At 46.8% G+C, this 121,896-nt stretch overlaps 1 protein-coding gene and 1 long non-coding RNA gene across 7 annotated transcripts; both read left to right on the top strand.

Annotated features, from left to right (window-relative positions):
* Positions 1–385: 385 nt before the first annotated feature.
* LOC103883977 lies at positions 386–15,059 on the top strand. 2 transcript variants are annotated; one of them, XR_646396.4, is made up of 4 exons: positions 386–771; positions 10,184–10,325; positions 14,078–14,257; positions 14,572–15,059. It is a non-coding gene; the product is annotated as an uncharacterized LOC103883977 (long non-coding RNA). The 2 variants fall into 2 exon arrangements; XR_646392.4 differs by lacking the exon at positions 14,078–14,257.
* Positions 15,060–17,963: 2,904 nt separating this feature from the next.
* RIMS3 (regulating synaptic membrane exocytosis 3) lies at positions 17,964–64,850 on the top strand. 5 transcript variants are annotated; one of them, XM_009205879.4, is made up of 8 exons: positions 17,964–18,277; positions 36,481–36,660; positions 42,381–42,628; positions 48,285–48,423; positions 52,280–52,392; positions 56,372–56,473; positions 56,795–56,934; positions 58,769–64,850. In XM_009205879.4, the coding sequence occupies exons 3-8, from the start codon at positions 42,412–42,414 to the stop codon at positions 58,979–58,981; spliced, it is 924 nt and encodes a 307-aa protein (XP_009204143.2). In that variant the 5' UTR covers positions 17,964–18,277; positions 36,481–36,660; positions 42,381–42,411; the 3' UTR covers positions 58,982–64,850. The 5 variants fall into 5 exon arrangements, with proteins under 5 accessions (XP_009204143.2, XP_003891715.2, XP_017815749.2 ...); XM_003891666.5 differs by having other exon boundaries at positions 48,282–48,423; XM_009205865.4 differs by lacking the exon at positions 17,964–18,277 and adding an exon at positions 28,909–29,544 and having other exon boundaries at positions 48,282–48,423.
* The last annotated feature ends 57,046 nt before the right edge of the window (positions 64,851–121,896 follow it).

Raw genomic sequence — 121,896 nt, 5'->3', positions numbered from 1 at the left:
CTAAAGCAAATAGAAGAAGCGAGGGATCAGTTGAGGAAGCACGGAGTAAGAGGGAACGCAAGAAGAATCATATGGAAAAATACATTATTATGGTCAAATTAAGGCTCTTGGGCTTTATTTTTTGCTATGGGAAGTGAGTGGTAGAAGTTTTTTGTTTTGCTTTTAAACAAGTTTAACCATCTAATTTATTTATTTAGGAGACAGAGTTTTGCTCTTGTTGCTCAGGCTGGAGTGCAATGGTGCAATCTCGGTTCACTGCAACCTCCGCCTCTCGAGTTCAAGCGATTCTCCTGTCTCAGCCTCCCGAGTCGCTGGGATTACAGACACATGCCACCAGGCTTGGCTAATTTTTGTATTTTTAGTAGAGATGGGGTTTCATCATATTGGTCAGGCTGGTCTGGAACTCCTGACCTCAGGTGATCCACCTGCCTTGGCCTCCCAAAGTGCTGGGATTACAGACATGAGCCACTGCCTTGCCCCTGGCCTAAGTTTAACCATCTTGAAGTATACATTTCAGTGACATTAAGCCTGTTCATGTTATTGTGCATCCATCAGCAGAATTTGTCATTACCCCATACTGAAACTCTGTATTCTTTAAACACTAACACACTATCCTCTTTTCCCCCAGCCTCTGGTAATCACCATTCTAGTTTCACCTTTTGGCCACTATGAATGATGCTTCTGTGGACATTAGTATACAAATATCTGCTGGAGTCCCTGCTTTTGATTGATTGGGGTATATACCCAGAAGTGAAGTTGCTGGATTATATGGTAATTCTATGTTTGTTTTTTTGTTTGCTTTTGTGTTTTTTGAGGAGCCACCATACTGTTTTCCGTAGCATCATACCATTTTACATTCCCAATGGTATAAGGTTTTACAAAAGATAGTGACATGATCAAAACTATGCTTAAAAGCAATCTGGAAAAGAGAGTAAGATGGAACAGAGTGGCAGAATGACCGTGTGGAGACTTTCACAATAGTTTAGGCAAGATACAATGAGGGTGAGGGCCTGAACACATCAGCCGCAGTGAGAATGAGGGAAGAGGATACAAATGCTGAGGTGATACTGCCAAGGAAAGATTGTAAGGCCTTGACCATTGACTAGCTATTGAGGGTTGGGGAACAAGAAAATTAAGGTTTTTTTGTTTGTTTGTTTGTTTGTTTTGAGACGGAGTCTCACTCTGTCGCCCAGGTTGGAGTGCAGTGGTGCAATCTCGGCTCGCTGCAAACTCCGCCTCCTGGGTTCACGCCATTCTTCTGCAGCAGCCTCCCTAGTAGCTGGGACTACAGGTGCCCACGACCACGCTCGGCTAATTTCTTTGTATTTTTTTAGTAGAGACGGGTTGGGTTTCACCGTGTTAGCCAGGAAGGTCTCAATCTCCTGACCTCGTGATCCACCTGCCTCAGCCTCCCAAAGTGCTGGGATTACAGGCATGAGCCACCATGCCCGGCCAAATTAAGGTGTTTAATATGACTCCCATGTGTCACACCTGGGAGGATGGTAGTCTTCAGATGAAGAGTCAGGGTATGAAGAAGTCATGAGTTCGGGTTTGGATATATAGAGTTTGAATTACAAGTGGCACATTGTAAGCTGTGGGGTGGACATTTGTTGTTTTGCCTGCTGAATACCCCTTGACCTTTCAACTGATAATGGCACTCTACTTTTTTTTCTTTTGAGACAGAGTTTCACTCTTGTCACCCAGGCTGGAGTGTAGTGGGGTGATCTCGGCTCACTGCAACTTCTGCCTCCCAGGTTCAAGCTATTCTTCTGCCTTAGCCTCCCGAGTAGCTGGGATTACAGGTGCCCACCACCACACCCAGCTAATTTTTTGTATTTTTAGTAGAGACGGGGTTTCACCATGTTGGCCAGGCTGGTCTCAAACTCCTGACCTCAGGTGATCTGCCCTCCTGTGTCAGCTTCCCAAAGTGCTGAGATTACAGGCATGAGCCACTGTGCCCAGCATACTTTAAAAAACAACAACAAAAAAGATTGTAGAATTTATCCTTCTTCATCTCTATATTGGCTAGGCTGGGAGGGTGTGTGGCCATGAGAATGTGCTTCTCAGATCTCTGACTGGAGAAATTGTAATTTAGCAACAGTCCAGCTGCTGAGTTCTGAAATCCATCCTCAGCTTTGAAATCCATTGCCCTTTACTCCAAGGTCTTACTTCCCATACCCTGCTTCTAGCCAATAACTGAGCCCAGCGGGGATTTTAGGACAGGACTGTTCCTGGGATAAGTGATACTCTTCTGATGGATGACTTTGACCCAAGGACTCCTAAGTGGCTTTGCCAAACTTTCGTTAGAACTTTACTGCAGTCTGAGACACTTCACCTTGAACACCTTCCCTCCGTCCTTCACTCAGGGTTAGGCCTGCGTCACTGTGCGATGGCTCTCTCAGTCATACCCTTCCATTTCCTCTCACAGGTGTTTTTCATAATAAATGTCTTGCATTTTATTCTGTCTTGGCATTTGATTTCCTGAGAATCTGAACATGTTAATGAGGGGAAAGAGGACAGGATGCATCCTACCATAGCACATCTTCTGTACCCCATTAGCCACAGGAGTAGGAACATGACCCAGTCTGACCAATCAACAATCTCCCCACATCTTGGCCCAGTGCCTCCTCATAGTCTCTCAGGATAATTTGGCTCCCAAACAATTAGCCACTTGGTCCACCTCAACAACAGACATAGGTGACCAAATCTAAGCAAGGTCTCACAGTTCTGTTGCTTGAGGCCAACTAGTTACAAACATGGAGTCTATGGCTTCTGCAACTTCCACACCCTGATGAAGCACCACCTCACAGAGCGTGGGATTTGGCTTCCTGAAAAGCTGCTGAAGGGGCTAATGAAGCAACCTACTACAGAGGATTTAGCTACCCACAGAGCAAACTGATCAATGGGAGACAGGAAGGAGCTGGCTGTAACAATCCACTCTTCCCTTCCTTCCTCTAATGGACCGTTTCAAGATAAAATTTCTCCATACAGCCTGTCTAGAGCGACATTCTGCCTGTCAAGAGACTAGCTACAGCTCATTGTGAAGAGCCAGCAAACATTTCCTTCCCTTGCTTCTCATCCTTTCCCACTTTCTCTTATCCCTAATTCTCACTACTCCAGGGCTGTGCCCCTCACATAAAACTTCAGCACTTAATCCCTCCTTCAGGCTTTGTTTTCTTGGAAACCTTGCTGAAACAGATCACAGTTTTTGAAGAGATGGGCACATCACCCAAACTAAGCTAAGCAAAGCCCTCCTAAAGATTTGAAATATAGGAAAGACAGGATTTTTCTTCTGGAGATCTTGAGCTATGAGGAACTGAGGGCAGCCATTATTCTTGCTTCATGGAAAGAGCCTGTCTGAGAACGAAGGCATCACAGAGGAAGGCAGAATTCAGACAGAGTGAGACAGAGCCCTGACATCCTTTGAACACCTAGATACAACTTTCCCCAATATGTGTAACCATTTGTCATTGCTTTGTCATTCTGAAGACCAGTTTTCCCAATCCATGTCATATAAAACATGGTAACCAATGAGTCCCAAGTTGCCTCCATTCAAAAAATCATCCAGGTGACTAGATTCTTAGGCTCAATTCCAAATTTCTGGGAGGAAGAGCTCTTGTTAGAGCTAACTTTGGCCAAATGTCCACCACTGAATCAAGTAATATTATGGAAAAGGGGACAGGGTCATGCATAAAAATGGTTGTGTCCACTGTAACTCTATGAATGAAGGTAATGTTGGAGGGTGGGGGATAGAGTAACAGTTCTCAGAAAAGTAGGAGTAAAGGATTAGACAGACTAAACAATGTCTGTCCACTTCCTGAGAATAAATAAAGGGAAAGAGGGTAAAGAGGTCAGAGGACAGAGCCTTTATCCAAACCAACACTATCCAACAGAGCTTTCTGCGTGGTAGAAATGCTTTATATCTGTGCTGTTCAATATAGTAGCCACTAGCCACATGTGGCTGTCAAGCATTTGAAAGATGGTTAGTGCAACCAAGAAATTGAATTTTTAATTTCATTTTATTTAAATTTAAATAGTTACATGTAGTATCTTAGTTAGTTTTCTGCTGCTATAACAAAATACCAAAGACTGGGTAATTTATAAAGAAAGGAAATTTATTTGGCTCATGGTTCTGGAGGCTTGAAAGCCCAAGAGCATGGCACCAGCATTTGCTCGACATCTGGTGAGGGCCTTCTTGCCACACCATAACATGGCAGAAGATATTATATGGTTAGTAAGTGTGCATGTGAGACAGAGAGAGGGAGTAGGGGCCAAACGTATCCTTTTATCAGGGGTCTTCTCCCTCCATAACTAACTCATTCCTGTGCGTTAATCCATTTATGATGGCAGAGCCCTCGTGACCTCATCACCTCTTAAGTGTTCCACCTCTCAACATTGTTAAAATAGCAATTAAATTTCAACATGAGTTTTGGAGGGACATTCAAACTATAGCATGTAGCTAATGACTGCATATTAGATAGCATAGGTCTGAACTATTGGTCTACTTTGGGAAGCAGCATGGAATATTGTCTGTAGCATGTGCTTTCAAGTTAGTCTGAACTGAGTTCGAGTCCCCATTCCATTTACTTAACCTCTCTGAGCTAGAGAGGAGAAAGATGCAAAGCAAGTTGTATGTAATACCACAAAGAGAGAAAGAGACAAAAGATCTGCAAAAGTTCGGCCAGGCACAGTGGCTCATGCCTGTAATCCCAGCACTTTGGGAAGCCAAAGCAGGCAGATCACGAGGTCAGGAGTTCAAGACCAGACTGGCCAACGTGGTGAAACCCGATCTCTATAAAAATACAAAAATTAGCCGGGTGTGGTGGTGGGCGCTTGTAGTCCCAGCTACTCGGGAGACTGAGGCAGGAGAATCGTTTGAACCTGGGAGGCAGAGGTTGCAGTGAACCGAGATTGCACCACTATACTCCAGCCTGGTTGACAAAGCAAGATTCTGTCTCAAAAAAAAAAAAAAAAAAAGATCTGCAAAGGATCAAAGAATCATTTGGATTTGGCAATTAGGGGACTATGAGTGAATTAAGACAGAGAAATGTTAAAAGTGTGATTGTTTAAAATCCAGACCAGCTATCCATCTACCTTTTGTACATGGGCTAAATTCCTTTCCTCTGGAGGGGGACCCCAGGCAGGGAGAGAATGGGAATGCAAAAGTTACCTTGTCTCTTAATCCTGTTGGTCACATGGGGAGCGAGAACTCAAAAGTATGTCGTGAAGATAGAGTTCCAAGGTCAAGCCAAAAAAATCAGAATCAGAACCATGGTCAGTCATGGGGTGTGAAGCCAAAGGTGGGGTTGCCTAGTCCAAGGAAGCCACAACCTCAGCTCACTGCAACCTCCACCTCCCGGGTTCAAGCGGTTTTCCTGCCTCAGCCTCCCTAGTAGCTGGGATTACAGGCGTGCGCCACCACACCCAGCTCATTTTTGTATCTTTAGTAGAGACGGGGTTTCACCATGTTGGCCAGGCCAGTCTTGAACTCCTGACCGCAAGTGATCCACTTGCCTTGGCCTCCCAAAGTGCTGGGATTATAGGCGTGAGCCACCGCACCTGGCCCTGCTTCCTTTTTTTTAGAGATACTGAAAGAGGGATAGACTGATGATTCTCAACCGTTTCTGTCTTCGGACAAGTGGTCTGTAAGAAAAACAAGAAAACAGTGTTTTCCAACAGAATTTATTCTTGCCACTACCCACGGAACAGTAATGAAAGCCTTATATCCAACCTAGCTTACTTCTGTGACCGCCTGGTGCTTCACAAGCCACTGTGGGACAGTTAAGTCTCTGTAGGGGATACAGGTTAAGATTAAGAATGATCCCTGCAGGCACCATAGGGCCATACATGTCAGAAACACGACTTTTCTTCAAGGTCCCTTGCCTTGGCAAGCAGTGTACAAAATAGGGTTAGGCAGGTCTTGAGAAAACGACTGTAAACATTAAGTGTGATCCTCAATTGTAAGCCTTATAGATCCTACTCAGCCATCAACCTGCTCTGTGACCTTGGGCAAGTCACTTAATCAAGTTCAATCTCAATATTTCCGCCTTATATGAGGCCGGCACGGTGGCTCACACCTGTAATCCCAGCATTCTGGGGGGCCGAGGTGGGCAGATCACCTGAGGTCACGAGTTCGAGACCAGCCTGGCCAACATGGTGAAACCCCATTTCTACTAAAAATAATCTTTTAAAAAATTAGCTGGGCATGGTGGTGCACACCTGTGATCCTAGCTACTTGGGTGGTTGAGGCAGGAGAATCGCTTGAACCTGGGAGACGGAGGTTATAGTGAGCCGAGATTGCGCCACTGCACTCCAGCCTGGGTGACAGAGAGAGACTCCATCTCAAAAAAAAGAAAAAAAAAAAAATTCCGCCTGTTTTTAAAAAAGACATAGGAATAATTTTTTTACATTATTTTAAAATAAATTGTCTTAAGAGGGTAGAGGGAATGGGAGAAATGATAGGTATTATCCTGTGCCTCTCCTTCTTGTCCATCCTGCCTCAGTTTTTGTATCAAATAAGATGGTAAGTGTTAAAATGCTCTAAAAAGTGCAAAACACCATACAAAAGCAAGGAGTATTATTATCAACATAGTTGTTAGCTTAGGAGGATGAAGGCAGGGCACAGACTCAGAGCCAAACAGCTGGAAGGCAGGAAATCTTAATACCATAGAAGGAAACTTTTTTTCAAATTCTTCCTGGAGTGGCACTTTTTTTTAGAGCAGACTTGGCACTGAAATCCTCTGAAATGCTGAAGTGGGTCCAGAAAAGTATTAAGGGGGCAGGTAGGGCATTCAGCAGCCAAAAGACACTGGAGAAACACCAGCCCTGGTTCCTCAGTTTCTTTGTGATCCAACAAAAGATACAATCGAAGGAGGAGTCAAATTGTATCAGCGGGTCTCAGATTCAAAGCCAGGTGGGTGTTGGATCCTCTAACAGGCTCTTTAACCAGCCACCAGACTATTTTGGGAGCCAGGATGTCAGGGGCACTCTGTAACTAATACTGAATTCAAGTGCCAACAACCTAAAAACCATTCTCTCTACACAGTGTTCAGAAAGAACACTCACCTGGAGAGGACTTTAGAGGTAATCTAGTCACACTGAGGCTCAGAGAGGGACAGGGACTTGCCAAGATAACACAGTAGAGTCAGGCTCATTGGGCTGCAGAAGCCTACCCAATTTAGCTCAAGTACAAAGGAGTTTCTTGTAAGGACTGGAACTGAAAGGCGGGAAGAAGCATAGAGGTCTAGGACTCACTGGTCTATTCATTCTCTATCTCCTCGCCACTCCTCATCACTGGATAGGATTGCTCCTTCCCCCTCTACCTACAGTCAGGCTTCTGCCTTCTCTTGGTCTCTGCTCCTACTTATCTGGGCCTGCACATGGCTTTCCTGGCCAAGATCTACTTATCTATGACTTTTTTTTTTTTTTAGGCAGGGTCTTGCTGCTCTGTCACCCAGGCTGGATGGAGTTGCTCACTGCAACCTCCGCATCCCGGGCTCAAACGATCTTCCTACCTCAGCCTCCCAAGTAGCTGGGACTACAGGCATGTGTCACTGTGCCTGGCTAATTTTTCTTTTTTTTTTTTGAGATGGAGTTTCACTCTTATTTCCCAGGCTGGAGTGCAATGGCGCAATCTCAGCTCACCGCAACCTCCACCTCCCAGGTTCAAGTGATTCTCCTGCCTCCAGCCTCCCCAGTAGCTGAGATAACAGGCGTGTACCACCATGACCGGCTAATTTTTTGTTGTTGTTGTTGTTTTTGACACAGAGTCTCGCTCTGTCACCCAGGCTGGAGTGCAGTGGCCCGATCTCAGCTCACTACAAGCTCCGCCTCCCGGTTTACGCCATTCTCCTGTCTCAGCCTCCCGAGTAGCTGGGACTACAGGCACCCGCTACCTCGCTTGGCTAGTTTTTTGTATTTTTTAGTAGAGACAGGGTTTCACCGTGTTAGCCAGGATGGTCTCAATCTCCTGACCTCATGATCCTCCCGTTTCGGCCTCCCAAAGTGCTGGGATTACAGGCATGAGCCACCGCACCTGGCCTTATTTTTTGTATTTTTAGTAGAGACAGGGTTTCACCATGTTGGCCAGACAGGTCTTGAACTCCTGACCTTAGGTGACCCTCCTGTCTCAACCTCCCAAAGTGCTGGGATTACAGGCATGAGCCACCGCGCCCGGCCTAATTTTTGTATTTTTTGTAGAGACAGGGCTTTGCCATGTTGCCCAGGCTGGTCGTGAATTCCTGGACTCAAGCGATCCACTTGTGTCAGCCTCCCAAAAGATTGGAATTACAGGCGTGAGCCACCACACCTGGCTGTCTCTGACTTCTCTAATTCAACTCCCTCTGCCACCTGACAATTTCTTTCCTTTTTTTTGTTTGTTTTGTTTCCTGAGACAGTGTCTCACTCTATCACCCAAGCTGTAGTGCAGTGGCATGGTACGATCTTGGCTCACTGCAACCTCTGCCTCCCAGGCTCAAATGATCCACCCACCTCAGCCTCCAAAGTAGCTGAGAATACAGGCATGCACCACCATGCTTGGCTAATTAAAATTCTTTTTTTCCTTTTGTAGAGACGAAGTCTCACTGTGCTGCCCAGGCTGGTCTTGAGCTCCTGGGCTTAACTGATCCTCCCACCTTGACCTCTCAAAGTGCTGGGGTTTCATGTGTGAGGCACCATGCCTGGCCAACAATGTCTTTCTGTTCCTTGGTTCAATAAGGCCTCGAATCAGCCCATCTTAGATTGTTGTGCTAGGCTGTCTTAGTTCATTTTGTGCTGCTATAACAGAATATCTGAAACTAGGTAATTTATAAAGTATAGAGATATATTTCTTACAACTCTAAAACCTGGTAAGTCTAAGGTTGAGGGGTCCACATCTGGCAAGGGCCTTCTTGCTGCGTATTCCATGGCAGCAGGTGAAGGGCAAGAGAGCAAGACAGCATGAGAGGGACAGAGAGAAGGGGAGAGAGAAAAAGAAATGGGGTTGAATGCATCATTTTATCAGGAACCCACTCCCTCAATATCGTCATTAATTTATTCATGATGGCAGAGCCCCCATGACCTAATCACCTTCTGAAGGTCCCTCCTCTCAACACTGTTGCACTGGGGATTAACTTTCCAGCACATGAGACTTGGGGAACACATTCACACGATAGTATACACCATTGGTCCGAGGACAGACAGCAGCGAATACATTAAATGGTGATCCTTGACTCCGGTGCTGGCCCTATCTGCTGAAGTCCAGAGGCTGGAGGGGTCAAGTGGTTTAAAGCGTGGCCCCAGCAGAGTTTGTGGTCTGGGCAGCTTAAAGTGAACGTGAGTGAGGCAGAAACTGTACCATCACTAGGACCATGTGATTGGAGCTCAGGATTCCAGATTTGCTGCCCAGAACATTTCCCATGAAATTGTCATTTCTTTATTCAGCAGACATGTTGTAATGCTTGTTAAATGTCATTTATGAATATCTTCCTCCTCCTTTTCTTCCTTCTTGCCCCCAGAAACTTATGATATAATGAAGATAAAGGCAGGAAATTAATTAGAAAACTTGAGCACTTTAGAAGAAGTATAAACAATAACCACTTACTGTAAGTGGTAGCTATTGTTATTGTTTATGCGTCTTCTAAAGTGCTCATGTATTCTAATTATCTTCCTGTCTTTGTCTTTATTATATCGTGTATCTGATTGGTACATGTACCAGTCACTGCTGATCACTTTACATATATTTTCTCACTTAATCTTTACAACTCCCCTGTGATGCCAGCACATTTCACACATGTGGAAGGAAACAGGCGCAGAGAGTGATTCACACATAATAAACAGCACAGCAGGGCTCTGATGCTAAAGCCTGTTGTGTTAACCACTGTGCAGTCTTCACCATGCTGTTACAGCACAGGGGACCATCTTGGCCTAGGGAGAAGGACAGGGACGACTGGAGAAAGCAGCAGACTTCCAGGAGGAGGTGACATCTGAGCTCATCATGGGCAAGCTTTCCTCAGTCAAGTGTTGGCAAGGCTCACTGTAAACAGAGGAAGCCACATGTGGGAATAGCAAGATGCCAGCAGAGTACAGGGAAAAGCTAGAGTTGGGGTATGAGTGGGAAGAGGGCCAGGAGCACACTGCATGACCCATGAGTGAGTGCCTCCCTACTTCTGTATCCTCAGTCCCTTTTCTCTGACCCTATTCCTAGCCCTGGCGGAGAATGTGAAGATAAGGCCAGAGGGAACATTGAGAAGAAGGATCTCAGAGAAGATGGAAAATTCAACAGAACCTTGGAAATGCAACTGCTATTCCAGGACCTTTGTTCCTGGAATGGACTCTGAGAGTGCATGGTAAAGTCTAAAGTGAAAAATTCAAGAGGAGGGAGCTTTCTTTTACCTGACTTTTGGGTCTTATCTTAGTTATTACTTCCTTTAGGAAACATTCCATGGTCTACCAAGCCTGAGACCCTGAGATGCTGACTTTTTTTTTTTTTTTTTTTTTTTTGAGATGGAGCTTTGCTGTGTCACCAGGCTGGAGTGCAGTGGTGCGATCTTGGCTCACTGCAACCTCCGCCTCCCAGTTTCAAGCAATTTTCCTGCCTCAGCCTCCCGAGTAGCTGGAATTACAGGCACCTGCCACCACACTCGGCTAATTTTTGTATTTTTAGTAGAGACAGGTTTTCACCATGTTGGTCAGGTCGGTCATGAACTCCTGACCTCAAGCAATCCACCTGCCTTGGCCTCCCAAAGTGCCGGGATTACAGGCATAATCACTGCCTGTAATCCACCATGCTCGGTCTTTTTTTTTTTTTCTTCCAGAAATGGGGTCTTACCCTGTCACCTAGGCTGGAGTGCACTGACACAATCAGTTTACTGTAGCCTTGAACTCCTGGACTCAAGCAATCCTCTGCCTCGGCCTCCTGAGCAGCTGAAATTACAGATGTGAGCCACCACACTGGTTTGGCGGCTAGGTCTTGTTTATCCTTCCACCCCCAGTAGAGCATGTGGCTCAGAGTGGCTGCTCAGTAAAAGACAGATGAATGAATAACAAATAGCCTGCAAGGAGCTTCTGCCAAGTCTTTCAGACTACATCGATTTTCTCTCTTGTCTCTGGAGTCCTACTGACCTCAACACTTGGAATCCTATGCATGTTTGAACCAGAAGAAATCTTAAAAATCACCTAGCTATCTCCTACCATCTCACAGATGGCGTGATTGAGGTGATCACTTATTTGCCAACTGTATTAGTCTGTTCTTGCATTGCTATAAGGACATACCTGAGACTGGATAATTTATAAAGAAAAGGGAGGCTGGGCACGGTGGCTCATGCCTGTAAATCTCAGCACTTTGGGAGGCTGAGGTGGGCAGACCACTTGAGATCAGGAGTTCGAGACCAGCCTAGGCAACATGGTAAAACCCTGTCTCTACCAAAAATACAAAAATTAGCTGCACATGGTGGTACATGCCTGTAGTCCCAGCTACTTGGGAAGCTGAGGCAGGAGAATCCCTTTAACCCGGGAGGTGGAGGTTGCAGTGAGCCGAGATCACACCACTACACTCCAGCCTAAGCCTAGGTGACAGAGTAAGACTCCATATCAAAAAAAAAAAAAAAAAAAAAGGAAAAGAAAGGTGTTTAATTGGCTAATTGGCTCACAGTTCCACAGGCTGTACAGGAAGCATGATACTGGCATGTGCTTGCCTTCTGGGGAAGCCTCAGGAAGCTTCCAATCATGGGTGAAGGCAAAGGGGGAGCCAGAACGTCTTACATGGCAGGAGCAGGAGCAAGACAGAGTGGTCAGGTGCTGCCACACACTTTTTTTTTTGAGATGGAGTCTTGCTCTGTCACCCAGGTTGGAGTGCAGTGGCGCGATCTCAGCTCACTGCAAGCTCTGCCTCCCGGGTTCATGCCATTCTCCTGCCTCAGCCTCCCGAGTAGCTGGGATTACAGACACCCACCACCATTCCCAGCTAATTTTTTGTATTGTTAGTAGAGATGGCGTTTCACTGTGTTAGCCAGAATGGTCTCGAACTCCAACCTTGTGATCCGCCCACCTAGACCTCTCAAAGTGCTGAGATTACAGGCGTGAGCCACCACGCCCGGCTGGTGCCACACACTTTTAAACAACTGGATCTCATGAGAACTCACTCACTATAACAAGAAGAGCACCAAGGGGATGGTGCTAACCCATTCGTAAGAAACAACCCCTAGTATAATCATCTCCCACCAGGCCCCACCTCCAACACTGGGGATTACAAATTTGACATGAGATTTAGGTGGGAACACAGATCCAAACCGTGTCACCAGCAATCTTAGTTTTTTATCTCCAGCCACAGTTTCTCCTCTGAACTCCACAATGAATCAGCTGCCTACACAGCGCTCATCTGGGATGTCCCACAGTATGTGCATCTAAACACATTCAGAATCAGCATCTCCCCTGAGGCCTAGGCATCCTTCAGCCTTCCCTGTCTTGGTGAAGAACATCACCACCCAACCAGTTGTAGCGACCACCTACCTCCTACAGCCTCCCACTACCAATAAAACAGCAAGCCCAGCAGTGTCTACTACCTAAATCACAAAATCTCTCCAATTTCCCTCTGCCTCCCTAGCCCAAATCCCCATAGCTCTCAAGGGACCCCTGCAAAAGTCTCATTAGTTTCCCCGAATCTGCTCTTTCTTTCTACTAATCCATGCTCCTCATTGCAGCTGGAGTGACATTTTAAAAATGCTACTTTCTCCTTTAACTCCTTTGCTGAAAGATTTCCAATATCTCTCCACTTAAAAAAAATATATTACGTTATTGGCCAGGCACAGTGGCTCACTCCTATAATCCCAGCACTTTGAGAGGCTCAGGCGGGCAGATCAGGATTCAAGACTAGCCTGACCAATATGGTGAAACCCCATCTCCACAAAAAATACAAAAATTAGCCAGGCATGGTGGTACATGCCTGTAATCCCAGCTACCCAGCAGGCTGAGGCAGAAGAATTGCTTGAACCTGGGAGGCGGAGGTTGCAGTGAGCTGAGATCACGCCACTGCCTCCTGGGCAACAGAGTGAGACTCCATCTCAAAAAAAAAAAATATATATATATATATATATAAACTAACACTTATGGAAAACTTATGTTCTAAGGGCTGTTCTAAGAACTTTACACATATTAACTCATTTAATCCTCACAACTCTAAATATTCCCATTATACAGACAAGGAAACAGAAACTCAGAGAAGCAACTTCAGGGCCTTTGTGTAAGCTCTTACCCATCCTTGGCTTGTTGACCTGGCTGACTGCTATTCAGACTTAAGATGGGATGCCTTGGGGAGCATTCAAAGATCTCCCTCTCTAGGTCAGGCCCTCGCATAGCATCTAGCACAGTTTTTATTATGTAATTATTTAGGGGGTCATTTGGTTCACGTCTGTCACCCCCATAGGCTTTAAATTCCATGTTTTGCTCATAATTATATCTTGAATATTCAACATATAATAAATACTTAATATTTGTTGAATTAATCAATAAAAAGCATTTTCAGTAGGAGAGGGGATGTGGTCAGATTTGCTTTAGAAGGATTTCTCTTGTGTAAAAGTTTGAAGGTGGGGAGACCAAGTCACCAACAGCAGCTGAATTCAGGAGTGACAGGAAGGCAGGCTGGACTAGAGGAGAGGCAAGAGGGATGGAGAGAAGTGGGTGAACTCAGGAAGTATTTAGGAAGCATAGTGGATGGCACTGATAATTAAGTGGATAGAAGTGAGGAAGAGGAAGGAATCAGGAGGGACTCCAAATTAAGTGGATAGAAGTGAGGAAGAGGAAGGAATCAGGAGGGACTCCAAGTTTCTGAGAGCACTTTGAACTGGAGTGAGGAAGCATCTGCAAAAGAGGCAGGTTGGGTTGGCAGAGCAGGCTGTCCCTAGACCCAAGCAACTGAAACATGGAAAAGCTCTCAAAAAAATCTTTGCACCCAAACTCCTTAGCTTGGTCCTGGTGTACTTTATTCTGCCCCATCTGTGGTCTACCCCCAAACTCAGCACATAGATCACTGCTCCTCCCCTAAACCCCACCTGTCGTCCAGTCCACCTTAGTAAGTGCCACCCCACTACTCTCTCTCCACAAGATGCAGCTTGGAGGATGTCTCCTCTGGGATCCCTCCCCGCTGCCCCACCCCTTCACGGGGTGAATGAGTCCTCTGTAGCTATCAGGATTTGCTGTATCAGGAGTGTTCCTCTGCTGTCACCTGTGATGACCATTTTCCTCAATTCAGAATCCCCAGCACCTGCAAAAGGCCTGGATCAAGGTAAACCTCAAAAACGTTTGTTTTACTGAATTTTCCCAAAGACTTGGCTTTACTACATTAAGAGCTGAGGCAAGGAATGTGGCAGTAAATCCTGGTGCCACCACTTAGAGATTAGATAAGTCACTTTTTTCAAGCCTCAGTTTCCGTCCATCAAATGGAGATAAGAATACAGTGGACCTACCTCGAAGAGTTGTTTTGAGGGGAAAATGAAATATGCTAGGTTAAGTGTTTAACACAATGCCTGGAACATGGTTAGTTCCCTCAAAAAATTAGCTGTTATTTATTTATTTTTAAATTCTCGCCTTGATACTCAGAAGGGGCATGAGCAGGAACAGAGGATTGCAGTTCTTAGGATGGCCACGCGAGGGAAGTGGTGAGCAGCCTCCAGGAGGACTTCGGATCTGCTGTGCCAAGGCACCTGCTGAGGACCCAGATGGCCCGCCTGGGGTTTCCGGGGCTTCCCGGCCCCTGAACATGTGGGCGCAGGCCAGAGCGCCGCAGGAGAAGCCTCTTCCAGGTGCTCGGTCTCGACTCTCACAGCCCCAGCCATCCCTCCTGCTTGTCCCCGTCTTGGCTTGGAGGGGCTGGAGGGCAGGAGGGGACAGAGTGGGGGGCAACCAGGATATATCCCCTCCATTTTGTCATTTGTCTTTCAAACTGGTTTATGGCTATTTCTTCTGTATAGAAGTCTTGTAGTCAAACATTTCCATGTTTTCTCTTATGGCTTCTAGGTTTCATCATGCTTAGAAAGTCTTTTCCATCTCCAAGATAATTAAAATACTCACTTCTCTCTTTTCTGATACATTATAGTGTTAAATATGTGCTCCACCTGGAATTTATTTCAGTGTACAAAAAGGGCACAGCTTTTTGTAATTTCCCCAAAAGACTTGCTGGTTATTCCACCCATTTGATCTCCCCCCTCCAACCCCCCACCCCCATCCCCCCCCCCCCACCCCCGCCATTTGTCTGAAGTGCTGTCTTTTATTCATTCATTCATTTAGAGACAAGGTCTTGCTCTGTTGCCCAGGCTGGAGTGTAGTGGCGTGATGACAGCTCACTGCAGCCTTGATGTCCCAGGCTCAGGTAATCCTCCCACTTCAGCCTCCCTGGCACTTGGGACTACAGGTGTATGCAACCATGCCCAGATAATTTTTTTTTTTTTTTTTTTTTGATACAGAGTCTAACTCTGTCACCAGGCTGGAGTGAAGTGGCGCGATCTCAGCTCACTGCAACCTCCATCTCCTGGGTTCAAGCGATTCTCCTGCCTCAGTCTCCCAAGTAGCTGGGACCACAGGTGCACGCCACCACGCCCAGCTAATTTTTGTATTTTTAGTAGAGACAGGATTTCACCATGTTGGCTAGGATGGTCTCAATCTCTTGACCTCATGATCCGCCTGCCTCAGCCTCCCAAAATGCTAGGATTACAGGCGTGAGCCATCACCCCCGGCCACAATTTTTGTATTTTTTATAGAGACAAAGTTTTGCCATGTTGCCCAGGCTAGTCTCAAGCAATCCGCCCGCCTCGACCTCCCAAAGTGTTGAGATTACTGGCATGAGCCACTGTGCCAGGCCTAAAGTGCTATCTTTATTATACATTGAATTCCCTTGCAGGGCTAGATCCATTTCCGTACTCATTTTGTTCCACAGATTGGTCTAGTCCTGCTTCAATACCGTACTGCTTCAAACACATTGACTTTAGAGTATGTTTTAGTATTGGGTAAGACAAATCCCTTTTCATTACTTTTCTTCCTGGACTTTTTATTCCTGTATGTTTATTCTTCTATATACACTTAAGAATCAACCCCCTCTCCACCCACCTCCCATGCAATCCTTCTGGTAACCAATATAGAACTTTGAAGATACTGAAATTATATGCAAAATGTACATTGCACATCTCCAGAGAGATAGTGCAAAGTTTTCATCAGATGTGCAAAGGGAGCCCCTGGTCTACCTGTCTCTGTGAAAGGGGCCAGGGAGGAGCACACAGGAAGCCTGATTCCTCTCTGTGCTCCCACTCCTCACCTCCACCCTCGTTCCAGGTCCTACCCTGGCCTCCATCCTGCCTCCCCTAATCTAGTCCCCCTTGCTGCTCCAGAGCAACCATTCCACCACCCAGGCCCTAGTTCCAGGCCTAGGCTTAAGGTAGAATAGCTGATAACAAAGCTTTAATTAATATGTAAATATAATCAGGAGCCCCAGCTCCACCTCTGACCAGCTATGGAACCCACTTTGAGGCTTTTCACATTGTAGGGCCTCAGTTTATGCTTCTCACAGACCAGGTGAGAAGGGAAGGCATAGGATGACTATGCCTCCTAGCAATCACCAGGAGGATCCTTTAATCCCAGTAATTTTCCTTTTTCTCCCCACCATCCTACTCCCCATTTACTTTTTTTTTTTTTTTTTGAGACAGAGTTCCCCCGTCACTCAGGCTGAGTGCAGTGGTGCGACCTTGGCTCACTGCAACCCTCTGCCTCCGGGGTTCAAGTGATTCTTGTACCTCAGCCTCCCGAGTAGCTGGGACTATAGGCGTGGGCCACCACACCTGGCTAGTTTTTGTGTTTTTAGTAGAGATGGGGTTTCACCATATTGGCCAGGCTGATCTCGAACTCCTGGCCTCAAGTGATCCGCCCACCTTGGCCTCCCAAAACACTGGTACAGGTGTGAGCCACCGCACCCAGCCCCCATTTACATTTTAATTCATGCCCTCAGCAGGGAGACTACTGGTTTTACATGCCTCCAGCAAATATTAATTATTCTGTTCTCTCTGTCAATGAGTGGAATTCAAAATACTGGAGCCCAAGAGTAGAACTGACCAGTCCTAAGCAAGGTTAAATAGACAAGTTGGGGCAGGCATGACCCTAGGAAAGACTTTACACAGTATCCTCCTGGGCTTCAGAACCCAGGACTCCAGGAGTCCATTTGGAAGTTTATATAGGCAGATGCCAGGCCCTAGAACAGAGTTTCTCAACCTCAGAAACCTGCTGACATTTTGGGCCTGACAATTCTCTGGCGCGGGGGCTGCCCTGTGCATTGAAGGCGTGTAGCAGCATCCCTGGTCTCTTCTCATGAGATGTCAGTAGCAACCTCCTCGTTGGGAAAATCAAAAATGTCTCCAGACATGGTCGAATGTTCCCTGGGGGGCAAAATCGCCCCAAGTTTAAAACCATTGCTCTAAGAGAGCGCAGGGGAAGCAGGTTAACTTGGGCTTCAGGGCCGGCCACTCTACTTCCTTCTGTCTGAAAGGGACATCATAAAGTCTTTCTCTTCATACCAGGCACTGGGGGAAGTCTTTTCTCCTCTCTGAGCTTCAGTTTTTCCATCTGTAAAATGGACTTGACGTTTGTAAGTCGTTTCTTCTTCTCTTACCATCTGACGTTCCTGGAACTGGTTCAGGGTAGGGCAGGGGGCGCCGCGGTGCCTGTGAGGTCCTGGGAGGTGCCCCAAAGAAAAGGAAGGATGAGAAAGAACAGATAGAGGTGGTGGTGGAGAGGGGAGGCCGGGCAGGAGGCAGGAGCGTCCTAGGGACACGGAGAGGCCTGAGGCTTCCCCAGACCCCGCTTCTTGGAGGCCTCATTAATGTAGATCTCCCTCAACCCGGCAAGCCAAACTCCCCGGATTCCCCTAGGCCCCGCCCACCACCGAGGCCCGGCCCCCATTGGCCCCGCCCATCAACGCGACCCCGCCCCCAGCAGGCCCCGCCTCCCCTTCGCCTCCCGCCAGCCCGAGCTTGGGCTTTGCACCCGGCGGCGACTGAAAACCGTGGCTGCTGCGGAGCCGGCAGCGCAGGCTGGCGGAGCGGAGCTGCCCCCGTGGTGGCGGGCGATGCCCCCGTGAGCCTCCCTCGCCGCCCCTCCCCGCCCCGCGTGCCTACCCCCTCGGAGTCCGCGCCCGCCTGGGGCCGGGCCGCGCCTACTGCCGGGTCCGCGGGGCGGGGTCCCGGGGCAGCACCTGCCCCGTCTTGCGGAGCCGCCTCGGCCTGCGGAGCCCCCCTCCCTATCTGGACCCCGGCCCCACCTCCGGGTAAGTCAGCAGGCCTTGCTCGTCTGGGAGTGGACGTGGGGAGGGGGCTGCAGAGGTCTGGAGGACCACGGGGGGAGGGGGGCTCTGGCCATGAAGCGCAACGTAGGGATGTGAGTGTGCCGGGGCGGGGGTGGGGGGATGAACACAGGGTGTGAGAGGGCTCTGGGGAGGGGGCTAAGGGGTGAGAGAGGAACGTGGGGTGTTTGGGGAAGCCTGGAAAATGGGGAAGGGGGGCCAGAGTCTTGAGTTCTTTGCTGATGCTCAGAGCTCCTGGGGCCCTGGTCTTCAACAGCATTGCCTGGCATGGCATTTTTGGAAAGTGCTTAAAATCCCTCCTGGAAAGGGAGCTGGAAGGCAGCCTGCCTTTCTCCCTTCTGCCTGTGCCCTGGTTGAGAAGCAGCCACTTTTTCCTCCCAACGTGACACCGTTGTGGTGCCCAGAGGACCCCCTCTGCCCCATAAGAGAAAAGGAGTGCTGCTTACTCCAGCCCTGGGGTGGGAAGAGGGGTCTTTGGGAAGCTGGGAAAGCAGTTGGTCAGCAGCATGGTGCAGAGCCCAGGGTTCAGGGAGGCTTGGCAAAACCCTTGATGGCCAACTTGGGCATGCTCTCATTCATAGGGAGGACCTCTTCCCTGACTGGCCACCTGGGTATTTGGACCCCATGTCCGCATTACCTCTGGACAACTCAGCCCTGAGGAGTGGGTTTCTTCAGTGTCCTGGTCCCGAAGGCTCAGGAAGGATCCTGGAATGGGGTGGGCAGTGGCATACCAAGGCTGGAGAACAGGGGGCATTGGCTGGCACTGCCACCTAGGGCCTGTTTGAATGTGGCCCTTCAGGGCTTGGACGCTTGGGTGAATATCAGTGTCCAACCCTAGCCCCAGGGGTGTTATCAGGATGTAGGGAAAAGGCTGCTGCCCCTTTGGTCCTGTCCTCTATCCATGATGACTTCTTAAGTCTGGGTTCCTTGGGTTTGGGGCCTGAAGTCATGGGAGGAGGATTGGTCCTGGTCAACAAGGGGTTAATCAGCCATCTCCCCGCAGCGCCCCCCCCCCAATAGTTGCTGCTAGTCACCAATTAGTCTGTAATTAGGCAGCTGCCAACTGTCCCTGGGGGCATGTGGGTAGCCTAATGGGGCATTCTTGGTTGGGGGGCAGGGTAGGTGGGTTGGCAGGGGTGTGCTGGGGAGGTGGCCCATGCAACCTGTGCTTAAACCAAGCACTATGCCCTTTGGTGTTTGTTTAGGGCCCACAGACCCCTTCCCTGCCTTCTGTTCTTGATTGCCTTGCTTAGGGACTTCCAGCCCTGGGGTTCTACACTTAGCCGACCCTTTGCAGGGTGTGAAGCCCAGAGTTGGTTAAACTTGGCTTCAAACCCAAGCTCTGCCACTTTCTGGCTGTGTGATATTGAGGAAATCACTTCCCCTCTCTGAGACTCTCAGTAAAACAAACCCAGCTGCTATGTGGGTAGCAGGAAGGAATGAGTGAAATGGTGGATTTGAGCTGCGCAGCACAGTGCCTGGCACTCAGGAGGGCTCAGCAGCTAACTGCTGAACTCATTAACAACCCCTGTGCCAAGTACTTGCTGGGGTGGGCGTGCAGGAGCCAGGTGCTGAGGACCCAGCAGGGACCACAGTCCGTTCTCCCAGGGCATGTGGTCTGTGTTACTGTCTTAACTATTCTCTCCCTCCCTCCTTGCTCAACGACGCTTCTGGTCTCCGGACTTTAATTGGATTTTACTGCACAGAACCCAGGCCCAAAGCTGCTACTCTCTGGGCTTCCCAACTTCCTGCCCAAGTGCTGAGCTCTGTGGGGTCTGTCAGGGGTCTGGGTGATGTCTGCAGCTGTAGTAGCAGCTGGCCCTTTAAGGAGGGAAGAAAACAATTATCTGGCCTGGGCATTGCATCAGCTGGAGCCTGGAGGGTCCCTGGGGAGGGGGAAGCAGGCTGGTGGTTGATTTCATTAGTGCCATGTGAGAACTCTCACCTGACTCTGCCCCACTCCCCAGCCACAAACTTCTCCCCCAGGCAACAGCTGCCTCAGTGCCTCCTCCCGCTCCAGGGGCACGACCTTGGAGAGCTCTCTGTGTGTACCCCCCAGTCAATGTCATGGGCCCCAGCAGAGGAGGGAAGTGTCTCTCACATTGGCCTTTTGCTGACTGTGGCACTGTCTCTCCTGTTAGCAATCTGCTGACTTGGGGTGCAGGGTGCGTCTCCTGTACTGGCATTTTGCTGACGATGGGGGTGTTTCTCCCACACTGGCATTTTGTTGACCCAGGGAAGGAGTGACTTCTACACTGTCCTCTCACTGACAGTGGGGCTGTCTCCTACACTGGTATATCGCTGACCTCACAGAAGAGCTTTACCAGCTGGGGTGTGTGTGAACTGAAGGCGGAGGTTAGAAACAAGCGCTCTCTGGTTGGAGGTGAGCTTGCTAGGAATGGTGAGTCACAGGGGTTGTGTGGTTTGGGGCAGAGAAGAGACCAGGCACTTAGGCATCAGACAGACAGGATTCCAATCTAATGCCTTCTGCTTCCAACCTGTTACCACTGCAGGCAGGTGGCCTCAACTACCAAGTCTCAGTCTCCTCTAGAAAATAGGAATAATTTATACACATACTGCTCCACCCCATCTGGAATGTGGTTAGGGAATTAAATGTAGTAACCAGATGTATAGTACCTAGTCCAGGGCTGGCAGGGGGAGGGTGCATACTGTATAATGGTTCTCTTCCCTTTGCAACTTTGGGCTCTTCATAGCTTGAGCTCAAGAAGCCTGGACAAGAAAAGGAGGGTCTGGGAGGAGTGAAGAAAAAAGGAGAAAGAATGCCTGGCCCTCTTGCCTCTGTGGCAGAAGGATGCATTCAGTCCACCAGGTACCTCTGATGTATCAGGCTCTGTGAGCCAGGCGGCCCTCACGGAGCTGACATTCTAGTGGGGACATGACCCAGAGCAGGTTAATTACACATGGCACGTGTGTAGAAAGGAGGGACTCAGGGGAGCTCTGGAACCTATCACTGAAGTTGCTCTCCTGCCCTCTATAATCTGGGAAAGGTTCCTGGAGGTGGCGACATCTTAGCTGAGTCATGAATGGTGCCAGGGAGTTGTAGAGGAAAAGAAGAAGGGATGAGGAAGGGGAACTGTGTGACTGAGGCCCTGGTGATGGTGAGAACAGGCTTGGTGTGGTGGAGGGGGGCAGTGTGGGCAGGCCCAGGACAGCCCGGCCTGATTTCCTAGTCTAGCAGGATACTGAAGACTTGGGAATTTATCCTGAGGCCAATGACAACCCCTAAAGGGTTTTAAGCAGAAAAGGCAAGAGCAGATTTCCCCAGAATGTTAGGGTCTATGGCCCTCAGGCAGAGCCTTCTTGGGAGTGACTTTTTGCCCTCTCCTACCCTTTTCCCTGTGCAGCAGCCTCGGTCCCAGGGAACCGGTTGTTTATGTGGCTGGCCCCAGGAGGGAGGGCGGCCAGTCCCAGTCCCTCCAGCTCCCTCTCTGTGGTCTAAGCTTCATCGCGGCCTTGCTGACGAAGCTCAGCCCTTGGGGCCAGGTTCTCCCAACCTCCCTGGGGAGCCAGAGGGCAAGAGGCAGGGTTTTGCACCAGGCTGCTCTGTGCTCACATCCCAGCTCTGCAGTTCCTGAGCTGGGTAATCTCTGGCAAGGCATACCCATCTCTGAACTTCTGTGTCCTCAACTGTAAAAATGGAGTTGATGTTATCTCTAGGAAAAGGATAAAGTGAAATTCCACGTGGAAATCATAAACCCTATCTCAAAGTCAGTTGACATTTTTACTCTGTTGTGTGGGGGCTGACATCAACTCTGGGCTAGGCCCAGGGCTGGCTGGGGGTGGGAGCAGGGCTGGTTTCAAGAGTCTATGGTCACGCAGGGCCCAGTGCCTAGAAGGACCCCATACTTAGTGTTCTGCTGACACCATCTTAAAATTCTTAGTGACCAAAGTTCAAAACAAGGAGTCCTGCATTTTCATTTAGCACTGGGTTCTGCATATTATATAGCTCCACAAATCGGGTAGGGGTAGGAAGAGGCAGGGAGAGACGTGGACCTGCAAACAGTTCCCAAGGGTGAGGTGGAGGGCATGACTAACTGTTCCAAGGTGGGTGGGATGTTAATAAGAATAACACTTATTTAGTGCTTACTGTGTGCTAGTTCTCTGCCCATCACTTTACATCCTCATCTTTAAACAGTCCTATGAGGTAGGTACTATTATCTGTGGTATAGATGAGGAAACTGAGGTGATCTGGTCAAAGTCGTACAGCTATCAAGTGGCAGAGCTGGGATTCAAAACCAGTTTGTCCAACTGCACAGCAATGCATACACCAGGGAAGTCACCTAGGAGGAGCGACCACCTGCCCTGGGTTTGGAGGATAACTTAGAGTTTGCCCAAGGGGAAGAAGTGCACTGGGGAAGGGAGGGCTCTCTCAGCTGGGAAGTGTCCAGGCTGAGGGCATGATGCTTGGCCAGGAGAGGGTGCCTTCTGGGGTTGACAGAAGGTAACCTTTGCATTTCATAGTCCTGATTTGCCAAGCTCAGAGCCCCTTGTCACTCTGCCCCTAGGTCCTGATGCTACCATGGCTCCTCAAGTTGCCCCAACTCCTCTTCTCACTGTTTTGCCCCCTCCCTCCCTACCTCCCGGGTAATCTCGTTTACTCTCTTGACTTTAATGATCTCTTCTGGGTTCAAGATCTGCAGGTCTGGCTGGGTGTGGTGGCTCCCACCTCCTCAAAGTGCTGGTAATCCCAGCATTTTGAGAGGCTGAGATGGGCGGATCACTTGAGCCCAGGAGTTCAAGACCAGCCTAGGCAACGTGGAGACACCCTATCTCTACAAAAAAATACAAAAATTAGCTGGGCATGGTGGCGCGTGCCTGTAGTCCCAGCTACTTGGGGGGCTGAGGTGGGAGGATCGCTTGAGCCTGGGAGGTTGAAAGTATAGTAAGCCATGTTCATGCCACTGCACTCCAGCAGCTTGGGTGACAAAGTGAGACCCTGTCTCAAAAAAAAAAAAAAAAGAAGCCCCAACAATCTGCAGGTGTGATTGCTTCCTGGCCCACACTTAGATGTCTCACAATCAGCTTCAGCTCAGGTCCAGACCCAGCTCCCGACTCTCACACTTGCATCTGCTCTGCCTTTAGGGTCCCCGGTTCATCTCTGGCATCACCATCCACCCACCTGGTCAAGCCGGAAAGCTGGAAGTTCTCCTGGATACGCCCCTCTTCCCGTCCCACACCCCCATAACCAGTCCTCAGCAAGCCCTGTTAGTCCTGAATCTCTGCCTTGAGTCCGTGGACCCTCTCACTGCCCACCGCCCCCTCCAGGCCACCATTGGCTCTCACCTGGGCCACTGTGACAGCTTCCTACCTGGTCTCCTGACATTTGTTCTTGCCCCGCTTTCTTTCATGGTCTTCTTAGGATAAACGTTGGATTGTGTCATTTCCCTGCTTAGGACCCTTCCAAGCCTTCTTGGAATGAAAGCCAGATGCACTGACGCAGTCTCCGAGGCCCTGTGGGATCTGGTCCTTGCCTACCTTTTTGTGTCTTCTTCCACCACTCTCCCTCAGCTGCAGGACTTCCACACGTGTTGTCCCCAATCCTGGAATGCACGCCCCCTCTCAGGGCCCTGCTAACTCCTACTTATCCTTCAGATAGATACCAGCTCAAACGTCATTTCCGCAGGGAAGCCTAAAACCCAGACAGTAAACAGCACCCTGCTCCAGAGGACCTTGTACTTCTTCATAATGTTCGGCACACTCGAATCGCTTTTCCGTCATGTCTCTTTCATGCTAGACTGTGAACGCTGTGGGCTCAGGAATCCTGTTTTGTCTCACCCTGGCACATAGTAGGTACACAGTGAAATAGTGGGTGAATAAAGGCACTAGATGAGGAGTGCTGCAGCCTCCTAACCGGTCCCTGCCTCCAGGCCTGCCTTTTCTAGCCCTTTCTCCACGCAGCCCCAGAACAATCTTTCTAAAACACAGAACTGACCCTGTCACCCCCTGCTACTTAAAATACTTCAATAGCTCCCCGTCACTGACAGGAAAAGGCCTCGGCTTCTTATGGTATTCAAAGCCCTTTATGATGTGCGCCCAACTGCCTGTCTTCCCTGCTTCCTGGCCACACTTTGAACTCCAGTCCCTCTAACACGCCAGGCTGTTTTGGGTCTCTGTGCATCTGCACTTGCTGTTCCCTTTGCTTGTAATGCCTCCCCACCCCTACTTTGTCTCCATGGAGAACGTCCTTAATTCTTCAAAATCGGCTCAGCTGCTACCTTCGCTGTGAAGCCTGCGAGCACTTCCGCTCCTCCCCGGGCAGAGTTAGCCCACCCTCCCTCGGCCACATCTCTGCGAAGCCTACGTCTCTTACTCGCTGTCTGCCACTGCACTGGGCTCCTCCATCGTAGGCACAGTGATTATTTTTTCAGGATTGTTCATCTATGTACCTCTGGCTCCCAGCTTCTCTCTTGTCTTAATTAGGTCTTTGCTTATATACAGAAACCCACTCAAACCAGCTTCAGTAATAAAGAAGGGCTTATTACAAGGATAGAAGGGATTCCCGGGAACTAAGGGGAAGGAAAAACATTAGCTTGAGGAAGGTGGGACCTGGAGGGCCACGGGAACTGGAAGCAGCCATTCTCTGCACCCTGCTGGCCGTCTTTGCCTTTCTGTCTCCACAGACTGGATATCTCTGCCTTTTCAGGCACCAAGCCACCTATAGTTCCTGTATTGTGTCCCTCAGTTTCAGCCACATGGAGAGAGAGAACTTGGGGCTTGGCAGATCCAATCGCAAACTCCCAGGAGAGGATCTTATTGGCTCAGTGGGGCAGGTGCCCACCCTGGTCCAATCATCTGTAGCCTACTGGGAAGGATCAAAGAGACATGCAAACATGGCTCTCAGTGCCCCCCTTAGAGAAGGGGGATCTTTGTTAGCTTCCAAAGACATCTCCTGGAATTCTTAGAGTGCCAAGGTGGGTGCAGGCTGTTGGGCCTGAGCCCCAAACTTCCATCTGGACAGCAGCTGGAGAAAAAAGGCCTGGAATTGTGACTTAAAGGGGAGTCTTTTCCTAGGCAGCAGTGCTCAGGACAGGCCCTGAAGAACCTGTCAAATGTCATTCAGAGGCCTGAGGAGAGAGAGGAAGAGGAAAGCCTGAATTTTCTCACCTTGCTTTAGAGTGAGGAGAGAGGGAAGAGGAAGGCAGGAACAGTCAGAAGAGTTTTTCCCCACCAAAATCTTCATCCTCCAAGATGTAACTGGTTCTTTTCCTCAGTGAAAAGCCAAACCGTGTCTACCCCACCTTCCTCCCATCACTCATTCTTGACCTGTGTTGATTCTGTTCTTTGTACTTCCCTGGTAATAAACTTTTTTTTTTTTAAAGTACTTACTCTGTGCCAGACATTGTGTTCACACATTTCATTTAATCTTCACTCCCTATAAGATGGGTACTATTATTATTCCCATTTTATTTTATTTTTTAAAACATAAAATTTTATTTTATTTTAGAGACAAGGTCTCACTTTGTTGCCCAGGCTGGAGTGCAGTGGCTTGAACACGGCTCACTGCGGTCTCAACTTCCTAGGTTCAAATGATCCTCCCAAGAAATTGGGACTACAGGTGCACACCACCATGTCTGGCTAATTTCTTTTTTTTTTTTTTTTTTTTTTTTTGAGACAGTGTTACATTCTGTCACCCAGGCTGGAGTGCAATGGCATAATCACGGCTCACTGCAGCCTTGAACTCCTGGGCTCAGGTAATCCTCCCACCTCAGCCTCTCTAGTAGCTATGACCACAGGCTCATGCCATCATGCCCAGCTCAGTTTTGCTTTTTTTTTGTAGAGACAGGGTTTCACCCTGTTGCCAGATTGGTCTCCAACTCCTGGGCTCAGGCAGTCCTCCCATGTTGGCCTCTGAAAGTGCTGGGATTACAGGTGTGAGCCACCACACCCGGCCTGTCATCTCATTTTACAGATAAAGAAACTGCAGTTCAGGCATTTACAGGCTAGACTGTAAAGCTCTTCACCTCTCTTAATCTCAATGATTTGCTGACTTGCCTGCTTACCGTTTGAGATTGTGAGGGTCTCATGGGCAGATAGCAGGTTACCATCCTCCCTCTTTCCTCACTACCCAGGAAGGGCTGCCAGCTGTGGGATAGACGGACGCAAGTAGAGTAGAAATGGTGTCTGGGTAGGTGTCAAGTCTCTGACTTGTGGATCTCCCCTGCGTAGCTAGCTCTGTGACTATGGACACGTCTTTTATCCTTTCTGAGCCCCACTTTTCTCATTCAGAAACAGGGATGATAATTCCTGCTCTGGGGCTCATATTAGATGGTGGCTGTTATGACAGTTTGTGAATAGGAAAGGACCAAGGAATTTCTAAAGGGTTGTTATGACCAGAATGGGCTGCAGCAACAGGGTACTAGCCGGCCCCTGTGCCTGAACTCCTGCAAGATGTGGACAAGCCTAGAGCTTCCCAGTGTGTGGAGTGGGACCGGGGATGACTTTCAGTGCCATTGCATAACATTGGCTCACATAGTGAGAAAGTTGGTTCCCTTTTTTTTTTTTGAGATGGAGTTTCACTCTTGTTGCCCAGGCTGGAGTGCAATGGTGCAATCTCAGCTTACTGCAAGCTCTGCCTCCTGGATTCAAGAGATTCTCCTGCCTCAGCCTCCCGAGTAGCTGGGATTGCAGGTATGCACTACCACACCCGGCTAATTTTGTATATTTAGTGGAGACGGGGTTTCTCCATGTTGGTCAGGCTGGTCTTGAACTCCTGACCTCAGTTGATCTGCCTACCTCAGCCTCCCAAAGTGCTGGGATTACAGGTGTGAGCCACCACGCCCGGCCTCTAATGTGTCTTTAACAAGTTTGCCAACACTGGTTGCCCTCCCTTTTTAACAGAGAGCTCTCAGGCTCGGCTCAGAACATTATCCTGGTAACTCCATGTAGCTCAACGTAATAACATAACTTTGTTTTTACAGAGTTTTTTTTTTTTTTTGAGACGGAGTCTCGCACTGTCACCCAGGATGGAGTGCAGTGGCGCGATCTTGGCTCACTACAAGCTCTGCACCCGCCGCCGGGTGGTTCATGCCATTCTCCTGCCTCAGCCTCCGGAGTAGCTGGGACTACAGTCGCCCACCACCACGCCCGGCTAATTTTTTGTAGTTTTGGTGGAGACAGGGTTACACTGTGTTAGCCAGGATGGTCTCAATCTCCTGACCTCGTGATCTGCCCGCCTTGGGCTCCCAAAGTGCTGGGATTACAGGCGTGCGCCACCATGCCTGGCCTACTGTGTTTGTTTTATTATCATTTTCTATTTATTAAAAGTGATATTGGCATTCCATTTATATTAATAACATGGTTTCTGTTGAAAATAGTTGCACTAAAGTTAAAAGTGTCCGTTTATTTATTTTTATCTGTTTATTTATTTATCAAGACTGGATCTCACTCTGTCACCCAGGCTGGAGTGTAGAAGCCTGATCTTGGCTTGCCTCAGCCTTGACCTCCTGGACTCAAGTGATCCTCCCACCTCAGCCTCCCGCATAGCTGGGACTACAGGTGTGAGCCACTGCCCCTGGCCAAAGTGTCGGTTTAAAGAAAATAAGTAACAAACAGGATGGGAGTCTATAGATTTGTTGTTTGTTTGTTTGTTTGTTTGTTTGTTTTTTGAGACAGAGTCTTACTCTGTTGCCCAGGCTGGAGTGCAGTGGCACGATCTCAGCTCATTGCAGCCTCTGCCTCCTGGGTTCAAGCAATTCTCCTGTCTCAGCCTCCCAAGTAGCTGGGATTACAGGTACGTGCCACCATGCCCGGCTAATTTTTGTATTTTTATTTTGACCATCCAGATGAGGTTTGACCATATTGGCCAGGCTGGTCTTGAACTCCTGACCTCAAGTGATCTGCCTGCCTCAGCCTCCCAAAATGTTGGGATTACAGGCGTGAGCCACTGCGCCCGGCCTAGGAGTCTGTAGATTTGGCAGAAATCATTGAGGTGGCACACAGTGTTGTACACTTAATGCAAAATTGGGAAGTGGTATGGGAATGTCAGAAATGTGCACTATTGGCCTAGATAATTTTGAAGGTCCCTTCCACCTGCCCAGCAAATCTAGGGGTCTCCCCCTGCTGCGCTGGCCTGCTCTCCTCTGCTCACCTTGAACCCTGGCTTGGGCTTCTTTAGGAGGATCCTGTCACGATTTCCCTGTAGACAGGAGAATTTGTGCCATTGTTTTCACAACCTGCTTGGGAGGCGGGGCTCATGGAGTTGAGCTATCTGGATGTGGTAGGATGCCCCCTCATCTCTGAAGCCAGGACTTGAGACCTCCTGGAGGGAGTAGGGACTGCATACCCTACAGTTCTCCTGCTTCCCATGTATAACACAGGCCTCAGGGAGGCCTAGGGAGCAGTGAAGCTTTGGGAGCCACAGGTAAGGGTAAGGCTGCCCTTGGGGCTTCATGTCCCAGAGCTTGGGGCTCAGGGACAGTGAAACAGAAGGCTTTGGAGTCTCATAGGTCCTGCTTCCCCTACTCCCTGCTTTGCCTACCACTTTGTGCTGACTGCCTGTCCCTGGGAACTCGCAGCAGACCCCAGGGGGGACCTTGGAGGACACAGTGAATTTATCCTTAGGGCCCACGAGCAGGGCCAAAGTAGAGAAGGCAGATGGGAAGGAGGGAGGGAAGTCCTGTCTGCCCCTCCCTAGTCCCATGTTCACAGTGGGAAGGGTGGCCTGGGCCCCAGGAGGGTGGAGGGCCTGGGTAGAGTGTGGGGTGTGTGCTTGTGTGTCCATGGTGAATGTTTGAGGATCTCTGTGAAGGCATAATGTGTGTGTGTATGTATGAGAGTTTAAGTGTGTGTGTGTGTGTGTGTGTGTGTGTCCCTGGCAAATGTAGCTCTTTAGCTCACAGATATGTCTGAGGGTCTCTGAGGGCATATTGTGTGTGCACTGTGTGTGTGTGTCTGTGGTGAATGTATCATCATGTGATATGTCTGCAGTTCTCTGCGAGGGAGTTTTTGTGCGATGTGCGAGTTTATGTGTGTGTGGTAGGGTGTGTCTTGGGTCTGTGTGATGTGTGTGAGTCTGTGGTAGCTGCATCTCCATGCCATGTGAGTCTGTGGTGCACAAGGTGTGTTTTTGTGTGCATGTGTGTGCTGTGTCTGAGTGCGTGTGTAGGTGGATTGCCTGCTGGGTGTGGTGTGGTGCCTGTTGTTTTGTGTACGTCATCTTCTTTGTACAGCGTGCATCTCGCTCTGTGGCGCATCGGAGGGGCCAACCGGAGGTGTATGGCTTGCGCGCGGGTCTTTGTGCCCTGAAAGGGACCGGGGGGGTGGAGAGGTTGCAGGGAATGTGTGCACCTCTTTGGGCAGTGTCTGTCTGGGCTGGGGCCGAGCCTGTGCTGGCTCTGAGGAGGGTCCCCAGGGTGGGCAGCAGGCGCGGGCGGCGCCTTCCGGCTTGGCGCGGGGCTGGTAACTGGAGCCCCTTCCCCCGATGAAATATTGATCCGGCTTCGTCAGCGGCGTGGGGGAGGGAGGGGGAGGGGGGAGAGAAGGGGAGGGGAGGAGAGGGGAGAGCAGGCGGGGGAGGGACTGGGAGCGAGCCGCCGGCCGCTGTCCGTGGTGCTGCCGCATCTCCCCCAGCGAGGGTGTCGTTGCTCAGGCGAGAGTGGGCCTGGTAGGGGGAGAGATTGTCCCATCCACCAGCATCCTTGAGGGTGGCCCTGCCTCTCAGGATGAGCCTGCCTGTCCCTTCTGCTATCCCCCATCTAGGAAGGGGGAGCAGTGGAACCAAATATATATCTTATTGGGATCCAGTGTCCACCAGCTAGGGTGACCATATGGCTGGGTTTGCCTGGCACAGTCCTCATTTTCACCTGTGGTCCGGTGTGATTGAGTATTGTTCCTGCTCATTCTCATAAGGGTCCCAGGTGGATGATAAATTATGTGCTCACCTGTAATAAGACTTTGATCCAAAGACCTTTCCCCAGTCACCTCTGCTCCGCCCTGGGAGTTCTCTAGCCATGCGGACATGTAAGTGTGTGTGTGGTTGCATGTGTGGAAATTGTCCTTCCTGTGCTAGGACTGAGCTGGAATAAGTGCTTCAGAGCCCCGGGCTCCTGCCACAGCCCAAACCCTCCCCAATGCATCAAGCCCCCTTTTCTTTCAGTCCAAATTCTGCTTTCCATTCCAGCTGTGCTCCTTTCAGGCCTGGGCTTCCCCTGTGCCTTAGGGAGGGAGTCAGGGTGCCCCCCTAGCCTCCCTCCTGCATCCTGAGCTGGGTAGACCCCTTCTTGGTCTCAATATCAGGGTGTTGCAGGGCTTCCAGCTTGGCCATCTGTATATTCATGGCGTCTTCTGTGAGTTCCTCTCCTACTGTTCACTATGGACTCTCCCTCCTTCAGTTGGTTCCGTCTTCCTCCTACCTCTAACTGTAGGTATTACCTCTCAATCCTTCCTCACTCTCTGCTGTCTCCTGGGCATTCTTCTTCCTTTCCACACCCCATTTTTTCTTTGGAGAACACACCCAAATCCTGCCCACTCACCTTGCTCTCCTGAGCGCTAGTGAATTGGCTTACCTGGCCAACACCTGAATGTGAGAGTTGCAGCATTATCTCAGACCCATCGGGACTAGAATGGGGATTCATCTTCTCCTTAAGCCAGGATTTTTCTGCTAGGACCTCAAGCTCTGCCGTTGGCACCTTTCACCCCCATCCGTCCTGTAAATCACCTTGGATTTCATTTATTTATTTATTTATTTATTTATTTATTTATTTATTTTGAGATGGAGTCTCACTCTGTTGCCCAGGCTGGAGTGCAGTGGTGAGATCTCGGCTCACTGCAAGCTTCACCTCCTGGGTTCACATCATTCTCCTGCCTCAGCCTCCTGAGTAGCTGGGACTACAGGCGCCCGCCACCAGGCCCGCCTAATTTTTTTGTATTTTTAGTAGAGACAGGGTTTCACTGTGTTAGCCAGATGGTCTCGATCTCCTGACCTTGTGATCTGCCCACCTCAGCCTCCCAAAGTGCTGGGATTACAGGCGTGAGCCACCGTGCCTGGCCAAATCACCTTGAATTTCATTTTTTACCTTTTCCCTACTTTGTCCCCTCACTCACTCTAGGCAATCCCCTAACCCCACCCACGACTCCTGGCCACGTTTCCTCTTTGCACCTCACTTTCTGAAGCAGTGCAGCCCTTCTTCCTGCATGGATGTAGCAGCCTCCTGGCTGCTCTTCCTGCTGTCAGGCTTCTTTCTGAGTCTGCACTCAGTGTCAGATTGATCTCTGTAAAGTATTACATCTAAATCATGTCAGATTTCACTCCTACAGGATGAAAGCCTAGCTTCTTAGCCCCACATTCAGAGCCCTGCACTGGCTGCTCCCAGCCTATCTTTCCAGCCCTCTGTTCCGCAGTTGTACCTACCTCCTCTCCAACTGCACTGCTCTGTTCACCAGCCTCTGAACACAATGTTTTCTCCCTGGGCCTTCCCAGTAGTTGCCACCTCTTTCCTTTAGAGCCACCTCTGCCTCTCCTCTCCAAACCTCACCTATCTTTTGAGGTGCAACTGCTGGGTTAATGCCTTCTCTGGTCTCCCCCACCCTGAAGTGTTCACTCTTTCTGCAGAACAACCAGAGCAATGTATCTTCACCTCTCAGTGCCTTGGGTGGTCCATGGACCAGCATCATGAGAATCACTTGTAAGTTTCTTAGAAATGCAGTGTCTCAGGCTCCACCTGTGACCCATGGATCAGAGCAAGCTCCCCAGGTGATCCACCTGCACGTTGCAGTTGGAGCAGCACTAGATGGTGTGGTCATTGAGGACAGGATCTTGCTTCTGTTTGGGGAGTCACCTTTGGCCAGTAGTAGTGGTATGCTCCAGTGCCAAGTTTAGCAACCCCTGTAAGGAGACAGGTGCCACATCTAGCCAGATCCTACAAGCCAAGGGAGGGGTGGATGGTGGAGATGGCTGAAAAGAATGTGTACCCTGGCTGGCCCCTTCCCACCCATAATCTCTGCCCTGCAAGGCCCCAGAGCTCAAGCTCTGTAAATCTGACTGTAGAAAGCACTTTAGTGACATGAGGAGGAATCAATTAATCAATAAAAAAGCAGTTATCAAACAGATAGAAGAACTTTTCCCTCGTCACAAAGCACACATTGGTGGAAATGCTTGTTACTCTAATGTATGTTTTGAAAAAGAAAAATATGTGGTTTTGGTTTTTTTTCTTTATTATCACATTAATACAGTTTCTTAAGTAGTAACTTTAGAAAACACAATATGTCACATGGAGAAAATAAAAATGACTCACAGTACTATAAATACTGCTAATTTAATGTTTTAGGTTGCCATTCATTCATTCTACAAATATTTACTGAGTCCTGCTATATGCCAGACCTGTGCCAGGTACTAGGGATTCAGGGTGAAGATGACGACAAGGTTCCTATTTTTAACCAGCTCACAGCCAGGGGGCGGGGTGTGGGAGACAAGCACGGAACAAGTTAGGAACAGCAGTGTGTTCATTTCCTAGGGAAGCTGCAACAAAGTGCCACGAACAGGGTGGCTTAAAACAACAGAAAGGTAGACTCTCACAGTTCTGAAGGCTGCATGTTTAAAATCAGGTGTTGAAAGGGTTGCTTCCTTCTGTGTGCTGTGAGGAAAATCTGTTCCGTGCCTCTCCCCTGGCTTCTGGTGACAGGTGGCAATCCTTGGCGTTCCTTGGTGCATTGACGCGTCACTCCCATTTCTGCCTCCATCGGCACATGGCGCTCTCCCCGTGTCTGTCTTCACGTGGCCGCCTTCCTATAAGGACACTGGTTATATGAGGGACCCACCCTTCTCCAGCATGACCTCATCTTAACTCGTCACATCTGCAATGACCGTGTTTCCAAACCAAGTCACATTCTGAGGGACTGGAGGTTAGAACCTCAACATTTTTTAGGGGGACACAATTCAACTTAGGGACAGTACAAAGGGAATTATGGGGACTAACCTCATCTGGGAAGACTCTCCTAGGAAATGACCTTCAAACTTGGATTGAGCCAAGAATAGGGTTTAGCCAGGCAAAGGTGGCAGGACCGACAAGTATGGGGCCACCAGATCATGGGGGTGGGGGAAGAGAAGAGCATGCCAGGCAGACAGGAGACAAAGTGGCTAAGTGACTCTTTTTTTTTTTTTGACAGAGTCTGGCTCTGTCACCCAGGCTGGAGTGCATTGTTGCGATCTAGGCTCACTAGAACTTCCACCTCCTGGGCTCAAGCCATCCTCCCACCTCAGCCTCCCGAGTAGCTGGGACTACACATCAGGCTAATTTTTGTATCTTTTTGTAGAGACGAGGTTTTACCGTGTTGCTCAGGCTGGTCTCAAATTCCTGGGCTCATGCGATTCACCTGCCTTGGCCCCCCAAAGTGCTAGGATTACAGGCATGAGCCCCATGCCCGGCCCAAGGTGGTACTTTTGAGGACTGAAAAGAAGCAAGTGTGACTGGAATACAGAGTAGGGGCAAGAGGTATGGGACGGACTGGAAGATAGGAGAGGAAGACAGTCCAAAGCAAGTGTGACTGGAATACAGAGTAGGGGCAAGAGGCATGGGACGGGCTGGGAGATAGGAGAGGAAGACAGTCTCTAGGTCACATGGGCTTGTGGGCCTTGGTGAGGGGCTTCTCCTTTGTCCTGCAGGAAATGGGAAGCTAAGGGAGGTTGTCAAGCAGGAGAGATTCATTCTGTTTTGTAGGCTGGCTCCTCCCAAAACTGACTCAGGCTGTGTTGTTCCTCCAAGTCCCTGCTTCTGAGGAAGAACACACAGCCCTGTCCTTAGGAGCCCCTAGCCCAGTGAAGGCCCATGGCGACCCTGTCCTGAGAAGGGGGCATAGCTGTGACCCCAGCAGCCCCTAGTGGAGCCTTCAGGAACCTTGTTCTGAATGGGAGACAGGGCTCACCCAGCCCTGGGTCTGCCTTACCCTTGTGTGTTTTGAGTCCTTAGAGTTTGGGTTTGAGTCTGACCACCCCATCTCCCGCACTGCCATGATGACTGTGACTGAGACTGTATCTAGGGTCCATGTGGTGCCCTGAGGCCCCAGGGAACGTCAGGGGCTCAGTCTTCTAGGTCTTGCAGAGACCATGCCTTCAGCACCCTACTTCCTTCAGGGCATGTCTGCAGTCTGCATTGCCTTCCTACACAGTATCCAGACTCTCTGGGGTCCTCAACCCATCCCTTACCACACCCTCAGAGGGCCACCCCTTTCCTGTGTGTGATGGGAGAGGGCCTGCCTTGCCCGGGCTGGGTGGGCCAGGCTGGGTGGAGGAGAAGTGGGTCAGCCTGGTAGCCATGGTGACAGCAGCTGCTCCGTGCCAGCCTTCTTCTCTCCTCACCACAAACCTCACCGATGAGCTCCTTTGTCCGGTCTGGCGGGGATGGGGGTCAGGCGAGTGAGATGGGGGACTGTGGTGTGTATGAGTGTGCATGTGTTCAAGCTCACACACACCTGCTCAAAGGTGGGGTGTGTGCCTTAGCCAAGGGAGCCCACGACTCAGGGTAAGACGCTTCCTGCTTCCCTGCCCACGGAGCCATGGGGCTCTTCCTGCCTCTCTGGACTGGGCAGGGGCCCATTGGGGAGGGTGTTTGTGGGTGTGTGCAGGTGTCTACACATGTGAGTCCGTGAATGCCTATGGCTGTCGTCGTGGCTGCTTCTGTGTGTCTCTGTGTGTATGAGTGTCTTGGTGGGGGGCGGTGTGCATATCTGTGTGCACGTGTGATTGCGTCTTTAAGTGTATATCATTGACACGAGTCTGTGTGATCACACATTTGGAATTCTGTGCCCCATGTCTCTTCCTGCATGTGTGTGTGCACGTGTGTGTGTGTGTGTGTATGTGTGTGTGTGTGCGTGCACACATGCCAGCCTGGCTTGGGGGAGACAAAGGTCTGCACAACTAGGAGAGGAGCCGTTGCTCTGTGCTGCCCACGCTGGCTGGGTGTGCTTCCTTGGCACAGACTGTCTTCACCACCACAACCACCTACCAACCCATCACCGCCCACCTCTAGACAGGAGAGGCTGGAGCCGAAGGAGCCCCTCTACGCCTTCTGTGAGTGCAGGCACTAGCCTCTGACAAGGGCACAGATCAGCACAGGTGATGCGATGGGCCATCCTGACGCGGGATTAGGTTTGGGCCAGGAGTATCAGATGCCAGACCCACCATCCAGCAGGGGGTCAGGAGCTGAGATGCTGGCACAGCTTCATAGGCCACTTCTCACTTCAACTGAAAAGTGCAGGAACCCTGATCCCAGACTTCTGGAGCACTCAGGGCTGTGGTGGGAGGTGCTGCTCTAGTCCCTGGCCCTTCCCCTGAAGTGGTTGCACCCGGTGTGGACTCCAGACCAATAAGAACTAACACTTGGACAATCCTTTACGATTTATAAAGGGATCTTTTTGGAATAATAATGTAATTGCCCAACTGATGATCATTTACCACATCCCAATCCTTGTTTTGTGATGTTTTATATAAGAATCCTAAAGCAGACATTATCGTCCCCACTTTATAGATGAGGAGCGTTAGGCTCAGGGGATTTGTTAAGGAAGCCCTGTATCATACGGCTTGTAAGTGGCAGATCTAGGTCTTGCACCTAAGTCTGTCTGCCTCCAGAGCATGTGTTTCATTCACTCTGCCTTTCTCTGCTTTTTGCCTCCTGCTCCTTTTTTGTCTCATCTGACCCCCAGTCCAGCCAGGAGAGTTGGGGAGGGGCCAGGTGGTGATTAAACTCGTTTTGTAGAGGAGGGAATGGAGGGAATGGTCCAGAGAAGCTGAAGGACCTGCTAAGGATCACATGGCTGGGGCAGAGCCAGGAGTGTGTCACCCAACTGCTGGGCATGTCACAGAGTGTCTGGGGAGGAACACAGACCCCATTAATCAGAGGGAGGTTGGAGGAAGGAAGGATGGGGTCTAGAGCTCCTCAGCGGTTGGTCCTGGGTGAGTCTCTGTACATGTATTAAAAAATCTCACAGTTGTGGGTCTTCAGCAGCTTGGCATCCAAGTGCCTAAAGGAACATTAGGGGGCCCAGGAGTTGTGAAAATTTTACAAGAGGAAACGGAGAATTGAAGAGTTTAAATGATTTGCTCAAGGTCACACAGCTTCTTCAAAGTCTATCTTTTTATGCCACCATCTACTGGAAGTCCTTGAGGGCAGATGCCTTACCTAGCCCTTCCTCTAAGCTCCCCTCTTCCCTTCCAGACCCTTTTGCCACATCGCCTCCTCCTGGGAGCCTGCCCTGATTGCCTTCACCTCATTTCTTGAAAACTGGTGTTTTAGCAGAAGTCGATTGAAGCCTTGTGCAAATGCCCTAGGGGTGTGCTGTTGGGAGGGGCACAGCCCCCTGTGATGCGGAACACCAGGCTCAGATTCATCAATTTGGTGAGTTGGGTTTTCTTCCAGGTGAAGGGTGGGGAGGGAGCACCACCGATAGGTGATTTGAGACCTGAGAGTTAGGGGACTTAGGGCTGAAGCGCTGATTTTGCCACCAATTTTTTGTGTTACCCTGGTGCGTCTTTCCCCCATTCTGGGCCTTGATTTCTTGTTCTGCAAAATAAAAGGCTCAGGCTAGAATAGAGACAGCAAGTCAGTTTTAGCTCATGAGCTGTTTCTCATCAGCTGGTGCTGGAGCCCTGTGTTGAGAGGGACTCTGAGGCTGTCTGACCTTGATGGGAAAGAGAGAGGTTAATGGTGTCCACTGTGAGCAGAGGATGGGGAGGGGTGGTAGGAACCTCAGTTATTTGCAGTCCCTTCCAGCCTAACACTCCATCACCCTGTGATGCATTCCTTGATCTTTACTGTTGGAAAGGTGGGTGGCTAGGTTCATCTTGAGCTTTTGTGTGGTCTTGAACTACCAAAAATTCTCATCTGGGTGGGGCGCGGTAGCTCACACCTGTAATTCCAGCACTTTGGGAGGTCAAAGCGGGCGGATCACGAGGTCAGGAGTTCGAGACCAGCCTGGCCAATATGGCAAAACCCCATCTCTACTAAAAATACAAAAATTAGCTGGACGTGATGGTGGGCACCTGTAGTCCCAGCTACTCAGGATTCTGAGGCAGGAGAATTGCTTGAATCCGGGAGGCAGAGGTTGCAATGAGTTGAGATTTCTCCACTGCACTCTAGCCTGGGTGACAGAGCAAGACTCCGTCTCAAAAAAAAAAAAAAAATCATCAGGTTAGACCCACGGTTAAAGGGACTGAGGGGCCCAGGGTAGCCCGGTAGGGCCCTGAGACCTGCTGTTGTCAGGATTCAGGAGAGAGTTTGGAGGGTCCTTTTAGGGTACTGAGACCCCGGGGTAGAGGCCAAACATCCAAGGGCTAAAAAGAAAACACAAAGCTTATTCCTGGGGAGCTGGGCAGGTCTCTTCTGGCATGGAGTTTTGGCAGAAGTGGGGGCTGTGGCTGTCTCCCTGGAGGATAAATCGAAGTTTCTCTGCTGCTGTGGTAATAGCTGGGAGTCAGCAGGAAGAACTTCAGAGTGAGGTCTCTGTGACTCACTGAGATCATAGGACGGTTTCCTTCCCTGAGGTGCCATGACCCGGGCTGAGAAAGGGACGGTCTGCTCAGAAGCAGGGAATTGGTGAAGGGACTTGCGTGGGAAGGGTAGAGTTTATTTAGCAATTGTTTGGAATCACCAACATGTGACATGGTGTGCTCTGTGTCCTGCCCGCTCCTCACCACTCTGCCACAGTCTCCACCACCTTCCCTTTTCCATCCCTGTGGTCTGATGGCTCAGGGGTTGCTATTCTGTGGATGTGCCTCCTTTTAGGTGCCCTATCTGAACTTTGGCATGTCTTTCCTGAGCTAGACCTGCTGCCAGAGAAGAAACTAGATCTCTAATTCCGAGTCCTCCGCTCCAATGTGCATTCATAGACTCAACTCTCCCAGTCAAAAGGAGTTTTAGAGATTACTTAATCTGACCCCTTCATTTTACACCCAGATGAGACAGCCGAGGCCCAGAGGAGTTCACATAAGGAATCTGTTCACATTCGAATCCCACATCCTGATTCCTAACCCTCCTAAGCTGCCCTACCCAGGACTTCTGGCCCACAGGGTCAGTCCTAGGACCTTGGGTCCAGGGCTTTGGGTCTGGCTCCTCCTGCCCCCTTGGGGAGTGGCCTGCAGACTGGGCGTTCCCAAGCATTTTTCAGTTCTCCAGCCCTGCTGGTTGATCCCTAGATAGTTAAAGATGAGAAAATAGCTCTGGATGGTGCAGAGACCTTGATTCCAAACCAACTGCTTGTCAATTCCATTTATTATTCATGAGGAAACATGAGCCCCTGGGTTGGCAGGGTCAGGAATTTTGTCCCTTACCCCCGTCCCTTTCCGCCCCCTGGGGGTGGTACTCTCCTGCTTCCCGGAGGCTGTGCTAGGGAAGCACTTTGCTTCTCCAGCTATGGTCTGGTTGGGATTTCTCCTGCCCTAACTTAGATGCTCATGCCAGCTGTGGGAACCTGGGCCAGAGGGGCTTTTCTCATACAGACACTTTCCTTGTAGTTTTCTCAAAGGGCCCAGAGACCCAGAGCAGAGTCTGAGCTTAAGGGCCGGGCCTCCATTTTTGGTTGAAGGGACAGGGGATGCTAAGCATTCTGTCTCTTTGTGGAAACAAGAGACCTGAGTTCAAGTCCAGGCCTTGCCTCTTCTTAGCTGGCTAGGATGGATAAGTCCTTTACTTCTCTGAGACTGTTTTCTTATCTACAACACAGAGATAACCACATGCCTTCCAGAAATACTGTAAGGAGTAAATTAGACCTACACCGTGGCAGAGTCACAGTATCAGATAAGCCTTCTCCCATCTTCCACCAAAAGACCATGCAGATACCCAAAAAACACACAAACTGGCACTAGAATTGGAAACTCAAAAGAAGAGATCATCATAGGCCCCAGTCCAGGGGGACTTTCCATTAGCTGCAGGGTTGATGGGGGATGGAGAAATACAATCCAGGACTCTGCACACGTCACACGGTGAATGAGATCGGTCCAGGCAGCCACAGAGAAGGCAAAATGAGGCGTTAACTCATCCCCTCTGTCAGCTATACTTTGCCAGGCTGGCAGGAGTCATGCTGACCAGGTGACCATTGTCAGCTGTCTGGGGACTGTCTTCCTTATCCGTCACAATGGTGCTTTTCCTCTTCCACCCGTTCTCCCTCCCCTTTCTGTGTCCTTTTGAAAAGGTGGACTCCTTCAGTGTACCAGGCCCAAGGGCCCACCCAGGGTCAAGCGAAGTGCCCTGAACCCTGGGATGGTCAGCTGCCCCAGGAAAACCACTGTGGGCTAGGACAGAGCCAGGAGGGTGCTGGGTGCAGAGGATGCTGGAGCGACTGGCCTTTTTGGGTTCTTCCTGAGCAGAGGAGACCGACTTCAGCATGGGACTTTGCAGCCAAACTGTGGAGGCTGACAGCTGGAGATCCCACTTCTGTTCAAAACAGAGCCATAGACTCCTGCAGCCCCCTCCCCCAGAATGCTTCTCAGGGCCCTCTGTCCTCTTCCCTAGCACTTAGCATAACCATCATTAAATATTTAACTGTAGAATTAGTTATTTACTGTCTGTCTCCCTTCTGGACTGGAGGCTTTGGGAGGGCAGGACCAAGTTGGTCTGACTCACCGCTGTATCCTTGGCATTCAGCAGGGGCCTGGGAATTTTAGGGGCTTAAATATTTGTTGACTGCAGCTAATAAGGAGAGTAAATGTCAATATTTTAAAAAGGAATTTGACAATATATTCCGAGAATCCAAAAGACATTTATGACCCTGGCATCAGGTAGGATGCTTTTGGAGGTAACAGAGAACTCTGATTCAAACTGGTTTAAGCAATGGAAAATGTATTGTCTCACATCATTGGAAGACCAGCGCAGGGCAGGCCCCAGGTGTGGCCTGAGGTACTTTCTGTCTGAGTGCTGTCTGTTCACAGTAGCACTGGCTTCATCCTAGGGCTGAGCCCTCTCTAGGGTGTAGGAAAGAGAAGGACAGAGGGAGAAAGAAGGAGGGCTCCCCACCTCTCTTATAAGCATGGAATCCAAATCTTCCTCCGCTTGGACAAGTAAGAGTTGCCAAGGTGAATGCCATTCACGGATTGCCTTAAATTAATCAAGATCTGCCTCTAAAACAAGGAGTGGGTGGTACCTGGACAAAACCAGCCCTCTGTCAGGAAGCAGAAAGAGGGAGTGTATGCTAGGGAAGCTCCTAGCAGTATCTGTACCCCTGGACCCAGTCGTTCCATTTTGAGGAATCAGTCCTAAAGAAACAAGCAGACAATATCCATGTAGAAAGATGTTTAGGCTGGGTGTGGTGGCTCACACCTGTAATCCCAGCACTTTGAGAGGCCAAGGCTGGTGGATCACTTGAGATTAGGAGTTTGAGACCAGCCTGGTCAACAGGGTGGAACCCCGTCTCTACTAAAAATACAAAAAAATTAGCCGGGCATGGTGGCGCATGCCTGTAATCCCAGCTACTCTGATGGCTGAGGCACCAGATTCACTTGAACCTAAGTGGCAGAGGTTGTAGTGAGTCGAGATCATGCCACTGCACTCCAGCCTGGGTGACAAAGCAAGACTCCATCTCAAAAAAAAAAAAAAAAGAAAAAAAAAAGAAAAAAGAAAGATGTTTATTGCTGTGTTTATTTAAAAGAGAGGAAAGAAACCAGGCACGGTGGCTCATGTCTATAATCCCAGCACTTTGGGAGGCTGAGGCAGGCAGATCACCTGGGGTTAGGAGTTCGAGACCAGCCTTAACAACATGGTGAAACCCCCCTCTACTAAAAATACAAAATGTTAGCCAGGCATGGTGGTGCAGGACTATAATCCCAGCTACTTGGGAGGCTGAGGCAGGAGAATTGCTTGAACCCAGGAGGTGAAGTTTGCGGTGAGCTGAGATTGCACTACTGCACTTGAGCCTGGGTGACAGAGTGAGGCTCTATCTCAAAAAATAAATAAATAAAAAATAAAAACAAAAGAGAGGAAAGAGAGAAAGAGGAGAGAAACTTGGGCCTGATCTAAGAGGTAAACTATATTGAAATACGTAAGTCAATTATGCTACTTCTATACAATGGAATATCATGGTAGCATACATAGTGTTAATGACATTGGGAAATGCTTATGATGTATTTTTTTTTGAGACAAGAGTCTCGATCTGTCACCCAGGCTGGAGTGCAATGGTGCGATCTCAGCTCACTGCGACCTCCGCCTCCTGGGTTCAAGCAATTCTCCTGCCTCAGCCTCCTCAGTAGTTGGGATTATAGGCGCCCACCACCACGCCTGGCTAATTTTTGTATTTTTAGTAGGGATGGGGTTTCACCATATTGGTCAGGCTGGTCTCGAACTCCTGACCTCAAGTGATCCGCCCACCTCAGCCTCCCAAAGTGCTGGAATTGCAGGCGTGAGCCACCGTGCCCAGCCATGATATAATGTTAAATGAAAAAAATACTAGTATATAAAATGATATTTGCAGTATGAGTTCAATTATTTTAAAAAATGCATGGAAGGGTGGCTGGAAGGGAATAGACTAAAATGCCTCTCAAGTAGGGTGATTTTCTTGCTGCTTTGGGCTTTTCTGCAGTATCCCTTTCACACAGAAGGACCCCACCAGAGTCTGCACAGACTGGAGCCAGTTTTGTTCTCCCTGTTATTATTTGCTATGAAAATAATAACCACTAATACTTACTGAATATGTCCTCTAAGCCTGATGGGCACTTCACATGCATTATTTAATTTAATCCTTAGAACAATCCTATGAGCTAAGTGCTGTTATTTCACATCTTGCTGAGGTGTTCACTGAAACCTCAGGATGTTTGTTTGGTCACAAGTTCACACAGCTAGTGTGTAGAGGCCTTTGGAATTCAAGCCCGGGCCATGTGACTCCACAGCCTCGATCCTCTCCATTAAACTAGGTCACCTGCGAGGTTCTTCATAGCCATGTGCTAATAGGAATAGTCCCTTTTATTGAGCCAGAACCTGTGCATGCCCTTGACATTTGTTTGTGCATTTCAACCTTACAGCCTCAGAGAGGTCAAGTGACTAGCCCAAGGTCATGCAGCTAGAAAGTGGTGGGACTGCAGTAGATTCATCCAGGTCTGACGTGGGATCCTTTGTTTCCTGCCCACCTTCAGAGCTGCCTGAGGCCCTGCCGCCCCAGGGACCATGTTTAACGGGGAGCCAGGTCCTGCCTCGTCTGGGGCCTCCAGGAACGTGGTGCGGAGCTCCAGCATTAGCGGTGAAATCTGCGGATCCCAGCAAGCTGGGGGCGGAGCTGGGACCAGCACTGCCAAGAAGCGGAGGAGCAGCCTGGGTGCCAAGATGGTGGCCATCGTGGGCCTGACTCAGTGGAGCAAGAGCACACTCCAGCTTCCGCAGCCTGGTGAGGGGACCTGGGACATCGCAGGGCGGGGGTAGGGGACACTTTGCAAAGACAGACTACCCAGGGACTGCCCTGATGGGTCTGCACTTCCATGCCCACAAACACTTATATGGTGGCCCTTCCCATACAACAGGTGCTGTTCTAGGTCCAGTAGGTTTATGGACTGATTAAATCTCCATGGAGCTCTATGAGGCAGGTACCAAAGAACAGAAAAGGGAGGTCAGATGTTTCAAACTACACAACTAGTAGGTGGTGGAGCCTGGATTCAAACTCTAGCAGTTGGGCTTCCTAGCTGATGCTCTTAACCTTTACACTCTACTGTCACCACACACAGACTTAGACATTAACCAGTAGTTACTTGTTAAACAGGCTTATGTTCCTGGCACTGTGTAAGTGACACCACAATTTTACAGACATACACATCCACAAGATTTAGTCTCAGGTGCCGGTGCAGGGCTCACACCTATAATCCCAGCACTTTGGAGGGAGAAGCGGGAGGGCCACTTGAGTCCAGGAGTTTGAGACCAGCCTGGGGAACATAGTGAGACCCCCTGGTTTAAAAAACAAAAAAGATTCAGTCTCACCTGTAATCTCCCAGTCTCCTAAATACAAATAACTACACAAATGCACTTCTGTAGTCCTATGTATATGTTACGAAGCACAAGGAAGACACACACAAAGATGTGTGACTTGTACAGTTACATAAATAGAGCACTCAGTGGCTCTGGTAAGCTGCCCATATTTCCAGGGAGGCACAATAGAGAAATTCACACTGTGCATGGTCACAGATAAAACCAGTCATGCAAACCACACAGACACGGCCCTCTGATTACACGCACAGACCCAGATCACAGAAACATGTCCCATGTGTGCAGGTGTACATCACAAAGCCACATTCACACACACTATAATAGCTCCATCCTCATCAATGCAGTATCCTTTTTCAGACACCTCGCTGCAGAATCTCAGTTATATTCAGCCTGGTGGGTGACCACCTTGTGACATACATAGACCCCACAACACAGAGGAGCCAGCCCTCCCCACCAAGACCTCCTCACTTTGTGGCATCAGCCCAGACACCAGCTGGTTTTGTTTTAAAATCTCTTCCTGCTTATTTTGTTCAGAGTAACAACTTCCCCAGAAACCTTCAAATAGGCAGCTGGATGGGATGGTGAGGGGGCGGGGGCTCCGGAGGATCCGGAGAGAATGCTCATCAAGGCTCCCAGTTGGGGCTGGGGGTGGGGGACTTTTCCAGGCCTTAAAATAGATTTTTACAAAGCCCTCGACAGGAGCACGTGGGCTGGTCTTTTCCAGCAATCAAGCTGTGATGTGGTTTCTGGCTGGGGAAAGCTATTATAGATGGGGAAGGGGCTTGAGGTTATCAGAGTCCTAGAGTGGGCGTGGCCTCTGTGAATATGTAGTTTAGGCCTGGTACTAGAGAGTCAGGAAGATGGGGACTTGGGGATCTAGAAGTTGGGCTGGGACAAGGAGGGGGCTGAGATAGGACCAAGGAGTGAGATTAAGATTAGGAGGTCATGGAGGTATTGGACCCCAGGATTCTGGCTGTAGGGGACCAAGCCCAGGAATCCAGCTGATTCAGTTTCAGACCCAAAGGCTTCTTCGTGCCCAAAGTGATTTAGAGGGACAGTCTTCCAAGGCCAGGATAGGGACCTGAGTCACTGGGAGAAACTTCTAGTGGTCTGCCTTGACTTTACAGGCTGCAGGCAGGGATTGGAGCAGATACCAGGAAGACCTTTCATCTCGAGAAGAGATGAATGATGTTGGGGCTTCTGAATCCCTTGTCTCCTTGGTATGCAAGGGCATGGCTGAAGGACTGGAGCTAGGGGAACTGCCCAGATGCCCTTCTAACTGAAGGTGTCTGTGAATCAGCTAATTGCTGAAAGTCAGAGCGGGGAGGGTCCCTTGAGATCATCTAGTACACTGTACTTAAGTTATCGATGAGGCATCCAGAGCCTGAGGAGAAAGCACGTCCCTGGAGAACAACCTCAAGTTCAGATCCACCCCCTGTCATTTACTAGCCGGGTGACTAAGGCAAGTTACTTCACCTCTCTGAGCCTGCTGCCTTGTTCCTAGAATGAGGGCAGTGATACATGCCTTGCAGAATTATCCAGGGGATTAAATGAGATAGGGTGTGCAAAGGCACCCAGCTTCATGCCTGGTACATAGGGTAGGCACTCAGTGAAGGGTTGATGCTATTATTACCACCTGCCATTGTACCATAAGGCCAAAAGAGAAGTGAGTTCTCAGCCTCCGTACCTCTGCTCCTTCCCTGTAGCATACTCCTCTCCATCTAGAATTCCTTCTCCATTTTTTGCCCCCATGCCTTGAGGATGCCAGTATCCCAGCTCGGACCCTCCTCATGGGTGGGAGCATCTGGTGCCAGAGGAATATATGAGGCAGACTCATGGGCATTGGCTCTGGAAACTGTTCTGGGAAAGACCCTAGAAGGGTGCCCCCACTCCCAACAGATGGGATAGTTCCATTCCCTGCGGGGCTGGGCTGTGTGAAGTTGGGAGGAATTCCCCTCCTGGACTCGGTCTTCTGGGCTCAGGTCTGCCCTTCCCAGGGCCTCCTTCCTCCTAGTGTGTCCGTACTCTGCATTGGCTAGAGCCCTGCCCATCCTTCTTTGTTTCAAAGCCCCTGCCCTAGTACAGGACCCATAATATCTAGCCTGGATGATTGCACCACCCTCCTCTCTAGTTCTCCTGCCTCCTGCCTGCCTTCTTCCAGTTTATTCCTCATGTTGCCCTAGAGTGGACTTACAAAAACTCACTTTAGAGGGCGAGTCCTGGCTCTGTAACTCACCATAGGACCTCTGGAAATTTACTTTTCCGCTGGGCCTCAGTTTCCTCTTCTGTAAAATGGAGCTAAAATGCTCTCTCCCAGTTTCCTTTTGGATCTAACATTCACTAAGTCGTGGGAGCAGTGAGGAGGGTGGGGTCAGAGCTTTGGGTCCAGGACACAGGTGGGTTCTGGTCTGGCAATTGGCTGGGTCTACACAGGACCATCCTGGGCTGTCCTAGCCCCTGCCCAAACAGAGCTAGTATTTTCAGTACCAGGGACAGCGGCTTTCCCCTTCTGGACTCTGGGATCTGGGTCAGGGTAGAGAGAGGGCTCAGGACCATTCCAGAAGATGCCATAGGGAGTGGTGGTACAGGGTGTGAGTGCCCCTCCTTTGTTTGTGATGGGACAGATGGGATGGTTCCTGGAGTCTTTTGGTCTCTGGGGCCCATAGAATTATTTCAGGCAACTTGGCCTGTTTCTCTAGAGAGAGAGAGATTATATAAAGTTATTCCTTAAATCAGCAGGGGTTGAGACTATACATGTATGAAGCCAGTGGAGGGATTGTATGGACATGTATGAAGCCAGTGGAGGGATCGTCTCTGAGATTACAAGAGCTTTCTCCTCCCTCTAAAGTCATGGAACTTCATCTCTGCTGAATCACCTCTCAACTAGATGGGGGATTGGGAGGGGAGTGAAAAGAGCATGACAGCAGACTGGGAGTCTGTGGGCCTGATCTAAGTCCCAGCTCTCTCGGCACCTGGACCTCAGGCTTCCCATCTGTGAAATTTGGGGGAGGGGTAGCCAACGTATCTCTTAAGATTTCAGGATTCTGTGACTCCCCGACTCAGGGTCTCACATTGGGTTAGACAAGTCTTATCTAAGAAGGCAAATTTGCTCCCAAATGGGTCTAAGTTTCCCTAAACTCTGAAAGAGGAGGGTTGGGGTCATGAGGAGGTGAGCCTCAGGCTGTGTGTTATGGAGTAGAGATATGAAGGCGAGAGAGCCCCCACAGACCCATCTGTCTTCTAATTGGGTTAGAGATGATGTAGAGTTAGGGGCCATGGACAGGGGGAGGCCCCACACACCAGCATTATTACCCAGGCCTGTGTGTGTGAGGTGGGTCAGACACCATTTGTGGGTTTTCATCAACATGTGTGATGAATGGGAGGGTTCAACTTCAAGTGTTACATGCAAAGATCATGTATCCATGACTTGACCGAAGGCGACAGAATACATCATGTGTACGTGTGACCAAGACCTGGTAGGACCATTTGTGACTGTGTGACTGTGATATAAATATGCATGTAGCCTTGTGTATGAGATTACTGTGTTTATATATGTGATTGCTGCTGCTCGTGCATGTCTGCCTATGCCTCTCTTTGTGAAAAAAATATGTATGAGCTAATGTGACTCTGTGTGTGTGTGTATGAGAGAGACAGACAGACATATTGATGGTGTCAGGGATTCCAGTATCCCAGAAGCTGGGATGATTTCAGAGAAGACATTCTTCCTCACCCTGCACCCTGTTCTCAGCCTGTTCCACCACCCACCCTCCCATCCACTAGTGATCCTAGACCTCTCAGCTTGCCCTCCTCCAGTAGGGACTTTCTGAAAGACAAGCAGACGAAGCAGGAGGAATAACGTCTTCCTTTTCCCAGGCTGGGGTCTTGAACATCCCCTCCCCAGCCCACCACTGGGTGTGGTGGGAGAGAATTGCCAAGGTAACCAGCTCCCTGCTCCCCACTGCTTTCAGGGGCTGTGCTGCCTGTCCTGCCCTGGCCTCCCCCTGCCCTGGCCTCCCCCTCCCTGTAGGCAACTCCACTCTTAATTCGCTTGGCCTCTAACCAGTGACAGCAAATGGTTCCTTTGGTGCAGTTCCTATCTGAGGGCCAGTTCCCTCCCCATCAAGCTGCTCCAGCTGCCAAGCTTCAGCGGGGGAAGTCCCTGCAAACCTTCAGCCCGTCTCCCCCTTCCACCCCCCAGGAGAAGAGGTGTCTAGAGGGACCACACTGCAATGCCGAGGAGGTTGCCATGGAAACCCAGGCAGGATGGTGTGCTGCTGGGAGAGGGAGAGTGTCCCATGCTCCCTGCAAGGCGGAGAGGGAGGCTAGGATATGGGGGTCGAGAGCCTCTGAACAGGAGGCACAGAGACACAGGGGTAAGCTCTCACAGGCCAGCTTCGGGCTTCTTCTGCAGACCTTTTCTCAAAGCCAAAGGCAATTTGGGTCAACCCAGCAGTCCCTCTCTGTCTTGTTTCCCTAATGGCCTGTCCAGCTCTCCACACATGTCCTCTCCATGTTCAGCCCCACCTAGAGAAGGCGGGTTTGTTTGAGAGTGGTCAGGCTTCCCATGGGGACTTTCCTATAGAGCCACCAGAGGTATGAGAGGTGAGTTGTGAGGTCCGGGTGTGATAGGGTCTGAGGGTGCCTGAAAGAGGGAAAGTCAGTCTGAGAATCCCAGAGAAGATGAACTTTCCAGAAGAGAGTGGGAGGAGACACACTTAACCTTTGGGGCAAGGGCTGAAATTGAGCGGGAAGGTGGGCGTCAGGGGAGCCTCATGAGGGTGAGGCGCGGGCCCGGCTGCAGATCTGTGGCTCTGCCTGGTGGCGCCATCATGACTCTGTCTGCAGCCATCTTTCTAGTCTGCTTTGTCAGCGTCAGTGTCCTGAGCAGGGCCAGCTCTGAGGTCAGCTCAGCCATGCCCCTGCCTCCAGTCAGAGCCCTGCTCATCCTCCCCATCAACCCCCCCATGCCAAGAGAGTGACTTTGGCAGGACTCTTAAGAGAAGCCCCATTCATAATCTGACCTTGTTCCCTCTCTGTGCTTGGGGTGGGGGGGGTGGTCACAGAAGGGGCCACCAAGAAGCTGCGCAGCAACATCCGCCGGAGCACGGAGACGGGCATCGCGGTGGAGATGCGGAGCCGGGTCACGCGCCAGGGCAGCCGGGAATCCACCGACGGAAGCACCAACAGCAACAGCTCCGACGGCACGTGCGTGCAGCCCCGCGCTGTGGTCCCCTCCCTCCTCCTCGGTCCTCCAGTCACAGAGCCACTGGGCAGGGTGGGAAAGCCTCCCTGTTTTGTTTCCAACTAAAATGTCTGGGTCCTCTGTGTCTCTGCCTTCCTTCATACCTCTCCCCTCAACACTCTGCCTGGACCCCAGGTCTTCCATCGCTCCCATTGGAATATCCAGATATCCAGGAGCTATCAGTTCCTTCTGTATGTTTCAGGAAGAGACCCTTACCTCCCATCTCCCACCACCCACACACTGCCCTGCTCCAGAGGAAAGAGTGGAAAGGAAAATGTGGCCCTAAAATCCTTTTAAATCTAAAACCATTGTTGTGACCCAGATGAGTGGCGTTCTCTCAAGGAGGCTTGCTTAGAGCTGAGGGAAGGAGATTGGACTAGATCAGTGTTTTTCAAACCATGGATGGTGACTCATAGACAGGAAATAAAATAGGTTTAGTGGGTCAAAACCAGCATTAGAAAAAGAAACAGGCCTATCTTATGAAGTAAGGATAAATTGCCTTGCGAATTTTTGTTTCCATTTTTTATGTATAGATGCACACAGATCTGTCCTGGGTCATGATGTTAAATCTTTCTTACATATAGGTTGCATTAAAAAATTTGAAAGTCACTGGGTTAGATATTCCCACAGATCTCTTCCAAGTCTATGAAATTATAGTTGTATGACTAAGATTTTCTGCTTCTGCTTCAAGGCCCAGTGACTTCTAGGCTCAGGACTCTGTGGCTCCATTGTTTGAGATTCAGTGATTGTGTGCCTCACTGCTGCATCTACTTCCATGAATGCGAGTACTCTCAAGCATTTATTACATCTTCCCATGTGCAGAGCACGCCTGGGCATCTCAGATAGGTCATTCTTACACTGGGATCTGCCGGCTGTGATTAGACCAGGAACAGTGATCTCTTTTTTTTTTTTTTTTTCTTTAGAGCCGGGGTCTCACTCTGTTGCCCAGGCTGGAGTGCAGTGGCGCGATCTCGGCTCACTGCAAGCTCCGCCTCCCGGATTCACACCATTCTCCTGCCTCAGCCTCCCGAATAGCTGGGACTACAGGCACCTGCCACCATGCCTGGCTAATTTTTTTTTTTTTCCCCCGAGATGGAGGCTCGCTCTGTCACCCAGGCTGGAGTGCAGTGGCGCGATCTCGCTCACTGCAACCTCCACCTCCCGGGTTCACGCCATTCTTCTGCCTCAGCCTCCTGAGTAGCTGGGACTACAGGCACCTGCCATCATGCCCAGCTAATTTTTTGTATTTTTAGTAGAGACGTGTTCACCGTGTTAACCAGGATGGTCTTGATCTCCTGACCTGGTGATCCGCCCACCTCAGCCTCCCAAAGTGCTGGGATTACAGGCGTGAGCCACTGTGCCCAGCCTTTTTTTTTTTTTTTTTTTTGAGACAGGGTTTCACTCTCACAGTGTAGGCAGGCTGGATTGCAACAATGGCGTGATCTCCACTCACTGCACCCTCCGCCTCCCAAGCTCAAGTGATTCTCCTGCATCAGCCTCAGGAGTAGCTGGGACTACAGGTGCACACCAATGCACCCCGCTAATTTTTGTAGAGACGGAATTTTGCCGTGCTGCCCAGGCTGGTCCTGAACTCCTGAGCTCAAGCGATCCACCCGCCTCAGCCTCCCAAAGTGCTGGGATTACAGGCGTGAGCCACCACGCCTGGCCTTGTTTTTTGTTTCTCGTTTCTTGAGACGGAGTTTTGCTCTTGTTGCCCACGCTGGAGTGTAGTGGCGCAATCTCGGCTCACCGCAACCTCTGCCTCCCGGGTTCAAGTGATTCTCCTGCCTCAGCCTCCTGAGTAGCTGCAATTACAGGCATGCGCCACCACACCCAGCTAATTTTGGATTTTTAGTAGAGAGGTGGTTTCTCCATGTTGGTCAGGCTGGTCTCAAACTCCCGACCTCAGTTGATTCGCCGGCCTCGGCCTCCCAAAGTGCTGGGATTACAGGCGTGAGCCACTGCACCCAGCCTAACAGTGATCATTTAACACTTACAGCAACCTTGAGGGTTGTGGGTACTACCACTATCTCCATTTTACAAGTGGAGAAACAGGGAGAGGAAGAGGGTGAGGCACCTTACCCAAGGTCACAGCTATTAAGTGGGGATGGAGTCAGAATTGGAATTAAGGCCGTTCGATTCCATGACCTGTGTTCACAATCTCCACGCTATATCCAGCTCCTAAAATTATGTGACCTTGAGAGTCTAAGTTTCTTTATTTAACCTTCTCAGATATCATTGTCTTAAGAATGTGATATTAGGCTGTTGTTGACCATGGTCAATAAAAGTGGGGCCTTGAAGCCCCTCCCCGTGGGGTGAGGTTGGGCCTAGTCAGGGAGAAACACAGGCTGTCTCTGACAAGCATACACAGCCTACTTTTTCCTCCCTGCCTGCCACTAGACAAGGGAGACTCAAGGCCAAACTATCTAGTAGGAGATTCTTCCTTGGATAGCCTTTTATCTCTGCAGCCAGCAGCCTGGGCCTTTCTAGGAGATGTTAGACCTTTGTTCTATCATAGCCCCTGAGGGTTGGCAGGGCCAGCCCTCCCTCATCTGTCCTTTCTCAGCTGGCCACACCCAGAACATCTAGACTGGAGCACAAGAGAAAAGTAGCACGTTTCCCTTGATGATAACAACAGCAGCAACCAGAACTATCATTTAGTGTTTTCTGTTTGTCTGAAACTTTCCATCTGCCCTAATCCTCAACATATAAAATCCTCAACATATATAAAAAAAAAAAAAAAAAAAAAAAGACGATGAGTTGGGCATCGTCTCTGTTTTGCAGGCAAGGCAATCTTACCTTTTGGAGCCTCTGTTTTCTCATCTGTAAGACTGGATAATAGCTCCTACCACACAGAGTGGTTATAAGGATTAAATGATATAACACCTGTAGAACTTTTAATACACCACTGGCGCCTGGCCAGCTACCAATCACTGTCAGCTTTTCTTGTTACTGTTTCTAGACCCCCCCACAGTCATGGAACAATCACCATCCACCATCACTTGCCATTCACCTCAACCCTGTAGTTGTGTTATTTTGGTCTTAGCTGCTATTCTGGGCACCACCTCATGTTTGACATGGATTTCAAACTTACGGTCAACTCAGACCTCAGTTCTTTTTTTTTTTTTTTGAGACGGAGTCTCTCTCTGTCGCCCAGGCTGGAGTGCAGTGGCCGGATCTCAGCTCACTGCAAGCTCCGCCTCCCGGGTTCATGCCATTCTCCTGCCTCAGCCTCCCGAGTAGCTGGGACCACAGGCGCCCGCCACCGTGCCCGGCTAGTTTTTTTTTTTTTTTTGTAGTTTTAGTAGAGACGGGGTTTCACTGTGTTCGCCAGGATGGTCTCGATCTCCTGACCTCGTGATTCACCCGTCTCGGCCTCCCAAAGTGCTGGGATTACAGGCTTGAGCCACCGCGCCCGGCTAGACCTCAGTTCTTATAACTTGTTCTGGGCATTGAAATTTCTGAACTTTGTCTCTGGTTCTTAGCATTGTCATGCCCTAGTGAGGACACAGGTATCCAGCAAGCCCTGCCTTGTAAGGGTCACTTCAGAAGTCCCTGGAGCTTAAGGATTAAATAGCATCATTATGTTATTGTTATTAGTTTATTTTCTCAAGTGACATCAAAATATTTTTCTTTAGTATGCAGAAATGAACAGTTGTTCATTTCCCAGAGTAGTGCAATCATACTGTGTAGAGGAGAAACTGAGGCACAGAGGGACATGCCCAGGGCCCCAGGGGCAGAGCATGGCAGCCTGCCAGCTATACTTTGATCCTCAGGTTGCCCTGACACCCTCATGCATCCTTCTGCCTCCTCCTGCAGGTTCATCTTCCCCACCACCCGTCTGGGGGCTGAAAGCCAGTTCAGCGATTTCCTGGATGGGCTGGGACCAGCTCAGATTGTGGGGCGACAGACACTGGCAACACCACCCATGGGTGAGTCTTATTGAGGGCAGGTTGAGTGGGGGTAATGGTGACCATGAGACAGGAAGGGTGAGCTCAGTGGGGGCCCTTCATTGGCCATTGTAGAGTTTATTCTATCACCAATTCTGTGATCTTAAGCAAGTTACTTCCCTTCTTTGAGCCTCAGTCTCCTCATCTTTAAAATGGGAATGATAATACCCACTTGAGTTCTATGATCTAACAATACTTTACTGAGCTCCTGTTAGATGCTTTGCATGAGGTATTTCAATTTACTGCTTAGGAACTGTGGCTTATTTGACTTATACCCAACAGTGCCTGGCACCTAGAGGCCCTTTAGTCATTTTCTTATCACTCTTCCTTGCAGCTAGGAAGTATAGTTGGCCCTCTGTATCCATGGGTTCTGTGTTTGTGGATTCAACCAACCTTGGATAGAAAATATTTAGGGAAAAAAATTCCACAAAGTTGCAAAAAGCAAAACTTGATTTGCTGTGTGCCAAGTACTACCCCGAATCCATGCAAATGAAGTGATATGTAGGCTTTGTGTTAGGTATTATAAGTACAGTCATTTTCAGTGTGTGAATATCACAGAGCGTACTTACACAAACCTAGATGGTATGTGTGTGTATATATATATTTTAATTTATATGTATTTTTTCACATGGAAAACCATATATCCTAGCACCATTACTGAATATCAATCATTTCCCCTATTTGATCTGCAATGCCAATATCAAGTACCATATATCAGGTTTCTATATATGCTCCATTATAATCTTATGGGCCCATTGTCATGTATATGATGCATTGTCGATTGAAATGTCATTATGCGGCACACCAGTGTAATCTAGAGATGATTGAAAGTATACAGAAGAAGCTGGTTGCAGTGGCCTGTGCCTGTATTCCCAGCTACTCAGGAGGCTAAGGCTGGAGGATTGCTTGAGCCCAGGAGTTTGAGACCAGCCTAGGCAATATAGTGAGACCCTGTCTCAAAAACTAAATAAAATAAAGCATATAAGAGGATGTGCATAGATTATATGCAAACACTATGCTATTTTTATTATTTTATTTTATTTTTGAGATGAAGTCTCACTCTGTTGCCCAGGCTGGAGTGCACTGGCGTGATCTTGGCTCACCATAACCTAACCTCCACCTCCCAGGTTCAAGTGATTCTCCTGCCTCAGCCTCCTGAGTAGCTGAGATTACAGGCATGTGCCACCATGCCCAGCTAATTTTTGTATTTGTAGTAGAGACGGGGTTTCACTGTATTGGCCAGGCTAGTCTCGAACTCCTGACTTCACGTGACGCATCCACCTCGGCCTCCCAAAGTACCAGGATTACAGGCATAAGCCACTGTGCCTGGCTGCCATTTTATTATTTATTTATTTATTTTGAGATGGAGTCTCGCTCTGTCACCAGGCTGGAGTGCAGTGGCACGATCTTGGCTCACTGCAACCTCCACCTCCCAGGTTCAAGCAATTCTCCTGCCTCAGCCTCCCAAGTAGCTGGGACTACAGGCACACACTGCCATGCCTGGCTAAATTTTTTTCTTTGTATTTTAGTAGATATGGGGTTTCACCGTGTTGCCCAGGCTGGTCTTGAACTCCTGAGCTCAGGCAATCCACCTGCCTTGGCCTCCCAGCTGCCATTTTATATTAGAGACTGGAGCATCCAAGGATTTTGATATCCCTGGGTGGGAGCAGGGTAGGGTTCTGGAACCAATCCCCCATGGATACTGAGGGATGATGGTACTTCCTGAAGCCTACGTTTGGTCCTGTTAGCTTTAGTCTGGCCTATCTCATGAGCTCTCAGACAGAGCCTCCCTGCCTCCTCCCTCCCTTAGGTGTTGGCTGTGTTGGCTTCCAGCAGCTCCTCCCCGGGATAACTCCTCCACAGGTGCCTCCTCGCCTCCACCCCTTTCCCCTCAGTCTGACCTGAGCAGCGCCTGACTCACATGTCCCCACTCAGCCCCCATCAGGACAGTGCTGAGCCTTTGACCCTCCCAGCAAATGAGGAAGCCGAGTGCAGTGTCCTGCTGTGAGTCATGCAGTGGAGCTGGAGTTCCATTCCAGGCCAGGACTCCTTCCACTGCAATGCCCTCAAAAGCTCCTGCCCAGGAGCTCCTGCCTGATGGAACAGGAGTTGATAGGGACCCTCAGACGGTGAGGGTCAGCCGAAAGCAAGGGCTGGGAATTAGCCAAATCCAATTCAAGGGCTGGAACCTTGTTTTCAGTCTCTTAAGGGTCTGGGGAGCCTGCTTTTCACAGCCCTAGACCCAGCCACAGGCTGGGCAGCAGTGAGAGGGGGCAGCCACTTCCACAAGGCTAATGTGCCATGGCAGCCAGGACCATTTGTGTGTGGTACCCCCTGGTATCAGACCAGGGAAGGACAGGTTTGCCTTATTCACCTCATTAGTGATATTACGGTGAGACCTGGAGATTAATTCCCAAGGCCTTCCCTTCTCCCTTCCCCACAAGGAGGTCAGGAATAGCTGGATGGAGGTGGATGAATTCCAGGATGTCTCTTGAAATTAGTAAACCCACCAGGCGCGGTGGCTCACCCCTGTAATCCCAGCACTTTGGGAGGCTGAGGCGGGCGGATCACAAGGTCAGGAAATCGAGACCATCCTGGCTAACACAGTGAAACCCCATCTCTACTAAAAATACAAAAAATTAGCCGGACGCGGTGGCGGGCGCCTGTGGTCCCAGCTACTTGGGAGGCTGAGGCAGGAGAATGGCGTGGGCCCGGGAGGTGGAGGTTGCAGTGAGGTGAGATCGCGCCACTGCACTCCAGCCTGGGCGACAGAGCAAGACTCCGTCTCAAAAAAAAAAAAAAGAAATTAGTAAACCCCCGTCTTCCCTAGTATACAAATACAAAAATTGCATGATGGCTCAGAGAATCTAAAAATGGGTGACTGAATTCAAAGTCTGGCCCATTTGATTCTTCTGGACCAGGCTTATGATTCTGCACCCCTGTAAAGGACTTCACTTTGTTCTGAGTGACAGACTACTACATAATTCCAAATTCTGCCAACCAATGTTGAACAAAGCTAAGAGTTCCTAGAAATCAGGTAACTGCCATAACTCCACACACAGACCTTGCCCCAGCTGGATAATCCATTCTATGGGAGTACAGTGAAGATTTCTCAGCTGTCCACACCCAGAAAGTCTGCTGGCCTTCCCTGCCTCCACTGGTAATGCACTAGCAGACCCTTGTTGCCAGATAGTGCCTCGTGTGCTCTTTCTTTCTTTCTTTCTTTCTTTCTTTCTTTTTTTGGCTTTTTTTTTTTTTTTGAGACAGAGTCTCCCTCTGTTGCCTAGGCCAGAGTGCTGTGGTGTGATCTTGGCCTACTACAGCCTCCGCCTCCTGGGTTCAAGTGATTCTCCTGCCTCAGCTTCCCAAGTAGCTGGGACTACAGGTGCACACCACCATGCCTGGCTAATTTTTTGTACTTTTAGTAGAGATAGGTTTCACCATGTTAGCCAGGATGGTCTCAATCTTCTGACCTCGTGATCCGCCTGCCTCGGCCTCCCAGAGTGCTGGGATTACAAGTGTGAGCCACCACACCCGGCCTCAAATGGATATTCTTTCAACACAGATGTATGGAGACGTGAAGAACAGCCACTGAGCCCACAGCCTCCCCTGTCTTCCTGACACAGGAAGCTCTGTCCCCAAGTTTGCTATTCTGCTCAGTAAAACAGGAGCCTCCCAGTTAGCCAGGCACAGACGGGGGTTTGGCAGCCATCTGTTGTTACCCAGTCATGGCCCTGATGGTCATGCCCCCACCCCACCCCACCCTAAGGGGCCTATCAAAGGGCCCTCAGCTGCTTTAAAGTGGTCTCCCGAGAGCAGTTCTGACCCATGTGGTTGGTGCCATCTTGTTCCCTTTCTAGTGATCATGTAGCCTCCTCCACAGGCTGGCATTCAGCACAGCAGCTGGCTGGCCTGCCCCTTGGTCTGGCCCTGCCTGGACTCACCCTCTTCTTCCTTTCAGGAGACGTGCACATTGCCATCATGGACCGCAGTGGCCAGCTGGAGGTGGAAGTGATTGAAGCTCGGGGCCTGACCCCCAAACCAGGCTCCAAATCCCTCCCAGGTGAGGGATTTTGGAAATGGGGTCCTGACAGGGAGGGGCATAGAGCCGAGCTCTGGGTCTAGCAGGTCCTCAGCTCCCTCTGCCTTAAATCGGGATTCTTGACAGTAGAGTCACAGCTTGCCTGGAAGGCCAGTGACTAGGGTGGGGAGTAAAGGAGGATAGAGGAACCAGTACTTGAGTCACCTCTTCTGCCTGCTGTTCATTGGCTGGCTCATTCCATGCATCCTGCTCACCTCCAAGATCACCTGGCAGTTACGGGATGGGCAGGCCATAGCTGTCTGTTCTGGACCCCTCCCTGTCATACATTCTCTCCTCCCTTAGCCACCTATATCAAGGTTTACCTGCTGGAGAATGGGGCCTGCTTGGCCAAGAAGAAGACAAAGATGACCAAGAAGACCTGTGATCCCCTGTACCAGCAGGCTCTGCTCTTTGACGAGGGACCCCAGGGCAAGGTGCTGCAGGTGGGTGTCACAGGGCGAGTAGGGCAGGGTGGACTCACAGACTGGAAGTTGTAATTTGAAGTTTTTCATTTATGATTCATCCTGTGCCAGGTGCTGTGGTAGGTGCATTAATTTGCATTATTCATTTACTTTCACAACCCTGTGAGGTATTCTTGTCCCCAGCTGATTCATAAGGAAACCAAGGTTTTGGGGGTAACCAAATTGCTCCCTAGGTTGCACAGCTGGTAGGTAGAACCAGGACACATGTGACCACTGCCTCCTCCTTCCCCTAGTGCTAATGTTCATTGCACATCAGGTCTGTGCCAAGCCTTGTGTTAGGTGCTTTCCAAGCACGACCTCACTTCATCCTGCAGATGATCCGGTGGAGTAGGTGTGATTCTCTCCACTTTACGGAAACAGAGTCTCTTACAGATGAAGTCACTTGCTTGGGGTGAGCCTAGGCCAGGTGACTCTCATCCCAAATACCTGAAAGCAACAAAGGCCTTCTGCACACTTGGTATTGTTAGCCCTTCTCAACAGTCCTGGGAGGGAGGGATCTTCATGCTCATTTCATAGATGAACCTGAGGTCATGTGGGGATAAAGCACAGTGGGGGATCAGTCTCTGGGCTCAGTCGTAAGTTCAGATTCCAGCTCAGCACTCATTAGCCATGGGTAGATGTTGTGACGATTAAACAGAGGAGTGCATGTAGGGAGCCTTACATAGTGCCTGCCACATAAACAGCTACTCTCTAAGTATTAACGGCCATGGTGGCGGCTGCTGATCTTGCCTGAGGCCATGAAGGCGACAGAGAGGAGGCTAGAGCCAGGGACTGTCTGGGCCATTCAACTTCTCATCTAGGGCTGTTCCTCCGGGCTGAGATGGTTCTGTGGCAAGGGGCCTTGGAATTGTAAATTGAAACTGCAGAGCCAGACACGGTGGCTCACACCTATAATCCTAGAGACTTGGAAGGCTGAGGCAGGAGGATCATTTGAGCCCAAGAGTTTGAGACCAGCCTGGCAACATAGCAAGATCCCATCTCTAAAAAATGAAAAAAAAAAAATTAGCTGGTCATGGTGGCCTGTGCCAGTAATCCCAGCTACTCGAGGTGCTGAGGCAGGAGGATTGCTTGAGCCCAGGAGGTCAAGGCTGCAGTGAGCTATGATTATGCCACTGTACTCCAGCCTGGGTGACAGAGCGAGACCCTGTCTCTTAAAAATTAAAAATAAAAAAGAACTGCAGAACTCTAGGCTTTGGGGAATGGGAAGAATAATCTTTGGTGTCTGCTTAGAAAAGGATTCACCAGTGAAAACATAAGTTTGAAAATCACTGAGCGAATCCATTCCTCTCTCCCAGTGGTGTGGCTGGAAACACAGGTCCAGTGAGGGCATGGAGCTTACACAAGTCCCATGGCAAGCCAGCAGCACAACTAGAGCTATGGCCAGGTCCTGAACTCTCAGTCTGCCCCTTCCTGGGGAAGGCTGTTATCTGAAATGCTGAGAGGCTCTGGAGTCACACGCCGGGGTCCTAATCCAAGCTCTGCCACAAGTTACTCTGCAACTTTAGGTTAGCTAATTAACCTTTCTGAGCTACAGTTTCCTCCGTGGAAATAATGATACAGAGCACCCCTACCTACGTGACTTGTTATAACAATTGGAAGAAAGAATCCAGGTAAAATCCATAGGATCGTATCTAACACACCTCAAGTGCTCAGTAAATTATTGTGTGAAATCAGTCTGAGTTCTGGCTCCCTCTGTTCCATCTGTACCCTGCTGAAACTTGTAGGTTCCCGGGCCTGCTGCACAGTCCCGGAGTCAGGGAGGTGGCTCACTCCCTCCCTCTCTTCTTCCTGGCAGGTGATTGTCTGGGGAGACTATGGCCGCATGGACCACAAGTGCTTCATGGGCATGGCCCAGATCATGCTGGACGAGCTGGACCTGAGCGCCGTGGTCACCGGCTGGTACAAACTCTTCCCCACCTCCTCAGTGGCAGACTCCACACTCGGATCCCTCACGAGGCGCCTGTCCCAGTCTTCCCTGGAGAGTGCCACCAGCCCCTCATGCTCTTAAGGATGTCAGGAAGAGGCCAGGATGGTGGTGTGGGGAGGGGTGCCTGCTGGCCCCATGTCCTCCCCTGTACATAGTCTTCGTGTCTTTCTGGACCCCTTGTCCTGCTGCATGCCTGTTGGCTACTGGGCTCATCCCAGCTGGCAGTGGAGACTGTAGTGTGTGCGTGTGTGCGTGTGTTCATGTGTGTGTGTGTACGTGACCACGTTCTATCTGTTCATTTGTCTGGGTATAGTCACTCCTGGTGACGACTTGGGCTGATATGTCTCCACGTCTCTTTGTATCTTGTTGAAAAGAAACCCAAAGGAGTGTTGTGTGGACACGACTCACCCTGAGGAGTCTCCAGTGGTGGAAGTGGGGCACGCGGCCACTGGTCGGTGCTGTCTGGTCCTGGGCCCGGGGCAGAGCCTGTGTGTTCTCCACCTGTGCCTGCTCCTGGTGGTCTCTGCTTTGTTTTCTGTCTTGTCTTTTGTTCCACTCTTGACTCTCCTGGCTCTGCCGCTGTTTTCTGAGGAATGTAGCATCCGCTGCAGCTGGCCACACGGAAGGCCCTCTGGGAACCCCACCCCACCAGAGCCGCTCCGGCAGCTCTTCCTGCCACTGAATGCGTTCTGCAGCATGTAGCATGCCCACCTAGCTCCCTGGCCAGGGCCCTGGGGAGGCAGAGGGTACCCGGGGCGGTGGGGGCAGCGGGCTGAGGGCTTAGAAATGACTTTCTCTGTGCAGCTGGAACCGCCTCCTTCCTCCAATGAAGCACGAGGTCTTGGTTCCAGGGTTCCTGGCCAGGTGCCCCCTTAGCATTCGTTCTTCATCTCCTGTCTCTTCAAGCCTCCCAACTCCGCCAAGCTGAAGGAGCTCTGCCGGTGGGCCTGGGCAGGCAGCCGCAAGAGGGCATGTTATCTGCTAAAGCAGACAGTCCTCCTGAGGCCCTGAGGGTGGTCCTGACCCCCTTGGGGCTCATTCCTGGTGGGCATGACTCGGTAAGGAGGTGCTGTGGGTAGGGCTGTTTGCCGGAATAAGGAAGGCTGAGGCTGACTTATTCCCCGCCACTGCTGAGGATCCCGTCTGGCATTTGGGGATTCGCTGCATGAAGTTGTTCATTTGGGGCTCCAGTTTTTGTGCATTTCCAGACCAGGGTCCCTGTCTGGGAGCTCAGACTCAGCTGGGCTCCAGCAGCCTCGCTCCGGACTCTCGTCTGCCACCATCACCAGCTCTGTCTAAGCAATACTTCCCCCTCCCCCGAGCCTCCCTGCTCTCCTGTGCCCCACTGCTGCCCTCTGCAGAGCCATCTGCTCCAGGCACTCACCTGCCTCTGCTTGCTTTCTCACCCATGTCTGGCTGGAGCTTCTCACAGCCACTCAAACCCTAACTTGATTTGACAACTGGGCCCTATTGGTGGGGACCATTGCCTGGACTGGACCCTGTGAAATCTGTCCCGTGGGAATCCTGAAGTCTGACTCAGGAATGCCCAGACCTGTCCCTGTCCCTCCTCAGCTCTAGGGTGAAAGGCAAGAGGTTGCTCAGGAGATGGACAGAGCAGCCCTTGGGTTTGTATCTGGTAGGGAAGAAAGCAGCAGGACAGTGGAGGTGTGGGGAAGGCGCTCTTTCCACCTCTCCCCAGGCATTATCCCCAGGTGCTGAAATTGCTGTGGCCCCAGCACCTGAGGCAGGGATGCGCTACCTGGGGTAGCAGTAGAAAGGTCTTGGGGCCTGAATGACTTGGGGCCTCCATTCATAACCAAAGTTGGAGGGGCATGGAGGCAGTGGCGGCTTGTGGATAGGCCATCTCAGCCCAAAGGGCCTCTTTGGCTGGCATGGTTCTGTGTTGGGTTGAAGCTAGAATCCTGTAACTCCTCCCAAGAAAGATAGGGGAAGAAGCCAGAACCCCACCTGGCCTGCCCACAGGACAAGAAGTGGGTAAGGGCAGGAAGGAAATGAACAGAGTTAGCTCCCAGGCTCCTGTCTCTGCCTGAGCCTCTATTCTTCTAGTATCAGAGAAGGGGGCCATTGGGTGCATAGAGATGGGAAGGAGGCCACTGGGCTGAGTTTTCTCTTTAGGCAGAAATGCTCTCCCCAGGCCCATTGCGTTCGTCAAGTTCTTAGAAATGGACAAAGGGCTCTGTCCTCCTCCATCCTAGTGGAGGATCAAGAAGGAAACTCCCTTGCAAAAGGGTATTTTAATCTGTTTATGATTTATTCACCTCTACAGCAGTCACTGTCAGAGTGGTGTGAAAATACTCTGCACCTTTGGGATAACAGGGTTGTTAGTGACCCACAGGACAGTAGAGACGTTTGCTGATGTAGCACTGAGTGGTGATACCCAGACCAGCAGTCACCCCAGGAAGTGGGGGCTACCCATACCCTCATTCCTCTGGTGGCGAGCTGCTTGCAGAGAGGCCTGCCACTGGGGGGTTCCACGCCGTGGTGCCCCTTGCCTCTGGGGAAGGGTTAGCGCAGGGGAGGTTCTAGCTGGAGGAGGGGCCTGATGTGCTGGTAACTTGGGCTGACCTACCTACAATCCCCGGCTGCCAAAACTGCCCAGCAGTTGGGCCACTCCGCTCTTCCACCTCTCTAAAAGAAGGTAATTTCCTCCTCAAATCGACCTTGGGGAATTATTCTTTTAACCTTTTGCACCATATAAGTTCCTCATCCCCACCTGGATTTTACCCCATGAGGGTAAAGTTGTGCGAGGCTGACATGTCTGTGTGATGCAGTGTGGCTGGACTTAAGGGTCTGTTTCTCAGCATCCTGGATGCAGGGGCTTGTCTGAAAAGCCACTCTGGAGCTAGCCTGTCCCAGAAGAGGTGGATGTGCAGGTGTAACTCCTGGTATTTGCTGGGGTGGGGGAGCATCTGCTGTTTGAGGAGGGATGGTGGGGAAGGAAGGAACATGATCCCTCCAGAAGTCTCCCACCCTGGGGCCAAGTCACTGCCAGGTTCAGTGTCCTGGCTCCAAATGCCCCCTCACCCAGATGAAACCCTGCAGTGGTTACAGGAATGGAGCTCTTTGTCATTCCACCTCCTCTGGTCAGGCGAGGTTCACCGTGCATATGGCAGAGACAGGAGTGGCCCTGCAGTATGTTGGGTTGTGGGCAGGGACAGTGATGGATGACTCAGAGCGTCTGTCTGTGTATTTCTGCTCTGTTCATTCTGTCCTACTTTCTTCATAGACTCCTTTTCCCTGCAATGGGTCTTTGGTATGAAAAAGGCTCCAGTAAATGGAGCCAAGTCTTGGTTTGACAAGGGGAACTTGATCCTTCAGGGAAGAACCATCTCCAAAATCACTCCCCATCTGGTTTCTTCTACCACCCAATTCTACTAGGAAAGGAGCACTTAGGAGGCTCTTGGGATGCAGCAAGTCCTAGGCAATGCCAGCATTTCATGGGGGCTGAGGCAGAACCCAGGAGCTCCAAGAAAGACCACCCATAGAGCTCATTCCCCGTGGAATCACTGCCGGTTAGAACACTGAGGTCAAGCCAGTCCTCCCATGGTCATGCCACCCACCAGGGAAGCATCTCTGATCTCTTCTTTACTGCCAGCCTTGAGGAGAGCAGAAGCCTCCATTTTTAAAGACAATAAAGACCTCCAAGGGTACTTCTTTGGAAATGAAATGTAGCACAATCTTAGCCTATGTTACCAGGAGCCCTGACATGCAACCAGGGTCCCTATTCCATGCCCTGCTGCCCAGGAGACGCTGAGCTCCTCTTCCCCTGGGGTTCCAGCCCTCCCAATACCTCATATTCCCCATCTTCCTCAGCCCAGAAAGCAATGGGGCTTTAGTGATGCTCCTCTTTTGTGTCTCTCTGGTTGCCTCTAGCACTGTGCAAACTCTGCAAGAAAGTGCTGCCTTTGCTTGATGTTGTAGATGAGTTGCCCTCCACCTGGCTGGAGAGATGGCACATCATTCAGGGCCAGAAGGTTGTCCAGCAGTGTTTCTGCAGTGGCTGCAGGGAGATGGAAAAGAAGAGGCCTGCTTCCCTGCCTCCTCCTACCTTTCTCTTCCACTCCTCAGAGTTTTCTTCTCCAGTATCCTGACACATAAAGAGATTCTTTAAAATGCTGCTTCTTCTACCGGACTGTCTTTCACTGAGTGGTCAGGGAGGAGATGAAAATGTGGACACATCCCCCCTGCCTTCTCCCTCAACCTTTTCACTCACGTCAGAAGAGGTTGGGGCAAAACAAAACAAGCATGATTGAAGAGCAGGGGAAGCCCACACAATCAGGTGAGGCCTGATGGGGGCTGGACTGGCCTGGTCTGGCTGGGAAAGGGTTCTTTTAAAAGCGTGCCTGAGCATCTCAGAGCAATGTCAGTGATGCCAAAGAGAGCAACTTGGCCTCCTTGGGCACCAACTCTGCCGGCTGAGTTGCACAAACGTGGCTCAGATGTTGGCATGTCCGACGGTGGGACCTTGTTCTCTGATAAAGGGCTTAATCTTTCCATGTAGCAAAGCAACTCTCCCTCCCTCCCCTCCCCCTGAACCCTGAGCTTGGGCTTGTGTGGGCCCAGCATGGCTGTGCCTGTGAGGGAAGCCACATCAGTGAGAGAAAATTGCATTCTCTCAGGGGCCTAGACTGGCTTGGGGCAGGTGCTTGTTGAAAAGCATGAGTGTTTCTGCTTTGGGAAACCCTTCCAGGGCTCTGGCTGGAAACTTGGCCAGTAAGGACAGGGCCTTGGACCTCCCAAGGAGTTCACAATGATGCCAGGAAGGGTCCCTGAGCCTGGGTTCCAGTCAGCTTGGCTAACAGAATGGGGCCTGGGAATTCCAGGGGCAACTGAGCATCCACCCCATTAGCCAGTGATCTGGACGGGGACAGCTGGCTACAGGGAATCAAAGGCTGTTCTGTACAGTTTTGCCAGAAACTGTGACCTTGGGCAAGGCTCCTCACTTTTCTGGGCCTCAGCTTCCTCATCTGCAAAATGGGAGCATTAGCTCATCTCCCCATGGTTCCCTCCCGGTTTTAATTAAAAGTCTCTGATCCGGAGCACATGAGGGTTGCGAGCCTGGTGCACCTGGTTCCTGTCTCCGTGGGCTGGTTTCCTCCAGCCCCTGATGCCCAGGCTGGGTGCAGGCCCTCATCTGGTCCATGCCCAGATGCTGCCTCAGACAAGAACTCTGGGAATCCTAACAGACTCTGCTTTCCTCTCTTCGTGGTTTGTCCTCCCTCTTTTATTCTCGTGTGATGATGAGACATAATGAAGGGTTGTCTACAATGGACAATTTTCAAGGTGCTGATGTGATGTCACAGCCTCAGCTACACCCTGAGTAGGTCAGTGTCCCCACCAGCAGATGAGGCTGGGTCTTTCCTCATTTCTGCTGCTGGGATGACATCAGCAGGAGAGTTGAAGATCTGAGAATTCTAAAGGAAATGTTCTCTGATGGGAGGAGAGAGGGAACTTATTTCCCTTCAAAGTAGTTTGCTTCTTAAGACCACTCCTTCCTCCAGACCACTCCTTCCAGAATGTCTTTAACCAGACATCATCTCAGAAGGCAGGGCGGCTGCTTCCTTAGGAAGAGTGGGCCTGATAGCTCAACCAACTCCTTTAGCATATAAACTCACAGAAGGCGAGAACCCCTTTTTTTAGACTTTCCAAATGCATCTTGCAAAGAGAGAGATAGCTGATAGGGACTGACAAGCACACTGTTTGGATAAGAAGCAATTAGCCTTTTATATCTGTGCTCTATACATTTTCTATGTGCAGCATCTTTCCTAACTTGTTGTGGTTCCCGGGTGGCAGGTGCACAGCTGGGAGGGACTGCCGGCTGTTTCGTACAACGTTCTTGCCAATTCCCTTGAGGAGAAAATTCTTCACATGGCTTCTGCATGTACAGTATTTGGGCAGCAAAACATGATTAAAGTCAGTTTGAAAATGGTTTCATGTGTTGCTTTCTATAGATGGTTCTTCATTCTAGGAGGAAGAAAACAGGGTTCCAGGTGGCTAAAAAGAGGAGGAGGAGGATGCCTTGGTGGAGAGGCAGGGGAGAGCAGTACATTTCAGAAAATAGCATGAAACATATGGCCTGGGCCTCTGACTCCTGTTTGGGAACTCTGTGGTCCCAGCAATGTTCCTGAGCCATGAACTCTGACGGGTCCAGGCAGTTTCCTGGCTCTGTCTCCCAGGTCCCCTGCTTCCAGGCCCTCAAAGCCTTCTATTTCCACAGACTCCACAAGGGATATCCAACAACAGAGGAAGGTAAGATTCAGCTAAGGCCACAGCTGTTGACCCACTGTTCCTTTCTTTCTGAGCTTTTGGATCCAGCATCTCTGCTCAGGCATTTGACTGGCTTATTGCAGCCACACCTGATACCAGCAGTAAACATAGCAGTTAACCTCTATGTGCTGCATCCTCCATCAGTCACTCATGCCTGGAGCGCCCATTGTCTTCCCTGTCTCATGGTGGAGCAGAACAGTATGTTAATATTTAGTCATTTCTGGGCAGATCCATTGTCCTCCTAGGGCTGGGTTTGGGGGGCACAGAAGATGGATAAAAGAAGTGTAGCATCGTCATGGCATGTGCTTGCTGGCACAAGGCTGGCACCCTCCTCCCAAGAGCCCTCCAGGGAACCTCCACTGCATTGGCTCTGGCCCTTGGCCTTGCAGGTCCCATAAGCACCATCTCTTGAAGGAAGGATCATAAGATCAATATGTGAGCTCTGGGGCCCCCCAGGATTCTGTCTTTTCCCTCTTTCCCACTGCTGCTCTCTCCCTGAGACATGGCTTATACTTTCATGAGTTTAAGAACTTCTATGCTTCTATCCAGAAATTCCTTCCAATAACAACTGCACCGTCCCCCATCCACCCTCTAAAAAACAAAAAGCAGACAACAAAAACTGAGATCCAAAGAAATTCTAAAGGCTGTTCTTCAGATAGAACAAACATATCTAAGAACAATGACTGGAACACAATCAATCCTACATGTTTGCTATTAAGGGAAATGATCCTGGATGGAAAGGCAGAAATGCAAGAAGGAAAAGTGAACAAGGTAATAGGTTTTAAAATATTAGTAAAATATAGGCCAGGTACTGTGGCTTATGTCTGTAATCCCAGCACTTTGGGAGGCAGAGGCAAGATGATCACTTGCGGCCAGTAGTTCAAAACTGGCCAGGGCAACATAGTGAGAACTCATCTCTACCAAAAATTTAAAAATTGGCCAGACACGGTGGCACATGCCAGTAGTCTTAGCTACTTGGGAGGCTGAGGCAGGAGGATTGCTTGGAGCCCAGGAGTTCAGTGGTTCAGTGAGCTATGATTGTGCCACTGCACTCCAGCCTGAGTGACAGAGCAAGTCATTTGTTGTCTCTTTAAAAAATTTAGTAAAGCATCCTGCCTCACAATGACTTTCCTGTTGTCTTTCATGTGTCATTCCAACTTTTCTAGTCCATACCACAGTGCCTTGCAAAAACATGAATAAAGCAATCACATCTGATTGTTAAGCTACCAAAAAAAAAAACCCAGTATCAATTATTAGAACTAATAAGAGCATTCAGCAAGGTTGCTGGATACAAGATAACCTTACAAAAATCAATTGCATTTTTCTATAGCAACCAAAACCAATGAAAAATAAGTATGAGTTATCCACAATAGCAATAAAAGTCATTAAATATCTAGGGATTATTTAAGAATATGTAATGCCTCTATGGAGATAACTTTCAAATTCTAATAAAAGAGTGAGATAATCTGGGCCAGGCATGGTGGCTCACGCCTATAATCCCAACACTTTGGGAGGCTGAGGCAGGTGGATCATGAGGTCAGGAGTTCAAGACCAGCCAGGCGAAGATGGTGAAACCCTGTCTCTACTAAAAATACAAAAATTAGCCAGGCATGGTGGCAGGCGCCTGTAATCCCAGCTACTCGCGAGGCTGAGGCAGAGAACTGCTTGCACCTGGGAGGCAGAGGTTACAGTGAGCCAAGATCGTGCCACTGCACTCTGACAGAGTGAGACTTTGTCTCAAAAAAAAAAAAAAGATAATCTGAATAAATGGAATTCCTTGTTCTTTGATGAGATAGTTTAAAGATGGTAGCTCTCCACAAATCCATAAATTCTATATATACGCATTTATTATTATTATTATTATTATTATTATTATTTAGGAGACAGGGTCTCACTATGTCACCCAGGATGGAGTACAGAGGCACAGTCATTGCTCACAGCAGCTTTGAACTCCTGGGCTCAAGTGATCCTCCCACCTCAGCCTTTCCAGTAGCTGGGATTACAGGCATGAGCCACTGCACCCAGCTCATTCGATGTGATCTGAATAAAAATTTCAATTGGTTTTTTTGTTTGTTTGTTTGTTTTGAGATGGAGTCTCACTCTGTCACCCAGGCTGGAGTGCAGTTGCATGACCTCAGCTCACTGCAGCCTCCACCTCCCAGGTTCAAGCGATTCTTCTGCCTCAGCCTCCTGAGTAGCTGGTACTACAGGTGCACGCCACCATGCTCGGCTAATTTTTGTATTTTTAGTAGAGATGGGATTTCACCATATTGGCCAGGCTGGTCTTGAACTTCTGACCTCAGGTGATTCACCCACTTCAGCCTCCCAAACTGCTGAGATTACAGGCGTGAGCCACCGCACCCGGCCTTCAGTTGGTATTTTAAGAGGTAAACTTCCTCTACAATTTATATGCAGTAATGCAAGTCCATGAATGGCTAGATTAACTTCTGTGTAAAAAAGGATGCCCAAAGATTGAAACATGAATATCTGGAAAATTAATATATGACAAAGAGAGCACCTTAAAACAACAGGAGGAAATGGATTGTATAAATATGTTAGGAAAATTTGGCTGGGCACAGTGGCTGACACCTGTAATCCCAGCACTTTGGGAGGCTGAGGCAAAAAGATCCTTTGAGACCAGTAGTTCCAAATTAGTTTGGGCAACATAGCAAGATCCCGTAACTACAACTGGAAAAAAACTGTGTCACTATCTGGACAAAGAAAGATTCAAAATTGAAAGGTAAAATGTAAAGTTAATTTTAAAAAGTAAGTAATTTTGTGAATTAAGGGCAAGGAAGAACTTTTAATATTGATAATTAATATGCAAATTAAGGCAACAATGATATCAGTTTATACCTACAAGAGACCAGCAAAAATGAGAAAGCTGGGTAATACCAAATGATGGCAAGGACATGAAGATACAGGAATTTCAGATTCTATTGTTGAAATGTAGGCTGGTGCAGCCATTTTGGGGAACAATCTGACACTACCTGGTCCAATTATTATGCAGACCTTATGACCAGTACATTTGTATATAGATCCATTAAAGGGACACATATAAGAATTTGCATTGAAGCATCATCTGTGGTGGTGGTGGTATGGTAGGCAGAATAATGGCCCTGTGAAGATATATTATAATCCTCAAATCTGTGATGATGTTAACTGACATGGCAAAAGGGACTTTGCAGATATGAGTATTTTGAGGACTTGGAGATAGGGAGATTATCCTGGATTATCTGGGATGATTATGTGGGCCCAGTCTAATCACATAGGTCCTTACCAGTGGGAAGTCTGGGCCAGGCACAGTCACTCATACCTGTAATCCCAATACTTTGGGAGGCCAAGGTGGGAGCATCGCTTGAGGCCAAGAGTTTGAGACCAGCCTGAGCAACATAACAAGACCTATCTTTAAAAAAATTTAAAAATTAGCTTGGTGTGCTGGCAAGCGCCTGTAATCCCAGCTACTCAGGAGGCTGAGGTGGGCCTCTGGAGCCCAGGAGTTTGAGGCTCCAGTGGGCTATGATGGTGCCACTGCACTACCGCCTGGGTGACAAAGTGAGACTCTGCCTCAAAAAAAAAATTTTTTTTTTTAAAAGAAAATCTTTCTCGTCTGTAATCAGAGGGAGTCAGACCATTCTGATTCCACAATGGTCAGAGAGATGTGGTGTTAGGGGCTTTGAAGATTGATGAAGGGGAGAATGAGTCAAAGAATGTGAGCAGTCTCCAGACGCTAAAGTCAAAGAAATGAATTCCCCCTCATTGCCTCTGTAAATAACTCTTCATCTCAATCATAAATATACTAAAATTAAAAATGGGCAAAGGATCTGAATTGACATTTTTCCAAAGAAGATATACATATGGCTAATAAGTACATGAAAAGATAGTCATTGTTGCACTTGAAATGCAAATCAAAGCCATAGTGAGTTATTACCTCACATCCAGTAGGGCGGCTAAGATTAAAAAAAAAGACAGATGGCTGGGCGCGGTGGCTCATGCCTGTAATCCCAGCACTTCAGGAGGCCGAGGCAGGTGGATCACGAGGTCAAGAGATCAAGACCATCCTGGCTAACACGGTGAAACCCCGTCTCTACTAAAAATACAAAAAAATTAGCCAGGTGTGGTGGTGGGCACCTGTAGTCCCAGCTACTTGGGAGGCTGAGGCAGGAGAATGGCGTGAACCCGGGAGGTGGAGCTTGCAGTGAGCCGAGATCTTGCCACTGCACTCCATCCTGGGCGACAGTGTGAGACTCTGTCTAATAAAAAAAAAATACAGATAATAACAGATGGTGGTGAGGATATGGAGAAATTGGAAACTTTTGGAAATGCAGAATGATGCAGCCACTATGGAAACCAGTTTGACAGTCCTCAAAAGGTTAAATATACAGTTGCCATAAGACCTAGCAATTCTTCTCCTAAGTATATACAAAAGATAACTGAAAACATATGTCCACACAAAAACTTGTACATGAATGTTCCTAGCAGTATTATTCATTATAACCAAAAAGTGGAAATATCTCAAATGTGTATCACCTGTTGAATGGCTAAATACATGGTATATCCATACAATGTGATATTATTTAGCAATAAAAAGGAAAGAAGTACTGCTACATGCTATAACATGGGTGGCCTTGAAAACATTTTGCTAAGTGGAAAAAGCCAGTCACCAAAAAATCATATATTGTAAGATTCCATTTATAGGAAATGTCCACAAAAGGTAAATCTATAGAGATAAAAAGTAGATTAGTGAATGCTTGGGGCTGGGGATGAGTTGAGAGAATTTATTGCCATAACTTTTCACTTTAAAACATATTAAAGCAAATCATTCAGGCTGAAGGAAAATGATAGCAAATGGAATTCAGATCTATACAAAAGAATGAAGAGCACCAGAAATACATGTGTAAATACAAAATACTTTTTGTTTACTTTCTTAGAAGATAATTGCTTTGAGCAAAAACAAACAAAAAACCACAACCATTTATTTTGGGGTGAATAACTTATGTAGAAGAAAACTGTATGGTAACAATCACGTAAGGAATGGGACAGGAAAAACGGAAGTATACAATGTTTTTACATTGTATTTGAAGTTATAAATGATATTGAAAGGTAGACTGTGGTTAAAGATGCATAAACACAAAATAAAAAAAAATAAACAATAAACAATGGAAATAAGTTGCAATACTAAAAATACAAAATCTAAGAGTAGGTAGGAAAAGCAGAAAAAAGGAAGAAAGAATGATAACACAAATAGAAAACAAGGAGAAAAGCATGTGATCATCTCAATAAATGCGTAAAAGGAATTTGACCAGGCCGGGTGCGGTGGCTCACGCCTGTAATCCCAGCACTTTGGAAGGCCGAGGTGGGCAGATCACAAGATCAGGAGATCAAGACCATCCTGGCTAACACAGTGAAACCCCGTCTCTACTAAAAATACAAAAAATTAGCCAGGCGTGGTGGCATGTGCCTGTAGTCCCACCTACTTGGGAGCTGAGACAGGAGAATCGCTTGAACCTGGGAGGCAGAGGTTGCAGAAAGCTGACCACTGCACTGCAGCCTGGGCAAGACTCCATCTCAAAAAAAAAAAAAAAAAAATTATATCAAAAAAAAAACTAATTTATAAAAAAAAAAAAAAAAAAAAAAAAAAAAAACTCTTGACAAATTAGAAATAGAAAAAAACTTCCTTAACCCCCAAAAGGGCATTTATGAAAAACTTAGATCTAACATGATACATAATGATGAAAACTGGACACTTTCCCCCTAAGATCAGGAATAAGAAAAGAATGTCTGCTTTTACTATTTCTATTCAACATTGTACTGGCAGTCTTAGTCAATATGGTAATGGAGTATAACAGATAAACAAAAGGTATATAGATTCACACAGAAGAAGTAAAGTTGCCTTTATCAACAGATGGCATGATTGTGTACACAGAAATGTCTAATGGGAAAATAACTGCAATAAATTTGTCAAAGAGTCAGGAAATGAAGCCAATAAGCAAATATCAATGTTATTTCTATATATTATTAAAAATGACTTTAGAAAATAACATTTAAAAACAATAATTTTTATACTAGCATTTAAAAACAAGAAAAACTTAGGGATAAACTTAACAAAGTATAAGACCTATATACTGGAAAATAGTAAGCACTGCTGAGAGAAATTAAAGATCTAAAGAGTTAACTTTATGGAGACTTATACCATGTTCATGGACTTAAAAAAAAATATTGTTAAAGCTATCAGTTCTACCCAAATTGATCCCAAGATACAATGCACTTTCCATAAAAATATCAGCAGGCTCTTTGCAGAAATTGACATGCTGATACTAAAATGCATTTGGAAATACGAAAGACCTTCAATAGTAAAAACAATTTTGAAAAAGAAGAACCAAGTTGAAAGACTTATGCTACCTGGTGGCAAGACTTACTATTAAAATAACAATGGTATTGGCCTAAGAACAGACGTATATATCAATAGAACAGAACAGAGATTGCTGAAATTGATTAATAAATCAATTGATTTTCAACAAAGGTGCCAAAGTAATTGATTTTTTTTTCTTTTTTTTTTTTTTTTTTTTTTTTGAGACAGAGTCTTGCTCTGTCGCCCAGGCTGGAGTGCAGTGGCACGATCTCAAGTCACTGCAACCTCTGCCTCTCAGGTTCAAGTGATTCTCCTGCCTCAGCCTCCTGAGTAGCTGGGACTCTGGACATGTGCCACCACGCCCAGACGCCCAGCTAATTTTTGTATTTTTAGTAGAGATAGGGTTTCACCATGTTTGCCAGGCTGGTCTCGAACTCCTGACCTCAGGTGATCCACCTGCCTCAGCCTCCCAATATGCTGGGATTACAGGTGTTAGCCACCACACTCGGCCCAATAATCTTTTCATCGAATGGTGCTGCAACAGGGTATTTAGATGGAAAAATACAGACCTTGATCCTACTTTATACTATGTACAAAAATGAACCTCATATGGATCATAGACCTAAACATAAAAGCTAAAATTAGAAAACTCCTAGAAGAAAATACAGGAAAAAGATTTCACAACTTTATGACAGACAACAATTTCTGATAATATAAAAAGCACTGACCCTAAAATAAAAATTAAAAGACATATTGGATATCATAAGTATTAATTTTATTCCCTTTTTGAAATATACCATTTAAGACATAACAAGATGACAACTTAATAATAAGACAACTCAAGTAAAAAGATTTGAACAGACAATCACAAGAGGAGATATACATAAGCACATGAAAGGATACTCATCATTAGCCATCAGGAAACTGCATATCCACAGAATGCCTAAAATGAATGCCTGGCAATATCAAGTGTTGGCAAGTATATGGAGCAGCATTTTTTATGGAAATATAAAGATGTGCAACCATTTTGGAAAAGGATTGGCAATTTCTTATAATGGTAAACATGTACTTATCACATGACCCAGAAGTTCCACTCCTAGGTGTTTATTAGAAAAATGAAAACATATTTCTGCCCAAAGACAAGAATGTTTATGGCAGCTTCTTTATAAATCACATAGTCAAGATTTATAAAGAACTCATACAACTCAGTAGCAAGAAAACATATAACCCTTCATTCACAATAGCCCCAAATTGGAAACAATACAAATGTCTAATACATCTGTTAGGGTTCAATCAGAATATAGAACCCACACAGTAATTTGAAGAAAATTTTAATGTAAAAATTATTAATGGGATTTTCACAAGCAATAGAATGAAATTGGACCCTTATCTTATACCAGGCACAAAATTCAACTCAAAATGAGTAAAAGCCCTAAATGTAAGATCTGAAACCATAAAACTCCTAGAAAAAAACATAAGAGAAATGCTCCTTGACATTAGTCTTGGCAGTGACTTCTTGCATGTCACACCAAAAGCTCAGGCTACAAAAGCAAAAACAAATAAATGGGACTATTTAAAACTGAAAACCTTCTGCACAGCAAAGGAAACAATCAACAAAAGGAAATGACAACCTACAGATTGAGAACAATATTTGGAAACCACATATCAGATAAAGGATTAATATCCAAGATTTATAAAGAATTCACGGCCGGGCGTGGCGGCTCATGTCTGCAATCCCAGCACTTTGGGAGGCCGAGGCAGGTGGATCATGAGGTCAAGAGATCAAGACCATCCTGGCTAAAACGGTAAAACCCCATCTCTACTAAAAGTACAAAGAAAAACAAATTAGCTGGGCGTGGTGGTGGGCGCCTGTAGTCCCAGCTACTCGAGAGGCCAAGGCAGGAGAATGGCGTGTACCGGGGAGGTGGAGCTGACAGTGAGCCAAGATTGCACAACTGCACTCTAACCTGGGCGACAGAGGGAGACTACGTCTCAGAAAAAAAAAAAAAAAGAACTCATACAACTCAGGCCAGGCGAGGCGGCTCACACCTGTAATCTCAGCATTTTGGAAGGCCAAGATGGGTGGATCACCTGAGGTCAGGAGTTCAACACCAGCCTGGTCAACATGGTGAAACCCCGTCTCTACTAAAAATACAAAAATTAGCCAGGCATGGTGACACTTGCCTGTAATCCCAGCTACTTGGGAGGCTGAGGCAGGAGGATCACTGAACCCAGGAGGCGGAGGTTGCAGTGAGCCAAGACTGCACCACTGCACTCCAGCCTGGGTGACAGAGCAAGACTCCATCTCAAAAAAAAAAAAAAAAAAAAAAGGGCAAAAATCTGAATAGCCATTTCTTCAAAGATGACATAATAATGGCCACCAGGTGCATGAAAAGGTACTCAACATCACTAATGATCAAGGAAATACAAATCAGAACCACTATGAGATAGCACCTCACATGTGTTAGGATAGCTATTATTAGAAAGACAAGAGATAACAAGTGTTGGCAAGGGTGTGGAGAAAACGGAACCGTTATACACAGTTGGTTGAATGTAGATCGGTGCAGCCATTATGGAAAACAGTAAGGAAGTTCCTAAAGAAGTTAAAATATAACCATATGATCCCAATTAAAATATACCATATGCGGCGGGCGCAGTGGCTCATGCCTGTAATCCTAGCACTTTGGGAGGACAAGGTGGGCCAATCACAAGGACAGGAGATCGAAACCATCCTGGCTAACACGGTGAAACCCCGTCTCTACTGAAAATACAAAAAGTTAGCCGGGCTTGGTGGCGGGCACCTGTAGTCCCAGCTACTCAGGAGGCTGAGGCAGGAGAATGGCGTGAACCCGGGAGGCGGAGGTTGCAGTGAGCCGAGATTGCACCACTGCACTCCAGCCTAAGTGACAAAGCGAGACTCTGTCTCAAAAAAAGAAAAAAAAAACAACAAACCATATGACCCAGCAATCCCTCTTCTGCATATAAACCCAAAGGAAGTAAAATCACCACCTCATTAAGGTATCTGCACTCCTATGTTTATTTCAGCATTATTCACATTATCTTACCTGTAAGATAATGTTCTGTATCTTACAGGTAAGATATAGAAACAATGATGAATGGATAAACATATATATAAAAAATATATATAACTGTTACATATAGATAAAAGTTATATATGTAACATATATATGTTTTTATATATATGTAACAGTTTTATATATATATATATGTATAATGGAATATTATTCAGCCTTTAAAAAAGGAGATCCTGCTATTTGCCACAACGTGAAAGAAGTTGAAGGACATTATGCTAAATAAGCCAGACATGGAAAGAAAGATATATGATCTTACTTATATGTGGGATCTAAAAAAAGTCAAATATACAGAGATAGAGAGTAAAACGGTGGTTGCCAGGGTCGGCGTGGTGGGAAAGGAAATGCGGAATGTAGGTCGAAGGATACAAAGCAGCAGATATGTAGGATGAACAAGTGGAAAGACCTAATGTACATCATAAGGACTCTAGTTAATAATAGTGTATTTTATTCAGGATTTTTGCTAAATGAGTAAATTATAGCTGTTCTTGCCACAGGGGAGAAAATGAGTAACTATGTGAGATGATGGATATGTTAATTTGTTCCACTATAGTAACCACATTACTATATATATGCATATTATATAACACCATGTTGTATACCTTAAATATATATAATAAAATTTATTTTTTTAAAAAAAAAGATTAATTCTAGCAGGGGAGTAATTCTGAAGGTGTAAAAGGAACTCTAAAGACTATCCTAAGGCTGAAGGGGAGTGCCCAAGAAAGGAACAAATTGGAAGAGGGCCCTCTTCTTAAAGCTGGGATTTGAACCTTGTTGGAAAACGTGTAATGAATGTGATGTGAAGAAGCGTGCTGGGTTTCCCAGCTCAGACCTGGTCTAGAGTCTCAGGTAAGCAGGCAACACCCCCAGGTACAGGCAGGCAAGGCTGGCACAGGGAGAGTCAGACTCAGGAACCTACTTGCAGGCAGGGCCATCCAAGGCCTGGGAGGCATGGAAACCCTGCAAGGAGCTGATGGGTCATGCTGGCAGCTGATACACAGGGAGTCAGAGGGTCAGGGCTGCTCACCTCCGTACAAAGCCTGAGATGGGTAGAGTCCATGTGCAGACGGCTATGGGAGGTGGGCATGGGGCTAGGGCTGGGGCTGTGAGCTCAGAGGCATGAACATGTCTCCATGCATGTGCCCCTCGCAGCAGTGCACTAGAGGAGAAAGAGAAGCAAACCAGGAGCACGCTGGCTCCAGAAGCTTCTTCCTCCAGCAGTGTCCTACCAGCGCCATCTACTGACAAAGCTCAACGCTGTTCTCACTGCAAAGGAGACATGCTTAATGGTGCTATGCCACTATGCAGAACAGGCAATGAAGGGTAGATTTGGAGTTGAGAGGCCACATATTGAAAACTGTCACATCTAGTAATAGGTGCCTTGAAAAAACAATCTGTAGTGTATTACAATAATGCGATAATACTCAGCACTAAGGAGAACGAATTGCTGATAATGCAGTCAGTCCTCCATACCCACAGGTTCTGCATCCGCAGATTCAATCAACCATGGATCAAAAATGTTTTAAAAAATAAAAACACAATAAAAATAATACAAATAAGTCCAGGTGTAGTGGCTTATGCCTGTAATCCCAGCACTTTGGGAGGCCGAGATGGGCAGATCACTTGAGGTCAGGAGTTCAAGACCAGCCTGGCAGTATGGCAAAACCCTGTCTCTACTAAAAATATAAAAATTAGCCGGGCACGGTGGTCTGCTCCTGGAATCGGGAGGCTGAGGCGGGAGAATTACTTGAACCTGGGAGGCAGAGGTTGAAGTGAGCCGAGATCACGCCACTGCACTCCACCCTGGGCAACAGAGGAGACAGTCTCAAAAAAACAAAACAAGACAAAAATAATACAAATAAAAACAATACAGTATAACAACTATTTACATAGAATTTACATTATATTAGGTATTATAAATAATCAAGTGATGATTTAAAGTATACAGGAGGATGTGTATAGGTTACATGTAATACTCTGGCATTTTATTTAAAGGACTTGAGCACCCAAGCATTTTGTTATCTGTGGCTGTCCGGGAACCAATCCTCTGCACTGCAGGCAACAAAATAAATGTATTGCAAAAACAATACTGAATGAAACATGTAAAGCACAAAAGGGTAAATACTGTTAAATGACATTCTAGCACACACAAGACTAATCTATAGGGACAAAATGTCAGTTAGTGTTGCCTGAGGATTTGGGGTGGGTGGAGATATTGACTACAAAGGATCACAAAGGAATTTGGGGGAATGATGAAAATGTTCTGTATCTGAATGGTGGCTCCATAGGTGTATACATTTATCAAAATATGTCAAACTGTACCCTTTAAATGGGTGCATTCTATTTCATGTAAATTATACCTCAGTAATATCTGTTTTTAGAATATCATCTGGGTCGGGCGCGGTGGCTCACACCTGTAATCCCAGCACTTTGGGAGGCTGAAACGGGCAGATCACGAGGTCAGGAGATCAAGAACATCCTGGCTAACACAGTGAAACCCCATCTCTACTAAAAAAGACAAAAAAATTAGCCGGGTGTGGTGGCGGGCACCTGTAGTCCCAGCTACTCGGGAGACTGAGGCAGGAGAATGGCATGAACCCAGGAGGTGGAGCTTGCAGTGAGCCGAGATCGCGCCACTGTACTCCAGCCTGGGCAACAGAGCGAGACTCTGTCTCAAAAAAATATATATATATATATATCATCTGAAGCTGGGCAAAATATCACCTGAGGATAGGAGTTCAAGATGAACCTGGGTGACACAGTGAGACCCCATCTCTACAAAAAATTTTGAAAATATATCGTGGATTCCTAATTAGGGAAAAGGAATCAGGCTGACAGGACAGAGGGAAGGCTAAAAGAAAACGCAGATAAGTTATACATGTGCCTTTCTTCACGGCCAGCACAAGTAACTCACAATCTTCCTGCACCCAATTTATCACCAGACACCTGCGTGTTAGCTCTCTGTAACCATGGCATTATCAATACTGTACAAAGCCCTCTTCAGCACACAGCACCACCCTATAAAATTCCCGGTAAGCCTTTGTCTCTTTGCAGTCAGCTCCTTTCTGGCTGACCTGCCCATTGTACCCTTGCAACATATTTTCATACTTTCTCTAATAAATCTGCCTTTCTTTACCTACAACTGTCTTGATAAATTCTTACCATCCGTGCCACCAGCCCAGATAGTCACTAATCACCTACAACATGTATCATCTGAAAATCAGATGTCTACAGTTGCATAGCATCTAGACCACCATCACCTTCCAAACCCCCGTTACCTTATAAATTCCAGGGCAGGGGTCATTCGATCATAGCTTGGGTGGGAACACTGGAAACCTTCCCTCTTCCTGCAGGAGGTGGATTCTCAAAGTGGGAAAGCCTTGGAGGTCAGAATAGATTTTCGTGGATTATTCCTGGGATACAAATGAGATGGTACAGAAGCAGGATATTTCCCTGACCCCTTCCTGGGACTTTTGACAGAGGTGCCTTGTTTACTCAGCCTGCCACTTTCAACTCCTCACAGGAGGGAGCGTGCAAATGAACCAGGTGGGAACTGGAGTGCATGAGTGAACTAGAGTGGCTGAAACCGGCCAGCCACTCTGGCACTGGCAGGAGCAAACTCCATGCAGGCCCCATGGTAGCATCCAGGTGGGGCTGCCTGTGACCCTGAAGCCCCATAGGGCATGTTATAGTGCTCTTTTAAGTCTTCTGTCCGTGGATGGCTTAAGTGTTAACAGCTCAATGGGCCCTTTTCCTTGTCACACAGGGTGGCTGCCCTCCACCAGCGAGAGCAAAGGGCCAGTGTGACAGGCTTTTGATTCTGCATTTGTGGCTCCCAAGCTCTTGTCCAGTGTCCAGGAAAAATGAGGTCTCATGAAGGAATCGAAGGATGGTAAATGTGGGGGATTTTATTGCCAATGAAAGTGGCTCTCAGTGGGAAGGGAAGCTGAAAAGGGGATGGGGGATTGGTTATCTTCCCCTAGAGTCCAGCTGTCTCCAGCCAGATTCTTCTCTGAAATTATACCATCAAGCTGTCCCTCTGAAGTCAAGCTGCTTCTCTCCAACATCCAGCCATAGTCCCATATACTGGCTGAGTCTGGGGTTTTTATATGCACAGGATGGAGGGGGCGGGGCCATGGTGGTTTAGGAAAAGGTAACATTTGAGCGGGAAAACCGGGATATAAGTTCTCACTTTGGGCCGTGGTTTAGGCTTTTCAGTTTGAGGGTAGGGTTTTCGCTGGGGACCCTTTTCTGCCTAGAATTTCTCTGCTTCCTGGCCCTATCAGTACCTGGATATTACTCAAGAAAGTCAAGTGATGTTCTTTCTAAGGGTAGGCCCCTGCCTTCTTCTCTAACTCAACCCTCCAATCCAGTGCTCCCAGTGCCAAGTACCTACCCCAGAGAACTCTCACATCTATCAAAAGTGGGCATGTATACAGTTCAGAACTGTCCATCATGGTCAGAGTTGGAGGTAACCTAGGTTGTGTCCACCACTGGGGAAATGAATGAGGACAATGTGGAGGAAGCACCCTAAGGATACAGTGCAGAAGTTAGAAGCACAGATGACATATGCATACATCGACAGATCTTAAAAATAGAGTGCTGGGTGACAAGATAGAAAAAATTAAATCTAGGGCATAATATGTGCAAAAACTAAAGATACAGCCACAAAATAACACCACATATTTTACAAGAATAGATACAAATACATATCAAAATATTTTGAGAGTTTTTTAAAATGAAGGCGGTAGAAGTGAGAATGGGTACGAAAGTGAGTAAATAAATAAAACAAAAGGGGGCCTTGCTCAGGTCAATGATAAAAGTAGGCTGTGAATTGGGGGAAATGGTAAGCTCAGTCCTCTGCTCCTAAGGGTTAAAATAAAAAAGTTTCCTCATCCCAAGATTAAACATGTTCTATGGCCAAATGCACTTCATTGGATAAATATGACATAGAAGTAAATCAAATGATCCAAATCGAGTTGTCTGGATTATATAAAAGGGCAGGGAAAACAGAACTTCTTAGGAGTATTCCATTCACACCACCATCAGGCTACAGCTGTCTGACATTTCCAGGCTGGTCCCTCTATATTGAATAATGGTAATGAAACTGATCCCACAGTCCTATAGACAATTCTTTCAGATAAACATAGAAATTGGGCCAGGCGCAGTGACTCACGCCTGTAATGCCAGCACTTTGGAAGGCCAAGGCAAGCGGATCACAAGGTTAGGAGATCGAGACCATCCTGGCTAACATGGTGAAACCCCATCTCTACCAAAAATACAAAAAATTAGCTGGGCATGGTGGCACGCACCTCTAATCCCAGCTACTTGGGAGGCCAAGGCAGGAGAATCGCTTGAACCCAGGAGGCAGAGGTTACCGTGAGCCGAGATCACACCACTGCACTCCAGCCTGGGCAACACAGCAAGTCTCTGCCTCAAAAACAAAAACAAAAACAAAAAAAAACATAGAAATTGACCTTGGATAAACATAGAAATTGACCCTTCTGGTCTGAAAGCTTGAAACTTATATTTGTTTTATCTGAGTTCCTTCCTCCAGAAAGGACCCTCAGGCCTCTTGGAAAGTATCGGAAGAACTGAAACTCACCAGATTGCCTCGTCCAAATAATGAGATGCCAGACCCCTGGTTTTGTTTCCTTACCCCTCCCTAGTTCCTGTTTTCCAACAAATTGTTTTATTTCTTCCCTGCTATATAAACTTCTAATTTTAACCAGTCAGGGAGATGGATTGGAGATTGAGCTCCCATCTTCTTGGCTGCAGCACCCAGTTAAAGCCTAAAGCTTTCTTTCCTGTCAGTATTCGTTGTCTTAGTCATTGGCTTTCTGTGCAGCAAGCCCCAGGACTTAGACGGAAACCTGGTAGTTTCACTGACAGCAACAGTGAACCATGCAGGATGGTCTGTGTCTGTGTGTGTATCAGAGTGCCCATGACCTAAGTGTTGAAATTAATAGGAATAATCAGAATTCAGAGTCCACTTGCAATTTTCCCTGCACTTTACTCGTTATAGAATCTCATGTACAAATAAGATCTCCACTTAAATTTGATGTAAGGAATGGGAATGGAGGCACACGCTAACCTCAGGCAGCAAGATAACCAAGACATGGAGGTGGCTGAGAACCCAGTCTTGGAAAAGAGGCCCTTACCTGAGGGAGGTGCCCCTCCACACTGTATGTCTGCTGGTCATAATCCAGTGTCCTCCATGTTCACTGAGTCACCAGGATGCTGGGTATCACATTCTCAGGAGCTCTGGGACAAGCCAGGTTCTCACTGGTAGGGACACAGGATCTTCCCAGTGGAGTGTGGGAATCATCAGGCCTGGTGAGAGCTGGTTGAAGCATATGTCCTAGCAGGAGCAGAGGAGGCCTATCTGGGCCCAAGGCTCATGCAGCAGGTGGAAGAAGTAGGGTCAGGAAGTGGGGCAGGGATAAAGGGAGGGGTGTGGGAGAAGAGGGGAGCAAATTGGAAGGGGCAGCAAATGGAAGAGAGAGGGAGTGAAGGCAAGTGGTGGGAGAAGCAGGGGGATAGGCTGGGGTGGAGGTGGTCCAGGCAGGGAGTTGGGAAGGAGAGAAACTGGCCAGAGGAGGAAAATGGTCTGGGCATGAAGTAGGAAGAGGATTTGAGTGACTGGTGACTGAGGCAGGCACAGGGGGAAGAGACAGAAAGTCATAGGGACAAGAGGCAGGACAGAGGGAAGGGAGGGAGCTGAAGGCCAAGCCACGGAAGGGGAAGAAGTGGGATGTAGAATTCAGGCAGGAATGAGGCAGGGCAGTTTCCTTTGTGAGGCTCTCCATTGAGAAGTGAGGGTTGTTTGATGGGTTCGGCGTTCTGCTTTCTTTCTTTGCTTGATTGCCTTATGACTCAGAGTCCACTAAAAGAGAGTCTAAGATTCTAGGACATTTTGAGTTGGAAGAGACCTTTGCTATCCTTGAGTACAACTTTCTCCATCTTATAAATTCGGAAACAAAGGCCAGGCACTGTGGCACATGTCTGTGGTCCAGCTAACTCAGGAGGCTGAGGTAGGAGGGTCACTTGAGCCCAGGAGTTCTAGGCTGTAGTTCACTGTGCTAATTGAGTATCCACACTAAGTTCAGCATCTACCTGGTGACCTCCTAGAAGGGGAGGACCACCAAGTTGTAGACTTAACCTGCCTCTCTGTTGCTATGTGGTTCTTGAAGATTTTCAGACTTGTGTGTGTGTGTGTGTGTGTGTGTGTGACAGAGATGGCGTCTTACTCTGTCATTCACGCTGGAGTGCAGTGGCACTATCTTGACTCACTGAAACCTCTGCCTCCCAGGTTCAAGTGATTCTCCTGCCTCAGCCTCTCAAGCAGCTGGGATTGCAGGTGCCTGCCACCATGCACAGCTAATTTTTTGTATTTTTAGTAGAGACAGGGTTTCACCATTGTAGGCCAGGCTTGTCTCAAACTCCTGATCTCAAGTGATTCACCTGCCCCAGCCTCCCAAAGTGCTGGGATTACAGGCTTAAGGCACTGCACCTGGCCTATTTCAGACTGTTTTTAACTTCCAAGCTCTTTAGCTAACTAGTGTTTATGATGCTATATAGTCTTTCATCTCTGGGGATGCTAATGTTTCTAAAGTCTTATTCTTTTTAAAATTCATTTTATTTTATTTTATAGAGATGGGGTCTCACTATGTTGCCCAGGTTGGTCTCAAACTCCTGGGCTCAAGTGATCCTCCTGCCTCATGCTGAGATGACAGGTGTGACCCACCATACCATCCTATAGTCAGTCCTATTCTGATTGCTCTGTTTACTCTGTTTTGTTGGGGCTGCTTCTGTCTCCATCGTGCCTCTCTTTTTCATGATTTTAGAATTCCTCAAATGTTTGGGATTCTTGTATACTCATCTTTGGACTAACATATCCTGTTAGTCAGTCTAGTTCTGTCTTTCAGGGTGTCCTACTGAGAGGTGACAATGTGCTAGCAGCCCTCGCGCTTGGTGCCTCCTCTGCCTCGGCGTCCACTCTGGCAGCGCTTGAGGAGTCCTTCAGCCCGCCACTGCACTGTGGGATCCCCTCTCTGGGCTGGCCAAGGCCAGAGCCACCTCCCTCTGCTTGCGGGGAGGTGTGGAGGGAACCGGGGCTGTGAGCGGCGCTCGTCCAGGACAGCGCGAGTTATGTCCGGCGCGGGCTCGGGCTCAGTGGGCCCCGTACACTGAGCGGCCGGCCGGCGCCGCCGGCCCAGGGCAGTGAGGGGCTTAGCACCCGGGCCAGCAGCTGCGGATGTTGCGCCCCAGTACTGCCGGCGCTGCGCTCAAATTCTCGCCGGGCCTCAGCTGCCTCCCCGCGGGGCAGGGCTCGCGACCTGCAGCTCGCCATGTCTGAATCCCCCACCCCACCGCGGTGGGCTCCCGCGCCGCCCGAGCCTCCACGACGGGCGCCGCCCCCTGCTCCATGGCTCCCGGTCCCATCAACCGCCCAAGGGCTGACGAGTGCAGACGCGGCTGGGGACTGGCAGGCAGCTCCGCCTGCAGCCCCGTTGCAGGATCCACTAGGTGAAGCCAGCTGGGCTCCTGAGCCGGATGGGGACTTGCAGAACTTTTATAACCAGCCAGAGGATTCTATGTGTACCAATCAGCACTCAGTATCTAGCTAATCTGGTGGGCACTTGGAGAACTTTTATGTCTAGCTAGAGGATCGTAAATACACCAATCAGCACTGTGTCTAGCTCAGGGTTTGTAAATACACCAATCAGTACTCTGTGTCTAGCTCAGGGTTTGTAAATAGACCAATTGGTACTCTGTATCTAGCTAACCTAGTGGGGACTTGGAGAACTTTTCTGTCTAGCACTCTGTGTCTAGCTCAAGGATTGTAAACGCACCCATCAGCACTCTGTGTCTAACTCAGGGTTTGTAAATACACCAATCAGTACTCTGTGTCTAGCTCAAGGTTTGTAAATACAACAATTAGTACTCTGTATCTACCTAACTCTATATCTAGCTAACCTAGTGGGCACTTGGAGAACTTTTCTGTCTAGCACTCTGTGTCTAGCTCAAGGATTGTAAATGCACCAATCAGCACTCTGTCAAAGTGGTCCAATCAGCTATCTGTAAAATGGACCAATCAGCAGGATGTGGGTGGGGCCAAATAAGGGACTAAAAGCAGGCTACCCAAGCCAGCAAACTGCAATCTCTTCGGGTCGTCTTCTGCGTTGTGGAAGCTCTATTCTTTTGCACTTTCCAATAAATCTTGTTGTTGCTTACTCTTTGGGTCCATGCCGTTTTTATGAGCTGTAACACTCACCACAAAGGTTTGCAGCTTCACTTCTGACATTGAGATCATGAACCCACCAGAAGGAAGAAGCTCCAGACACATCTGAAGGAACAAACTCTAGACGTACCATCTTTTTTTTTTTTTTTTTTTTTGAGATGGAGTCTTGCTCTGTCGCACAGGCTGGAGTGCAGTGGCACGATCTCAGCTCACTGCAATCTTTGCCTTCTGGGTTCACGCCATTCTCCTGTCTGTCTCCCGAGTAGCTGGGACTATAGGCGCTCGCCACTACGTCCGGCTAATTTTTTGTGTTCTTTAGTAGAAACGGGGTTTCACTGTGTTAGCCAGGATGGTCTCGATCTCCGGACCTCGTGATCCGGCCGCCTCCGCCTCCTAAAGTCTGGGATTACAGGCGTGAGCCACCGCGCCCGGCCTCACACCATCTTTAAAAACTGTAACACTCGGCCGGGTGCGGTGGCTCAAGCCTGTAATCCCAGCACTTTGGGAGGCCGAGACGGGCGGATCACGAGGTCAGGAGATCGAGACCATCCTGGCGAACACGGTGAAACCCCGTCTCTACTAAAAAATACAAAAAACTAGCCGGGCGAGGTGGCGGGCGCCTGTAGTCCCAGCTACTCGGGAGGCTGAGGCAGGAGAATGGCGTAAACCCAGGAGGCAGAGCTTGCAGTGAGCTGAGATCCCGCCACTGCACTCCAGCCTGGGCGACAGAGCGAGACTCTGTCTCAAAAAGACAAAACAAAACAAAAAACAGAACTGCAACACTCACCGCGAGGGTCCATGGCTTCATTCTTGAAGTCAGTGAGACCAAGAACCCACCAATTCCAGACACACTACTGGTTTCTGGTCTACTGAGGAAAGCCATTCTTTGGTTCCCACCAAAATAAAGGGTTTATAAACATATTTTTTCTTTCATTTGTATAAGGGCAGAAGAGAAAGGCTATAGCATTACTAAGCCTCCCACCTTGCACCGCAGCCTCTGCTTTATCAGTGTATCCTATACTGAGTATTACTATGGTTTTTGGTGTTTTTGAGACAAGTCTTGCTCTGTTGCCCAGGCTGGAGAGTGGTCTTGAACTCCTTGGTCTTGAACTCCTGGGCTCAAGCCATCCGTGTGCCTTGGCCTCCCAAAGCGCTGTGATTAGAGGAATGAGTCACCACGCTCAGCCAAGTGTTACTGTGCTGTATATAGATGTGACTGGGCCCTCTTTCCTGAATTCTTTTTAACATTTGCCACTTCTTCCAGGACTGATTTTTTTTTTTTTTAAAGACGGTCCATTGTCACAAGGTCGTTAGAAACACTGCCAGGGGAGAGGCACACGGTGCCATGGAGGAACATAGGGGGTGGCCATGCCAGAGTTGGTGGTTCAGGGGAAAGACACTTCTCAGGTGACACCTAGAAGAATGAGAGTTAGCTAAGTTAAAGGGGTGGGGTGGTTGTGGTGGCAATGTTCAGTGAAAAGAAATAACACTGAAGGAGACCTGGTGGCAGCAGAGAGCAATGGAGGCTGAGTTCAAAGTTCAGGCCAGGCACGGTGGCTCATGCCTGTAATCCCAGCACTTTGGGAGGCTGAGGCGGGTGGACCGCCTGAGGGCAGGAGTTTGAGACCAGCCTGGCCAACAGGATGAAAACCCATCTCTACTAAAAATACAAAAGTTAGCTGGGTATGTTGGTGTGCGGCTGTAATCCCAGCTACTCGGGAGACTGAGGCAGAAGAATCACTTGAACCCAGGAGGCAGAGGTTGCAATCAGCCGAGATCACACCACTGCACTTCAGCCTGGGCAATAAAGCAAGACTTCATCTCAAAAAAAAAAAAAAAAAAAAAAAAAAAAACCCAAAACACAAAGTTCATTCCAGTGGAGCGTTAGGGAATTTCTGACAAGGGATGAGCAGCAGTCTCTTTTGGAAGGGCTTTGTAAACTAACGTCGAGAGAATGGGCTTTATTTTATGAAAGCTTTTAAGAAGGAGAAAGATATGCTTAGAAGCATGTTTTAGAAATATCACTATAACTCCAGCATGTGGAATATAATGAAGGAGGAAGCAAGAAGTTCAGCTGTATTAGTCCGTTCTTGCATTGCTATAAAGAAATACCTGAGGCCGGGCGCCGTGGCTCACACCTGTAATCCCAGCACTTTGTGAGGCCGAAGCGGGAGGATCACGAGGTCAAGAGATTGAGACCACCCTGACCAACATGGGGAAACCCTGTCTCTACTAAAAAAAATACAAACATTAGCTGGGTGTGGTCCTGTGCACCTGTAGTCCCAGCTACTCCCGAGGCTGAGGCAGGAGAATTGCTTGAACCAGGAAGGCGGAGGTTGCAGTGAGCTGAGATCTCACCACTGCACTCCAGCCTGGGCAACAGAGTGAGACGCCGTCTCAAAAAAACAAAACAAAACAAAAGAGATGGCACCTAAAACCAAGAAACAGTAAGAGGAGCCCACAAAGAAGGCTGGAAATGAGCAGCCCAGAAAGAAGGAGGAAATCTAGGAGCATGTAATGTCATGAAACCCAAGGAAAGAGAGTGTTTTCAGTTGAAATGAAATAGCTCAGAAACAAGCTCTCATATATTCAGTAAAATAATTTTGATAAGGGTGACAAGCATATTCAATGGTGAAAGGACAGTCTCTTAAATATAATAAGTAGTGTAAGGGAAACTGGATATCCAAATGCAAAAAAAAAAAAAAGAAGTAAAACCTATATTTAAAACTACACATAAAAATTAACTCAAAATGGATCAAAGACCTAAATATAAGACCTAAAAACTATAAAACTCTTAGAAGAAAAAATAGAGCAAAAGCTTCATGACATTGGATTTGGCAGGCAACAAAAGAAAAAATTGACAAATTGCACTTCATGAAAATTTAAAAATTGTGTGCATTAAAGGACTATGTAAACACAGTAAAAAGGCGGCCCACAGAATGGGAGAAGATATTTGCAAATCATATATCCGACAAGGGATTAATATACAGACTATATACAGACAGAGAACTCCTAAAACTCAACAAAAAACTGGCAACCCGGTTTTAAAAAATGGTCAAAAGACTTGAATAGATACTTCTCCAAAGAAGAGAAGTAGACAAATAGCCAGTAAGCATATATGAAAAGATGCTCAACATCACTAATCGTTAGGGTAATTCAAATCAAAGCTACAATGAGATACCACTGCATACCCATTAAGATGGCTACTATCAAAATAAACATAAAGTAACAAGTATTGTCCAGGATGGAGAGAAATTGGAACCCTTGTGTGCTCTTAGTGGGAATGTAAAGAGGTGCAACTGCTGTGGAAAACAGTGTGGCAGTTCCTCAAAAAATTAAAAAATAGAATTATCTTATAACCCAATAATTTCACTTCTACCTATATATTCAAAAGAATTAAAAGCAGGGACTGAAAGAGATATTTGGACACCCATGTTCATAGCAGCATTATTCACAATAGCTAAAACATGGAAGCAACCCACGTGTCCACTGATGGACGAATGGATAAGCAAAATACAGAATATTATTCAGCCTTGAAAAAGAAGGAAATTCTGACACATGCTACAACATGGATGAGCCTTGAGGACATCCCATTAAGTGAAATAAGCCAGTCACAAAAACATAATACTGACCGGGCATGGTGGCTCATGCTTGTGATCCCAGCACTTTGGGAGGCCGAGGCGGACAGATCACCTGAGGTCAGGAGTTCGAGACCAACTTGGCCAACAAGGCAAAACCCCATCGCCACTAAAAATACAAACATTAGCTGGGCGTGGTGGCTAAGGCACATAAACTTAATGCACATAAATTTAATGCACATAAATTTTAATGTGCTAGCTACTCAGGAGGCTGAGGCAAGAGAATTGCTTGAACCCAGGAGGTAGAGGTTGCAGTGAGCCGAGATCGTGCCATTGCACTCCAGCCTGGGGCACAAGAGTGAAACTCCATCTCACAAAAAAAAAAAAAAAAAAGACAAAATACTGTATGATTCCACTTCTATGCAGTACTTAGAATAGTCAGAATCATAGAGACAGAAAGTAGAATGGTGGTTGCCAGGGGCTGGATAAACGGGGAATGAGGAGTTATGGTTTAAGGGTAGAGTAAACCCCCCTTATCCTCAGGGGATACGTTCGAAGACCCCTAGTGGATGTCTGAAACGTCAGACAGTACCAAACCTTATATACACTGTGCTTTTTCCTATATATACCTTTGATATATATACTGTTGATAAAGTTTGATTTATAAATTAGTCACAGTACTCTCTATTTAATAAATGATGCTGGGAGTGCTGGCTGGCCGTATGCAGAAAATTGAAACTGGACCCCTTTTTTTACACTATATACAAAAATTAACTCAAGCTGGATTAAAGACTTAAATGTAAAACCCAAAACTATAAAAACTCTGTAAGAAAATATAGGCAATATCATTCAGGACATAGGCATGAGCAAAGATTTCATGATGAAAACACCAAAAGTAATGGCAACAAAAGCAAAAATTAACAAATGGGATCGAATTAAACAGAAGAGCTTCTGCACAGCAAAAGAAACTATCATCAGAGGGAACAGACAACCTACAGAATGTGAAAATATTTTTGCAATCTATCCATCTATCAAAGGTCTAATATCTGGAGTCTGCAAGGAACTGAAACCAATTTACCAGAAAAAAACAAACAACCCCATTAAAGAGTGGGCAAAGGACATGAACAGATACTTCTCAAAAGAAGACATACATGTGGCCAACAAACATATGAAAAAAAGCTCATCATCACTGATCATTGCAGAAATGCAAATCAAAACCACAATGAGATACCATCTCATGCCAGTCAGAATGGAGATTATTAAAAAATTAAAAAAACAACAGATGCTGGCAAGGTTGTAAAGAAAAAGGAATGTTTTTACACTGTTGATGGGAGTGTAAATTAGTTCAACCATTGTGGAATACAGTGTGGTGACTCCTCAAAGACCTAGAGGCAGAAATACCATTTGACCCAGCAATCCCATTACTGAGTATATACTCAAAGGAACATAAATCATTCTATTATAAAGATACATGCACACATATGTTCACTGCAGCACTCTTCACAATAGTGAAGACATGGAATCAACCGAAATGCCCATCAATGATAGACTGGATAAAGAAAACGTGTTACATATACACCATGGAATACTACGCAGCCATAAAAAAGGAATGAGATCATGGTCCTTTGAAGGAACATGGGTGGAGTTGGAAGCCATTATTTTCAGCAAAATAACTCAGGAACAGAAAACCAAATACCAGATGTTCTCACTTACAAGTGGGAGCTGAATGATGAGAACACATGGACACAGGGAGGGGAACAACACACACTGGGGCCTGTTGGGTAGTGGTGGTGGGGATTCAGGGGAGAGAGAGCATCAGGAAGAAAAGCTAATGGATGCTAAGCTTAATACCTAGGTGATGAGATGATCTGTGCAGCAAACCACTGTGGCACATGTTTACCTATGTAACAAACCTGCACATTCTGCACATGTACCCCTGAACTTAAAATAAAAGTTGAAGAAAAAAAGAGAATATAAATTAGTCATCATAAGAGATTAATAACTAATAATAAAATAGAACAATTATAATATAGTGTAATAAAAGTCATGTGATTGTGGTCTCTCTCTCTTCAAATTACCTTATTGTACTGTACTCACCTATTTTAAGACCCCAGTTGATGGGAGTAACTGAAACCTCAGAGAGTGAAACCAGGGATAATGGGGGCTACTGTATAGAACCTCGGTTTTGCCAGATGAAGAGATGAATGATAGTGATGGTTGCACATTATGAATGTATTTGATAGCACTGAACTGGACAGTTAAAAGTAATGAAGACTGTAAGCTTCTTTTTTTTTTTTTTTTTTCCTGAGACAGGGTCTCACTCTGTTGCCCAGGCTGGAGTGCATTGGTGTGATCACAGCTCACTGTAGCCTCAACTTCCCAGGCTCAAGAGATCCTCCCACCTCAGCCTCCTGAGTAGCTGGGACTATAGGCATATGCCACCATGCCTGGCTTGTTTTTTGTTTTTTGTTTTGAGACAGGGTCTTGCTCTATCACTCAGGCTGGAGTGCAGTGGTGTGATCTCAGCTCACTGCAATCTCCGCCTCCAGGGCTCAAGCAATTCTTCCACCTCTGCCTCTCAAGTAACTGGGATTACAGGCGTGAGCCACCACACCCAGCTAATTTTTTTGTATTTTTAGTAGAGAGGGGGTTTCACTTTGTTGGCCAAGCTAGTCTTGAATTCCTGGTCTCAAGTGATCAGCCTGCCTTGGCCTCCCAAAGTGCTAGGATTACAGCTGTGAGCCACCATACCCAGCCAATTTTTGTATTTTTTGTAGAGACAAGAGTTTCACCATGCTGCCCAGACTGGCCTCGAACTCCTGGACTCAAGAGATCTGCCTGACTTGGCCTCCCAACTGGCCTCAAACTCCTGGGCTCAAGCGATTCGCCTGATTTGGCTTCCCAAAATTCTGGAATTGCAGGTGTGAGCCACTGTGCCTCTCCAGCTTTATGTTTTATTTGCCACAATAAAATAAAAATTGGGGGAAAAAAAGATGAAGGGAGCAAGGTGGGCGTGGTGGTTCCTACCTATCATCCCAGTTACTTGGGATGCTGAGGCTGGAGGATCACTTGAAGCCAGGAGTTCAAGACCAGCCTGGGCAACATGGTGAGACCCCCGTGTCTAAAAATAAAAACATTTTTTAAACTTATTGGGGCTTGGTGGAGTCTCCTGTAATCCCAGTGACTAGGGAAGCTGGGGTGGGAGGATTGTTTGAGCCCAGGAGTTTGAGGCTGCACCGAGCTATGATCATGGCACTGCACTCCAGCCCAAGTGACAGCGGAAGTCCCCGTCTGTATAAAAAGAAAGAAAGAAAAAGATGATAAAGGGAGCAATCAGAGAAGTAAAATAAGCACTTTTTTTTTTTTTTTTTTGCATTTAACCACAGGATGATGACAGCAATTTCAGCACATGGTGGAAGTGGTTGGTCAGGTGCTAGGATTAACATAAGACATTCCTACCAGCGCCATGACAATTTACAAATGCTATGGCAATGACCCAGTGATCCTCCCTCCTTGGCCTTCCAAAGCCTGGGATTATATGCATGAGTCAGCCAGTGGGGTATCTGGTATATTCGTGTTGACTGATACTTGGGAGAAAACGCCGGGGAAGGATAGGGAGAAACAGGGTAGTCCAGGGAAGCCTCTCTGCAAAAGGCACAATTGAGTAAAAGCCTGAAAGAGATGTCTATGTCTTAGAAAATTTTTCATATTATTAGATATGAGCTACTGTATTCTTTTTAATTGGTGCAGTACTTCATTTTAAAGAGGTACCATACTTCTTTATTAACCTGCCCATTTTTAAAGATGGCTTCCAATTTTTCCTTATGAATATATTGATGATTGTTGTACAGTATCCTCTAGATTCTAAGACTCTAGTTTTTAACATTTCTGAAGTCAGCATGTATGTGGTTTACACTTTCATGGCAGCTGAAACGCGCGGGTTTCAGTGTCTTGCTTCTGCTTCAACCCTAACACATCTACCCTTTGCCCCTTCAGCTCAGGTGTACATGGCGCCTGGAGGCAGCAGACCCAAAACCCAGAGCATGCAACTCGACTTGGAAGCAGTCCAACAGAACAGCTGTCATGGCTAGTGGAGGTTCCCAAATACCTGTCATAAGAGTGTTCTGAAGCTTCCGGAAGTAGTGAAGTAGGGAAGCTGCAGACTGCCAAGAATCAGAGAAAGTCTGAGCTGTCATTTACTTTGAATGAGGAACTTAAAAACATTCACAGTATTGGTGGACAACCCACCCATCAGCACACCCAGGGTGCCTCGGTTCCTTGTGCGTGGGCTCAGAGGGCAGATGCTCACAGCGTTGACTAAGCGTGCACCGAGTAAGCTCTCATTGGAAGGAACTGTGGTACAGTGAGGGGAATGCCAACCAGCTGCAAATTAAAACTGCATGAGACTGAAGAGAATGCAAACGCAGGAATCTGCCAAACCTGCCCAAACCCTACAGAAACCGGACAAGGTTGTCACAGTTGGTTATAAACCTGTTGCTAATCATCAGTATAATATTGCATATGAGAAGAAAAAGAAAGAAGAGGGAAGGAAGGTGAAGGCTGATAAACACCACGTTTTATACTTGCTATTTGCTGCTTTGAGAAACACCAGTATTACAACATAAAGGACATGGTTGGCATCACAGTGCAACCTATGTGTGCCTCGAAGAAATCTTGAATGATACGGGTGTTTGAAATGTTAGCGGACCCCACAAAAGCACATGGAGCTGAAGGTAGAGACTGACATTATCCAGCAGCAGCCAAGAGTGAGCAAGAGGACCCTTGGTCATGCAGCAGGAGATAGCAGAAGCATAGTCATCTGCTGACACTAAATTTATGTGAGGCCGGGCTATTTTTGGTAAGGGGTAGGAGTTACAGGGCTACGTATCTTTTTTTAAATATTCATTTTTACATTATGAAACAGGGAAATAAAAGAGATATAACACAAGAAAATATTTTCTGATAACCGTCTTTGCCAAATCTCTGAAGAACTCAGCTCATATGAGTCCAGAGAGAAGAGACAGTGTCACAGCAAGGAAAACACAGTGTCACTAGAAACTCCACAGGAGCAGGCTTGGCCAAGTGGGGTGATGGTGGAGAAAGACCACACCACACATTCTAAAACAATTGAAGAATAATGTGTTTTTGAAATATTTGAAACATGTGGCCCTTTCATGCAGGACAGAGGGGCCCCAAAATTGGGACTTAGCCCAGGTGAGTTCTTGGCTTTGCCTCGTAAAGAATTCAAGGGCCAGCCGGTGGTGTTACACAGCAATCCTTTATTGAACGGTTCTGCTCCTGAAGGAGTGTGTTAGTCAGGGTTCTCTAGAGGGACAGAACTAATAGTGTAAATGCATATATGAAAGGGACTTTATTAAGGACAATTGCCTCACACGATCACAAAGTGAAGTCCCACAAAATGAAGTCCCACGATAGGCCATCCGCAAGTTGAGGAGCAAGGAAGCCAGTAGTGGCTCAGTCCAAGTCCTAAAACCTCAAAAGTAGGGAAGCCAATAGTGCAGCCTTCAGTCTGTGGCTGAAGGCCTAAATGCCCCTGGCAAACCACTGGTGTAAGTCCAAGAGTCCAAAAGCTGAAGAACTTGGAGTCTGATGCTCGAGGGCAGGAAGCATCCAGCATCGGAGAAAGATGAAGGCCGGAAGACTCAGCAAGTCAGCTTCTTCCATCTTCTTCTGCCTGCTCTTTTCTAGCCACATTGGCAGCCAACTGGATGGTGCCAAGACCCACAATGTGGGTGGGTCTTCCTGAGGGTGGGTCTTGCTCTCCCAGTCCACTGACTCAAATGTTAATCTCTTCTGCAACACTAGAAACACCCAGATACACCCAGAAACAATACTTTTCATCCTTCAACCCAATCAAGCTGACACTTAATATTAACCATCACAAGGAGCAAGGCTAACTCACAAGCAGTGCACCCAGAATCAGTAACCTATGGACTTTTGGCAATTCTATTTATACCTACTTATACCTACTTTCAATTACATACAAATTCAGGGGTGGGTCAATGCAAATTGAGGGGTGGGTTATTTGGAACTTTCTAGGAAACAGGTGGTAACTTTTGGGTCATTGCCATATGTAAATTATCAGGGCACTGGTGGGAATGTCTTATGCTAAAGAGTAACGAGGACAGCTAGGGATGGCTTTTGTCTCCATCTGCTGGTTTCAGTGGTTTCTTCACTTTATCCCGTCAGCCAGATTCTGTTTTGGTCACCAGGGTTATGACCAGAAAACAAGTCCTGCCAGTCTCCTGCCTCACTTTTATATGCAGACATATTAATGAAAAAAGCTAAAAGAGCAAGAAAATTACAACTTGCCAACTGGCAGGCAGAGGATGACAGCATCTGGCTGATCAAGTGGGAACAGGCAATATTCACAATCCTTTCCTTACTTCAAGTGAGTTCTGTGAATTGTCTCTTAAATTTGGAACCCTAATTGGTGCCTAAAATATCTTGGTAGGAGATTCCACTCTGTGGCAGTAAGCACTGAAATGAACACTTACAATAATAATAGCAAGAGCGACGGGAAGAATGGCTAATATTTATGTGTTTGCTATAATGTAGGTGCTATGCTCGGGACTTGACATCATTTATCAGATAATATTCCTTTTAGAAGCCCCATGAGGGAAATGTGGAGACCCTCTTCTGCTCTCCCATCCCATCTTTTTTTTTTTTCCTTTTTGATTTTTTTGAGATAGAGTCTCGTGCTGTCGCCCAGGCTGTGGTGCCATCTCAACTCACTGCAAGCTCCGCCTCCCAGGTTCACACCATTCTCCTGCCTCAGCCTCCTGAGTAGCTGGGACTACAGGTGTCTGCCACCACATCTGGCTAATTTTTTGTATTTTTAGTAGAGATGGGGTTTCACTGTGTTAGCCAGGATGGTCTCAATCTCCTGACCTCTGCCCACCTTGGCATCCCAAAGTGCTGGGATTACAGGTGTGAGCCACCGCACCTGGCCCTATCCCATCTTTCAAAGGCTGCCGAGGGGTGCAGGGTTGAGGAAGGGTTTGGTTTTTCACTCTTGTTTTAAAAGATGCCTGCATGCTGTCAGAGGGGGATATCAACAATGCTGGAAAGAAGGTGAAGTTGAAGAAATCCTTCCAGGTAAACAGGGTGGGATCCTGAGCACAGGTTGAGTCAGCAAAGGCTTATTTTTTAATTTTTTTATTTTTGTTCAAAGACGGAGTCTCACTGTGTCACCCAGGTTGGAGTGCAGTGGTGCAGTCTTGGCTCACTGAAACCTCTGCCTCCCAGGTTCAAGCAGTTCTCCTGCCTCAGCCTCCCCAGTAACTGGGACTACAGACATGTGCCACCACACCCGGCTAATATTTGTATTTTTTGTAGAGACGGGATTTCCCCATGTTGGCCAGGCTGGTCTCGAACTCCTGACCTCAAGTAATCTGCCTACCTCCACCTCCCAAAGTGCTGGGATTACAGGTGTGAGCCACCGCACCTGGCCTGCAAGGACATTTTTAATGGGCAGAGGAAAGAAATAATATTAGTACAGATGCAGGTATGCAGGTAGATGTGGTGGGAGGAAGAAGGGAGCTTCCTGGCTTTCGTTTGTGGTTGTCTTATTCTCTCAATAAAATATGAGGCAAAGTTATGGAAAGAGTGAGGTAAGCTGCAGCTAGTTTACAGAAAGGGAAGAAAATACTCATAATTGCTAACAATGACTGAGTGCTTTCTTTTTCTTTTTTGAGATGGAGTCTCGCTCTGTCACCCAGGCTGGAGTGCAGTGGCACGATCTCAGCTCACTGCAACCTCTGCTTCCCAGGTTCAAGCAATTCTCCTGCCTCAGCCTCCTGAGTAGCTGGGACTACAGGCACTCACCACCACACCTGGCTCATTTCTGCATTTTTAGTATAGATGGGGTTTCACCATGTTGGCCAGGCTGGTCTTGAACTCCTGTCTCAGGTGATCTGCCCACCTCGGCCTCCCAAAGTGCTGGGATTACAGGCGTGAGCCACTGCACCTGGCCTGACTGAGTGCTTCTTAGGCATCAGGTAATGTTCTAAGTCCTGTGTTGGTGTCAACTCATTTGATCCTCATAACATGTAAATTAAACAACATTTTGAGCTCATTCTGCAGATAAAGAAGTGAGGGGGCTGGGTATGGTGGCTCACGCCCGTAATCCCAGCACTTTGCGAAGCTGAGACGGGTAGATCACGAGGTCAGGAGTTTGAGACCAACCTGATCAACATGGTGAAACCCCGTCTCTACTAAAATACAAAAAAATTAGCTGGGCGTGGTGGTGGTCACCTGTAATCCCAGCTACTTGGGAGGCTGAGACAGGAGAATCGCTTGAACCCGGGAGGTGGAGGTTGCAGTGAGCCGAGATCACACCTCTGCACTCCAGCCTCGGCAACAGAGTGAGACTCCGTCAAAAAAAAAAGGAAAGAAAGAAAGAGAGAGAGAGAGAGAGACAGAGAGAGAGAGAGAGAAGAAAGAAAGAAAGAGAAAGGAAGGAAGGAAGGAAGGAAGGAAGGAAGGAAGGAAGGAAGGAAGGAAGGAAGGAAGGAAGGAAGGAAGGAAAGAAGTGAGGCAGAGAGAAGTTAAATAACTTGTCTGACGTTAACCCAGCTACGAAGCAGGCAGAGAGATGACTTGAATCTAGACTCTGAAACTTCAGATACCAAGGCCTGGCCTTTCAAATTGTCTTGGAAAGCAGGCAGCAGGCTAATTAGTGAAATGTGGAATTCTTGGGTGGTATGAGCACTCTCTAAGGTGAGAGACCAGGCTCAGTGACTCATGCCTGTAATACTAGCACTTTGGGAGGCCAAAGTGGGAGGATTGCTTGAGGCTATGAGTTTGAGACCAGCCGAGGCAACATAGTGAGATCTTGTCTCTACTAAACAATTGTAAAAGTAGCTGGGCATGGTGGCACTTGCCCGTAGTCCCAGATACTCAGGAGGCTGAGGCGGGAGGATTGCTTGAGCCCAGGAATCTGAGGCTGCAGTGAGCTATGATCACGCTACTGTATTTCAGCCTGGGTGACAGAGCAAGACTTTGTCCTCCCACCCCCTCCACAAAAAAAGGATTATGATTGATAATATCGGTGAAATCACTTAGAGCATAATTCCCTCCATTCATCTTCTATGAGAAATTGGAGCTCAGAGTTAGTGGAAGGGCATTCAGTAACAGGATCAAGTATGGATGGCCTAGGAAATTAGGCAGAGGCTTATTACTTAAAGTGGTGAATAAGGAGACACTTAAGGTTTATACCAGGTATAGAATAAACAAAATAGGCCAGGCGCGGTGGCTCACGCCTGCAATCCCAGCACTTTGGGAGGCTGAGGTGGGCAGATCACAAGGTCAAGAGATCGAGACCATCCCAGCCAACCAACATGGTGAAAACCCATCTATACTAAAAATACAAAAATTAGCTGGGTGTGGTGGTACCTGCCTGTAGCCCCAGTACTTGGGAGGCTGAGGCAGGAGAGTCACTTGAATCTGGGAGGCAGAGGTTGCAGGGAGCCGAGATCATGCCACTGCACTCTGGCCTGGCAACAGAGCAAGACTCTGTCTCAAAAAAAAAAAGAAAAGAAAAGAAAAGAAAATATAGTATTCATTCAAGTGGACATCATAGTTTTTAGGACAGAATGTTATCAAGATGAAAAGGCCAGCTTTATTCCAAGGGTTCTGAATAGCACAGAAACAATAAACATGAGTTTTATTTATTTATTCGTTTTTGAGACAGAGTCTCAAAAATTCTTATTAAAATTCCAAAATGCTCTGAGTGACAGATGTGGTACTTGCCAACCGTGGCTAAATCACACAGAGGACAGGCATTTCCAGTCCACACAGACGAGCACATGGCGAAGAAATGAACAGGCCAGCCTTTATGCAACAGATTGCCTGGCACAGGATGCGCACTCGGTGAGTGTTTCTTAAATGTGCGAATGGCTTTCAATGAAGGAATATTTACTAAATATATCCACCCAATTAGACTGTTAAGGACAATTCATGGTTGATTTTAGGTCAATTTGAATTGGTCAGTGAAGCTCTGGAAATTTTTTTTAGTTGACAGATAAAATTGTATGTAATTATTGAGTAGCTCTGGAAATGTTAAGAGCAAGTGAGTAATTGACTCCGAGGACTTTAAGGTTGGAAGGTTGCAATTCATTTAACTAGAACAATATGAATAAATTAAGCAAAGCTTGGTTTTGCATCACACATGTATAGAGCTGCTAAAAAAATTATATTCAGAACTGGTGGAAAGGGTGAACAAAAGGCTGGGAGAGAGTACCAGCTGCCTGATACCACCACAACTACCTTCTATGTACCATTTTCCTCTACTTATACTATAAAATGTATTTAGTGCTTATTTGTTATCGTGTCCACTGAGAGTCTTTGAAATAAGCCAGGGTACTTTTTCATGTTTGGATGAAGGAACTTGGAATCAAAATTCTGGATGGTGAAGGGATTTAAATACAAAAAGCTCACTAAAGATTACCAGGAGCTACACCCTTCAAGTCTGTTTAGGAATAGGATGACCCTAGCCTGAGAGATGTTGCTCATTTCTGATGCTAACGATTGGTATGCAGGCAAAGGGCAGATGAGAAATAGATCAAAACTAAAATCTTAGTCACTTGAGGATGACATTTCTAAGATTCAGGGAACAGGGACTGTGGGAGAGGAGAGAAACAAATCCTTAAGTGAAGCTTAGCCCTCCAGGACTTAGGCATTAATTTTACATAGTTTAACATACCCAAGATTTTTTAAAAATAACAAAAGTGATGATTTCCTATTTAAGAGGACATTTTAAGTTGGGAGAAAGGCTTCATAAAGACATTGCTTGAGCTGCTTCTGGGTGAATTTGCCAAGTATATTTTGGTGTTCCAGATGGTCCTGGTCAGCTGGAGGAATCAGAGGAAGGAAAGGAGAATGGTTCATTCAAATCCTGCGTAACCTACTGTGATATAATAAAAAGTATATATTTGGTCCGTACCTCCAGTTCTGAGATGAGCTCCTAATGCTATTGTAGATTGAGGGACTAGGAGAATCTTAGTGTCTGACCCAGAGGTCTTAAATCCCTTGGAATTTCCTGGGTGGTAGGAGCATCTTTTGTTCTAATGAGGTGCCTCTTAGTGGGCTCCTGGACAGCCTCGGGCTGGGGTCTAGCTGCTAGGGAACGAATCATGAAGGTTGGAACTTTCAGTCCCACCCCTGGACCTCCAAAAAGGGGAGACAGGTTGAAGGTTGAGTTGATCACCAATGGCCAATGATGGGCCGATGGTCATGCCTACATAATAAAGCCTCCATAAAACCCCCAAAGGACAAGATTCATGCAGCTTCTGGATTGCTGAACACGTGGAGGTGAAGGGAGGGCGGTACACCTGGAGAGGGCTTGGAAGCTCTGTGCCCCTTCCCCTTCCACACACACAGGAAGCATGGAGCTTCCATGCCGTCTCCAGATGTGCCACCCTCCCATCACCTTCATGTGCATCTTGCCCTTTGCGCCTCTTCCATCTGGCTGTTCATCTGTATCCTTTGTGATATCCTTCAGAATAAATGGATAAATGTAAGTTAAGTGTTTCCCTGAGTTCTGTGAGCCACTCTAGCAAATTAATCAAACCAGAGGTGGGGATCATAGGATCCCTGATGTATAGCCAGTTGGTCAGAAGTACAGATACAACCTACTGCCTTCACCTGGTACCTGAAGTTGGGGGCAGTGTTGGACTGAGCCCTTAACCTGTGGGATCTGATGCTAACTCCGGGTAGATAGTGTTAGAATTGGGTTAAATTGTAAGACACCCAGTGAGTGTTCAATGGGAAATTTTCCAGTGGAGAGTGTCCAGTGGAGGAAAACCCCTCCATATCTGGTGTCAGGAGTGTTGTGTTGGCTGTGTAAGAGAAGAAAAAGTGTTTATCTCTTCTACCTACCCATATGGACTGATAAATAGTTGCTCAATAGTACATTCTTTAAATGAAGCTTATTTGTTGGGATGCAGCAGACCCTCCAAAATAGCGACCCCTCTATCCCCACCTCTAAATTTCCCTCCCTTAGTCCCAGGCAAGTGTGCTAGCAAAACACTTGATGAGAAGACAGATCCTGACCATGGCTTGTTCACTGAAGGGCTCCCACCTCTTACTTGTTTGCTGGTTTAAGGGAAGCAAGGCATGGAATGTCTTAAAGTATTATCAAAAGAGATATACACAATGTAGCCCTGCTCCTGACAACTGCTCAATCTTGTTGGTCTCTTCGTTGCTCCCCAGCCTGTTTTCAGAAGCAGACACCTGCTCCTTATTGAACTTTATTGAATGTCTTTTTAAAAGTATCAGAGTCCCACCTTAAGGTTTCCATACAGAAGCTGGGAGTGAGCGCTTGATGCTACTAGTTCATTCATTCCTATGGTACCATGTCAAAAAATAGGGGCTTATATACTTTGAGATGGAGTGTCCCTCTGTCACCTAGGCTGGAGTGCAGTGACGCCTTCTCAGCTCACTGCAACCTCCACCTCCTGGGTTCAAGCAATTCTCTTGCCACAGCCTCCCAAGTAGCTGGGATTACAGGCACCCACCACCATGTCCGGCTAACTTTTTTATTTTTAGTAGAGACGGGGTTTCACCATGTTGGCCAGACTGATCTCAAACTCCTGACCTCAGGTGATCCACCCATCTCAGCCTCCCAATGTGCTGGGATTACAGGCATGAGCCACCACACCCAGCCAGGGGCTTATTTATTCCAGGACCAACAGCTTCTTACTTAATAGAGCAAAATGTTCCAGTACCAGAAACATTTTTCAGTGAGGAACTGCTGACAGGTGCAAAATTATTTTTATATTCTTTAAACAGGACTTGTGGAACCTATTCATCACCCCGAGGCAGCGTGATGAGAGGCTGCTTTAACAACTCAGCTGGTCATTGCCTGGCCATCAGCACAAGTGGAAGCCCCTTTCTTGCCTGGTTCCTTTACTTCTCTTAATGACTACCCAGCAAACTGTTAAGCATCAGTAATTTCACAAGATGTTCGAGGCCCCATCTTAATCTTCCTGACCAAGATTCTGAACAAGCCAGCCTCTAGGAAGCCGGGTCCATTTAGTAAGGGGTATAAAGCAGCAGTTCCCAAACCAGGAACTTACGTGCTTACTCGGGCCTCCTCAGAAATGCTGAATCGCAGCCTCCCCGGGTGGAACCCAAGATAACTATATTGTTAACAAGCTGTCGAGTGGATTCTGAAGCCCAGCTACATTTGGGAACCACTCACATAGATTCAGATTAAGGTATAAATTGCATGTTTATGCCATTCCATAGGACAATTTGCAGTAAAAAGGCTAATGTCAGAGTCAGTGTGAATTCTTTTGGTGACAGGTTGAATGTACCTGATGTTTCTTTTTTTTTTTTTTTTTTTCAGATGGAGTCTCACTCTGTCACACACCCTGGAGTGCAGTGGCGCGATCTCAGCTCACTGTAACTTCCGCCTCCCAGGTTCAAGCAATTCTCCTGCCTCAGACTCCTGAGTAGCTGGGATTATAGGCATGCGCCACCGCACCTGGCTAATTTTTGTATTTTTAGCTCTGTTGGCCAGGCTGGTCTCAAACTCCTGACCTCAGGTGATCCGTTCACCTTGGCCTCCTAAAGTGCTAGGGTTACAGGCATAAGCCACTACGCCTGGCCTATCCTGGTGTTTCTAATATAATCATCATTGCACTAAGGATAATTTAACTATTATCCCACTCTAATATTTGAACTTCTCAATCCATTTCTTATTTTTCAGATTTAATAGACTCATACCAGATTCCCCTTATTAAGTTGATGCTGTTTGAAGCTGAATTGTGGCTGCTTGACTCCATTAGTTTTCATTTGTGGCCATCACCTGTCTCATCCTGGGTGCTGTCAGCCATTTGTTAATATTCCCTTGGGCTAGTTAATGTGCAGTTCAAGTCTCCTGAATTTTACTTCCTGATTTCTATCAATTTGTTGGTAAAAATTTCCATATCCAGTAGATTCAGGACATTAGCAAAAGTGCCACCTAAGATTTTGTTTTTCTTGACCTTATCCAATCATCTCATAAGATAATTCTCCAGCTTTTGCATTCATAAAAATAAAACACCTGCAACGGGAAGAAGAGCTTAAAAACCTTTTTTCTTTTTTTTGTTGGGGGGGCGGCAGGGGTTGATATGGCTTGGTTCTGTGTCCCCACTCAAATCTCACCTTGAATTATAATCCCCATAATCTCCACGTATCAAGGGCGGGACCGGATGGCGGTACTTGGATCTTGAGGGCAGTTTCCCTCATGCTATTCTCGTGATAGTGAGTGAGTCCCACGAGATATGATGGTTTTATAAGTGTCTGGCATTTCCCCTGTTTGCATTCAGTCCGTTCTGCCACCCTGTGAAGAAGATGTCTGCTTCTCCTTTGCCTTTCACCCTGGTTGTAAGTTTCCTGAGGACTACCCAGCAATGAGGAACTGTGAGTCAATTAAACCTCTTTCGTTTATAAATTACCCAGTCTCAGGCAGTTCTTTATAGCAGCGTGAGAATGGACTAATACTGGGGTCTCACTCTGTTGCTCAGGCTTGTCTCGAACTCCTGGCCTTAAGCAATCCTCCTGCCCCAGCCTCCCAAGTCGCTGAGATTGTAAGTGTGAGCCACTGCGCCCAGCTTTGGGGGAGGAGCTTTTATAAATGCAAACCCCTGGTCTCTATACCCACTGACTCATTAAGTAGATATGGGATGAGGCTCAGGAATCTGCATTTTTCAAGTACCCACAGATAATTACGTACACTAAAGTTGTTGTGTACAAAATACTAAGGAAGTACTGTTTACACTTTAGTACACACTTTGAGTACTTCTGACACAGGTGGTCTGTAAACCACAATTTGAGAAACGAATATACTCTTGTAAAAGATGTTAAAGTGGAAAGTTTCACACATCTCAAATAAGACAAGATTTCACACAATTGCATAGAACATCATCACCCAGGAAAAATAGCATTGTGGCCTTAGCTCCATGATCACTTGCATTCTTGGCAAAATCTCCTACCACCGGGTGAGTCATGTTATGAAACTAACTCTCCCTGAGGTTTTGATTTTGTTTTTGTTTGGTCTCATTATGGCTCCAGGATGGGTTTTTTTGTTTTGTTTTGTTTTGTTTTTTTGAGACGGAGTCTCGCACTGTCGCCCAGGCTGGAGTGCAGTGGCACGATCTCGGCTCACTGCAACCTCTGCCTCCCAGGTTCAAGCAATTCTCCTGCCTCAGTCTCCCGAGTAGTTGGGATTACAGGTGCCCACCACCACACCCAGCTAATTTTTGTATTTTTAGTAGAGACGGGGTTTCACCATGTTAGCCAGGATGGTCTCGATCTCCTGACCTTGTGATCCGCCTGCCTCGGCCTCCCAAAGTGCTGGGATTACAGGTGTGAGCCACCGCGCCCGGCCCCAGGATGTTTTATAAGAGATCAGTCTTTTCTTTCTTCCTTCCTTCCTTCCTTCTTTCCTTCCTTTCTTCCTTCCTTCCTTCCTTCCTTCCTTCCTTTTTTTTGAGACGGAGTCTCACTTTGTCACCCAGGCTGGAGTGCAATGACATGATCTCGGCTCACTGCAACTTCCCGGGTTCAAGCAATTCTCCTGCCTCGGCCTCCGAGTAGCTGGGATTACAGGCAGCCACCACCATGCCTGGGTAATTTTTTGTATTTTTAGTAGAGACAGGGTTTCGCCATGTTGGCCAGGCTGGTCTCAAACTCCTTACCTCAGGTGATCCGCCCGCCTCGGCCTCCCAAAGTGCTGGGATTACAGGCGTGAGCCACCCCGTCCGGCCAAGAAACAGAACCTTATGGTAACCCCTTCTACATTTTGTAACATTAAAACACTTGGAAAATAATATTTTCATTTAGATTTCATTTAGACTATTGGTATTGTTTATTTCCTATGTGGAATTTTGTTATGAGTTTTAAGATTCTGGGTAAACTTCCTCACCCCAACCCCAAATTTAATTGTCACATTTATAGTAGGCATCTATTCTGCAATTTTGTAACTTGAATGTCTTTGAATGTTTTGACAGTCCTCATTATCACATTGATTCCTTCTGCCTAGATTCTGCTAAAGGTGAACATTTCCCTTCTGACTGAAGTCTGTGTTACATTCATTAATAGCAATTTTCTTTAGTGTGGATTCTCTGGTGAATGTGAACTTCTGAGGCTTGAGAGAAGCCCGTACTGAACTCATCACATTTATGGGGTCTCTCTCCCCTATGGACTCGCTCATCAGTGCCAAGTTTTGTACTCTGAGAAAAATTCTCACCGCTCTTATGACAATGATGTGCGTTCTCTCCTGAATGGAGGGTACTCTGAAGGAGAAGAGAGGAGCACCTGGTGAAGCTCTCACTACGCTCATCACACAGGTAGGGTTGCTCTCCCGTATGGTTCCTGAGTCCCATGTGGATCTGCAACTGTACAATAACCCTGACCACATCCCCTTCACTTCGAAGGTTTTCCTCCTACACAGGTACTTTCATAACTGGAAAAATTTTTGTACTAGCTGATACCCACAATTCATGCATCACATATAAGCCCCCTCTATTGTGTGCACTCCAAGAGGAAATGGGGTGAAGCTTTTAACACATTCTTCATATATACAAGGTTATCTTCTCCTCTGTCCGATTGTCTCATGAACTCAAAGGAAATACTTCAGCTGAAGGCCTACCACAAACATTGGCAGGGTTTCTCTCCTTGTGGAATGTCTGAATTTGGTGATAGGTGGTAAGGGGTTCAGCTGTATCTGAGTCATTCATCTATATATAATTTCTCTGTGAGTTATGGTATATCCTTGCCCATTTGAGTGATTACAAAAAAATTTTCTGGCTGGGCGCGGTGGCTCACGCCTGTAATCCCAGCACTTTGGGAGACCAAGGTGGGCAGATCACGAGATCAAGAGATCGAGACCATCCTGGCCAACCAACATGGTGAAACCCCATCTCTACTAAAAATACAAAAATTAGCTGGGCGTAGTGGCACATGCCTGTAGTCCCAGCTACTCGGGAGGCTGAGGCAGGAGAATCACTTGAACCCAGGAGGCGAAGGTTGCAGTGAGCCAAGATCACGCCGCTGCACTCCAGCCTGGTGACAGAGCAAGACTCTGTCTCAAAATAAATAAATAAATAAATAATTCCATAGTTATTACTAAATTGGGACTTCTGTTCTATGGGAGTTCTTCGGTGCCTGTTTGTGACAAATTGTGACTTCTGGTTATATATTTGTAACCCTAAGCACAGAGTTTGATTAGGTTTCTGAGCCATTAGTTCAGCGGTCCCCAACCTTTTGAGTACCAGGGACTAGTTTCATAGAAGACATTTATTCCATGGTCAGGGAGTGGGGAGAGGGAAGGATGAGTGGTTTCAGAATGAAACTGTTCCCCCTCAGATCATCAGGCATTAGTTAGATTCTCATAAGGAGCACACAGCCTAGATCCCTCATGCGCACAGTTCACAATAGGGTTTGCGCTCCTACGTGAATCTAATGCTGCTGCTGATCTGACAGGAGGTGGACGGAGTTCGGCTGGTAATGCTTGCCACCCACCGCTCACCTTCTGCTGTGCGTCTAGGTTCCTAACAGGCCACAGACTGGTACCTGTGGCTGGGGGATTGGGAACCCCTGCATTAGGTAGTGGAGAATGTTGCTCTATAAAGCCAGGCAACAGTTGACTTTGGAGCTTCCCTAAGCAATATTTTCTGGAATCCTCCCCTTCGAGAGTCATAATGTAGTTGTGACTCTGAGTTATTTGACTGTCACCTTTTCCTATATTTGGCAGCAAGAAAGTTTTCTGTAAAGAATCATTAAATTCTTTTTTTTTTTTTTTTTTTTTTTTGAGACAAAGTCTCGCTTTTGTCCCCCAGGCTGGAGTGCGATGGCCTCCCAGGTTCAAGCAATTCTCCTGCCTCGGCCCCCTGAGTAGCTGAGATTACAGGTGCCTGCCACCATGACTGGCTAATTTTTGTATTTTTAGTAGAGACAGGGTTTCACCATATTGGCCAGGTTGGTCTCATACACCTGATCTCAAGTAATCCACCCGCCTTGGCCTCCCAAAGAGCTGGGATTACACATGTGAGCCACTGCACCTGGCCCCTGTGTTTGAATTCTGACAGCATCAATTTTTTACAGTATGCCATGGAACGTGCTATGAAATCTCTCTATACCTGAGTCTTCTCTTTCAGTAAAACAGGAATAGCAACCTCTTTCCATGACACAGGGCTATAATGAAGATGATGTGTGATTGTGATAATAAAATGTACTTGTACAATGTCCGGTACATAGGAAATACTAGTGATACCCTTTTGTGTGTGTGGTTTTTTTTTTTTTTTTTTTTTTTTACCATGTTTTTCTTTTTTCCCCGTTTGAGAGGGTTGGGCTTGTCCCTGCTCACTTTGACCCTCTGCCTCCCAGATTCAAGAGATTCTCCAGCCTCAGCCTCCTGAGTGGCTGGGATTACAGGCACTTGCCAACATGCCTGGCTAATTTTTGTATTTTTAGTAGAGACAGGGTTTCACCATGTTGGCCAAGCTGGTCTCAAACTTCTGACCTCAGGTGATCTGCCCGCTTCAGCCTCCCAAAGTGCTGGGATTCCAAGCATGAGTCACCATGCCCGGTCTATATAAAACATTTGATTAAAAAATACATTAGCAATTTCATGGGCCAATGTGAGGCATAGTGACATATCGACAAAGATCTAGAATGGGTAGAGAAGAGGTATTTACAAATTTGTTTATTGCCCAGTCAGTGCACATAAAGATTCTCTGTAGCATCCAGATACTACCTCTTTCTCTTCAGGTTCAGGAATCATCCGTTTGTGCTTTGTATTGTCAAATGCACTGTTCCTGGCTGATTTATATTCAGATTCTCCCTCTTATCCCTTAACCCTGGCAACCACTGATCTGTTCTCTATTCCTATATTTTTGCCTTTTCCAGAATGTCATATTGAGGCAGGAAAATAGGGTCTGCAGGCAGGGAACATAAGGCCAATTCACACTTCAGCTATGACAGGAAATATCCTCTTCATAGGGCATATGCAGAGTAAACGACTTTGTAACTTTACTTAATCCTCTTCATCTACATAGGGCATACACCAAGTAACCAATGGAATCCTCTAGAGGGTATTTAAACTCCCCAAAAGTTATTATTATTATTATACTTTAAGTTCTAGGGTACATGTGCAAAACGTGCAGTTTTGTTACATATGTATACATGTGCCATGTTGGTGTGCTGCGCCCATCAACTCGTCATTTACATTGGGTATTTCTCCTAATGCTATCCCTCCCCCATCCCCTGACCCCACAACAGGCCCCGGTGTGTGATGTTTCCTGCCCTGTGTCCAAGTGATCTTATTGTTCGATTCCCACCTATGAGTGAGAACACGCGATGTTTGGTTTTCTGTCCTTGTGATAGTTTGCTGAGAATAATGGTTTCCAGCTTCATCCATGTCCCTGCAAAGGACAAGAACTCATCCTTTTTTATGGCTGCACGTATTCCATGGTATGTGTGTGCCACATTTTCTTAATCCAGTCTATCATTGATGGATGTTTGAGTTGGTTCCAAGTATTTGCTATTGTGAATAGTACTGCAATAAACATACGTGTGCATGTGTCTTTATAGTAGCATGATTTATAATCCTTTGGGTATATACCCAGTAATGGGATGGCTGGGTCAAATGGTATTTCTAGTTCTAGATCCTTGAGGAATCGCCACACTGTCTTCCACAGTGGTTGAACTAGTTTACAGTCCCATCAACAGTGTAAAAGTGTTCCTGTTTCTCCACATCCTCCCCAGGATCTGTTGTTTCCTGACTTTTTAATGATCATCATTCTAACTGGCATGAGATGGTATCTCATTGTGGTTTTGATTTGTATTTCTCTGATGACCAGTGATGATCAGCATTTTTTATGTGTCTGTTGTCTGCATAAATGTCTTCTTTTGAGAAGTGTCTGTTCATATCCTTCGCCCACTTTTTGATGGGTGTTTTTTTTTCTTGTAAATTTGTTTAAGTTCTTTGTAGATTCTGGATATTAGTCCTTTGTCAGATGGGTAGATTTAAAAAATTTTCTCCCATTCTGTAGGTTGCCTGTTCACTCTGATGGTAGCTTCTTTTGCTGTGCAGAAGTTCTTTAGTTTAATTAGATCCAATTTGTCTACTTTGGCTTTTGTTGCCATTGCTTTTGGTGTTTTAGTCATGAAGTTTTTGTCTATACCTATGTCCTGAATGGTATTACCTAGGTTTTCTTCTAGGGTTTTTATGGTTTTAGGTCTTACATTTAAGTCTTTAATCCATCTTGAATTAATTTTTGTATAAGGAAGGGATCCAGTTTCATCTTTCTACATATGGTTAGCCAGTTTTCCCAGCACTATTTATTAAATAGGGAATCGTTTCCCCATTTCTTGTTTTTGTCAGGTTTTTCAAAGATCAGATGGTTGTAGATGTGTGGTGTGATTTCTGAGGCCTCTGTTCTGTTCTATTGGTCTATATATCTGTTTTGGTACCAGTAACATGCTGTTTTGGTTACTGTAGCCTTGTAGTATAGTTTGAAGTCAGGTAGTGTGATGCCTCCAGCTTTGTTCTTTTTGCTTAGGATTGTCTTGGCTATGCGGGCTCTTTTTTGGTTCCACATGAACTTTAAAGTAGTTTTTTTCCCAATTCTATGAGGAAAGTCATTGGTAGCTTAATGGGTATGGCATTGAATCTATAAATTACCTTGGACAGTATGGCCATTTTCACAATATTGATTCTTCCTATCCATGAGCATGGAATGTTCTTCCTTTTGTTTGTGTCCTCTTTTATGTCGTTGAGCAGTGGTTTGTAGTTCTTGAAGAGGTCCTTCACATCCCTTGTAAGTTGGATTCCTAGGTATTGTATTCTCTTTGTAGCAATTGTATGGATAAACTCCCACAAATTCTTAATGGGACCCTTGAGCCTCTATGCTCGGGCCATTCCCACACTGTGGAGTGTACTTTCATTTTCAATAAATTTCTGCTTTTGTTGCTTCATTCTTTCCTTGCTTTGTTTGTGTGTTTTGTCCAATTCTTTGTTCAAGACACCAAGAACTTGGACACCCTCTGCCAGTAACAGTATAAATGGAATCACACATTATGTGTCTGAGATGAGTTTGGAGATTGGGTTCTTTCACGTAGTATTTTAGATTTATCCATGTTGTTGCATTTATTAATAATTAAGTCCTTTTTTACTTCTGGGTAGTAACTTTAATGGATATACCACAATTTTTTTATTCATTCACTCATTGAAGGACATTTGAGTTGGTTCCAGCATTGGATGATTATGAATAATGCTGCTAGAAACATTTGTATACAGGTTTTTGTTGGATATAAGTTTTTATTTTTATTTTTATTTTATTTTAAGTTCGGGATACATGTGCAGAACATGCAGGTTTGTTACATAGGTATACATGTGCCATTGTGGTTTGCTGCACCCATCAACCCATCATCTAGGTTTTAAGCTCCGCATGTATTACATATTTGTCCTAATCCTCTCTCTCCCCTTGCCCCCCACCCCTTGATAGGCCCCAATGATGTGTGACCCTGTGTCCATGTGTTCTCATTGTTCAGTTCTCTAGAATGAATACCTAGAAGTGAGATTGCTGGGTATCACGATACATGTTCAACTTTTTTTTTTTTTTTTTTGAGACGGAGTCTTGCTCTGTCGCCCAGGCTGGAGTGCAGTGGCCGGATCTCAGCTCACTGCAAGCTCTGCCTCCCGGGTTCACGCCATTCTCCTGCCTTAGCCTCCTGAGTAGCTGGGACTACAGGTGCCCACCACCTTGCCCGGCTAGTTTTTTGTATTTTTTAGTAGAGACAGGGTTTCACCGTGTTAGCCAGGATGGTCTCGATCTCCTGACCTCGTGATCTGCCCATCTCGGCCTCCCAAAGTGCTGGGATTACAGGCTTGAGCCACCGCGCCCGGCCACGTGTTCAACTTTTTAAGAAAGTGCCAAACTGTTTTCCGGAGTGGCTGTGACATTTTGCACTCCCGCCAGCAATGTATGAGAATTCCTGTTGCTTTGAACCCTTGCTAACACTTGGTATTGTCAGTATTTTCAAATTATAGCTAATCTCAAAAGGGCAAGTGGTAGGAGGTTTCTGACATGGCTCCCATGGTATTCATGCCTCCAGGTAGTTGTACCCTTGGATAATTTCCTCGTCTTGAGTTTGGGCTGAACCTAATGCCTTGGTTCTAATGAATAGAATAAGAAATACTAACAATATTAATTTCCCTTTCACTTTCTTAAATGTAAATTAATATGGCAACAGTGATGAGGTGTTGCTTCTGGGATCACATTACAAAAGACTGTGACTTCTGTCTTGCTGAACTTCTCTTTCTGGCTCTTCTTGCGTGCTTGATCTGATGGGAAGGGTCAACCCTGGCAAGGGACTGAAGGCCATCTCCAGAGAACAGTCAGCGAGGAACTGAGGCCCTCAGTCCAACAGCCCTCAAGTAACTGAATCCTGTGAATAATCATGCTTGGAAGAGGATCCTTTCCCTCCAGGCTCCCAGCCTTCAATGGCGTTCACAGCCCCAACCAATAACTTGATTGAAGCCTTGTGAGGGACTCTTGGGCAGAGAACCCAATTAAGCTGTTCCTGGATCCTTGACCCACAGAAACTGAGATAAATGTCATGTTGGTTTAGCCACTAAGTTTTGGGATAATTTGTTACACAGCAATAAACAGCAAGTACATGTGTAATAATGTTTCATTGTGTTTTAAATTTGCATTTTCTCTAATAATTAATGATGTTGAGCATCTTTTGAGATGTTTATTTGCTCTCTGTATATATTCTCTGGTCAACATCCATTCATATTGCTTCTTTCTTTTAAAAATTGGATCATGTGTTTCCTTATTGTCAAGTCTTGCAAGGTTACTTATTTATTTTTCAGAGAACAGGTGCTGGCACTGTCCCCCAGGCTGGAGTGCCATGGCATGATCATAGCTCACTGCAGCCTCAAACTCCTGGTCTCAAGCAGTCCTCTCCCTGCGTTCTCCTAAGGCACTGGGATTATAGTCATGAGTCACTGAGCCCAGCCTGACAGGGTTTTTAAAAAGACATATTCTAAATATATGGCATATTAATCTGTTCTTGCACTGCTGCAAAGAAATACCTTAAACTGGGTAATTTATAAAGAAAGAGAGGCCGAGGTGGGCGGATCACGAGATCAGGAGTTCAAGACCAGTCTGACCAACATGGTGAAACCCCATCTCTACTAAAAATACAAAAATTAGCCAGGCATGGAGGTGTGTGCCTGTAATCCCAGCTACTCAGGAGGCTGAAGCAGGAGAATCCCTTGAACCCGGGAGATGGAGGTTGCAGTAAGCCAAGATCGTGCCACTGCACTCCAGCCTGGGCGACAGAGCAAGACTCCATCTCAAAAAAAAAGGAAAAAAGAAAAGAGGTTTAATTGGCTCACGTTCCACAGGCTGTATAGGAGGCATGACTGGGGAGGCCTCAGGAATTTTACGATAATGGCAGAAGGCAAAGGGGAAGCAGGCACCTCTTATGAGCAGGAGGAAGAGAGTGAAAGGGGAGGTGCTATATACTTTTCAACAACCAGATCTTGCGAGAACTCACTCACTATCACGAGAACAGCAAGGGGAAGTCTGCCCCCATGATCCAATCACCTCCCACCAGGCCCCTCCTCCAACACTGGGGATTACAATTTGACATGAGATTTGGGCGGGCACAGGAATCCAAATCATATCATATGGCTTTGCATGGTGTGTCATACAAATGTTTTTCTCTCAATTGTCTTTTTATTCTCCGAACAATGTCCTTCACTGATAAAATGCTTCTAATTTTGATGAAATCCAATTTATCAATTTTTTGTTTCATGGATTGTGCTTTTGGTATTACATGTTAGATCTCTTTAGTACATACTTGTAGTCCCAGCTTCTCAGGAGGCTGAGGTGGGAGGATTGCTTGAACCCAGGAGTTTGAAGGCAGCTTGGGCAACACAGTGAGATGCTCTCAAAAAAAAAAAAAAAAAGTTCTTTGCTTAATTACAGCTCATAAAGTTGTTTTTCCTAAGAGGGCACGGTGGCTCAAGCCTGTAATCCCAGCACTTTGGGAGGCCGAGATGGGCGGATCACGAGGTCAGGAGATCGAGACCATCCTGCCTAACATGGTGAAACCCCCTCTCTACTAAAAAATACAAAAAACTAGCCGGGCGAGGTGGTGGGCGCCTGTAGTTCCAGCTACTCGAGAGGCTAAGGCAGGAGAATGGCGCAAACCCGGGAGGCGGAGCTTGCAGTGAGCTGAGATCCGGCCACTGCACTCCAGCCTGGGCGACAGAGCGAGACTCCGTCTCAAAAACAAAAAAAAAAAAAAAAGAATTTTATAGTAATTTTTATTTATTTATTTATTTTTTTGAGATGGAGTCTCACGCTGTCACCCAGACTGGAGTGCAGTGGCGTGATCTCGGCTCACTGCAACCTCTGCCTCTGGGGTTGAAGCGATTCTCCTGCCTCAGCCTCCCTAGTAGCTGGGATTACAGGTGCCCACCACCACGCCTGGCTAATTTTTATATTTTTAGCAGAGACGGGGTTTCACCATGTTGGCCAGGCTGGTCTGGAACTCCTGACCTCAGGTGATCTGCCCACCTCGGCCTCCCAAAGTGCTGGGATTGCAGGCATGAACCACTGCACTGGGCCTGTGATTTTTTTTTTTTTAAATTGCCGTATTAGGATGTAATTCACATGCCATGCAAGTCACTCATTTAAAATGTAAATTCGATTTTTTTGGGTTTTTTTGTTTTTTTTTTTTTGAGATGGAGTCTTGCCATGTTGCCCAGGCTGGAGTGCAGTGGTGAGACCTTGGCTCACTGCAACCCCTGCCTCGTGGGTTCAAGTGATTCTCCTGTCTCAGCCTCCCGAGTAGCTGGGATTATAGGTGCCCACCACCACGCCAGGCTAATATTTATACTTTTAGTAGAGATGGGGTTTCACCATGTTGGTCAGGCCAGTCTTGAACTCGTGACCTCCGGTGATCCACCCACCTTGACCTCCCAAAGTGCTGGGATTACAGGCGTGAGCCCCTGTGCCTGGCCTCAGTGTTTTTTAGTACATTCATAGGATTGTATAACCATCACTACAAACTAATTTTAGAACATTATCATTCACCCCAAAAGAAACTTCATACCCATTACCAATCAATCCTCTTCCCTACTTCCCACCATTAGTCCTAAACCACTAACCACTAACCTACCCTGTCTCCATAAATTTACCCATTCTAGGCATTTTATATAAATGGAATTATACAATATGTGTTCTTTTGTGACTTATTTCTTTCACTTTGCATGTTTTCAAGGTTCATCCATGTTGTAGCAGATATCTTTTTATAGCTTCATAATATTCCATTGTGTGGATATACCATGTGTTATTGATCTACTCATCAGCTGATGAACATTTCGGTTGTTTCAACTTTTTAGCTAATATGAACACTGCTGCTATGAACATTTGTGTACAGGTTTTTGTGTGGGCATATGTTTGCATTTCTCTTGAGTATGCTTAGGAGTGGAATTGCTGGGCCATTTGGAAACTTTCCATGTCACTTTTTGAGGATGTGTTAAACTGTTTTCCAATGCTGCACCACTTTACGGTTCTACCAGTAATACATGAGTGACAACCACCACCACTTATTATTGTCTTCTTGATTATTGCCATGCTATTGAGTATGAAGTGGTATCCCATAGTTTTGTTATGATCCATTTTTAGTTAATGTTTATATAAGTGTACATTACATTGATTTTCTTTTTCTTTTTTTGGGATGAAGTCTTGCTCTGTCGCCCAGGTTGGATTCCAGTGGCTTGATCTCAACTCACTGCAACCTCCATCTCCCAGGTTCCGGTAATTCTCCTGCCTCAGCCTCCCAAGTAGCTGGGACTACAGGCGCGTGCCACCATACCCGGCTAATTTTTTGTATTTTTAGTAGAGATCGGGTTTCACCACGTTGGCCAGTCTGGTTTTGAACTCCTCATGTCAATTAATCCACCTGCCTCAGCCTCCCAAAGTGCTGCAATCACGCCCAGCCTACATTGATTTTCAAGTGTTGACCCAGCCTTGTATTACTGAGATAAACTTCATTTGGTTGTGATGTGTTATCTTCTTATATATTACTAAATTTGATTTGCTAAGATTTTGCTGAAGAGTTTTTGCACTTATGTTCATGAAGGTAATTGATCTGTAGCTTTCTTTTCTCATGATGTCTTTGTCTAGTTTTGTTCTCTTTCTTTTTCTTTCTTTCTTTCTTTCTTTCTCTCTCTCTCTCTCTCTCTCTCTTTCCTTCCTTCCTTCCTTCCTTCCTTCCTTCCTTCCCTCCCTCCCTCCCTCCCTCCCTCTTTCTTTCTTTCTTTCTTTCTTTCTTTCTCTCTCTCTCTCTCTCTCTCTCTTTCTCTCCCTTCCTTCCTTCCTTCCTTCCTTCCTTCCTTCCTTCCTTCCTTCCTTCCTTCCTTCCTTCCTTCCTTCCTTCGTTCCTTTCGAAGGAGTTTTGTTCTTGTTGCCCAGGCTGGAGTGCAGTGGCAGGATCTCAGCTCACGGCAACTTCTGCCTCCTGTGTTCAAGCAATTCTCCTGCCTCAGCCTCCTGAGTAAGTGGGATTACAGGCACCCACCACCACATCTGGCTAATTTTTGGCATTTTTCGCAGAGACGGGATTTCACCATGTTAGCCAGGCTGGTCTCGAACTCCTGACCTCAGGTGATCCACCCACCTCAGCTTCCCAAAGTGCTGGGATTACAAGCGTGAGCCACCATGCCTGGCATCTTTGTCTAGTTTTGATATGAAGGTAATGCCGGTTTCATAAAATGAGCTACAAAGTGTTGCCTCTTTATCTTCTGGAAGAGATTGTGAAGAATTTGTGCTATTTCTTCTTCAAATGTTTGGAAGAATTCACCAGTGAAATCATTTGACCTCAAGTTTTCCTTTTTGTAAGCTATGAATTAGATCTTTTAATAGATTCAGGATTGTTCACTTTATTTCTCCTTGAATGAGTTTTGATAATTTGTGTCTTTCAAGGAATTGGTCCATTTTATTTAAGTTGTTGTATACGCGTGCACAGAGTTGTCCCTAGGATTCTCTATCATCCTTTTACTGTCTGTAAAAAGGGAAAGTAGTAATGTCCCCTCTTTCATTGTTTATGTCATTGTTTATGTCAGTAATTTGTGTCTTCTCTCTCTTTCTTATTAAAGAATCAATGTTTGATTTAATTTATTTTCTCTATTTTTCTGATTTCAATTTCATTGATTTCTGCTCTAAACTTTTAAAAAATTTTTCTTTATTTGCTTTTTGAGACAGAGTCTCACTCTGTAGCCCAAGCTGGAGTGCAGTGGCATGATCTTGGCTCACTGCAACCTCTGCTCCCAGGACTCAAGTGATTCTTGTGCCTCAGCCTCCTGAGCAGCTGGGATTACAGGCACGCACCACCACACCCGGCTAATTGTTTGGACAGGGTTTCACCATGTTGCCCAGGGTAGTCTCAAACCCCTGAGCTCAGGTGATCTGCCCACCTCGGCCTCCCAAAGTTCTGGGATTACAGGTGTGAGCCACCGTACCTGGCTAAACTTTATTATTTCTTTCCTTCTGTTTGCTTTATTTTTGCCTTTCTTTTTCTAGTTTATTTAGGTGGATTACTCCATTTTAGAGACCAAATAACCATAATACCAAATCCTGACTAAAATAGCACAAACAAATTTAAAAAAGAAAAAAAAAAAACCCAGACAAATGTATAGGTGTAAAACTTACAAATAAAGTATTTTATTAAAAATAACCACATAAATAGTTAATAAGGCACTTTGGGAGGCCGAGGCAGGAGGATCACGAGGTCAGGAGATCGAGACCATCCTAGCTAACACAGTGAAACCCGTCTCTACTAAAAATACAAAAAAATTAGCCGGACATGGTAGCACGTGCCTGTAGTCCCAGCTACTCGGGAGGCTGAGGCAGGAGAATCACTTGAACCCGGGAGGCGGAGGTTGCAGTGAGCCGAGATCAGCACTACTGCACTCCAGCCTGGGTGACAGAACAAGACTCCATCTCAAAAAAAAAAAATAATAATACGGAAAAACAATATTTTAATATCAATAAATACTGAAAACCCACTGGCTCTCATTTAGCACAATTTAAAAAACAGGGTTCAGCCATGGTTGCTCACACCTGTAATCCCAGCATTCTGGGAGGCCAAGGTGGGCGAATCACCTGAGGTCAGGAGTTCAAGACCAGCCTGGCCAACATGGTGAAAACCTGTCTCTACTAAGAATACAAAACTTAGCTGGGCATGGTGGCGCACACCTGTAATCCCAGCTACTCGGGAAGCTGAGGCCGGACAATCGCTTGAACCCAGGAGGTGGAGGTTGCAGTGAGCCAAGATCACGCCACTGCACTCTAGCCTGGGCGACAGAGTAAGACTCCATCTCAAAAAACAAACAAACAAAAAAACAAGCCAAGGTCCCTGTAGCCTTCTCTGCTATGGGAGGCTACAAGAAGCTGGTTATCTGTAACCAGAAGAGGGCCCTCAGCAGAACCTGACTCTGGTGAGGTTCTGATCCCTACCTTCTAGCCTCCGGAACTGTGAGAAATACATTTCTGTTGTTTATATTTAACAAATGGGTAACGTGTTCCAGTTATTCAACAATCAAAACTATATTTAAAAGTGAAAAAGAAAAAATTACAGGAAAGTCTCACTCTTACCCCTGCTTCCCTAGACAACTTTTAATATAGTTTTGATTATTAAATGACTTTATTAGTTCCTATTTCGGCTTCCAGTGTGACATTATGCAAATATAAGCAAAAATGGATATAATTCTCATTCTCCCTTACACAAAATATTCTGTGTACATATTTGATATATTTATATATACATACATACATACATTGCTCTTTATCTTGCATTTTTCATTTAATAACATATCTTGGAGATACTTCCATTTCAGTGAGGAAGTTTTGCTTAGTCTTCATTGGAGCTACATACAATTCCACTATGTGGATGTCTAGTTTATTAAGCCAGTCCTCTGTTGACATACATTTGTGTTGTTTTCCATTTTTTACTAATGGAGACAATGCCGAATGTTTTCAAAGCACACGTGCAAGTGTATCTGTGGGATAAACTCTCAGAAACGGGGTATTTGACTCAAAAGGCAAGTGTATTTACAGTTTTGGTAGATGCTGTCAAATTCCTCTCCAAAGGAGTTATTCTATTTTGTGCCTGCCCATAGCAGTCTGAGGATGCCTGTTTTTCCACAGCCTCACTAACAATGGGTTTTACAACTTTTCAATTTCTGTAATCCCAGCACTTTGGGAGGCCGAGACAGGCAGATCATGAGGTCAGGAGATAAAGAGCATTCTGGCTAACATGGTGAAACCCTGTCTCTATTAAAAATAGAAAAAATTTGCCAGGTGTGGTGGCGCGCACCTGTAATCCCAGCTACTCGGGAGGCCGGGGCAGAATTGCTTGAACCCAGGAGGCTGAGGTTGCAGTGAGCCGAGATCGTGCCACTGCACTCAAGCCTGGGTAACAGAGCAAGACTCCACCTCAAAAACAAACAAACAAACAAACAAAAAACAAGAAAACAAAACAAAAAACACTTTTCAATTTTTTGCTAACCTGATCGGTAGGAAATGGTGTCTCAGTAGGGTTTTGATTTTCATTTCTCATATAATGAGAAAGGTAGAACACCTTTCGAAAAATGTAAGAGTCATTTGTGTTTCTCTCTGACAAGTCTCTTCATATTTTCCATGTTTTTTCTTCTTGATTTCTAAGAGCTCTTGATAAATAAGGCAATGGATCACTTTGTCTGCAATATGAGTTGCAAATATTTTCAACAGTTTGTAATCTTTTACTCCGTTCGTATTCTTCCTCTGGGAGCTGGCAAAGGGGAAAACCTCTCTTTTTTAAAGCCCGCTCTCTAGGTTTTTCTTTCCCATTCAATATTTATTCATACATTAATTTATTTGAGGAATTCAATAGAATATGGTTGAAAGCAGTGATTGGAAGAAATAAAACCATTTCATAATCTTATATGCCCCATTGAGGTGACACTCTACAATAAACCAGTTACACTTACTTTTGCTTACTTTTGCTATTTGCCAAGCAATAATACTGGGAAACATTTGAGATGGCTTGCAAAATCCTGAAAAGCATAAAATAGAAAATAAAAACCACTCATTGATACTATTAATATATTAGCGTCTTTCCAGTTTTTTCTTATATGTATGTATCTTTAACATCTGCTATAACTTATGTACATTTACCTAAGTCATTAAAAATAATCCAAAATTATAATTTTTCTTGCTAGAGAATAATGAATCATATATAAATATTATAATTTACAGAAAAACATTTCTGTTATTGTAATGTAAAATGTTTCCTTTTTAAAAAATACTAAAAATAACATGGTAATATATACCTTTTATACATAATTCATCTGATTATTTCCTCAATGTAGTTCTTAGATGTAAAATTTCTAAGTCAAATGGCAGAAACATTTTAAAGGCTTTTGATATATGTTGCCAAACTGTGTTCTGGACAGGATGCTGCCAAAGTATTCAGGGAAAATTTAATTCAGTGAAATGCATTTGTTGGAAAATAAGAATAAATAAGCTCTAACTCAAGAAACTAGAAAAATAATTATAAACTTAAAAGAAGTAGGCCAGGTGTGGTGACTCACACCTGTAATCCCAGAGCTCTGGGAAGCCAAGATGTGAGGATCACTGGAGGCCAGGAGATCAAGACCAGCCTAGGCAACATAGCAAGACCCTATCCCCAACAAAATTTAAAAATTAGCCAGGAGTGGTGGTGTGCGCCTGTAGTCCTAGCTACTTGGGAGGCTGAGATAGGAGGATCCCTTGAGCCCGGTAGTTCAAGGTTACAGTGAGCTATGATCATGCCACTGCACTCTTGCTTGAGTAACAGAGAAAGAGCCTGTCTCTCCAAAAACTAAACAAAGACTGGGCGCAGTGGCTCACACCTGTAATCCCAGCACTTTGAGAGGCCGAGGCAGGCGGATCACGAGGTCAGGAGATCGAGACCATCCTGGCTAACATGGTGAAACCCCGTCTCTCCTAAAAATACAAAAAAACTAGCCAGGCGTGGTGGCGGGCGCCTGTAGTTCCAGCTACTGGGGAGGCTGAGGCAGGAGAATGGCATGAACCCAGGAGGTGCAGCTTGCAGTGAGCCAAGATGGCGCCACTGCACTCCAGCCTGGGTGACAGAGCAAGACTCTACCTCAAAAAAAAAAAAAAAAAAAAAAACAAAAAAACTTAACAAACAAAAACACCCCAAAACAAACAAAAACACCCTAAAATAAGTAGAAGGATTTAGTAAAGATTTTAAAAATTAATAAAATAGAAAATAGCACGAAGAAAGAAGCATAATGTGTCCTGATTAGGAAAAACATAAAAAACTCATGCTTAGATACATTTAGTGAAATGGCAGGACACTTTTCTGCCTCTGAGGATTTTGCAAAACCTCTTTAAAGATAAAGAGATAATCTTGGCTGGGCTTGGTGGCTCATGCCTATAATCCCAGCACTTTGGGAGGCTGAGGCGGGCGGATCACTTGAGGTCAGGAGTTCGAAACCAGCCTGGCCAACATGGTAAAACCCCATCTCTACTACAAATACAAAACAGCCGGGTGTGGTGGCATGTGCCTCTAATCCCAGCAACTTGGGAGGCTAAGGCAGGAGAATCGCTTGAACCTGGGAGGTGGAGGTTGCAGTGAACCGAGATCACACCATTACACTCCAGTCTGGGCGACAAGAGCGAAACTCCATCTCAAAAAAAAAAATGTAGAGTTCCCATATACACCCTGCCCCCATACACGCATACCTCCCTCACTGTCAACTTCCTGCACCAGAATGGTACATTTGTTACAACTGCTGAACCTACACCCACACATCACTCAACATCCATAGTTAACACTAGGCTTCATTCTTGGTGTTGCACGTTCTGTGGGCTTTGACAAATGTCTAATGACATGTCTCCACCATCTTAGTATCATAAAGAATATTTCACTGCCCTAACAATCTTCTGTGCTTTGCCTACTCATCCTTCCTCCCCGCTAAACACTGGAAAACCACTGATATTTTCACTTTCTCCATAGTTTTGCCTTTTCCAGACTGTCATATACCTGGAATCATACAGTACATTTAGCCTTTTAGTTTGGCTTCTTTCACTTAGTAATATGCATTTAAGGTTCCTCCATGACTTTTCATGACTTGATAGCCCATTTCTTTTTAGCGCTGAATAATATTCCTTCTTGTTTTTTTTTTTTTTTGTTGTTGTTGTTGTTTTTTTTTTTTTTTTTTTGAGATGAAGTTTTGCTCTTGTTGCCCAGGCTGGAGTGTATTGGCATGATCTCTGCTCACTGCAACCTCTGCCTCCTGGGTTCAAGCAATTCTCCTGCCTCAGCCTCCGGAGTAGCTGGGACTACAGGCATGCACCACCATGCTCAGCTAATTTTGTATTTTTAGTAGAGACGGGGTTTCACCATGTTGGTCAGGCTGGTCTCAAACTTCTGACCTCAGGTGATCCACCTGCCTTGGCCTCCCAAAGTGCTGGGATTACTGGCGTGAGCCACCACACCCAGCCAATATTTCATTTTTTAAGGGAATACATTTAGTGAAATTCCATCCTACATTTTATTCTTAAGCATCTGTATTTTCTAAAATTTCTGTAGAACATACGTATTTTCAAATCTAATTTTTATAATTTGGTTTACATGTAAGATGATGTTACCAATTCAGACCTCATTCAAATGTCACCAGTTTTATATGCAGTTTTAATTTGTGTGTGTATTTAGTTCTGTGCAATTTTATTACCTGTATAGAATTGTGTAAGAAAATAAGGAACGATTCTGTCGTAGGGATTCTTTGTGCTACCCTTTTTACAGCCAGACCCATCTCACTTCCCACTTCCTCTATCCAGTCCCTGGCAACCAATAATCTGTTCTGCATCTTGATAATTTTGTCATTTCAGGAATGTTACAGAAATGAAATCACACAGTATGTAACTTTTTGAGATTACCTTTCTTTACTTAGCATAATTCCCTTCAGATCTATCCAAATTGTTGTGTGAATCAACAGTTCGTTCTTTTTATGCTGTGTAGAATTCCAAGGCATAGATATACTTCAGTTTGTGTATTCGTCAACTGAAGAACATTGATTTGAGAAGGTTTTGATTTGACTGAGTGTTTTACACAATCACAGTGACTGCCACATGGAAAACAGGCTGGGATGTGGAGAGTAAGGAAGGCTGCGTAGGAGGCTCTTCAAAATGAGAGAAAGGGAGAGGGAGACAGAGAGGCACAGTGGGTTAATTAGGGTGACAACAGTGGAAGTGGTGAGGAGTGGTTGGATTCTGAATATACTTTGATAGTAGAGCTGACAGATTTGCTGATGGATTGATCTGGGGCTGAGAGAGAAAGAAAAATGGGGTGACTCCAAGGTTTTTGGCCTAGGCAACTTGAAGGGTAGAGTTTCCACTTTATTGTGAGAAATAGAAGATAGAGGGAAAACAAGTTGGGAGAGAAAGGGAGGAAATCAAAAGATAGTAAATGGTATTTTCCCCACTCTTCAGGTAGGTGAAGAATAAAAAGATGAGGAGTAGTGAGAGTGTGGAAAACCGGAATTACCATGACAAGAATAGAAATTAATTCAAACTACTCAGGGGGCAAATTTATACTACAGTAAATATATAAATCTCTGATCCATCAATTCCTCTTCTAGAGACTTATCCTATAGAAATACTGGAACAAATACTCAAAACTACAAGTACAAGGATATTTATTTCAGGAAAGAAGGAAGAAAGAACAGAAAGAAGGAAGAGAGAAAGAAAGGAAGGAAGGAAAGAAAGAAAGAAAGAAGGAAAAAAACCAAATAGGGATGTAGAAACTTGGAGGGTTTTTTTCCGGAGCTGGTGGGGGTCTTGCTCTGTCGCCCAGGTCCCCTGCAGTGGCACAATCGTAGCTTACTGAAACCTCAAACTCATGGGCTCAAGCAATCCTCCCACCACAGCCTCCAAGTAGCTGAGACTACAGGTATGTGCCACCACGCCCAGCTAATTTTTAATTTTTTTGTAGAGACAGGGTCTAGGCTCCTAGGCTCAAGAAATCCTCCTGCCCTGGCCTCCTAAAGTGCTGGGATTACAGGAGTGAGCCACCACGCCTGGCCTGAAACTTGAGTTTTTACTTAGAGAGAAACATTTTCTTTTTTCAGTCGCGATTTGGAAATTCTGATATTTGAATCTAAAGCCCTAGCTTAGTTAACCACTTTAAGAGTCCACAGCTTTTTACAACCAAAGAAACCAGAATTCTCCAAAGAGTAGTTGTCCTCACCCACTACGACCAGGTTGCCATAGATCTCCAGCATCACTTCTCTGTACAAGGCCCTTTGTGCAGAATCTAGTTGCCCCCATTCCTCCTCGGTGAAGTCCATGGCCACA

The sequence above is a fragment of the Papio anubis genome, chromosome 1 (assembly GCF_008728515.1).
Source record: "Papio anubis isolate 15944 chromosome 1, Panubis1.0, whole genome shotgun sequence".
NCBI classification, from domain to species: Eukaryota; Metazoa; Chordata; class Mammalia; order Primates; family Cercopithecidae; genus Papio; species Papio anubis.
Note: the sequence above shows the minus strand (reverse complement) of the source record. Positions and strands in the feature narration are given on the sequence as shown.

Excerpts from the sequence above, each read along its gene's own strand:
- RIMS3 (XM_017960260.3), top strand. The coding sequence starts at position 42,412 with ATGTTTAACGGGGAGCCAGGTCCTGCCTCGTCTGGGGCCTCCAGGAAC. Across the intron at positions 42,629-48,281 it reads ACTCCAGCTTCCGCAGCCTG|AAGGGGCCACCAAGAAGCTG; the intron begins GTGAGGGGACCT and ends GGGTGGTCACAG. Across the intron at positions 56,474-56,794 it reads AGGCTCCAAATCCCTCCCAG|CCACCTATATCAAGGTTTAC; the intron begins GTGAGGGATTTT and ends CTCCTCCCTTAG.